The sequence below is a fragment of the Streptopelia decaocto genome, assembly GCF_964273445.1.
Source record: "Streptopelia decaocto genome assembly, chromosome: 3".
In the NCBI taxonomy this organism is placed as follows: domain Eukaryota; kingdom Metazoa; phylum Chordata; class Aves; order Columbiformes; family Columbidae; genus Streptopelia; species Streptopelia decaocto.
The window spans coordinates 117565115-117707257 of NC_138656.1; the positions used below are offsets into that span (position 1 = coordinate 117565115).

The following is a 142143-nucleotide window of genomic DNA, read 5'->3' on the forward strand; positions in this document are numbered from 1 at the left end:
GTTAAAAGCAGGGACCTAGTAAAAGTGTAGACAAAGGCACTTATTTAATTCCCTCTTTGATAGGATGGATTATCCATGTCCTGCCAAAGTACCCCACCAGCAGTGAGGGTCTGGTAGATGATAACCCCAGAAGGAAAGAGGTCAGTCATTCAGAAACACCAGAGGTTGAAGAGACCTACAGGGTGACTACCTCCCCAGTGATAAGGTGGGATGCAGCACACCTGCTTGTGCTGCCAGACAAGGGAGGTGGGCAGAGCCCAAGGAGAATCATTTCAGCAGCCTGATCCAGGAGCCATCGGTGATGGTGCTGGGGATGGAAACCAAAAGCCCAGCCTGAGAGTGACAACCATGAGTGTACAGGAACTGGTTGACTTGGCTGGTGTCCACAAAAGGCAGAACCAGTTTCTCTAACACCTAGGATGTGGGACATGGGACAAAAGGAAAGGAGGTGAAATATCTGTGGGCTGAATCTCTCCATCTGTGCCATGGGGTTGTCTTCCATTTCTCTCCTTGTGTTTCCCCTGGGGTGCTCATCTCTCTGATGCAGGATGGGACATCATGAGGTGATAAGAGCTAGGTAAGGGTAGCCAGACGACTCTGGCATTTCCAGGCATGGCTTGGGCAGCCTTGAGAAGAGGGGACAAAGCAACAGCTTGACCACAAGACTTCTCCACAAACATTCCATCTCATCCCACCACCAACACCAAATATGCTGAAGCATCTGTTCATGGTACCACTGGCAGGTCTCCAGCTGGCATCAGCAGGACAGGGTTGGACCACAAACACTTGGTGGTGAAGCCCAATCAGGTCTTGTAGAAAAAGCACTGAGGGGAACCCCAGGGGCTGTGTGATCTGTCCCTCAGCATCCTACTGCTTATCTGGATGTTTCCAAGCACACTCTGGAGATGGATACCATGTGCCCTCTTCAGACAGGTCTGGAGATGGGCATGGGATCACATTATGGGCATGACATGGAGAGTAGGCTATGAGAAGGTGGTATCTGGGATGGGCCATGACAAGGGAGAACCATGATCCTAAACTGTATCTACTTAGTGAAAGAACAGTGGGCTCACTGAGTCACACATTTTGGGGAGGGCTGCTCCAAAGGACAGCCATAATCAGGGTCAAAAATGGTAAACACCTGAACTGGGGTTTTACTCATGCAGGTGCAGAAGAAAGGCTGTGTCTTGGAGAAACTATGCAAAAGAACAAGATTTTCATGTTCCACAGCTGAGGCCGGCTCAAAGGTGATACCCAGTGTACAGACCTGAGTGATCAGCAGGAAAGTTTTGCCCAGAGAGGCTGTGGAGTCTCCTTCTCTGGAGACATTCAAAACCAACCTGGATGTGATCCTGTGCGATCTGCTATGGTGAACCTGCTTTAGCAGGTGGGTTGGACCAGATGATCTCCAGAGTTCACTTCCAACCCCAGCCAGTCTGTGATTGTGTGAGAGTAGCGGTGTCTGCAGAAATCAGTTGGGAAGCACAGTCGTTACATTCAACCGCATTAGGATAAAACACTGGGACACCTGCACAGGGAACCCTGAGGCAGGACAGACCTGGTACATGGTCACAAACCGTCATCTCTGATATGATTCATCCCAGCAGGTTAGCAAGGTGTTGGGGTCACATAATTCCTGTCCCCAGGACACCCCCTCTCTAGAGCTGTCTGTGCACAAGGCAGTAACTCAGTCTCACCACTATGGGAAGTGTGTCACTAACATTAATTAGCAGGGCTTCAAACCAGGCTAATTAACAGTTCCTACAGGGCTGTGCTTGGAGTCTCCTGGCCAGATAAAACTGTGCAGGTGTGTGACAACCCCTCGCACACCTGCCAGAGCATCCCCAGCTCCCACCTTGCTGTCAGGCTGAGACCTGGCTCCTAGCACAACAAGAAGGATTTTTCTGGGCTGCCTTTGTCTCGGCAGCTTCCTCTTGCGGCACGACGTCTGCTGCAGGAGAAGCCGGGATCTTAATTTCCCTCCTGCCCTCCATTATTCCTCTATATTCCTCTTCCAGGGTATTTTCCTTATCTGCCACCACCTTCCTGTTTTTCTTCCTCACCCAGCACCCTCCAGCCTCCCCGGCTCCTGGACCCATCGTCTCCTGTCGAAGTGCTTCCTCCTCCTCCTCCGGACCATGTCCTCCCAGCGATAGCCCCCAGCATCCCGGGGGACCACGGGCATCCCGCGGGGCCCATCAGGAGAGGGTGGTGGTGCTGACCCCGCGCTGAAGGAAACAGGGCTGGGAGGAAATGACGGCACTGGGCTCCCAGAATATCTCTGGAAAGGGCTACCCCAGGGATGCAGAGATAAGCAGAAAAAGCTTCATTTGGGGGGGGTGGAGGAGGAGGTCAGGGCTGTTCATCTGAGTTGTTTGCACGTCTTCTGGCATAAACACCGTTCTGGGCTTTCTCAGCAGGGGCCAGCGTCCTTTTTGGAGTGGGGGCAATTGTTTATTCAGCCTCTGCTCACCTTGGGACGTGCATCTCAGCACCGTGATGGCAAGGAAGATGCTCAAGGCCACAGGGAGGTGACATGAGGAGGGCCAAGCCCTGACACAGCAGTTCCCAGGAGAGGTTCTCCCCTTTTTCAGGGTTTTTTGCCTTGGGCGGGTGCCAGTTCAGGGTTAGGACCTCACTGTGGGCTCAGGGCTATCCCTTGCCCCTCAGGTGGGATCTACAGGTACTCGGTGCATGCATGGGGCCACGGTGACACAGCCCATCCCGTGGGACAGATGCCTGCCTCATAAGGACTACCATCGATGATGTCGACAGTCATAGATCCATAGAATTGTTTTGGTTGGAAAAGACCCTCAAGATCATTGAATCCAACCATTAACCTCACACTGGCACTAGCCCATGTCCCTGAGAAAATCATCTACGTATCTTTAAACCCCTCCAGGAATGGTGACTCCACCACTGCCCTGGGCAGCCTGTTCCAAGTGCTTCACAACTTTCTGTATTAAGAAGTTGTTCCTAATACCCAACCTCAACCTCCCCTGGCACAACTTGAGGCCATTTCCTCTCATCCTATCGCTTGTTACTTGGGAGAAGACACCAACACCCCTCTGACTCCAACCTCCTTTCAGGAAGTTGTAGAGAGCAAGAAGGTCTCCCCTCAACCTCCTGTTCTCCAGGCTACACAACCCCACTTTGGTGGACCAGTCTCAGGAACCCATCACTCCTGCAAACACCAGCACACGGTACTTGTTGGCCACAAGTCCTTGGAGAGGTTGCAGGTGCTCACTGCACTTAGGTCATGCAGTGAAGCCCCTCTGGGAAGACCCCATGGTGTTTTGTCAGCCCTCAAATGCTGAGGTCCATCTGCTGGTGGGTCACCAGGTACCTCAGCATGGTGGAAGCTGCAGCCAGAAGTCACCACCATTTCTTTCCCCATCCCAGAGTCTCTCCATCCCAGGAAATTCCTGCAGCCAAGAGATGCCCTGGGATGGGGAATATGGACAAGGACCTAGGGGACAGCCACTGGGCCCCCACTGCACAGGCACAGCTGCAGATACCAACAGGACTATGACAAGGGCTCTGTGTGGGTATATCTGCCTCCCTTTCCCTGGATGAAGAAGGCCACCTCATAGCTAAAGAAGACACTTTTCAATCTATCTGACATGCTACCTCATCAGCTAGGAAACAACTCAGCTGCCAACTTCCTCTCCAAAGCTCAAGACTTCTCCAAAGTCCCAGAACAGCATAATTTTTCACTTAGGTCTCAGTTTAAATACATGCACGTGACTCTGTTGCAATGAGTATGAAGCACACTCACTCTCTCAGAGCCAGCTCCATCTGCTTTTCCCAAGCCAAACCTGCTGCCTTCCTCCTGCTATATTTATCAGAATGATTTAGATGCTTGGAAAGTGCCTGGGGAGGCAGCTGGGGTGGAGCGACCTTGGAAATCAGCCATGGGAGAAAACCTGCAGCCGCCTCCATCCTCATGTGGCTGTTGCAAGATGCTCTCACATCTCCCTCGGGGTAATTCCAAGGAAAAGCTATGAGGCTGCTGATCATTTGTCAAATTGCTCACGCTCTACAGATAAATTTTGAAGTATTTAGCACCCCTGTGCTGGACAACTGCTTGGCTCCCAAACCCTCACAATCCTCATCGCCAAATGGAGATTTCCAGGATGAGCTGGTGATAATATTCTTTTGTTTTCTGCTTAGGAGATGGTCCAAAGCAATTTGTTCTCCTCCTGTCCCTCAGTACTGCCCCTCTGAACCCACCGGAACAGTCAGACTAAAATGTGATTTCTTACTGATGCAAATGAGATTGGTGCATTTAAGTACCTAAAAAAACCTTTTGATAGCTTAGTGCTCTCCTATGGCAGTGAGACTAGAGAATAACACGCAAAAACTCCCCAAAATCCCCTAGTGATAAAGCACAGGGTGCAACTGCCTTTTACTCCTCACTTTTTTAGCATCCCTTGGCAAGACCTGTTCCAAGCTGGAAGCCCTGCCCGTGCCAGCCAGGAGGTAGTTGCTCAAATCTCCTTAGCTATAGAGCTTGAGCAAGCTTCACAAACGATTTCTGCTGTAAACCACAGCACATGGGCTCCTGTTGAGCAACAAGGCTTGCAGCAGCAGAGGTTCAATCCTCTTTGACGTGGAGATTTTATGGTGTTCGTCTTCCTTTTCATTCCTGATGCACACACTCCTTGCATTTCGGTCTCTGATGTGTTGTTTTGTTTTGTTTTTTTCTTTCTGTGCTGTGATGAAGCAGGGATCTGCACTTGAAAGGCTGAGGGAGCTGGGGCTCTTGAGCTTGGAGGAGACTGAGGGGTGACTCATTCATGGTTATCAATATATAAGGGGTGAGTGTCAGGAGGATGGAGCCAGGCTCTTCTCAATGACAACCAATGATAGGACAAGGGGCAATGGGTTCAAACTGGAACACAGGAGGTTCCACTTAAATATGAGAAGAAACTTCTTCCCAGTGAGGGTGGCAGAGCCTGGCCCAGGCTGCCCAGGGAGGATGTGGAGTCTCCTTCTGTGCAGACATTCCAACCCGCCTGGACACCTTCCTGTGTAACCTCATCTGGGTGTTCCTGCTCCATGGGAGGATTGCACTGGATGAGCTGTCGAGGTCCCTTCCAACCCCTGACATTCTGGGATTCTCTTGTGGTCCCTGGACACCCCTGGGATGCTCCCCATGGAGAAGACATCCCCACCACCCAGGCCAGGCTCCATACTGGGGAGTTTTATCCTCCCACCCTGACCTCGTGGCGCAAGGGCAGCGCGTCTGACTCCAGATCAGAAGGTTGTGTGTTCAAATCACACCGGGGTCAGCCTTGGGCCACCATGCTCACCTTTCCAATCCCTGACATTCTGGGATTCTGTGCTTTATTTTGCTGACAGCAAACACTTTAAATCCTCTCACCAAATTCTGTGACGGCTGATACTTGCTAAATGCTCCACAAAGACGCTGTTTCCAGCCTGAGCGGCTGACAATCACAGAATCATAGAATAGTTTGGGTTGGAAGGGACCTCCAAAGCTCCCCCAGCGCCACCCCTGCCATGAGCAGGGACATCTTCACCAGCTCAGGTTGCTCAGAGCCCCATCCAGCCTGGCCTGGGATGTCTCCAGGGATGGTTCATCCACCACCTCTCTGCCCAACCTGGGACAGGCTCTCACCACCCTCAATGCAAACAATTTCTTCCTCATGTCTGCCCTGAACAATGCTGTCATTGGGCTGGGACTTGATTCAATCTCTCCTGTAGACACAGATAAGGGTGCTGCAGCTCCAGGATCTTATCAGCTTCTGATTCTTCTCACCTCTGAAGTGGATCTGCCTTTTTTTCATTTAGGAAGGGGCAGAAAGAAGTGGGGACAGAAGGCAATGACCACGTCTGGAGAGGGTTAGGGCTGAAGGCGAGGTGAACCCTCCCTGATCATCTCTCCCCCACACCCTTGGAGGGATGCTGGTGTGAAGGATTTCCCCACAAAGGAGCTTAAAATGAGGTGGGATGAGACAGCCCAGCTCCCTAAACTTAATCAGGTTGGCAATTCCCAAACAGAGGCAGAATGAGGTGGTGGAACTCATCCTCCAGGAACGAGACCTGTTGGAAGCGATGGGGCCAGGACCAGGTTTCACAATGCCCTGGGAAGCAGCAGCAGGAGCTGCTTCACTCTGCAGTTTTTCTGCCCAGACAAGGAACTACTCTACACACATCCCTTTGTGTAAAAGCCTTCCTGGACCACGAGATGGCGTCCAAAACCAGTGCAGCCTGAACCAGACTGGTTTCCCCTCCATTCTGGCCTCATCCAGCAAACCCAGATGTCCCGAGTGGGATCCTGCTGGGATGGATGAAGCACAATGTCCCTCGGTGTAAGGACGTCCCTTCTGCCCGTGGGAAACTCCCCGTCATCTTCCTCATCCTGCACAATTTTATGTAAATAAATTAAAATGAGATGTGCTTCCAGCTTCCCCCACATGTAAAACACACTTTTAGGTACCAGTCTCACCCGGTCCACAGTCACTCGCCACTGACCTCAGAAAAAGCTCCCAGTGCTTTGCCCTTCCTGCCCCAGCTCCTTACAAATGGCCTTGATTTCCAGTCCCACCAGTTCTCCTCCTGTTCCCATTTCCCCCCTGAGGTTCATGTATAAACAAAGCAAAGAACAGGGGAAAAACAGGGTTACCGGGAGAAAATGGGTCTCGGGTGGCCAGCAGCATGTGACAGGCCCTCACACGTCACTGAGAGCCTGGCATGGAGCCTGATGAGATAACCTTTCACCGGAGCACCAAAAAACACCCATTTCTGAGGGATCTTGGGAGGTTTCCCTTCCTGACAGAAGCCTGCAACTCTCCCAGCTTTGCAGGCAGCAGAAGGGTGCAGGCAGCATGGCCAGGCTCCCCATGGGCCAGGACTGCTGCTTCCTCCATCTGGGCTCACCATGGGATGGAACTTTTGTGCCTCAGTTTCCCTTCTGCAAAGCAGACGCATAATGGCTCTGCAGACAAACCAGTCATAGAATCATAGAATAGTGTGGGTTGGTAGGGACCTTTAAAGCTCTTCCAGTACAACCCCTGCCATGAGCAGGGACATCTTCACCAGCTCAGGTTGCTCAGAGCCCCATCCAGCCTGGCCTGGGATGTCTCCAGGGATGGTTCATCCACCACCTCTATGGCCAACCTGGGACAGGCTCTCACCACTCTCACTGTAAACAGTTTCTTCCTCATGTCTGTCCTAAATCTCCCCTCCTTTAGTTTAAAACCATCACCCCTTGTCCTATCACAACAGGCCCTGCTCAAAAGTCTGTCCTCATCTTTCTTCTCAGCCCCTTTTAAGCACGAAAGGCCACACTAAGATTTCCCCAGAGCTTCTCTTCTGCACCTGAACACTCCAACTCTCTCAGCCTGTCCTCCCAGCAGAGCTGTTCCAGCCTCGGATCATTTCTGAGGCTCCTCTGGCCCCTCTCTAAGAGGGCCAATATCTCCCTAAACCTGAATTCTGCATGTATAAGACACAGCCTCCATCCCTACATCATCCATCCAACCCAAACACAACACTGGACAAATATTTTGGCCTAAGGAACCACCCCCACAATGTGTGTTTCAAGCTGTGAGCAGGAGGACCAAGAGATGGAAACAAATTCAGTGACACAGATAGGAGTCTGGGGTCTCTTTAGACAAGAGCAAGTACAGCCCCCCGCCCTAGTTGGTCCCTCCAGGAAAGCATCTCCCCAATGTTTTATCAGGAGTGGAGACTCATGTCAGTGTATGAACAAGCCCCATCAGCTAGAAGCCCAGGTCCCCACCTTGCTCAGGGTCTTGTGTTGGCCATGCCCAACCTTTGTGCCTGCAGAGGAAGGCAAAATTCTTCAACGCTCCCCTAAAAAGCTGTGCCCAAAGTCAGGTTGTCAAAGCTGTTCTTGTTGGAAGGCACTGACAGGCTGATCCTGGAGAAGAGAGAAGAACATGAAAGGAGGGGCGTGGATTGCTTTATTTGTCCCCTTTGTTCAGCACCCACAGAGAAACGCTCTGGATGCAAATTTTTGTGGTGTGTGTCAGTGCACCAGCTTCTCTCTCGCTTCTTCTTTTCAGTGGATTTCGTCCTCTGAGGCCAGCTGGAGGTTTCTTTTTGAAGCACAAGAGCTGTCCCCATCCTTGGCTTTTCTTACGCAAACCTGTCATCTGAGGCGGGAGGTGACCACAGAGGGGAAGTCAGCTCCTGCTTTCCATCACCAGCCAGGACAGACGGACAGAGATTGCAGCTGGGTGGCTTAAAAGCACGAGCTCAGCATGTGACAGAAGGAAGAGGCCAGGATCAGGTACCCAGGGAGACCAGATCGGAGCATTTTCCACCACTCTTGAATTTCCTGGAGGTTGGGGTATGGTAAGAGCAAGACCAAAGTTGGGCATGTACCACAAAGGGAAATGAGGCCATAGAATCTGCCCCAAAGTGTCTGAACCTGCCTGAAACCTCTTACAGAAAACCCATGGGAAAGGTGCCCTGAGGGTAAGGTGTTTCCCAAGAGAAACGTCTTGGTCTACCTGGGAGCATTGCAGCTGCCCCAACCAGCCTGAGATTGATGGAGAGACAGGAGTGGGGAGCTGGCCCAGCTCAAATTGCTGAGGAGGAAGATTCCTTGCCAGGGAACAGAGCAGATGGAAAAAGTTCCCATAAATTCAAACATCTGCCAGACTCATAGAGGAAAAATCAGTTCTGGACTGCTAAACACAAAGGTCCATCTCTGGCTTCAAGGGTATTGCAGCCAAAAGTTGCCGGAAGAGCTGGCAAGAGAGGTCTGGCCACACCAAACAGCTGAGCAGTGACACACCTGGATCGTAGAATCTTAGAATCATAGGAACATACAATAGTTTGGGTTGGAAGGGACCTTCAAAGCTCATCCAGTGCCACCCCTGCCATGAGCAGGGACATCTTCACCAGCTCAGGTTGCTCAGAGCCCCGTCCAGCCTGGCCTGGGATGTCTCCAGGGATGGGGCATCCACCACATCTCTGCCCAACCTGGGACAGGCTCTCACCACCCTCGCTGTAAACAATTTCTTCCTCATGTCTGGCCTGAATCTCCCTCTTTTAGTTTAAAACCATCACCCCTTGTCCTATTGCAACAGGCCCTGCTCAAAAGCCTGTCCCCATCTTTCTTATCGACCCCTTTTAAGTACAGAAATGGATGCTGACCATGAAGGTCTGTCTCAACCAGACGTAGGATGAGTTTTGCTCTCGCCTTATCTTGCATGCCAGACATGAAGAAAGGCATTTCCACCTTTGGATGGGAGCAGCTGGGCATCTTCTTTGGTGCAATGCAGACTTAGCACAGCTAATGGTGTTTGCTTGAAGTCAAAGGAGGGGAGACACCCCAGGAAGACAAGATGGATGAAGCGAGGCAACCAAGGAGAGCTTTTTGATAGAAAATAGGGAAAATGCTATTAATGGTTAATTCAGACAAGGACCCTGTGTTAGAGCCAAGGATCAGCTTTGTCCCGCATTCCCCTTGGCCCAAACCCCAATCCTGGCAGCAAACGCTGGAATAAACTGGGAAGGGAGGTTCTCCCTTCTTCTTCCCTCCTGCCTATAGCCAGTGCTGTGCAAAGGGACATAAATTTCCAGGAGCAAGTCACAGCCTTGCCATTATGTCCCCAAACGCAGCCAGGGCCTGTGGGCTCTCCCCTCTCCATGTCTCTGCTCACCCACATCTGGATTTGATTTCTCCCAGTGATGGTGGGAAGAAGCTTTTTTTGCTTATGTCACCCATTGCTGAGTCACCTCCTGGCAAAGTCATCTGCTTCCTCGTGAGCTTGGCCGAGTCACCAGGCACTGCTGGGGTTGCATAACCAGAATTGCCTGTTTTGCAAGGATTTACACAGAACTAGGAGTTCCCTGTTCGCAGGGATTTGCAGGGAGCAGAAAGGGAAAAATGCTGCAGGGTCCTCCAGATCCAGAAAGGACTTTGAGCCTCCTAGGGAGCATTGGCAGTGTAAGGCAAAAGGGGTGCACAGGCTTTGGAGGACACCAAGACCCCCAGTTTCTACCTGCCTTGCTGTGTAGATGGAAATCCAGGCTGGGTGTTGGATTTAGCTCTGCCAATTTCTTTCAGCCATGGCCAAGCACTTCTGCTTCCTGCTCGGCCATGAGAGCCTGTCCCAGGTTGGCCAGAGAGGTGATGGATGAACCATCCCTGGAGACATCCCAGGCCAGGCTGGACGGGGCTCTGAGCAACCTGAGCTGGTGAAGATGTCCCTGCTCATGGTCCCTGCTTTGAAGGTCCCTCCCAAACCCAACTATTCTGTGATTCTAAGATTTGAACTCAGTGTATCCCAGCTCCCCCATTGAGGTGAGAATTACATCAGTGCCTAACCCTTCCAGAGGGGATTTATTAGGCAGGGTCCTGGTTTATAAAGTCCTGCTTACCAGTTGCCCTGGGTGAGTTATTTACTTTGGCAGCTGATCCAACCCTAATAACCGTTATAAACCCCATCAAAACCCAACCAGCAAGTCGTGGAGATGTTCTGCCCCTGCTCGGGCATGCAAGTCAGCTGCAAAATCTGCAGAAGGGACAGATCACTGTTAGGGATGCAGATATAACTCACATTCAGATAATTTTGTTTTGCAAATTTGGGTGCAAAAATCTACATCTGATGTAACCTTTCAAATTGCTGAAACACTGGTTTTCTGTTTTGCAGATGAAAACCCCAGATATGTTGTCTAAAATGACATACGTGACCAATCTAAGGCTGTCTAAATCTCAGTGTAAAGGAATAAATGCTGATACACACCCCTGAAGTAATGTCTTTTGGGCCAAAATGCATTTTTATTTCATAAATTCATTTATTTAATTTATTTCCCAAATGCCTCGTTTTGGATAACCTGCAATATCATGTGGTTTAGGTGATTCAACACCCAAATATAAGACAGCTGGGAAGAGGAAAAGTGGCATTGACAAGGGAAGTGTTGACTTTTGAGGATGAACCATGATGCTTGAGGTAAAGAACAAAAATGTTAAGGGACAAAGAGAGGGCAAGAATATTATAGATCTTTAAGAGCAAATTCACAGTATGTTTGGGATTGGAAGGGACCTCAGGAGATCATCTAGTCCAGTCCCCCAAATTCCATAGTGTTGGTTTGGTAGTAAAATGTTAGCGTTTAAAAGTGGGTGATAAATGTGAATTAGGAATAATTTGGGTAGATACACCCAGAAGGAGTTGACAGCCCAACTGTGAAGCACAGGTTTTGGGATCAAGGACCACGCTTTACTTCTATCCTAAGCCAAGCTATTTGCTTATTAAATAAATACATCTACATTTCATGCGTTCGGCATAAGCAATAATGATTTTAAACCCTGAACATTTTAAAAAAACCACAACAAAACAACAATAACTTACCCATGTTTTTTAGTATTTATTTTCTCTTTTTTTTTTGGTGGCAGGTAGGTATGCATGGAAACTTTTTTCTTAAACTTAGAGCTATTGGTCTTGCAGAAGGAGTTATTTGCTGCCTAATGTTCAAGCAAGGCCACCATGAGTCAATCAGCAGTGATTTAACAACTGATAAGAGCCCAAGACCTCCTGGCTGTTTTCCTTATCTCAGTACTGTCTGGTGGATTTTGCTCCAAAGGCTGAAAAATGCCATTTATTTCTCCTAAAAGCCTACAAAAGCAAAAAAGGGGGTTGTTTCGTGCCTGGCTTGGGCACACAAGGGATTAAGAGGCTCCCTGGGGAGCGTGTCTAACAGCCTGTCTTCCTGCCTGCATCCAGCTTAATATATAAAACCAATGTATCTCAAAAAATTGGTGTGGTTTTGGCCCAAATTGACTGAAAAAGGGAGAGAAACTTCATCACTTCCACAAAAAGGGTAGAAAGGCCAGAACTTCATGCAAAGTTTTACTTCATACTTTCGATTCTTGAAAGAAATCGCATTTGCAGAAAAACAGGCGGATGCTCCCCCCACAAACAAAGAGCAGAAGACTTTGGCATAGCCCAAAGAATGGGCTTTGCAATGCCCCATAATAAACTAAAAGGTGTTTTATAAGACTTTAAAGGTTTAAAAACCTCTTTGGAAAGCAGGAAGTATTGGGAATAAAGAGAGACATGCTGCAATTGCTGGGAAAAATGAGCATTAGTGATGTCCCAACCCCAGGTCCCCAGTGTCACATGTGCTTGGGAACTTTGAGCCAGTTCAGTAAAAGGTCAGGACAAAAATCAGATTATTTTGTCTGTATTTTACACCAAAAACACATCACGGGCAACACGGAAAACTGCAAAAAACAAACAGCAATGAGCAGAGCAACACAATCCTGTGTGAGTCAGAGGGAGGTTATGCAGGTTACAAGTGATTTATTTACTTTTTTGTTATTGTTGTTGTAATTGCAGGTTACAAGTGGCTTATGTACTTTATTATTATTTTAACTGCCAAAGTATAAATAAAAACATAGCGAAGGACTTTACTCTTTGTTGGTTAAAAATTATATTATAGGCAGGCAATGATGCAAGGGCCTTTGCACAGATTGTATCAAAGGATTAAACTTCACACAGTAACAACATCTCCAGTTTTACTGAGGTTTACAGTTAAGTGTATTAAATATGACATTTCTGATTTATTTTTCTCATCGCTTCACTAGGAAGCCTTCTAAGCTGAAATCAATCTTTAAAATGTGAATGTGATCAAAAATTATTATTAGATATAAACGGCAGCAGGTGGAGAAAGCGTACTCACAGGTTTTCTAGAGACAATATATTACAAACCTTCCAAAAAAAATACTAAAAAGTATGTAAAAATACATATATAAGGCACAATGCTTATGAAAACCCAGCAGAGAGAGAGGGACCTTCTGCTCCATCGCTGCTAAAAAGGACCCAGGATCCACTTTTCGATATCTGAAATGAGTCCCAGGTGATCCCCTTACCAAGCTTTGCTGGATTTTACAGATTTTGCTCACAGATTAATAATTTTCTATTCCAGGCCAAATGGTTCCTCCATTTCCAAGGGTGGTGCAGAATATATATTATCCCTATCTTCTCCCAGAGAAATGTCAGAAAAGAAAATGATGGTTTTTTGCATTAAAGAGAAGCTTTAGCATCATCGTGGTGCAGAACAGAACTTGAAACTGTGTCTTAAGATGACTTTTCTGTGCTGTTGACTCTGCAAAATTTGACCAAAATGGGGGAAAGAATCATTTTATATATATATATATATATATATAAACATCATAATAACACAGTAAAAAGAAAAAAAAGTAAAAAGGTAAAAACTTGCTGGACTTCCTGGTGGAAACTTCAGAGGATGCTGTTGGGATGGAGGTGGGATGGTCAGGGGATGGAGGTGGGATGCAGGAGGGAAGCAAGCAGGATGGAGGTGGGATATGGGCAGGAAGGTGATGCGATGCAGGCAGGATGCTGAAGGATGGAGGAGGGAAGCAGGTGGGATGGAGGTGGAATGCTGGTGGGATTGAGAAGGGATGTAGGCGGGTTTGAGGAGGAAAGCTAGAAAGGTGGAGATGGGATGCAGGTGGGATAGACGCGTTTTCACAGAATCATAGAACAGTTTGGGTGGGAAGGGGCCTTCAAAGCTCCCCCAGTGCCACCCCTGCCATGAGCAGGGACATCTTCACCAGCTCAGGTTGCTCAGAGCCCCGTCCAGCCTGGCCTGGGATGCCTCCAGGGATGGTTCATCCACCACCTCTCTGGGCAACCTGGAACAGGCTCTCACGACCCTCATTATAAAACATTTCTTCCTCATGTCTGGCCTGAATCTCCCTCCTTTACTTTAAAACCATCACCCCTTGTCCTATTGCAACAGGCCCTGCTAAAAAGTCTGTCCCCATCTTTCTTCTCGGCCCCTTTTAAGCACTGAGAGGCCGCACTAAGGTCTCTCTGGAGCTTCTCTTCTCCAGCTGAACAGCCCAACTCTCTCAGCCTGTCCTCCCAGCAGAGCTGTTCCAGAGCTTTGGCTTTGGATCATTTCTGATCCATTTCTCTCCAGCAGGTCCATGTGTGTCCTGTGCTGAGGACCCAGAGCTGGACCAGCACTGCAGGGGGGTCTCACCAGAGTGGAGCAGAGGGGCAGAATCACCAACCTCAACCTGCTGCTCACGCTCCTTGTGATGCAGCCAGAAATACAATTGGCCTCTGGGCTGCAAGCGCATGTTGCTGGCTCATGTTCAATCTTTCACCCCCCAGCACCCCAAGTCCTTCTCTGTAGGGCTGCTCCAACCCCAGCCTGGATTGAAAACAGTGTTTACCCTGACCCAGGTGCAGGACCTTGCACTTGGCCTTGTTGAACCTCACAGTTCCACATGGCCGCACGTCTTGAACTTGCACAGGTCCCTCTGGGTGGCCTCCCGTCCCTCAGGCATGTCAAGGGTGGCAGAGGAATACAGGTGGGTTGGAGGACGGATGGCAGAGGGATGCAGGTGGGCTGGAGAAGGGATGTGGGCAGGATGGAGCAGGGATGCAGGCAGGAGCAGGGAAGCCGGCAGGAGCAGGGAAGCCGGCAGGGGCCGAGATACAGGCAGGAGCAGGTATGCAGGCAGGAGCAGGGATGCAGGCGGGAGCCGGGATGCCGGCAGGAGCCGGGATGCAGGCGGGAGCCGGGATGCAGGCGGGAGCAGGGAAGTCGGCAGGAGCAGGGATGCAGGCAGGATGGAGCTGGGATGCCGGCAGGAGCCGGGATGCAGGCAGGAGTCGGGATGCAGGCAGGAGTTGGGATGCAGGCAGGAGCAGGGAAGCCGGCAGGAGCAGGGAAGCCGGCAGGAGCCGGGATGCAGGCAGGCGCAGGGGTGCAGGCAGGAGCAGGGAAGCCGGCGGGAGCCGGGATGCAGGCAGGAGCCGGGATGCCGGCAGGAGCATGCAGCCTGGGGGCGGGCAGCGGGCGGGCGGGAGGCGGGGAGCGGGCAGGATGCAGTCACGGCGGGGGCGGGCCGGGATGACTCAGCCGTCGGGCGCTGCCCCTTCCGCGGCCGCATAGGAACCGCGGGGCTGGCCGGGCTGTGCGGGGCGGTGAGTCCCGGCGCGGGGGCGGGCCGGGTCGGGGCCATAAGGAGCGCAGCGGGGCGCGGGTGCGGGCGCTGCAGCGGGGGCAGGTAAGGGGGTGTCGGGGCGATGCTGCGGTGCTCGGCCCGGCTTGGGGCAGGGGGACACGCGTAGGGGGGTGCGGATGGGGATGTGGAGCAGTGGCGCTTTTAGGGAGCTCCGCACCCGCTTGGGACCCCAGCCCTGCGCCCGCGGGGTGCGGCGGAACACGCCGCAGAAACGTCTCCCACGGTTTCCAGCTGCATTTTGGGGTATTTTTTTGGCAGCGGTGGGTCTAGGAGGGATGCTCTGCAGCTCAGCTGCGGGCGAGGTTTGTTGCGGGGGAGATGCCATTAACCCTTAGTGCGCCTGAGAAACAGCAAGTCTTCCTGTAAGCGGCGGGGGAGCAGAGCGGAAACCTTGTTTTCATAATGAAGACTGGAAAAAAAATATCCCCAGCCCTGCTCGTCAGCTGACGCCAAGGAGGTCAGTTTGGCACTGAAGTGTTTCTGGGAATATCCCGTCACGTGTGGCCAAGCTGGGGTCTGGCACCAGGACCATGGCTTGGAGGTGGCGATGGATAAAAGCTGCCTCACATCTGTCTGATGCGCAATGTATCAGTTGTCCATATATCTCGTTCTCAGGGTTTTTCTGCAGGCGTGATACAGTAAAGATCGTTTGCTTCTCGTATTTACCTCCAGGTTGGAAGGCTGAGGGCGAGGAGTTTCAGTGGCGCAGGGTGTCTGCGGCAGCAGCTGGGGGCTTGTGCAAGACTCTGGTTTGTGGATTGGTCTGTAAGAGGAAAAGAGAAATAATCACAATTAAAAAAATCAGTGCAGTTTGCACTTTCTGTGAATGCAAGCTGCAGAGGGGAGCACTGCAACTTGCCTCAAAATGCATTTATTTTGCTAGATATCTGACTTGTGATAATGTAAAGGAAGTGGGGAAGAGTGGCTTGTGCTTTTTTCTTTTTTTCTTAATAAGACAAAAAAAATGTCAAGCTTGGATAACGCAGTAATGGCTGTAATGGAGTCACCAGGCCATGAGTTTGGTGGATAACGCAGTAGTAGCCATAGTGAAGTCACCAGGCCATGAGTTTGGTGCATGCCGGTGGGGCCACCAAGCTACTAGCCTTGGTGGCACAGCAAGCTAAGCTGGATGGCTTTGCTTTATTGTGGCTTAGAGTCACACACAAATATTGGCACCCAGAACAAAGGACAAAGCTCAGCTTGGATGAAGGGCTGTTTGCTGGAGGAGGACACATGACTTGGGCTTTGCTGGGTACTTCTCACCCTGAGGGGTGGGGGTGTCGTAGCTATGAGGCTGAGACAGCTTTTATCTTCACCAGATCCTTGGGAAAGGGTGTGTACGTGCTTCTGTCTGTGCCTGGAGGGGTTTGGCCCAGACAACGAAGGTGCTTCAGGGCTGTGGCTTATCTCCTGGCCTGACCTGCCTAAGCGGAGTCATGTGAGCTGGGCTTTGCATAGCCAGGTTTGGGGTTCTTTGATTTTTTTTTTATTTTTTTGATGCAGAGAACTGGCCGGAAAAATAGGAGTTGTAGGCTTTGATTTCTAAGTAACAAGAAGACCTTCACCGCAAGTCACTGCAGAGGGGTTTGTTGTATTATATCTGCGCATCTCCCTCGGCCGCTGCGAGGAGGCTGCGTGGTCCTGCTCATTCTCACCGTAATGCGGTCCAAACAGTTTTCCTTGGGAAAACAGCCAGGAAACCGCCTCTGGCACCAAGATCTCCTGGTCAGGAGGGATGGAGGAGGCACCTGGGTGATGTCACCTCCATCCCTGCAGAGGGACCGCAGGGACTGCGGGTGGGTGGTGCAGCATCTCTTCGGATTCTCTCCTCCCTTGCACGCTGCAGCTGCTCCGAGCAGCTCATCTTGAAGAGCCTTCGGCCTTAGTGCTTCCTCCTTGCTCAGCTGGGAGTGTGTGTGTGGGGGAAGTGGGGGGGGTCAAGGGCTGCACTCAGGTGGCCCGAATTTCCTCTTTTTAGCAACCAGCTGTCTGAATTGTGGCAGTCCCGCCCAGGGTTAGGCGTGCTGGCGAGTCAGTTTTTGTTCATCCTTCAAAAATCACTTTACTGGATACTTTGGATCCCAAAGCAGGGGGCAGGGGACTTGTCCACAGCTCAGAAGGAGGTGCAGCAGCTTGGGGGGGGATTTATTTGCAAGCCCCAAACAACTTCCTGCCATCTGGAGAGTTTGCCAGGGTGAAGCTGCTGTGTCTTAAGTCCAACAGCTGAGTTTTGCTTCTTGCTTTCAAGCTAACAGGCTGTGATGGGACATGACCTGTGCAGACAGCCTGTGCCAGGGTTATCCTAAAGCTACAAGGCACCTCCAGGGACATGGAGGATGCAAAGGGATCTGCTGGGGTTGCTGGAGAAGCCCCTCTGGCCTGTTCACCCTGCAGAAAGAAGAGCAGATATCTGCCAGGTGCAGCAGCTGCTGTGCAAGTTCAGTTTTTGGTGCTGCTCTTTTGGTGTTTAAAACATCTGTGTGTGCAGAGGAGATAGCGGCCGTGGGGGAAGCATGGGTGCGATAACGCTGCTATGGGAAGCGTCTTTCTGCTGGTATCTGTGGGGAAAAGGGGGTGATGTTGGGAACCGGCAACTCTTTCTGACTCCCTGCGTTGCCACTGGGGTCGATGTGCCTGTGGCTGCACGTGACTCCCTGTCCGCTGAAATTCACCCTGCGAGTCCCGTGCCTGTGCTTTCTAAATATAGGTTTGCTGTACACAGGGCACTTGTGAAAGCTGGGGGAGGAAGAAATGACATGAGATCAAGGGTTTCCCCTTCCTTCTCCACCCAGGTCATGGGATACTTTGTGCCAGCTGGTTGAGAATATCATCCCCCAAATTCACACCCAGGGGAGACTTCATAGAACAGTTTGGGTTGGAAGGGATCTTCAAAGCTCATCCAGCAGCACCCGTGCCATGAGCAGGAACATCTTCACCAGCTCAGGTTGCTCAGAGCCCCGTCCAGCCTGGCCTGGGATGTCTCCAGGGATGGTTCATCCACCACCTCTCTGGCCAACCTGGGACAGGCTCTCACCACCCTCATAAACAATTTCTTCCTCATGTCTGGCCTGAACCTCCCCTCCTTCACTTTAAACCCATCACCCCTGTCCTATTGCAACAGGCCCTGCTAAAATATCTGTCTCTATGAGATAAAGGATTTCCCCTTCATTCTCCACCCAGATCTTGGGATAATCTGTGCCCCCCAAAACCCCGTGCCTGTAGGAGACTTGGCGAGATGCTCTTTGCTGCAAACAGGAGCCAGTTGGTCGTTGTTTGGGTGACCACGTCACGGGGCAGATGCAGCGCGGCAGAGCTTAAAAGACAAGCGCCTGTCGGAATGGAAACTGCCTGGTATCTCTTTTCATTTTGGTGTTGGGTTGCCTGGAGCTCTCAGGCTGCAGCCGGTGTGGTCGGGTAACCTGAGGATGGGAGATGTCCCGTGTCCGTCCCAGCCAGAGCGCGGTGCAAGCAGCCGTGTCCGTGTGGGAGGCTTTGCGGGGCGGTTTTAGCCTGTCAGCAAGTATACAAGCATCCTGCTGAAAACAAAAGTGTGTCAGGCAGCTTCTGGCCTCAAAACTGCCTCCTTTCTGTGCTACAGAAAATATAAAGCAGACTGCAGGAAGCACAGAGGTTTTTGGGGTTGTTATTTTGGTTTTGTGTTTGTGATTTTTTTGTTTTTTAAGATTTTTAATAAGCTTAGGTCTGTCACCTTCCTGTGGCCATGTGGAAAGTGAAAAATCACACTAGACTTAGAGATGTATATTTGTGTCTGTGGGTATAACCACTTTCCTGCTGGGTAAGCAGCAGACTGTGGTGGGGACACCAGCAATGCCAGCGAGTCCCTTGTCTAGGGGGAAACCGCTAAGCGAGCAAATACACATGAAATACCTTCAAAGAGGTGAGATTTGAGGGTAGGAGGATCCACATGCTGCTGCAACTCAACTGGCAGTTGTGCTGAGCGTTGTGTTAAAAGCCTGGAGGGTGGGAAGAAAAATAAACGGTGGAAGGAAGAGCAGGAAAGGAAAAAACAAATACAGTTAGTTAGCTGCAGCCGCCTGGGCTTGTCGCTGGCAGAAAGTAGGACACTCCTGCTGGGTTTTCTTCTCTGGAAAGGCTAAACTTGGCTGTGAGTGGGTGGAAGCAGCCTGCATGGGAATCTGCGCATCTCCCCATCCCCTGCTCAGCAAGTTCTGCTGCCGCCGGGCTGGAGAGCTGCTGGCAGGAGCTGTGTGTCCAGTCCTTTGGGTGTATTTGTCCAGAAGGGTTTAAGCCCAGGCTTGCAAAGGTGATTACACGTTCAGCTTGCTGAGATGAGTAGGAATTAAAGCTTAAATATCTCTGCTGTTCAGGCTGCTGTGGAGTATTTGTGGTCTTGGGTCATTCACCAGGCTTGGTGCTCATCGGGTTGGATGGAAGGGGAACTAGGAGGTTTTGGAGGAGGAGGAGGATGGATTGATGTGTTTGCAGAGGTTATACAATCATAGAATAGTTTGGGTTGAAGGGACCTTCAAAGCTCATCTAGTGCCACCCTCCCATGAGCAGGGACATCTCCACCAGCTCAGGTTGCTCAGAGCCCCATCCAGCCTGGCCTGGGATGTCTCCAGGGATGGTTCATCCACCACCTCTCTGCCCAACCTGGGACAGGCTCTCACCACCCTCAGTGTAAACAATTTCTTTTTCATGTCTGGCCTGAATCTCCCCTCCTTTACTTTAAGACTATCACCCCTTGTTATATTGCAACAGGCCCTGCTCAAAAGTCTGTCCCCATTTTTCTTCTCAGCCCCTTTTAAGTACAGAAAGGCCGCACTAAGGTCTCCCCAGAGCTTCTCTTCTCCAGCTGAACACCCCAGCTCTCTCAGCCTGTCCTCCAGCAGAGCTGTTCCAGCCTCGGATCATTTCTGGGGCTCCTCTTGTCCTTCTCCAGCAGGTCCATGTGTGTCCTGTGCTGAAAAGGCTGAGCAGCCCGTGGTCCATCTGCACATCCGAGTCAGGCGTGGGGATGCTCGTGTCGGGGATTAAACTGCAGCTGGGCAATTTAAAATGAATTAGGTTAAAGGAGGCAGGAGAACAGAGAAGCGCCCGAGCCGTGGAGCATCTTTGGGCAGGGTGATGCTCTCTGATCCTCTCTTGCCGTGCTCCTGGGTTTCCCCTGCATCTCTGTTCCTTAAATTGAGATTTTTCTGGTGCCCTGCACCAAGGGCTGGGGCTTCACAGCCTCTCTCATGAAAAGCCCTTTGTGGGAAGGCAGCTCCGATGTGCACAGACCCCCTCTGCATGGGCAGGAGTTCCCTGCTTCAGGGTTGTGACCCCAATCAGGGGCCCCATGGCAATGGGCTGGCCAAAATGATGCTGTAAAGCCCCAAAAATGTGATTTGGAGTGATGTCTTCAAAGGGAAGAGCACTGCACCAGGGCAGACACAAGCAAGTTCTGCCTGCAGTTTGCCATGGTGGGGGAGTCACCTATTCCTTCTCCTGGTCCTTATTCTCCAGCGTTGTGGAAGTAAACACTGCTTTTAATACCCTCCAAATCCCTTGGATCTGCTTCAAAAGATATTTTCCTGCTGCTACTAATCCTTAAGTGGTTGACAAACAGGGTTGCTTTGTCTGGTTTCTTCCAAGGAGGGGGGATTATTAGTCGGCTCCTGTGTCTCTCCTGACCTTTGGGGTAAATCGGGATCAGGAGGGACTTCACGCAGCCACGTGTTATATCCTCCTACGTGTTGCTGTGACATTCCTCCTGCCAAGCCCTCGTGCCTTGGGAAGGTTTCCAATGATGCCCAAATCTGGCTGCAGGTGGAGCATCCTGTTTTGTCGCCAAGATGTGGCCGTCCGTGTCCATCCTGTGTGTCCTGGTGGCCTTCGCCAATGCTCGCAGCGTTCCTTACTACCGTCCTCTCTCCAGTGACTTGGTCAACCACATAAACAAGCTCAACACCACCTGGAAGGTAAGTACCAGGTTGCTTTTGTTTTGGGTTTTTTGATGCACTGCTTGAGAGTCTCTTTGCGGGATTTAATAGCTGAGCTTTGGGAGTTGCATCACTGTGGTTGCATCCAACCAGCCTTGGTCCCAGTTGACTTTTCCAATGAGTTGATGCCATCAGGGATTCTTGTGGTGACAGTAACTGTGCAGCTTCTCCTTGGAGGAGAACACTGATGAATTTATAGACTAGGAGCAATGCTGAGACTTTGTGGGAGTCTGGAAACAAGCAGCAAGTGTCCAGCTGCATTGGTGACCTGGCCAAAACCTCCTTGGTGAGGCTGCTGCAGCCAAAGCCTAGAGTTGGACCTTAGCTTACTGGTCATCAAGTACTGATCCTGGAAGGAGCTGTGTTGCTCTGTGTCCACATGCACTTTGGCTCGTGGCCCATGGATTTTAAAACAAGTATCAGACCCCGGGTGGGTTTGATGGAGATCTGGAGCACTATGCTGGTCCCAGCAATGTACTTGGTGACTGTGGAGAGTCACGTCCCATTGCTCTGTGTCTCTTCCCAGGCAGGGCACAACTTCTACAACACCGACATGAGCTATGTGAAGCAGCTCTGTGGCACCTTCTTGGGTGGACCCAAGCTCCCGGAAAGGTGAGAAGATGATGAAAGCCCTGTAAAAACTTGTGTGGATGCTCCTGGTGTGTCTGGGGTGCATGAGGGTCTCCCCCGGCAGGCTGTGAGTTGGGGTTCCCCTGGGTGCAGCTTGCTGGACATCTTGCTTGGAGTTAAGCACAGGATCATGCATGGCTGGAACATCCATCCCCTGTCCCGCCAGATATTTGACCAGTTGTGTAATTTGTACTCCTTGGAACTGAAAAACACTGAGGAACTGCTGACCTGGTCTGAGGCCTTCAGAAGTATTTGTTCTCCTTCAGTAAGCAAACAGCAAGAGCTCTTGTCCTCCAGGTCACCTTCAGTGGAGGTTGGAGAGACCCGTGCACCCAGTCCTGTTGTCACACTGCTGTTTCTATAACAGGACTTCCCTCTTCTTGCTTGCAGGGTAGATTTTGCTGGAGATATGGAGCTGCCTGATAGCTTTGACTCACGGACACAGTGGCCCAACTGTCCTACCATCAGTGAGATAAGAGACCAGGGCTCTTGTGGCTCTTGCTGGGTAAGAGCATGGGTGGTTTAAGATTGTGTCAATACAGAGTTTACTGGCCAAAATAACTGCTGTTGAGTTCGATACTGAATTGCATAAATGGGGGGGACATGGGGGATCCTGTGGTGTCAGAGTTTCTTGGTGGGCTTCTCCTAGCCAGGCTCATGCTTGCTGCACTCATTGCCAAAGGTTCATAGAACGGTTTGAGTTGGAAAGGACCTTCAAAGCTCATCTAGTCCAACCCCCTGCCATGAGCAGGTTGCCCGGTTTCTCTCTCCTCACCAGCTTTAATGGTCTTCCCTTGGAATTTGGGGGTTGTCTGCAGGCTTTCGGTGCCGTAGAAGCGATTTCGGACAGAATCTGCGTTCACACGAACGCCAAGGTGAGCGTGGAGGTCTCGGCAGAGGACTTGCTGTCGTGCTGCGGCTTCGAGTGCGGGATGGGGTGAGCTGCTCTTGCTTCTTGTACACTTAAAAGGGGAGTGGGAGGTATGGGGACAGAACCCAAAGATGCTGAACATTTCAGCCCTGGTTTCCTAGTCTCTTTAGGTGCTTTGTGCTGTAGATGCTGGAGTTAGCTGGGAACATAAAGGTGACTGCATGGACTGAACGTCCCTCGGGGTCACATCCTGCTGCCAGCAGGAGCTGGATGATGATGGATGGTGGAGGGAGAGCAAGCATGTAGTGATGCTTTTCTCTATAGAGTTGACAGCAACCTAAGCCAAAGGAAGGATCTTTTAATAGCCCCAAAGCCTTGGTTTTCAGGCACAAGTTGTTTTTTTTGCCTGTGGCTTTTGCAGTTGTTGAGAGCAGGGTGCGGGGTTGAGTCACCAAGTTGTGTGACTTTTGCTGCTACTGCTGACAGGGGCTGACCAGAGACCTGGTAAGGAGGCACTACTGCTTTGGGATGAAGGCATGGACGCTTTTAGATCCTTCTTGCCCTGAGGCTTTGGTGTTTTGAGGCCTATAAATCCTGGGGAAGACAGGGACAGACTTATAAAGTTTCAACCTGCTGAAAGCTTCACTTCAGCCATCCTCAGCTGGCTTCATGTCCCTCACATCCCCCAAAAGGGGATGGCTCTGGACAGGCTGGAACTGGTGCCTCTTCTTCCAGGTGCAATGGTGGTTACCCCTCCGGCGCGTGGAGGTACTGGACAGAGAAGGGGCTCGTGTCTGGAGGACTCTACGATTCCCATGTGGGTAAGTCCCTTGTGAAAGCAAAGAGGAGCATCTCTGCTCAGTTACAGGTCCGTGTCCTTCAGGGTGCTTCTTTCTGGTCTGCATCCTTGTGGCTGCTCCCTCCTTTGGGGCTGGGCTCATAGAATCATAGTATAATTTGGGCTGCAGGGGACCTTCAGGCTCACCCAGTGCCACCCCTGCCATGAGCAGGGACATCTTCACCAGCTCAGGTTGCTCAGAGCCCCGTCCAGCCTGGCCTGGGATGTCTCCAGGGATGGTTCAGCCACCACCTCTCTGCCCAACCTGGGACAGGCTCTCACCACCCTCAGTGTAATAAAATTTCTTATTCATGTCTGGCCTGAATCTCCCTCCTTTAGTTTAAAACCTTCACCCCTTGTCCTGTTGCAACAAACCCTGGTCAAAAATCTGTCCCCATCTTTCTTATTGGCCCCTTTTAAGTCTGGAAAGGCTGCAATAAGGTTTCCCCGGAGCTTCTCTTCTCCAGCTGAACGCCCCAGCTCTCAGTGTGTCCTCCCAGCAGAGCTGTTCCAGCCCTCTGATAATTTCAGACACCTCTGCTATCCCAGCTGGCTGCTCTTGTTCCCATGGCACCTGGTCACCCCTTTGGGACAAAGGTCCCTGAGCAGCACCTAGTGGCAGGAGACACGTCCAGGAAGGGAGCAGAGTGTCCAGACTTAACCATTCAAGGTTTCTGCTTAAAATCATAGAATAGTTTGGGTTGGAAGGGACATTCAGAGCTCACCCAGTGCCACCCCTGCCATGAGCAGGGACATTTTCACCAGCTCAGGTTGCTCAGAACCCTGTCCAGCCTGGCCTGGGATGTCTCCAGGGATGGTTCAGCCACCACCTCTCTGCCCAACCTGGGACAGGCTCTCACCACCCTCAGTGTAATCAAATTTCTTATTCATGTCTGGCCTGAATGAATCATGCTATGGATTTTTTTTGTTGTTGCTGGTTTTGGACCAGTTCATTACACTTTGGATGAAGGCAGGAGTCTTCCTGATGTTGCCCACTCAAAAAGCAACTTCCAGACTGGAAACCTCTGCTTCTTCCCAGCATGGTCATGAGCTGGTTCACGTTTCCATCTTTTCCATCACCTTGTCAAGAGGGAGGTGGTGGGAAGCAGGTCCAGAGGGGAAGCACATTGCTGATGCAGGGATTGCTCATCTGGCAGACCTACTCTTGCTTGCACCCCACTGATCTGTGGGGCTTTGGGGTCGGAAAGGTCATACCCTTTCTTGGGGTATCTGATGCCTTCTCCAGAGTGGCTGTTGGGGTCAGGGGTGTTTGGGGACAGCCACTTCATGCCACTTCTGTCCTTGACAGGCTGCCGTCCCTACTCCATCCCACCCTGTGAGCACCATGTCAACGGCTCCCGGCCACCCTGCACTGGGGAGATGGGAGAAACCCCTCGGTGCAGCCGCCACTGCGAACCCGGCTACTCGCCCTCGTACAAGGAGGACAAGCACTACGGTAAGGGAGGTGGCCTCCAGCACTGCTCAGGAGCTGCTCCTGGTGGCAGCTCAGTGGGGTTGGCAGGGGTTGGCCTCTTCCAAAGCTGTTTTATGGTGATTATGGTCCATTTTCTCTGGGTGGGTGGTCCTGGAGCAAACATAAGCCTGGCAGACGCTCAGTATTTGCTGAGACTCAATTGAGATGGGAGAACTGATTTGAGTCATAGAAACATTTTGGTTGGAAAGACCTTGGAGATCATTGAGTCCAACCATTAACCTCACACTGCCAAGTCCACCACTAAATCACGTCCCTAAGAACCTCATCTATGCATCTTGTAACCGTCTCCAGGGATGGTGGCTCCACCACTGCCCTGGGCACCACTAACCCATGTCCCTAAGAACCTCATCTACGCATCTTGTAACCATCTCCAGGGATGGTGGCTCCACCACTGCCCTGCGCAGCCTGTTCCAATGCCCAACACCTGCCTGGGTTGAAGAGCATGGTGCTGAGTCCTGGGGGATTCTGGTGTCAAAGCCATCTTCTTCCCACTCCTTGGTGGTAGCCAGACCTATACATGTAGGCTAGTCTGGCTGCTTCTTGGAGACTTGTCTTAGCCTGGAGTAATTTGGTTTGGTTTGGAATTGAGGAAGTATAAGGGGAAAACTTCCTGCTGAAGCTGCCTGGTAATAGGTTTTTGGGTACAGAATAAACCACTTCAGTTAAATAGGAGAGGAATGGTTAGAGCCCACTTGCCCTGCCTGGTGGTGCAGTTGCCTCTGAACAGCTGGGTTTGAATTTAACCTTTAAGTGGAGAAGCCTTCTTGCATGGGCAGGCCAAGCAGGTGCTGTCCAGCTGTCCCAAGACCTCTGTGGCCTGACAATGCTGTACTAATGGTGTGAGTTGTTTTCCTCCCTAGGCATCACATCCTACGGTGTCCCTCGCAGCGAGAAGGAAATCATGGCTGAGATCTACAAGAACGGCCCAGTGGAAGGAGCCTTTATTGTCTATGAGGACTTTCTGATGTACAAGTCTGGTGAGCATCAGCATGAAGGGTGCAGGGAGTCCTGTTTATACTTCATCCATAGGGTCTCTCTTGCATGGCCCTTGTCGCTCTACTCAAGTTTCAAAGGACATCTCATGTTCACACTTAAGTATCTGGTGTTAGAAGAACATGGGCAGATGCCATCTCCAGTATCTAACGGTTTATAACAAGCGGAACAGGTGCTTGGGACCAGAAATGCAGCTGAGAACAACAGCTAGGATTTTAGGTAAAATCCTGGCAGATGGTTCTCCTGGTGTGGCCCCAGTTCCTTGTTCTGAACTGCTCTTTGAATGTGCCACCTTTGGGACCTTTGCTGGGTGTGCTGGGTGCTGTGCTGACACTTAGAATCACAGAATAGTTTGGGTTGGAAGAGACATTCACAGCTCTCCCAGTGGCACCCCTGCCATGAGCAGGGACATCTTCACCAGCTCAGGTTGCTCAGAGCCCCGTCCAGCCTGGCCTGGGATGTCTCCAGGGATGGTTCATCCACCACCTCTCTGCCCAACCGGGGACAGACTCTCACCACCCTCATTTGAAACAATTTCTTCCTCATGTCTGGCCTGAATCTCTTTTAGTTTAAAACAATCACCCCTTGTCCTATCACAACAGGCCCTGCTAAAACTTTGTCCCCATCTTTCTTATTGGCCTGTCTTAGGTACTTAGCATCAGCCTTTCTTCCACTAAGCTTCAGGTTTGTGTTTAACCAAAACCACCATCTCAGGTGGCCTCTGGGCTTTGCTATCGCTTATCTCCCAAGCTGCCCATGGTCTGAAGCAGGGGGAGATGTGGTGCCCGTTGCGGTGTTGCCATGTTGCGGTGTTGCCATGCAGGTGTCTACCAGCACGTGACCGGCGAGCAAGTTGGTGGCCACGCGATCCGGCTCCTGGGCTGGGGGGTGGACAACGGCACTCCGTACTGGCTGGCGGCCAACTCCTGGAACACCGACTGGGGGGACAACGGTGAGGAACCCCGAGACGCTGCTCCCCTTCCCTCTTCTTCGTGGGGTGGCAGGGAGGTTGACTTTTTGCCCTTGATGTTCTTCCAGGCTTTTTCAAAATCCTCCGAGGAGAGGACCACTGCGGCATCGAGTCTGAGATCGTGGCTGGCATCCCCAGCACGGAGCAGTACTGGAAGAGGGTGTAACCTTGATCAAACCACAAATAATCCTGAGTCCTCGATGCTTTTAACTGATAGCAGGTTGGGTACAGAAACCCCTCCTTACCTCCCCCCCAAGAGACTATAGTTGAGGTTACTTTGTTAAAGCTTTTTATCTTTTTAATTTTATTTTTAATTGTATGGTGGAGCTGGAGCTGCTTTCTGCAAGCTCCTGGTGGGTCACAGCTATGGGGCTCAAAGGACTGCTGGAGGGCTCACTGGCCTCTTGCACTGTAGTATTTGGTTAGCCATGGTATTTGGGTAGCCCAGACCCCTTCCAGCCCAGTTTGTTACTGGGAAGAAGCAGTAGGTTTGTGCTGGTACCAGGGACTTGATGGGGCAGTGGAGATGGACCCAGGGTGATTTGTGCAGCCCTGGCTGGGTTGGTCACACTGTTAAGGCAGGGGATGTTAGTGTGTGCCTTGAATTGGCTAAACTTAGACCTTTTAATGACAAAATACTGACAAACTTGATACGGGGCTGGCTCTGGCCTGAGCTGCGTTGAGGCCCCTCCTGCCTGCAGCAAGTCCTTTGTGCATTGCTTGCTCTGCTCCATCCTCTCAGCTGCTTTTTAAACCACTTGTTTCTCTGCTGGTTATTAGTTGTTTTTCTTTCTCTGCTGTAGTCTGGGGTAATTGATCCTAGAGAAGGGCCTGGCTGGAACTCCATGAGCCTTTGAGCAGATGTCCTGCAAGCATCTTAGGAGCATGCTGGAAAGAGGAAGCCACTTATCCATAGAATCATGAAATAGTTTGGGTTGGAAGGGACCTTCAAAGCTCATCCAGCCCAACCCCTGCCATGAGCAGGGACATCTTCACCAGCTCAGGTTGCTCAGAGCCCCGTCCAGCCTGGCCTGGGATGTCTCTAAGGATGGGGAGCTTGGTGTGCGCGGCGGGTCGTGCATCCAAAATCAGTGTGGGGCTTTGGGGCTGAATGCTGAGCAGAGATAAGGGATGTTCCCAGTGTCGGCTGCAGGTGCTTGGGGGTATTTTGCTAACTTGCACACTGTTGAAGCTTTTTTCTTCTTTTTTTTTTTTGTAGCCACAGGCATTAAGAAAGAAGAAAAAAACTTTATTTTTATTACGGGGGGAGGTGTAATAGCTGTGTAGGAGGAATCATGTGATTTGCCAACACTAATATAGTGAAAGAACTTTCTTTTTTAATTTTAAAGCACAAAGTATATTGCTGAGCTGAGGCTACAGGCCTGAGCCACGTGAACAAGCTCTCCCTTGCACTGTAAAATAGCCCCTTACCTCTGCTTACTGCCCCCAGTGAGACAGAGCTGTGGTGTATGTGAATGGAACAACTGTGCCAATAAATGATTTCTCCAATGTCTTGTCTCCTGACCCCTGGTTGCTTCTCCTTGACTTCCAACCACCTCAAACTGTTGTCCTGTTGCTCTGGGTGTTGTGGAAGCCAGGTGAGACCCTTCTGTGTTCGTGCAAGGGTGGTCAGTCCCAGCCCTGTGCTCTGGCCATACTGGGGACAGTGGGACTTGTGTTGTTTCCTGGGGCGCCCCAGGGCATTGCCCACTCCTGATGGTGGGGAAGGGGCTTCAACATGGACCAGGGCATCTCTGCACAGAGGGTTTGTGGGGAGGAAGATGCACCAAAGCGCTGGAGAACATCTGCAGCTCAGGCCTGTGCCACCACCCACAGTGCCTGCAGTGCAGGGTCCATTAAAAGTTAACGTACTGACCTTTAGATGTCACTCATCCTGGTTACAATTATTCCTTTGCTTTAATGAGATGCTCCCAGTAGCAGCAAGGAAGCGACTGCATTTTGTCTGAAGGCTTTGTAACTTGTGGCAGGGTGGGGAATTATGAATGTAGAAGAAATGATTTAAAAAAAAATAAAATTAAACAGGTGTTTTGGTTTTTTTTTTTTTTTCCCAAAGGAAACTTTAATTTAAACAAGACAGGAAGCTGCACAAAGTTTGTTTGAACAACAGCTTAGAACTATCTACAGGGGTACTTGTGGGATAGGGGTCCTGCCTCTGAGGAACAGTCTGGACGCAGCTTGGCCTTGCCAAGGCCACCAAACCGAGCTCCAGGACAGGGGCTGTCTGTGTGTCTGTCCTCCCTTCACAAAGGAGCAGCATTTAGGGGTGACAGGGACCACAAAACCAGAAATCCACCCTCAGAAAACAGGGCTTGCCTTTAAAGCGTCGCTTCCTTCTCGAAGTAAGTCCAGTTTCAAAACAGCAGCGGAAGCCTCTTCCAGTTCATGTTGGTCTAACCCAAAGCATCATCTCGAGCTGGAGCCAAGGAAACCGGTCCTGGCCACCCCCTCAGTGGGTCATCCCCACAGCAGGGACCACTGGTGCCTTTTTGGTGGCCAAAACCACCTTTTGGGGAACAGTATGGTGCAGACCCTCACTCCCCTGGAGCTGCTGCCATGGCCACCCGTCCCCTTGGGCTGCAGAAGGGGTTCAGACCCCACAGGGGTGCCATGTATTGGGGTTATCACCTCAGTGCCGTGCAAACAGCTCCCGTCTTCATCTCACCACCTCCCCAGCTGCTAAAATCCACAGCTGTGCAAGTGCAGTGTGGCATCTGATAGAAGACAGGGAGCTGCAGCAGGTGACGTTCAGCTGGGGGGAGCATCATAGCGGACAGAACATCCCACCTCCTACGAATTTAACATTAAAAGGGCTTGTTTCAAGCCTAGCAGCCTCCTTCAGCACAACAACAGAAATGTGGATTGCCTCGGCCTCTTGCTAAGCTGGAGCAAGTCAACCAGCCCAGGCTGAGGGCCAGAAGGTGGCCAGAACTTTCTCCCTGGGTAAGGAAGTGTGTTCCTCTCCTGGCTGAAGCAGCATCTTTCCAGTGGGGAACAGGCACTGGAGGCCATGGGGGAGAGGCTGCTTAAAAAAAACCAAAAACAAACAAACAAACAACAAAAGGGAGGCAAAACCCAGAAGGTTTTGCTCAGCTCTGAGCTGGAAAAGTGTCTCAAATCTCAAGCAAGAAAAGAGGCAATGGGAGTTTCCATTTAAAACCATCCTAACAACAACAAAAAAATCAAATTTCAGGTAAATCATCCAACAGGAAGGAAGGGAAAAAAAAACCTCAATAAGACTTCGATTAGTTTTTGTAACAATTCAAGCAGACAACAAGGAGCAGGGTCCGGCAATGCCGCGCTGTCCCCCTCGGGATGCAGCTCCCCGGTGTCCCGTCCTCATCACTGTCCCCGGCCCCATGGCACCCGCTGCCTGGCTGTCCCCTCTGGCAGGGGACCAGGAGCCTCCTACCTCTTGTCCATCCACCAACCACATCTTCCCCCCACGATCCGTCAGTTCTCTCCTGCCTGGACGTACTCCTCGGTGGCCTTGGAGATGGTGCTGAGGTACTGCCAGCTCAGGGCGGCCAGGAGCATGGCGCAGGACAGGTAGATGGGCGAGTAGTGGTGGCGCGACACCATGGGGCCGCCAGGGAAGCTCATGGCGCGGATGGAGGCGATGACCTGCTGTGTCTTGTTGGACGACGGGTCCGTGCTTGGGATCTTCTGGTAGATCTGGGGATGGGAGAAGGAGTTATGCTTCCCACCCAAGGCTAAGGAGACAAATGGGATCATGGAGTGGAAGAGGAAGCCTTAAGTGCTACCATGTCCTCAACTGTCTACAACTGACTGAAAGGAGGTTGGAGTATGGAGGGTGTTGGTCTCTTCTCCCAAGTAACAGGACAAGAGGAAATGGCCTCAAGTTGTGCCAGGGAAGGTTTAGATTGGGTATTAGGAAAATTTTCTTAATGGAAAGGGCTGTTGGGCATTGGAACAGGCTGCCCAGGGCAGTGGTGGAGTCCGGTGTCTGAATGAGCTCGTCACCAACGCCCTCCACCATGTCCCTGATGTCCTCAAGTACTTATCCCGCCTGAAAAACCAAAGCGTCTTCAACTCCTGCGCTATCCCCCAGGTGAGTTACGTTTTCAAATGGTTCTTCACTGTCTGCAGCCCACCTAAGGAGAAGCTGGAGGTGAAGCAGGTTATGGTAAAGGGTCTAAAGAATAAGTCTTATGAGGAGCTCCTGAGCGACCTGGGGGTTCAGCCTGGAGAACAGCAGCTGAGGGGAGACCTTCTGATCTCTGAACTGCCTGAAAGGAGCTTGGAGCCAGGGGGGGTCAGACTCTGCTCCCAAGGAACAAGCGCCAGGACCAGAGGAAATGGCCTCAAGTTGCGCCGGGGGGGGTTAGATTGGATATTAGGGAAAATATCTTAACAGAAAGGGCAGTCAGGCATTGGAACAGGCTGCCCAGGGCAGTGGTGGAGTCACCATCCCTGGAGGGGTTTAAAAGGCATTTAGATGAGGTTCTTAGGGACATGGTTTAGTGCTAGAGTTCGGTTAGGTTATGGTTGGACTCGATGATCCTGAAGGTCTCTTCCAGCTGAAATGATTCTATGATTCTAAGAGGAAGCTCAGTGGTGGAGCACCATGGGGCTGCCAGGGATGCCATTTCCCTTGAGAAGTGCACTAAGCCCAGCAGCCTCTTGAGGGCACCCCACAATGGGAGATGGAACACATGGCACCAGCCACAGTCCCTCAATCACAACTGGTGTTGCTGGGACCACCGTCTCTTGCCCGGCAATCCTAGCTCACTGCGGCGCACTGCAGCCCACCCCAAACCAGGGAGGACAGCCCCGTGTGACCAGCAGACAGTGACTGCCAGGAAACAGTGGAGTCACCATCCCTGGAGGGGTTTAAAAGGCACTTAGACAAGGTTCTTAGGGACATGGGTTCGTGCTAGAGTTAAGTTATGTCTGGAATTGATCCTGATGGTCTCATCCAACAGAAATGATTCTATGATTCTTCAGATAACCCCATGGTCTTTTGGGATCTTCTCTTCACGGTGTGCAAACCCCATGGCCTTTACGATACTTGTCTGCACAAGTCCCAGGGAGGCGTGCACTAGCAGAGGTCCTCTGTGCCTGCTCAATGTCTTGAGTTGGAAGGGATCCACACAAGGATCATTGAGTCCAACTCCTGTCCCTGCATAGGACAACTCTAAAATTCACTCTGTTCTCTACCAGAAGGACAGCAGGACCTCAGTCTCTACATCTCAACATGGGCCAAGGGTGCATTCAAAGGAACACATCAAGCAGTCAGTCTGATCCAGGCCAAAACCACATCAGGGTCACCATGCCCTGCCACCACTGCACTGACAGATGTAAGGAAAGGATTAACAGATTCACACGTGTCCCCAATTCCACCCCAGGAATGAAAACTAGAACAACCAGAAGTGACCCGAGAGAAGCTGCTCAACCTACCTCTTCCACATACTGGTACATGATGGATTTGACAGCTTGTATGTTGGTGGCGTCCATCATGAGAGTGACGGCTTGTCCCTTCCGGATCTTCACGACACCCCTGAACACTTGCTTGTTGTTATAGCAGGCAGCCAACGTGGCAATGGCCATCACCTATGGAGAAACACCAAGAGTCCTTACTGCATCGCAAGGAGTTTGCCAAGGGAGTAACCTCAGTCCTCGAGAAATCGAGGGCAAGACACTGGAGCAAAGCCACAATCTCACCGACAGCGGAAACACCCGGTACCAGGAAAGAAGAGATCATAGAGAGGGAGAATAAAACAGGCTAATACCAACATGATGCACACAATCATAGAATAATTGGGCTGGAAAAGACCTCTAAGCTCGAGTCCAATTGTTAACCTCACCTTGCCAAGCCCACCACTAAACCACGCCCCTAAGAACCTCATCTAAATGCCTTTTAAACCCCTCCAGGGATGGTGACTCCACCACTGCCCTGGGCAGCCTGTTCCAATGCCCGACTGCCCTTTCTGTTAAGATATTTTCCCTAATATCCAATCTAAGCCCCCCCTGGCACAACTTGAGGCCGTTTCCTCTGCTCCTGGCGCTTGTTCCTGGGGAGCAGAGCCCGACCCCCCCTGGCTCCAAGCTCCTTTCAGGCAGTTCAGAGATCAGAAGGTCTCCCCTCAGCTGCTGTTCTCCAGGCTGAACCCCCAGGTCCCTCAGGAGCTCCTCATAAGACTTGTTCTCTAGACCCTTTACCATAACCTGCTTCACCTCCAGCTTCTCCTTAGGTGGGCTGCAGACAGTGAAGAACCATTTGAAAACGTAACTTACCTGGGGGATAGCGCAGAAGTTGAAGACGCTTTGGTTTTTCAGGCGGGATAAGTACTTGAGGACATCAGGGACGTGGTGGAGGGCGTTGGTGATGAGCTCATTCAGACACTGGACAGCCATATCGATGTTCTCTGGTTTGGCAAGATCTGAGAGCTTCTTTGCGTATCTGCTCCAAACCTAGATATCAAAATAAGAATGCACAAGTTGGAGGGTACATTCATGCCACAAGAGAGACAGCAACAACAGTCTGAGGTCTGGGAGAGCAACAAGAGCTACCAGAGACCCACAAAGGCCTTGAAGCTTAATAGGCTAAAGAAAGGAAGGACAGGCTGTGGAGACATGACAGTGGCCTTTGTATATAATGAGGGATCATAAATAGGAAGGATGCAACACATCTTCTCTAGGCAGGGTGAGGAAAAGACATGTCACACGTTGGGCTGACATCAAGAAATGCTCTATGAGACACGTGAGCCACGTGGAAAATGGAGAGAGAAATTTTTGGAGAGCCTTAAGACAAGCAGAGAAGCATCTGTCAGGCACAGGCAGAGCCACTCCTGCCTTTGGGAACAGACTAGTTTCTCTCTAGAGATCTCACCCAGTCTTATTTTCCCCTCATTCCTTGAGCCAGTGTAACAGAGAGGGGAAGAAGCTGCCCAACAAGTCCTTGGCAGTGTGGGGAGACATCACCTCATCCCCACAGACAGCTGCAGATAGATGTGGGACTCATCAGCCAGCTGGCTTTAGAACTGTTATGATCAAGAAGATGCACAACCAACAGCAGTGATCTTCTGCAGGCCTGCTTGACTGCAGGGTCTTAAAATTACAGCAGACCTTCAAGTCTTAATTAACTTGGATTTAGAAGTACATGAGAGACAATACAATCGTAGCTGTGCACCTTCCGCACCCTGTAACATTCCTGAGATGGGAAGCATGGATGGTTCGCTTAATCCATTCCAGGTCTTGCACAGAATTATGGAAGACCATCAACGGACACCAACAAAACCTCTGACTTTGGGGATTTCAAAGAAAAATCCAGCAGGAACCTTTCTAATGAGAGCATGCAAGTCCCCGTGTCAGGGCAGCAACAACAGCACCTTCAGTCTTACAGCATTTTCCAAAGAGAAAACAGAAACACTTGGTCCAAGGCAGCGTTTTCCCTCACCTCTCTGGGCCAGAACTCCCTTCCCTCCTGCTGGTCCTCCAGATAGTCACGGATTATGTTGGTTTTCTGCAGGAAGAGGCCCATGGAGTTTGCCAGTTCTGTGTCCTGCCCGACGATGGGATCTTCTAAATCTGATGCAGAGAAGAGACGGGAAAGGCCGATCCCCACCAGCCCAGCAACGTAGTGACAATACTGCGAGGCACCGAGAGGGCAAGGGGCACCAAAGAAAAACAAGAAAAATAAAGGAGAAGTTACAAACAGCTGCTGGTTTGCCACAGTGGGTTTGACAAAAATGATGCTCAGATGTAATTTACAGTACATTTTCTGCAAGTTCATAGAATCACAGAACAGTTTGGGTTGAAGGGACCTTCAGAGCTCATTCAGTGCCACCCCTGCCATGAGCAGGGACATCTTCACCAGCTCAGGTTGCTCAGAGCCCCGTCCAGCCTGGCCTGGGATGTCTCCAGCGATGGTTCATCCACCACCTCTCTGGCCAACCTGGGACAGGCTCTCACCACCCTCAGCACAAACAATTTCTTCCTCAATGTCTGGCCTGAATCTCCCCTGCTTTAGTTTAAAACCATCACCCCTTGTCCTATCACAACCAGCCCTGCTCAAAAGTCTGTCCCCATCTTTCTTCTCAGCCCCTTTTAAGTACAGAAAGGCCACAATAAGGTCTCCCCAGAGCTTCTTTTCTCCAGCTGAACACCCCAACTCTCTCAGCCTGTCCTCCCAGCAGAGCTGTTCCAGCCTTGGATCATTTCTGGGGCTCCTCTGGCCCCTCTCCAGCAGGTCCATGTGTGTCCTGTGCTGAGGAACCAGAGCTGGACCAGCACTGCAGGGGGTCTCAAGCCCTGCATTCTCACATTCCTCTCTGGGACATCTCAGCTTTCCCACCCCCAGCAAACACCTCACCAACCATGTCCCACCAAGGTGCTGCTTTGCTTCCAGCAGCCGAATGAATCATCCACAGGGGAACAGCTGATGTGATGGGTCACCCAACACACGTGCTGGTGGGCAACACCAACAACCCACGCCATCCTCCCATTACCCACAGGACCAGCAGCCTCCCAAAGCCTTCCCAAGCCTCATTCATCCAGCTGAATCCTCTTCCCTACAGAGATGCTCTGCCTCCTCTGTCCCCATAGACAATGTGGACCCTGCTCATGTTCAGTCCACTCCTGTGGGCTGACTTACCCTATCCCACTCGTGCTGGGAGTCCACCTTCTTCTCCAAGAACTCCGCCATGCCCACACCCATCTTGCGGCAGATGTCCGAAATCACGTCCTGGTAGACCTTTGACAGGTTCCTGAACTCCATGGAGATCTGCAGCACAAACCACCACAAGGGGAAACAAAAACAAAGACAGCGTCAGGAATAAATAGCAGAGATCAAGATTTATTAAGAAATAATAACAACTTAAAAAAAGGACTGTTTACCAAGCTGTTATCCTGCCCTGGCTGGAGATCTAGGACAACTCCCACAACCAGGGTTGTTTCAAGGCCCCTAAAGCACAAGCTCAGTCTGTTCTCGGTCTCTGGCGGCAGATCAGACACAGCAATATCTTTGGGAAGGCTCTGTGGCCTTGGAGTGGTATCATCTGGGAGTCGCGGGACAAAACTACCTACGCTTGGTGCACAGAGTTGCTATTTTTTTTTGTAATTTGTGAAAGCATCCCCACCACGCCAACCATGGGAAAAGATGGGAGGATTCTGGAGCTCTGTTCTCCTCAAGGCACATTTTGCACAACTGGAAAAGCATCAAGTGACAAGAGAAAGCATGAAATCTTTCTTCTGCGTGTCCAATAACATGATTCAGTGACTCAGTCGCTCTCACACTGAAAAAATAACTTAAGAGCGTGTCCTCCCCTTCCCGAAACTGCGGAACATTACGTTTTATTGTGCTGAGCTTCATTTTCCATCAGTGGGTAAGTACAGCCAGCCCGTGTCTCAGTCACTCCGTAATATAAACGTATCGGTTCTGCTTCTGTCTCAACGGCTTGAATTCAGTACAGAGAGAGCACGATCTGCCAGTACACCTCTAACAAATACTGTTAAAGTCACCCCTGGATATGATCTCAGATTGCCTGAGTAACACAAGCACACCAAGAAAGAACAAAGTGCCAAAACCACCTTCTCTAAAGCTTTTCTAATTGCACACCTACCTATACATCGAGAATCCCATGACACAGGCACCTCCTATAGAGAACACCCCACCCAGATAAGGCACGGCCACTGTTACCCCAGGGCTGAGCATCAAAATTTACAGCACATCTCAGTTTTCCAAACAATTACCCCATTCCTACTGCTGCAGAAAGCAGGTGGGTTTTATCCCATAATCAGGTCAAAGATGTGCACACAGACCCCTGTAGCTCTAGAGCAGACCCCTCAGGACCACCGCAAATGCTGGTCCATCCATAAGCCAATGCCAGACAAGCTTTGTCCTCTCTCTCTTTATTAGGTGTGATACCCAGCTCAGTGGTGGGGCACAAATCCAAATCTCTCTCCACAAGGAGAAAGTCGTTTATTCTTCCAACAGCGGAGGCAAAAAGCCACTTTTCAGAGCTGCCACTCTCCACAGCCAGATCACCGCTGGTTCATACAGGGAACTGCACAATACTTGGGTTTCTCACTCCAGCTCTGTGTCCAGCCCCAAGAGCTACGGGCTCAGTGGGGACTGAACAAGCTCGGGTGTGACACAGAGACAACCAAGGTGACACAAGGCAGCTGAAACAAGGAGGTGGACATCTCACCGTGGGGAAGTCCTCGAGCACCTGCCGGTCCTTCTCCTTGCTCTCCATGTATTTCCACTCTGGTTGGTACAGATAGGAGTGAAACTCGTGCAGCATTGGGACTTTGACATCTAAGCTGATGGTCATGTCATCCTCTATAGTGTCCAGGGCACGGAGAACCAGGTAGAATATACAGACAGCATGTCTGGGGAGGAGAGAAAAGGACAATCATCCCTTACTTGGGGTTGCTTGTCACTGATGCCTTGGAAGATACAAGCACTTTCGGAACAATTCGCTTTCGCGTTTCAAGCAATACAGTATTCAGAATGGAAAGTGGTGATATGAAAACCTTCCCAGCCCACACCATTGTATCCCAGTGTCTCCTACAGTGTGGAAACCAGCTTTGGTCAAGGGATGTCCACATCCAACCCCTCTTCCATCAAACCATAGAATGGTTTGGGTTGGAAGGGACCTTCAAAACTCATATAGTCCAACCCCCTGCAATGTGCAGGGACATCTTCGACTAGATCCAGGGTGTCACCTTCCCAAGGAACATAAATGCGTTAGAAACGTGCTGCTCGGGTCACAGGAGCAGGTTAGGGATGGAAAGCACCACCAGCAACACCTCCCAGCCTACCTTGGCTCAGCATCTCCTTGAACCTGAGGACCAGAGGTGCCTCCACACAAATTCCTCATGGGCTGAGTGCTGCGAAAGCTGCAGCACGACTGAGCTGGGATGGGAAAACACAGTTTTTTCCCTTCATGCAGAGAACTATGGCATGGCTTTTGGCTTTCTAAGATGTGCATTGGGGAATGGATGGACCTGTAAGTTCTCCCTGGGAACTGCCAAATCAAGCAAAGCCAGTGCTTGCCAGGACCCACAGGACAGAGCCTGAGGCCAAAACTGATTGGAAAAAATTAATGCAAAATAAGGAAGAGGAAAAAAAAGGGTGTACTTGTACTATCACTTCCTTCCTCTGCACCCATCATCCTTTTATACTGTTTGGGGGGAATAAGGGGATCAACTTCCCCATCCGGGGTCCACATTTCTGCAGCTGAAGGAAAAACAGAAGTCCTGATGGCGAAAAATAACCAGCCTAGACTCCAGGATTTATATAAAATAATCCCTGAGCTCTAAATGAGCACAGTGATACTTCAAGGAGATGATGCATTTATTAATTGTTTGACAAATGGTAACTAGCTTGGACTGCTTAAGTGCTAATTACTAGACGAAAGCGTTGCTATCCTGGGATGACAACATGCAAGCGGTAATTAAGCAGCCAGGAAAAACCAACTGGCTCATAGAGTCAGTACTGTTAAATTTGGCGTTTTTTGCTTAATTGAAGGATATTTAATACCTCTGTCCATCAAATCACACATCTGAGTGCCCAGACCAGATTCCTTGTGCCCTCCTGTCCCTTTGCACCACTGAGTTATTCCATTTCAACTGGGTTGCAAAGGTTCACCCCACACGATGCAAGTGCCCAGGACTCCCACTGCCCTCCAGCAGCAACTTCCACCAGCAGCAACCAAGAAAAGGCAGAGCAGAACCTGAAATGCCATCCCAGAAGCATCTCCCGCATCTACACTGTGCCAAGGGAAGAGCTAGAAACACCTCCAGAGCCCAGAATGGTTAAAAACACTTATGTAACCCACTTCTGCATCTGCATCCCTAGATTCTGTCATATCCTGGATTTAGCTCTGTGGTGATTTGGGCAAACCAAAGGAATAATATTTTTTTTCTTTACAAAAAAGGTGGTGAAACACTGGTCCAGGTTGCCCAGAGAAATGGTAGATGTCCCATCCCTGGAGACATCCCAGACCAGGCTGGATGGGGCTCTGAGCAACCTGAGCTGGTGAAGATGTCCCTGCTCATGGCAGGGGTGCCACTGGATGAGCTTTGAAGGTCCCTTCCAACCCAAACTATTCTATGATTCTATGAAATATCATAAAAACAACTCTGCAGTGAGCGAGGTCTGCTCCAGCTCCCCATTTCTCTGCAGGGTTCCCAGGCACCACGGTCCCAGCTGGGCGCCAACCTGAGATCCATGGGGATGACAGAGGCAAACCAAACCCACAATCTCCACCAGAAAACATGCGTGACAGCGCTAGGAAGAGGACATCCCGTCATTACCTCCCCTCTGCACAACTGGGAGCGCCTACTTCCAAAGAGCAAACCTGGTTCCATCTCAGGGCTCAAGCTCCAGCCCTGTCCTAGGTGCAGCTCCGCTCTTCCCAGGTGAGAAGGTCTCTTTTCTCTTTGCCACCACAGTCACTCTGGTCCCACCAGAAAGGTGGTGAGAGCCTGTCCCAGGTTGGCCAGAGATGTGGTGGATGAACCATCCCTGGAGACATCCCAGGCCAGGCTGGACGGGGCTCTGAGCAACCTGAGCTGGTGAAGATGTCCCTGCTCATGGCAGAGGTTGGACTTTCTCCTTGCCACCACAAGGCTGGTCCTCCCCACAAAGCAGCTGAACCTGCAGGAATTGATCCCAAAGGGTCAGGCAGGACCATGGGGCTCCAGCACCATCTCTCCCCTCTCCAGCACCAGGAGTTATGATGTTGGCTCAGCCGCCAACGAAGCCGCAGTTTGCACCACCCACCTTCCAAGAAAATGCCCAAACCATGGAGCTGGACGCAGCGCTGGGCAGCAAGACACATGGTTTATGGGGCCAAAAAAAATAAGCAGGAAGAAAGCAAACATTTTAGCTCAAGTCCTGTGCACAAAGCTGGTGAGCATCGCTCTGAGCACTCCATTTTCCAGCAGTCCTTGGAGGGCGTGTGGAAACTCTCCCAGGAGCAGGGATGTGAACCAGGGAGCAAGAGCTACACGCTTCTCCCAGCCTTCAAACAAGGAGGTTTCACTCCAAAGAGGCAGCAAACAAAGTTGTGGCCAGGGAGGGGACAGGGCTGTGGCGCAGACCCCAACTCACACCGAGCTCCTCCAACCAGCAAGAACAGCGGCAAATATTAAGCAGTGTGTAACCACAGATCAGCTTAACCCCCATTACAGCATCAACGAAAGTACTTCTGCAACACAATCCAGCAAAACTAACTCCCTCTGTAAGCTGGCTGCCTATTCCTATATTCTGCCTATTTTGCATTTCCCTCTTTTGTCCCTAAACTCTCCAGCGGAGCTACTGCGCTTTGAAAATGAGCTGCTTCTGATCCGCTACAGAGCCGGCTGTAATTCAGCAGCAATCTGTAACTCAGCAGCAAGCCCTTCACAGCCCCAGGTTGCAAAGATCCAGCAAAAACATTTTTAAGATGCCAGGCAAAAGATTCTGTGCCCTGAGGGTGGGGAGCCTTCCTGATCTGAGCAAGCTGCAATTCAAGGATTAAAGAACAAAAAAGACAAACAAGAAGGAAAACTGCGGGAAGATCAAGGCAAACATGCCCCATACAGACACTGCTAACACATTTCAAGGTGTTTTATTAATTGGCCTATTTTTTTTCTTAATTTCTACGTTAGCTAATATACCAAGCATGAAAAAAAACACTTAATTCTTGGCTCCGCTCATACCTTTCCACACAACCCCAGCCAAGCCGCTGAATTTCTTTGCGTTTCCCATAAAACAGGCTGCAGATGACCAATTTCATAAATGCTGGACGACGACCACGGGGCACCATCCAAAACACCAAACCAGGGCTCAGAAACCCAACAGATGACCCAGTGTTCGGGCTGGTGCCTGCAGCCACTCAGCAGGGTCACAACCGTGGCATTAGACGTGTCTAGTGCCACTCGTAGGAACCCCTGATTTTGGTGATTAATCCATTTTTTGGATTAACTGGAGAGAGAACTGCATGACAATATCAGTTATTTCTGTGTGAATATAATACATAGAGCATATATATATATATATGCATGAGACTCTGGGCCAGCTGAGCTTTGCATCCTCTGTTACTATTACCATCCGAAACTTTCCTATACGGCTCAGCAAAACTTGCACAGCAGAAAAAAAAGGGTGTGCAGCAAGCCCCCTCCGACGCTTGCACTGTATTTGAGGCGGCTGTTTCCAAATGCACCTTTCTGGCAGGGTCCGGAGCCTTGGTCAGCCCCGGGTTTTTTGCTCACCTCCTCCCAGCAGCGGTGACACCTCCTCCCAGCAGCGGTGACACCTCCCCGGGGCCATCCCGAAGGCCATCGCCAGCCTTGGCACTGCCAGGACACATTCCCGGGGTGTCACAAACAGCACACGGCCAGGCGGCGTGTTTAACCGCCTGCTGGCCAAGCAGCTGTAGTGCCCGTCCACAGGCCTGCTCAGAAACCAATTTTGGGGGAGGATGAATTGCACGCAGCCAGCTCGGACGTGAGAAATCCCACGTTGGGCTGTACAGTGAGTCTGCCAGCCAGTCCAGCCCAGTGACTGGGCGATCTGCTGCACTGGGAGGGGGGGAAAGGAGCTTTTCCCAGCAGCATAGCTAAAGAAATATGGCAAGTTGCACCCACCAGCAGCCCTGGTGTCGGAGCGGGGGGCATTGAACCCACTACCTCCTGGGAAGCCCTGGTGTTGGGGGGACATTGCACTCACCACCTCTTGAAAGCACTTGATGTTTGGGGGATATTACAACCATCACCTCCTGGAGACCACCAGTGTCAGGGGGCATTGACCATTGCACCCTCCACCTTGCGGGGAGCCCTAGTGTTGCGGGGACATTGTACCCACCACCCCCTGGGGAGCCCTGGCGTTGGGGGGATATTGCACCCACCAGCTCCTGGAGACCCACAGTGTCAGGGGGACATTGCACCCAACACCTCCTGGGGAGCCCTATTGTTGGGGGGACATTGCACCCACCACCTCCTGAAAAGCACCGGTGTTTGGGGGACATTGCACCCCTCACCTCCTGGAGACCCCCAGTGTCAGGGGAACATGGCACCATTGCACTCACCACCTTCCAAGGAGTCCCCATGTCGGGGGAACATCGTACTCACCACCCCCTGGGGAGTGACGGTGTTGGGGGGACATTGCACCCACCACCGCCCGGAGACCCCCAGTGTCAGGAGGAACATTGCACCCCCCAACTCCCAGACACCTCTGCCCCCCCCTCACCTTAGCTCTCCGTCCAGAGCCTGGATGACAGCGGCGAAGCTGCGGCTGGTCTGGTTGAGGTAGCGGTAGCAGGTGCGGAGGCCGCGTCCCAGCGAGTCCTGCGGACAGAGCGGGGCACAAGGGGCCGGTTGGAGTCGGGGGGCGGCCGGCGGCGGGGCCGGGAGGGCGGCGGGGACACCGCGTTGCTGCTGCACCCCCCGCCCGCCGCCGCCCCGCAGCCGCCCCAGCGCCCGTGGGGGTCCCCGGGGTGGGGACAGCGTCAGTGTCCGCTTGAAGAGGGACACGGCTTTGGTGCTGGCCGCCATGGGGGCGCGGCGGCGGGGGGCTGCCGCCCGCTCCGCCCCCCCTGACCGCCCGCCCCCTTAACCCGCTCGGTGCCCGCCCCGTCCGAGCGGCGGGGGCGTGCACGGAAAGCACCGTGGCCGTGCAACGCACGGAGCTGCTGCCATGCACGAAAAGCACCGGGGCCGTGCAGCGCACGGAGCTGCTGCCATGCACGGAAAGCACCGGGGCCGTGCAACGCACGGAGCTGCTGCCATGCACGGAAAGCACCGGGGCCGTGCAACGCACGGAGCTGCTGCCATGCACGAAAAGCACCGGGACCGTGGAGCGCACGGGACGCACGAATCCGTTGCAAAGCAGCCGGGACGAGCAATACCCTGAGTCAGTGCGATGCAAACGAATCATCGTGACCGTGCAACGCTCGGAGCCGGCGCGATGCACAGAAAACATCAAGCCGGTGGCATCGGGTTCGCGATGCACTAGGGCCAGTGTCAAGCACCTGTGCAATGCGTGGAAAACCCGCAGCCGATGCAAAGCACCGGGCCCGCGCATCGCTGGGAGCCGGGGCGATGCACGCAGGGTACCGGCCCCGGGCAACGCGCGGTAAGGGCTGGTCCGCTCCGGCGCACCGAAAGCCAACAGCCGGTGCGATGCCCGGAGCCGGTGCGGTGCTCGCCGAGCCTGTGCAATGACTGAGAGCCCCGAGTCGGCGCAACGCCCGGGAAGCACCGAGACGGTGCGAATCCCACCGAGCCGAGCCCACGGGTAACACCGGGCCGGGGCACCGGCCGTGGAACGCTCACCCACGGCAACGCCTCAGCCGCGCAGGGAGATGACAGCTCCCTCCTCCTCTTCCTCTTCTTCCTCCCGGGCACCATCCGATCGATGGAGATAGAGAAGCGCATCCCCTCCCCCCGGCCCCGGCATCACATCCCGTCCCGCTCACCGGGTCCATCCGCGGCATGACGGCCCGGTAGCCGCCCATCTTGAACCGCAGCAGGTGGTAGATGTCCTCGGGGTGGCCCAGCCATTTCCTCAGCAGCTCCATGGGGCCCCCGCTGATCCCCCGCCGATACCGCGCGTTCCCGCCGGGCCCCCCCTTCCCCGACCGGTGGTTAACTGGAGTCAGGCGGGGCCGCCTTTGCCCCTCCCCCCCGCCAATCAGCTCACTCAATACATCGCTCGGTGGGCCGGCGGGGCACCTATTGGCTGAAGGGCGCTCGTACCAGAGGAGCGTCAGCCAATCGGAAGGCGGCGGGGCTGGTGTGACGGCCGCCGGCCGGCGCTGGCTGGGTAGCGGCGCCCGTCGCCACACGCCGGCGGAACGGGAAGGCGGCGGCGGGGGAACCGGAGGCCCACGCGTGGCCCCGTTGCCACGCAACCCCTCCCGCTCGGGCCCGTGGAGAACGGACAACACCCTGCCCCGCCGTCACCAGCCCCGCCTCACCCCCCGTTCTTCCTCAGGCAGCCCCCGGGGTGCGGTCATGGCCTCCCTTCATCAGACCTCAGGGAGGTTTATTTGTTTGTTTTACGTCACCACCCGCCTCGAGTGGCACCTGGGGTCACCTTTCGATCACCAGGAACGCATAATGGTTTGGGTTGAAGGGACCTTCCAAAGCTCCCCCAGTGCCACCCCTGCCATGAGCAGGGACATCTTCACCAGCTCAGGTTGCTCAGAGCCCCGTCCAGCCTGGCCTGGGATGTCTCCAGGGATGGTTCATCCACCACCTCTCTGCCCAACCTGGGACAGGCTCTCACCACCCTCACTGTAAACAATTTCTTCCTCATGTCTGGCCTGAATCTCCCCTCCTTTAGTTTAAAACCATCACACCTTGTCCTATCACAACAGGTCGTGCTAAAAAGTCTGTCCGCATTTTTCTCATTGGCCCCTTTTAAGCACAGGAAGGCCTCACTAAGGTTTTGCCGGAGCTTGTCTTCTCCAGCTGAACACCCCAACTCTCTCAGCCTGTCCTCCCAGCAGAGCTGTTCCAGCCTCGGATCATTCCTGGGGCTCCTCTGGCCCCTCTCCAGCAGCTCCATGTGCATGCTGTGCTGAGGATCCCAGAGCTGCAGGGGGGTCTCACCTGAGCACCCCGAGTTGCTGCAAATCAGAATATGAGACCTCACCCTGCAATCTCTGCAACTGACTCAGCTGTCTCTCTGCTACAGATACTCAGCTGCAATCTCATGCTTCAAGGTGTGAGGTTCAGGTTTTGGTGGTTTTCCAGTTGTTCTTTCTCTCTTTGTGTGTGTGTTTGTTTTGTGTTGTGGTTTTGGTTTGGTTTGGTTTTTTTTTTCCCCCCTCCTTTAAAAGGTCATGGACATGCAGGACATGCATGAGTGACATTAACCATCTTCTTTGGCACCGTAACCCCATTAATTTGGTTATTCAACAACGCCGTAACCTGCAACCAACTCGAGGGCACTTCAGTTCACAGGAGAGAGGTTGCGCAAGTCTTGTTTGCGAAGGAGCCTACTACTGAGGTGTTGTGACTCCAGGTGGATTTGCAACCCATCTTTAAATCCATTTCCCATGAAAATAGTTCTCCCCCCAAGCCACCCTTATGCGGCTGTGGAAAGCTGCTGGTACCATCCTCTAAAGGGCAGCAGCAAACAGTGGAGTTTCCCTGTACATCTCAGTTTTTAACCAAGAACCTACCAGAAAAGACACGCTGAACTTAAGCTGAGCATCACTGGTTCTAACTCCAGCTTTTATTTTTCATTCAAGTCAACAATCTATTGTTAAAGTAGCCCCAGATCCAGGGACACAGGACAGCAACAGCTTCTGGCTACTGCACAGAGACACACAGATCAACAAAGGAGGGACCACATCATCTCCATTTCCAGATCTTTGCACTTTCAGGTTACCTTGGAGATCATGAGTTTTATATAACCCCTTAACACAAACATTGTTAGACACCCCCCAGATCTGTCTGGCTTGTGAACCCAGTTGGAACTGGTGACTTGACTGAGCCTCACAGTCCCTTCCTTAGGGACCATCCCTATAATCTGTCAAAGCAGAACTATATATATATTTTTAATTGGCAGTTTGCCACAGAAATCCATCCTGTGGGTGCAGACGCCATGTCAGGCAGGCAGAGACAAGCTCCACCAAGAACTGCTGAGGTTGATTTTCTCCCCTCAGAAGGAGGCAACTGTCCCTGTGAGATCTGACACACAGAACAGCAGCTCACTTTTAACTACACCTAATTGCAGCCCATTGCACAGGTACAAGCGGAGGCAGAATTATCCAATACTCAATTAATCAAGCTGTTTAGACAGAGGAATACACGTACTCCGCTAACTCCACCATAAGGCATCAAGGGACAGGATCACTTCAGACCACAGTGATCGCCCCCTCAACACTGTACATTTTCCCTTCCTCACAGTCAGACCAGGGGAACCAAAACACCCCGGAACTGGTCAAACTATTTACACTGTTGTGTCACTGAGACAAAAAAAACCCAGAGATGTAACATGTACAAGCACTTTCCTTTTTGCATCCAGAGGCACACAGCACTGCAGTGAGTCCTGTAGACTCCACTGAGCACTGAACTCCGTCAACTTGCTGTCCTCAAGGAGCAAAATCAACAGCCTCAAATAAACCATGAAGACCTTTCCAGGGCAACTAAGAACGTGGTTCAGAGGCCACCTAGACAAGTCCAGGAAAGCAGGAACACAAAGCCGGGTCACTCGGTGACTGGGGAAGGATCCCCATCCCCTGACGGTACCACAGGCTGGCACTGAGGACACCACCATGTAAGTCTCTTGTAGCTACCTGAGGGTCCAAAGGTTCCCTTCATCACTGCGTGTCCAAGGGGACACTGCTCCTTCTGGTAGATCTGAGGGTGCAGCCCTTTGCCCTGCAGCTTGCTGTGTAGCCAGTCTGAGCTGAACTGAATGGCACAGTCAAGCAGATGCTCCAGATCTGAGAGAGGCAAGAGAGAGCCTTGTGTTAACGGATGAATCTTGGCCAGGTACAAGACCTCATTCTTAATGATGTTCCCTGGAAAGAACCAGAAATAAGGGAGACAATAAGGATGTTTCTTCTCAAGATGATGCAGACCTGTGGCCCCAGTCTGTGACTTCTGCCTCAAGGATCACAGCTATTACAGCAATGTCATTCCCCGTATCTGACGTGGCATACAAAGAGTAGACTTATAACTGGGATTGGAATGGAATATGTTCTCTTCCACTACCCCGAAGAGGACTTTCCTTTTGTTCTCAAGTATGAGCCAATCCATAGTCACACACAGAATTGTGCCAGGGGAAGTTTAGATTGGATATTAGGAAAAAAGTCTTCCCAGAAGGGGTTGTCAGGCATTGGAACAGGCTGCCCAGGGCAGTGGTGGAGTCACCATTCCTGGAGGGGCTTAAAAGACACATAGATGAGGTTCTTAGGGACAATGGTTTAGTGCTAGAGTTCAGTTATGGTTGGACTCTATGATCTTGAGGGTCTCTTCCAACTGAAATGACTATGATTCTATGATCTGTGTCAGGGATAGTACAATACAATGCCACAAATGTCTTTAACTCCCTGATACTCCTCAGGCTAGACACCACCTCCCAAAGCTCTGTCACCAGGCTGAGCAGCTCCTTTACTTGGGCACATCTCCCACAGGTGAGATGACCACATACCCTCAAGCTGCACCAACCAGAAGCCATAAGACTAAGGAGTTAAATGCTTAGACACACAGCACTGGATCTGTAGACATCCCACCCTACCTTCCTCCATTTCTTGCTCTGCCACCATACCCTGAAACTCACCCAGCCCTGAAAAATATCTTTGGTCTAATAGGGTGTAGCAGATGGGATTGGATGTGCGGAGAGCATCCAGCGCCCGGCCACGGTGGAATTCCACAGACAGGATGTCAGAGGCAGGATCAGCGCTTGGAGCGGAGCACCAGTGCATTCGGCAGTTGTAGAAAACAAGGAAGCCTCCGCTCTCAAAGTGCAGGACCAGCCTGGGAGAAGCAGACAAATTAAAAAGTCTTGTTCCAGAGACATCCCTGAACCATATTCTGCTCTGCTGAAGAGACTTGCACAGACAGAGCAGAAAGAGGTAGTGGTGCAGCAAAAAGCACTGGGAAGTGAGAAAGAGCCTGTACATGACATAAGCTTGGGGAAAAGCACAGAGCAAGGCATCAGCCCGTGGAAAGGACATCTCATGAGAGCCAGGGAGACACCTTCAAGTACCAGTTCCCCAAGTCCAGCTATTCTTTCCTCACAGCTCATCACCACGCTTGCTCATGTGCACAGGGTCTCTGCGGTCTCTGCATTTCATGTCCTTTGTTTTATGTGATGAGGGAATTAAGTGATTGCACTTGTAGGATGCATATTACCTGCATAGTACAGGCACTCCAACACACCAGGCCACCAACTTAGCACAAAGTGGTCTCTTTTATGATTTCAGCCAAAAAAAACCTCATTGTGAGCCCACACAGCTTGTGGATAACTGCTCCTTCTGCTGCCCTGTGGTACCCAGCTGAGAAACAGCAGCAGGCAACGAGATGCATCAAAATCTAAGTAGCACACAAAACTGACTATGTCTGAAATTATTTGTGTAGAAATAAAGCAATCCTCCAAAAGATTTCAGGATGGAGGAGCAGGGAGCATGTCCCTACCAAGGACACTACGTACAGAGGAGCCAGACCTACCTTGTACATTATTAAGCACTCAAGTTAAACAGTTTACAAGAACTGAGACCAAAGAATTTTCCTGTATTTACCCCCTCCTTGTTAAGTACATTTGCAGTGGGACTCAGGACACAGACCGCTGCCTTGAACAGCATCACTCCAGCCTGTGATTCCAGCTGCCCTAGACATATAGTATTTCACAGAAACATAGAATAGTTTGGGTTGGAAGTGGCCTTCAAAGCTCCCCCAGTGCCACCCCTGCCATGAGCAGGGACATCTTCACCAGCTCAGGTTGCTCAGAGCCCCGTCCAGCCTGGCCTGGGATGTCTCCAGGGATGGTTCATCCAACACCTCTCTGGCCAACCTGGGACAGGCTCTCAACACCCTCAGGGTACAAAATGTCTTCCTCATGCCTGGCCTGAATCTCCCTCCTTTAGTTTAAAAACATCACCCCTTGTCCTATCACAACAGGCCCTGCTCAGAAGTCTGTCCCCATCTTTCTTATCAGCTCCTTTTAGGTACTGAAAGGCTACAAAAAGGTCTCCCCGCAGCTTCTCTCCAGGCTGAACACCACAACTCTGTCTTTCCTCACAGCAGAGCTATTCCAGCCCTCTGATCATCTTGGTGGCCTCATCTGAGACTTTTAAACCATGTAATTGGGAGAAACTGGCATTTTCAGAGCATGATTCAGTCTGACATCCTAAAAAATTCTCTCTTTGAATAAAGATCTTAAATGAGCTGGTACTATGCAGGTAATATGCATCCTACAAGTGCAATCACTTAATTCCCTCATCACATAAAACAAAGGACATGAAACGCAGAGACAGCAGAAAAAAGTAAAGCATTATCAATTATGTAGCTGGGAGGAGGCAGAAGGTGGCAAAGGGCAGAAATCTCAGTTTCTTACTCAGGGTAGAAGAACATGCAGTACCAAGATAAGGTGTGTCAAAATAAAATCATGATCAACTGATACTGTTGGGAGGCCTGCAAGACACCTACAACATAGGAATACTTAGGCAACAGTCTACTGTGGATTCCCTGGTTGAACACACCCCACAGCCAGTCATGCCATCCCTCCTGCCTACTTAAGACTTATCAGAAAGGAAAGAAATCACTAAGAGCATTCCCACACAAATCCAGTTTGAGATAGAAGAACGCCTCTCCAAAACGAGAGGCAAGGAGAAAGTTTGTGAGGATTCCAAATACCTGGGTGTAGGGTCCTTCCAGTCCCCCCTCTTATTGCTTTTGTTTGCTCTTGAGAATTCATTTGCCCAAACGCTACCAAACAAGCCGAAGTGGATGCGCAGCCAGCTGCCCAGACCTCCTGCTTCACCTGGGACTTCAGACACGGAGTGCAGGAGTTCCTGCGGCTCCTCATCCTGGGGATGTATCTGTGGAGCACAAACCTGTCCTTGCCCCCCCCAGGGAGAACTCGCCCCTCCAGCAGCATCTCTTTGCAGCACTGTGTCTTCCGCAGTTGGCCCTAAGGGACCTTCAGCTGTCACAAAGGCCAAGTACAAGTTCTTCCCATGAACCTGAGAAAAAAGGTGGGATGTATTTAGGATCCACATAACCTCTGGCTGTTTTCACACAAGTGATTATTGTCTACAACCTCTTTTAGACAGAAGATACACAGAATCATTGAATAGTTTGGGTTAGAAATGACCTTCCAAAGCTCCCCCAGTGCCACCCCTGCCATGAGCAGGGACATCTTCACCAGCTCAGGTTGCTCAGAGCCCTGTCCAGCCTGGCCTGGGATGTCTCCAGGGATGGTTCATCCACCAACTCTCTGGCCAACCTAGAACAGGCTCTCACCACCCTCACTGTAAAAAATTTCTTCCTCATGCCTGGCCAAAACATGGGATTCATTAGCATCTGAGCCATTCCCATCAGAGCTGCAGTTATCCTTTCAGCATCCCTTTTCATCTACGTGAAGCACAAGGTATTCAGATGCCACTCCACTGTGAAGCCCTCCCAGAGGTTCCTGTCATGCCAAAGAGACGCACCAGGATGGGCACTCAGGGTTTCCAAGTCTGTCATCTCTGCTTCTCATTTCTCCCCACTTTGTGCTGGCCTCAAGTGTCTTAGGCTAGGGTGACCTAACTCAAGGGTGGCTCTGAAGCCACAAATGGCTGTTGAGCAGCTGACATCTGTGCCCTGAGATGAGACCATCATGTAATTAGAGGTGAGGCTGCAGTAACATTTGGTCAGTCAAGTCCAAATCATCATCTGAAGGAGATCAGCCAAGTGAAAGCCCCAACAGAACTGACCCAATGTGACTATCTCACAAGTGCCCACAGCACAGACATTTCAACCCAGCCAGCTGTGCACGTTCACACCTGAGGGAAATGCGGCTGCTGCTTCTGACATCCACATCCTGAGGAAATCAACTCTCGTCTTGTACAAACACCCTTGCCAACACCAACTCCTCATCCCTCGAGAGGCACAGAACCAGCACATTAGCACAACTGACCCAAAACTGCAAATAAATCTGGGCATCTCCATGTCCAGCCATATCACGGCAAAAGCCTCTCCTCACAGTAACCTTGATTCCAAACTTCGCAGCAAGGAACAATACTACAAAATGGGCATACACATCTCTTTGGCCACATGCACCTATTTTGTGGCTATAAATGAAGACAATGTTCCACCTCAACGAAAAACTCGGCGTCATTCTCAAGTCATGCACCTTCTGTGACCCAGATGCAGGACTATCTGTGGCGGTTTGTCTCAGACTTGCCATGGACCAATAAGTTCATCTTTAGTACATCTCACCTGGGAGTCCTGGAGCCTCAGGGCATTCAGGTCATTCACATTGATCTTCCGGCTGCTTCCCCCCACCTTGACCACCACTTGTCCCACAAAAGGGGCGGTCAGCAGCTGGAACTTCCTCACCGATGGACCCTCCGGCATCTCCAGCAGCTGTGAGGACCTTCTCACACTTGATGCCCTCGACTTAAAGGAAAGTTGCAACTCAGAAATACACAAGACCAGACAGAGGCTGAACTCAAACCCCCCATCCCCCTTTTCCTCTTCAAGTTCCTGTGGCAAAGTCAATGGAGGGAAATAGGTTCCTTTCAGGCCCGGGGAAGTGGAGGAATTTCCATCCTTGGAGATAATAACTCAATAAAAAAAGGCCCTGAGCAACCCTTTTTTAATGTTAGTTTTCATTCCACGAGCAGGGATTTGGCCTGGAAATCTCCATAAGTCATTTCCTACCACAAGTTCTCCAGGAGTCACAGAGGACCTTAAATTATTTTAGCATCTCTCTCCTCAGCAGGAACAAGAGCTCTCCTAACTCCAACTATTCCCTCAGTCACAGCATTGATGTCCCAATACAAAGGAACAATGCAACCTTACACAGATATTATCAAATAGTTTGGTTTGGAAGGGACCTTCAACGCTTTTCCAGTGCCACCCCTGCCATGAGCAGGGACATCTTCACCAGCTCAGGTTGCTCAGAGCCCCGTCCAGCCTGGCCTGGGATGTCTCCAGGGATGGTTCATCCACCACCACTCTGCCCAACCTGGGGCAGTGTTTCACTTCATGTGCTGCAGAGCACAAACCAAAGCCCTCTTGGAAGAGCTCAAGAGGAAAACGTATCAGGTAACATCACCTGGATCCAAGACATGAAATTCAAGGTATTAATTGGTCACACAAACTAGCTTTACCAGGAATAAACCACTGAGCTTTACTCCTGTGTCTCCTAGAGCATGGGATAATTACTCACAGGGCTGCTCCAGTTTCCCCCAAAACAGCTGCATATTGTTTTCAGACCAAGAGTCAGCTAAAGAGATGCTCCTGCTGCCAAAGGCACCAGCAGCAAGCTGGATCCCTGGGAGCAGCGTTTGGCCACTGGACACACATCATCCAAGGGCTCTACCCATGTCCTGGGCCCTTTGGGTTCTCCTCCTGACTATCCAAGCACTGGCTTTGTGTCAGGCAACACAAAATGAGCCCCAGGACAACTCACAAAGCCCAACTCAAGCTCCAAGGAAGCTCATCCCCTGCAGAGCTGTGCAGATCCAGCTGCTGCCAGTTTGGTTCACAGCGGGCTTGTCGAGAGGGACTGCAAGTGCTGAGCACTTTGTAGGGTTTTAATGCACATGCTCCCCCAGCTGCAGCCCCTCTGGGCAGCAGAGTAATGCTCCTCTTCAAGAGGAGAGCCTGCCCTTTCCCCCAGGACATCAGAAGAACCAGCATCAGCTGCCTCTGGTCTTCTTCTCTCCAGGGACCTCCCTGCTTCACCTTTTTACTCCAGACCTACTTTGGTCTCTTCCAAAATGCTTTCTCCTCCAGGGAGGAGGATAACAAGCCCCAAACTTCTGCGGGTCATGACACCCATCTTGCCATGAGCATGACCACTGCACTCCAGAGCCTGTCCCAGCAAGAGACTTGAGCTGGTATCACTACAGATCTGGGGCAGGGAGCCAGGAGAAACCCTCCCTATGCATGGGCTCATTTCCAGTACTTGTGCTCAGACACAGGCCAAGCACCCACACTGGGACATGACAAGGCTGCCAGCTTCACCTACACCCAGGGGTTGCAGACCCACATCCTGCTGCAGAACAAGACCCACCATGGCCTCACACCCCCGCACAAGGCTTCCACAGGGACTTTGAGGCACAGCCCTGACTCTCCACATGCAATTAAAGGAGTGAAGAGCTCCTCATCTTCTCACACTCAGCCAAGCATCAACCTACAGTTTTGCAAAACAACTGAGTCCACGGTTGTCACCTCATTCCACTCCATGTCTCCCCGGGGCAGTGGAGACACCCATTCTACTCGCCCCAAACCCCATATTTCTGCATCCAGCTCTCAAGCCCTTCCCAGGCCCACCTGGTGCTTGCAGCTGGGGAAGAGACCACACAGCCTTGCCCTCCTTACCATGGGATCATTTTGGTTGGAAGAGACCCTCAAGATCATTGAGCCCAACCATTAATGCAACACTGCCACTAAACCACATCCTTAAGAACCTCATCTACACATCTTTTAAACTCCTCCAGAGATAGTGACTCCACCACTTCCCTGGGCAGCCTGTTCCGATGTTCAACAATCCTTTCCATGAAGAAATTGTTCCTAATATCCAATCTGAACCTCCCCTGGCACAACTTGAGGCCATTTCCTCTTGTCCTGTTGCTTGTTAGAAGAAGAGACCAACACCCTCCATAGCCCCTCCTCTCCCCACCTAGTTTGCCTCCCAACAGCTCCCACAGCCTCTCCACCCCCTCCCTAACCAACCTACCCACCCTCAATGTCACCTTCTGCACCCAAAACCCTTCCACCCACCCACTTTTATAGGGGAGGAGGGCCTTCCACCCTCAAATACCAGAGGAGCTCCCTGGTTGGCTGGTGTGGGAGGGAAAGGTGGGGTTTCAGGCACTGGTTGCACTCACCCAACCGGTTGCAGTGGTGTCCAGGGACTGGTTAGACAGGGAGTGATACTGTCTACTCTGGGGAGAAGGTTGGGTACTCGCAGGAGGGGTGTGCTTGCTGGAAAACTAGTTGGTTTTGGCTTAAGGGTGGTGCCTCTCAGTTCAGCTGGAAGCAATTAGAGCAATTAGGCTGAACAATTGGGCAGAACCAGGTCATTGGGCAGACCAAAAAGATAAGTCACAATGGTATTAAAGTGCCCTGAGGAGCTTTGCACTTCTGCACAGTTTTAGGAAGAGATTATCTGCTGCATGGAAAACATATTGGGTGCTTTTTCTCCCTTTGTATTAAAGTCATAGACTAGTTTGGGTTGGAAGGGATCTTAGAGATCATTTCACTCCAACCCCCTGCCATAAGCAGGGCCACCTTCTGCTAGACCAGGCTGCTCAAAGTCTCATCCAGCCTGGCCTTGAATTGCTCCATTGCTGGGTGTGTTACTTCTGGTGTTTGTCATCCTGTGTTGCCCATCCCAGGTCCTACCTACAAGAAGGGATTCTGTGGGACTCTAGGACTTGAAGACATTGTCTCCCGCACTGCCTCATTGCTTGGGAGTCCCTAAGTCTGAGCAATTAATTTACCAATATTTTGCTTCTCATTAGAATCTAATGTTTATTCAGAAAAACATCTCCACCATGAGGGTGCTCAAACATTGGAAGAGGAACCCAGAGAGTTTCTAGGTTTTCCATCCTTGGGGATATTCAACATGTCACTGAACAGGGCCCTGAGAAACCTGATCCAATCCCTTCTGATTTAAATTACTCTGTAATTCTATCATTACGAGGACAGGAACCATTCCACCATGTCTTCTCCAGGTGCACTTCATAGGTGATCATTTACCCCCAGCCCTCCTCGAGAAGCCCACGAGGGTAGTCAAAGTCAAACAGCAACCTTCTGGTTTTATTATCGTTGTTTTATTTCCATTAGTCCTAAAGGTGTAGAAGTTACATGGATTGGTAGCCATACTACTTCATAATATATATTTTTTTTTACATTTTTAAATAATTACAACTTGTTCAGTTGGTTGGTTTCCCTCTCCCCCTTACAAATAAGTGTCTGTCTCCACGAGACCTTCCCAGAAGACCTGGGAAGCTTCTAACTTTATACATGGGGAGAAAAAAAAAGGCAAAACAAAACATCACCCCTGACATAGTCACAGCTTCAATGTTAAATTAGGAGTTGTTGATTGGTTTTAAAGCTCTCTTACAATATTCCTGAGCTCCTCCTGACTGGACCCTCTCCAGCCAGCCCATAACATTGCAAGTGAAATACGGATTTTGCCTGATCAATTTACAAAATAACTGAAGTGATTCCAGATATTGCACTTCCACAAAGAGGAAAGACATCTAGACATGGTTAAATGACCTTTCTACCGCTCTGGCTCCTGGTTCTCATCTGCCCATTTCACTCTGGTGACCACTGAGCCCTTGCAAAGATCTGGTTTGACACAACCAAATCTTCTGCTAAAAACCCTTTGACATCAAAATTTGCATGTGTGATTAATGATGACCTCCAAGGGAACAAGTCCTGCAAATGCCTTTATCATGCTTAAATGTTTTGCAGGACTAGGCCCTTCCCTCTTACTCCTCAGGGCAGGGATAGTTCTTGGTCCTGCATTTGTGTAGGACCTGACTTGCTATGGTCCTCACTATGTTCTCCAGCAATTATAATAGAAATAATTATTTTGCCTTAACAGATTTCTAATAATTGTATCTTATTTCATTAACAAATCAAGCTCTAAATACCTCCCCTTCCCCATCATGGGAAGGAAAGCAGAACTCAGATTGAACCCAGAATTTGGCAAGTTGCTCCTTCTGCTGGAGTGAGCTGAGTGTCCTGAGGCTGGTCACACTTTTATCCTCCCATCCTGTGAGTATCCTTCATCTGTCACTTCTGGTGTTTGTCAACCTGCGTTGGCCATCCCATTTCCTACCTACAAGAAGAGGCTCTGTGTGACCCCAGTGCTTGGAGATGATGTTCAGCCTCCTGCAATGACTCCTTTTTTTGTGAGTCTCTAAGTCTGAGCAATTAATTTACCAATTATTTTGATTCTCATTAGAATCTAACCTTTATTTGGAAAAACATTTTCGCTATGAGGGTGGTAAACACTGCAGCAAGAACACAGAGAGGCTTCAGCATTTCCATTCTTGGGGATATTCAACACTTGACTGAACAGGGCCCTGAGAAACCTGATCTAATCCCTTCTGATTTAATTATTCCATAATTCTATTGTTACAAGCTCCATAGAACAGGACCCATCTCTTATGGTATATTTGTACAGCACCTGGCATGATGGTGCTCCATCCAAAGTCAACATCTCGCCAGCTTGATATCAGTGTTGGTCAGAATACAGCAAATGCTGTTCTACAGCGGTTCTGGATGATTGAGAAGAACAGCAGAACAGGTGTATCTGGACTTCTACTGCTCGTGGTGCAAAAGGGGGACAAAAGAGGTAATTTCTACCGCTAAAGAGAACCAAGTTGTCCTCCCAGCCCCAAAACCTCACCATTTGAAAGCAGACATCTTGTTTTGTTACCATGGTCCTTGTCAATGCTCCTCACTCTGTTTCAAGAATTATTTTTAAGGCTTTGAGGAAGGCTTAGAACCAATTAACGAATCTCTATCATGATTATTCAGGTAACCTGAGGGAGCATCAGGCAGTCTGATGTCCTGCAGGGTGTTTTTTTCCCCTCCTGCATCGCAAGCAGACTCCTTCATGGCATCTCAGAGTGTGTTTTAAAGGGCAGGAGAAAAATTCAGCCAGGGATTTTAGCTTTGAGGGCGGGAGGAGGAGAGCAGTAATAAGGCAAGGTGGACAGAAGCTCTGGGAGCATCCGTATGAAAGGAGAAATGGGGCATGTGATTGGTCTGGACTTTAGCTCCTCTGCAGGAGATCACCTGTTCCCCTCCCTCTCGGGTTGTCCAGGGTGGTTCTGGGTGTCTCAGATGTGTGCGTTAGCCAAGAGGCATCTTTGTGGTGCGTGATTCTCCATTACGGACAGGAATTCACAGCCAGGTCCCAAGAGAGCTCAGTTGCCATTGACAAAGGAATATATTAATAGGAGGATGCTGGCTAAAGACCTGCATGCCCAGGAAGAAACACGTCTATGTTTTCACCCCCAATTCATATTTTTTAAATGCTATTTCTGGCCTCTTCTCTGCAGCCTACCAGGCTGGAGCAGAGTCATGGAATTTCATTTATTTTTACCCATGTTTCATGAATGTGTTTTCCTTGTCTGAAATTAGCACTAATGAGGCTAGACCCTGTATTTGCTCAGCCGCACAAAGTGGGAAGTGATGCAAACACCATCCAACCATTTCCATGGCATCACTGCCATGGTATTTTTCTCCGGGGAGTGCAGAGGCTCTGTCACCCCTTCCCAAAACCCTGCAGATATGAGTTACGCAGAGCATAGGGAATGTGAAAGGGTACAGGTCTCTACTGTCACTCCAGTCCCAGTCTTTATCATGACCAGTCCAGTTGGATCCTTCTCCTTAAAGAAGCTTTTCTCCCATCTGGAAGAAAATGGTGAGTTCAAACAAAGACAATGCAATGCCATGCTTTTGCTTCAAACGTGTATGCGGCTTTCCTCTTCGCCAAGCCGTGTATCTTGGTGGAAACACTCTTTGTGGGAATGTTAAAGAGTAGGGGATGGAGGATGTCACATTTTGGGTGGGGGATGCACAATCCCTCTTCTAGATTTTTCACTTGGTAGTTCTGTACACCAGTTGTGGGTGCAGGGAGGAAAGAGAGGAGCTGGGAAGGCAAGAAGGATAATAGAGTTTGAGAGCAGACAGAAATAAGGGTGGAGAATCTTGTAGGATGAGGTCTCCCAGAAATTCTCTGCCTGGAAATGGAAATTTCCTCCTTGGAAATGTTGATGAAAACATCATGGCAAGCATGTGGTGAAGCACTTTGCACAGGGGAGCTGTGGCATCCGTGATGCTGGAGTTTGTTAAGCACATGCTGGAGAAAGAGCAGCCAGAACTGGGTTAGGTAGAAGTGATCCCTTTGGGAAAAGGGAATGAGTCAGTAGAGCTCTCAGCATCTCTTCCAACCCCATTTGCTAGGGTTCCCTGGTTACTGAGAGCCTTATGGGCGAGAAAAAATCCGAGTCTCATTTAATACTCGTGCATGAATGGAGTTATGCTTCTCTTGCAGGCAAGCAAGTCTGTGCACATGCTTGGTAAAGAAATCGGCCCCTGCCTACATCCATCAGAGGCTGAAGCCTTTGCTTGTGGCAAAAGGTGAAGTCCTAAAGGGTTAGACATGTGAAATGGTCGTGAGCCAGCTGTTAGGGGGAAAGTGGACACTCACAGTACAGCCAAAAAGAAGTGACAGTCAGATTTCATCAATGACATCAAAACCAGCAGAAAAGTATGCAAAATAATTAAATTAGCTGTCTCAAAAAGCGATGGCACAGCAGTGTTAGAAGAGCATCTTTCACGTGCTGTGCTCTTGAATGATTTCTAAGCCTGGCTTGTTGCTTTCCACAAGGGAACAGTCTCCTCCAGGATTTGATGACCAATGTGGGTCTCCTCTACCTGCTTCCAGAAGGTTCCTCCTTCCAAAATCCCCCTTTGACTTTGGACAGACCTTCTCCAGGCTCAGCTAACAACCTTTTGGAAACACAGTCCCATGATTTTGTAATGATAAATAGGAAAGGAGTTACTATTTCTCATGGACATTCATTAGGTTTTCAGACTATCTAGGAAAATGAAGACAACGCTCTAGATGTGTGAGCTAAGGATGTGTGTGAGGGAGGGTCTCCTTCTTCTGTGCCCTGATTCATATCAAATCCTCTAAAGCCACCACCGCATGTCTAGTGAAGTCTATTCAACCAACTGTTCTGGAACTGGCTTCGTTTGGTGGAAGATCACTGAATTTGGGTAGTGAGAAGATTGTGACATTTTCTTCTGGTCAGGAAAAGAACAGATAGTGACAGATGAAAAAAAAAAACAAGTGTCTCTGCTCCACCATCATCTGAGTCTTAAATGCCAGATGTTTTTAAATAAACAAAGCTCAAGAATTGTGTCCAACTTTGTGTTTCTGGCTGTTTTGTAGAGGATGGTGGCAATCAAATGGAGAGGCTCATTTAAAGTGGGGTGAAAAAGGCTTGAAGTCCATTAATTACTTTGAGATTTGAGTCTTCTCTGTTTGTTTCGTGAGAGCTCTCCTACACCTCAGATAAGTCCTCTTTACCTCTTTGCTGGAACATCTCACAAGGGAAGAGAAGGTGGGAGAGCAGGGGAGGTGGGAAACAACATTGACTTGATGATTACGTGGCATCTTCTTCATCTCTCAAGTGGATCAGCCTGAAGTCCATGGGTGGAAGACCAGCTTATGCAGTTATGATGTCCCCATGGTTTTCAGCTAACACCAGGCTGTTCCAGGAGTCCTGTTTGGAGCTGGTTTGGGGAGACTGGCTGATCGCTGACTGGTAAGCCTGCGGTGAAAGCTTCAGAGCTGAAATCGCAGGGTGAATAGATGATCCATGGCTGGACACGGCAGAGACTGAGAATGCCTATGGATAAAGGAAGATCCTGTGAACAAAGCTTCAAAACATAGTGGACCATATGAATCCCTTTATGGGGGGCTGGTGCTATTGCAATAACACATCTGTGGGCTTGCTGTGGAGCTCCAGATCGCAGCTCATGCATGATCATAGAATCACAGAATCACTTCAGTTGGAAGAGACCCTTAATATCATCGAGTCCAACCATAACGTAAATCTAGCACTAAACTATGTCCCTGAGAACCTCATCTCCATGTCTGGTCAACCCCTTCAGGGATGGTGACTCCAGCACTGCCCTGGGCAGCCTGTTCCAATGCCCCACAGCCCTTTGGGGAAGAAATTGTTCCCCAGATCCAACCTCAACCTCCCCTGGCGCAACTTGAGGCCGTTTCCTCTGCTCCTGGCGCTTGTTCCTGGGGAGCAGAGCCCGACCCCCCCTGGCTCCAAGCTCCTTTCAGGCAGTTCAGAGATCAGAAGGTCTCCCCTCAGCTCCTGTTCTCCAGCTGAAGCCCCCAGGTCCCTCAACCGCTCCTCATAAGACCTGGCTCTTTCCATCTTGTTCCAGACCCTGTTCTTTCCTCTAATTGCATGTGGGACAACTTGTTCCCTTCTAAATGTCAGAAATGATCATTTTACCTCCGGAGGCTTGAGATTTCTTTGTCCTCATGCTCTCCTAGCTTACAAATTCTTCCAGGAAGAAATTTTTCCTGATATCCAATCTAAACCTCCCCTGGCACAACTTAGGTCCATTTCTTCTCTTCCTGTCACTTGTGATTTGGGAAAGGAGACCAACACCCTCCGTGCTACAACCTCCTTTCAGGTGGTTATGGCACAGAACACACCACTTCATCCTGCAGCTCTCTGCCATCATGCTGCCTTGCTTTACCTTTGCAGGGATTCAACTCAGATTTGGACTGTGTGAGTTTATTCTCCTCACGCTGCATTTCTCATATGGCTCAACACACAGCCAGAGAAAGTAGGGTAATATTGCCAAGTTATCCTTGCTTGAGACAAATAAAATCAAGTCATAAAAAGGAAATGTTCATTTTCTTCCTATGGGGCCTATATAGCTGTCCAGCCAGAAAGAATTTTGTGTTTTCAACCAAGCTGCTACTTCTTATTGTCCATTCAGAATAGCTACACGTCATTAAAAAGCCATATAGTGCTGTAGACATGGTGACAAGAATGTGGGGTTTTGCAGCATCCCAGAGGACAGATTTCTTACTGTGAACTCCTAGACCCCTGGGTTGAAAAGAGGCAGCCTCTTCCCACAGAGAGTTTGAGGATGTTCTCACTGCATCTACCGTCTTAGCTCTCATTTTTGTCCCACTGCCAGCATCTCCCCCCCTGTACCTGAGAAATTGGGCTGGGGTGCCCATAATGAGATGAGAGCCCAGGTTCTGTTTTTATGGGGCGCATTTCCTCGGTGGTCGTGGCGCTGCTGCTGCTGCTGCTGGCAGAGCTGGTGGTCGGGGTAAGACTCTCGCTGTTGGATGGACCTTTGAGAAAGCAAATGGTAAACCAGGCTCTTTACAAAGATCTTTCAGTGCGGAGCTGTGCCCACCCACAGAAAGTTAGTACAGGTAAAAATTAAAAAAATAAATCACCAAAATTGCTTTGCTACTGCTGAAAGGCATTCAGACATCCCTTATTTTTGAAGAATCAGCCTGTTTTGTGGCTGGGTGTCAGACTCGCAGGACACAATGATCAGGAACACAAGTGCACACGCATGTGCACATACAATAAACTCCTTCATTCAACGCTTACCTGCCGGTGTCTTTGTTTTGCTAAGGTTCTTTGGCTTGCGCTTCCTTGTCTGAATACCCTCTTTTCTCATTGCTAAAGGCCTTGGAACCTACAGAACCAAATATAAAAGCACATTAGTTTCTGGCCATGAGGTCATCTAGGAGAACATGATTCCAGCTCAACCTCGTAGGCCCCACAAAAGCCAGCTGATTTAATTCAAAGCAACAAAATGGAGCCCAAAGTCATTGATCAACATTGTTGTGTGAAGAGATATTTCAAAGCTACAAGATATGCATCCAAATGGGAATATATTGGATTTTCACATCATAGGTAGAAAGTGTTTTAAGGCCAGAAGGGAATAACAGCTCATGTGATTTACTTTCCTGTTTAGGACAAAGTAAGTCTTTCAGAGAAGATGTTTTTCTGGCTAATACCTGCTTTCTGGAAAGGTACCAAGTCTATGTGGGGAGACCTCCCTTAGGAGCTGATCCCACTGAGGTAGTTACCCTCATGGTCAGAAACACTGGGATTTCTAGGAATAATTTGTTGGGTTAGGTAAGACTTCCCCTCATCCACCTGGTCTTCAAGCTTTGACCTGTCCCTCGTGAATGCTCTTCCATCTATGCTGAAGCTCTGGACATCTTTGAGAGCATGGATGTGTATAAAAAACATGGGAGTAGCAATGAGAAGTGGAACTGGGGCTTGCTATTAACCAGTTTCCAGGGTGTTGAATGCTTTGCTTCTACCACAGGGGTGGCCCCATTGCCACTGACTGATGGGACAAGGACTGGAGATTTGCATCCCCAAAGTGCCTTGAAGTCCTGCTACATCTTGGACCCCAACTGGACTCTTCTAGATGTATCAGAAATGACACAGATTCATGAAGCACCCACTGGCAGGAGAAGGCAAATGTGCAAGAAAAGTCATTGGTTGCTCCCGTGACAAGTCTACAACCAAGTCTTGGCTGGAATCTGACACCCCGTGTGAGGGAACTCAGTTCTGACTCAGATTTCTCGCCAAAGTGCCTGAATTTAGGTGGGAAGAATCTGGGCCGAGTTTTGTGGGGTTTCAAGACTTGGATTCCAAGGGCAGCTAATTACTATGTGAGAAATTCCCTGTGTGCATCACCCCTTGGCAATAAAACCATTATATAATGTTGAGGGGGACTAAATCCCAGAGGAAAAACAGCTCCAGGAGAGCAAAGAGTTGTGCAATGAGCCCAATCCCCAACTTGGTGCTATCGATACCCTCCCCACGTAGAGCAGAGATCAGTGAAGACGTTACCCCATGGAGCTTCATGTAGAGTCCGCAGGCGTTGCAGACGGGCTCTCCCTCAGCGTTTCTGCGCCAGAGTGTGGTGGTCGTTGTGTGGCAGTTGGCACAAGAGAGGCCAACGCGGCGGGAAGCCGACTGTGAGAAAAAACAGAAGGAGAAAACATGTCAGCCCTCCACTGCTACCAGCAGCAGCATCAGATCCCAACAAGCTTGCTGCACCACACCTCAGGTTTTCTTCTCCTGCCCAACTTCTCGCAACAAGGCCAAGTGCAAGGTCCTGCACCTGGGTTGGGGCAGCCCTCGGTATCAGCACAAGCTGGGGATGGAGGGATGGAGAGCAGCCCCCAGGAGAAGGATTTGGGGTGCTGGGGGGTGAAAGATTGGACATGAGCCGGCAATGTGCACTTGCAGACCAGAAGGTCAATTGTATCTTGGGCTGCATCACAAGGAGTGTGAGCAGCAGGTGGAGGGAGGTGATTCTGCCCCTCTGCTCCACTCTGGTGAGACCCCCCTGCAGTGCTGGTCCAGCTCTGGGTCCTCAGCACAGGACACACATGGACCTGCTGGAGAGGGGCCAGAGGAGCCCCAGAAATGATCCGAGGCTGGAACAGCTCTGCTGGGAGGACAGGCTGAGAGAGTTGGGCTGTTCAGCTGGAGAAGAGAAGCTCCAGGGAGACCTTAGTGCGGCCTTTCCATACTTGAAAGGGGCTGATAAGAAAGATGGGGACAGACTTTTTAGCAGGGCCTGTTGTGATAGGACAAGGGTGATGGTTTTAAACTAAAGGAGGGGAGATTCAGGCCAGACATGAAGAAGAAACTGTTTGTGCTGAGGGTGGTGAGAGCCTGTCCCAGGTTGGGCAGAGAGGTGGTGGCTGAACCATCCCTGGAGACATCCCAGGCCAGGCTGGACGGGGCTCTGAGCAACCTGAGCTGGTGGAGATGTCCCTGCTCATGGCAGGGGTGGCACTGGGGGAGCTGTGAAGGTCTCTTCCAGCCCAGACTATTCTATGATTTCTCTGCTTTTTTCTCGTCTCGCCTTGATGCACTGAATATCACAACTGCCTTTTTCTTCCCTTCTGGCCTTCTAGCTTCTGCGTTTTAGCTTCTGGCCTTTTAGCTTCTGCCTTTCCACTGCCTTCTGCCTGCCAGTGATGCACAGACATCTCAGCTGTTGTGGGGCATCTCAGATGGTGCCAGACACACCACCTGAACAGAGTTCCACATCTCCAGCAGGTCTGGTAGCAGTTAAAGACCCACTGCATGTGCAGACACCCACGCTGAGGTGTCTGGATCTCAGACAGTCCTGCCCTTTCAGGCTCCCAAGCCCTTCACCTTCCAAGCACCATGGCATATCCCAAGAAGACATTACCAATGCCATGAACGTTACATACTCCTTGCTGGCTTTGAGGCTTGAGGGGGACATAAGAAAAAGAGTGCTTCCAGCAGCATCATCTTCTTAAAGAGAGATAGTTAATAGGAATCCCCACTAATGAAACCTTGCAGGGAATAGGCCTTTTGAATTTAATTTTCTGGCTGAACTGGTTTAGCTGGGCTCAAAAGGTCACAGTAGGAAGACAATGAGCTTGAAACCATATAAAATGCCTGGAAGCAGAGTTGGAGATGGGGGAAGAAAAAGTCACATTCTCTGTACCTGCCTGACTCTTCCCAGCATCCTTCAAAGCTCAGGTTTTACGAGGCTGAGGATAAAGTCTAGATGGGTAGGGGTCAAATTCCCTCTTTGCTTGCTGATAAACTGGGGACTGAACAGAAGTGCCAGAGATATGTGAAGATGTCTGAAGAGGAGGAAATCTGGTGGTCTTGGACATCTACCCAGCTCTGCAAACCTGAACAGCTGTGCGATGGGGTGAAAGCCAGGGAGATGAGGACTTGGCATCTACCAGGGATTTCCTTTGTGATCCTTGCCACAGCTTTTTCTTTGCATCTTCCCCCTCATTATAAAACAGGATCAGTTACTCTACGGCAGCAGGACAATTAAAAGTGAAATTCAAGTACTTCTTAAAGGCTTGGAAAAGTGTGAACCCCTTTGGTGCGGAGAAACAAAACACTGCTTTAGTTGTAACCTCAACATGTATTAGCTTCAATCATCAGCCTTTGCAAGTGGACCGAGAGTTTAAAAGAGATCTTGCAGCAAAGGCAAAGATCTCCCTTCACAGAGCCCTCTGGCATATCTCAGTCTCCAAAAAAAGGGTTACACAGTGACAGATTAAACCAAATTAATTGTGCTGAATGTATTTGTTCAGGTCAACCAATTATCATTACTTTAGCCACACCCCTACATTGCAACCTTAGGCATGTCCTCCTTTTCTTCACAGAATTTCTCTTCCAGAAGGAAAAGCAGAAATTTGGCCACTCTTGCAAGATTTCCAGATTGCCAGCTGCCCAGCCAAGTGACAAAAGTGCATATATGGGTACGCACAGCTCATGCATTTATATTTCTCATAGGGTTTTCCAAGCCTCACCCCAAGGCTGTGCAGAGTTAAAAGCCTGCATTGCTGCTTGCTCCAAAGGACCAACCCTGGTACCCAATGGGCCATTCCTGACTGCACAGATGTGCCCGAGTCTAACATAGAATCATAGAGCCATAGAATCATTTTGATTGGAAGAGAACCTCAAGATCATCAAATCCAACCATTAACCTCACACTGTTGCTAAACCATGCCCATAAGAACCTTACATATGCATCTTTTAAACCTCTCCATGGATGGTGACTCCACCACTGCCCTGGGCAGCCTGTTCCAATGCCTGACAGCCCTTTCCAGGAAGAAATTTTTCCTGATATCCAATCTAAACCTCTCCTGGCGCACATTGAGGCCATTTCCTCTTGTCCTACGCATGTAGACCCATAAACGAATGAGGACCAGGGCCTGGGTGCCAGGGTGAGAGCACTGCGGTGTCTAGGAGGGGGTTTTCACAAGAGGGCGCTGGGTGGCTGTGGCTGGTGGCAGCCCTCAATCTGCCAGTGTCATTTTCGACACTTGCAGGGGATGTCTGGGTTTGAGCACAGACAGGTCTGGGTGAAGCAAAGGGCAGGGCAGGTTTGGGATGGAGCCTCATGGAAATATGGCCCTGAGGAATGTCTTGCTGAGTTCTTGTTGTCTAGGGTCATGATGGTCTTGTGTCTTTGGGGCACAAACTGCAGAGATCTTCCCAAAACCCCTCGGCAAAATGGACAGGGACAGGCAGGATATCAACACTGAGATGTTCTCACCCAGCAGCTTCCTCATCCATACCCATCCTGATCCCACAGGCTTCAGGATGCCCTGGCCTGTCCCACAAGTTCACCCAACAGAGCCAGGAGCAGGGTATCCAGAAAAGGTGGCCAGTCACCATGAAATGACCAGTGAATAAGGACCCTGAAGGTAAAGAGAAGATGGACTGGTGGTTTGGTGGAGCTGCAAAGTGTTTCTATTCATCCCAATATGCCTACAGGAGTGCTAAAGCAAAGAGTGGCTTTTGCTAAACCAAAACCGTGGTACTGCCCTTCCACTGCCTGGCCTGCATGTCTTTTCAGAACTAATCTGGACAATACATGGTGTTGGAGCACACAAAGAACAAGATAACCTGTCTTATTTTGGAAATCTGGATCAAAACCACTTAGTTTTGGGCACATGGGGACCCAAGGAGTTGAAACATCCCTGGCATCCCCACATAGGTGAGGGCTTTTTGGCTCATCCTTGCCTGCAGCCTTGCTCCACGTGCGTTGTTGTGATCTTGACTTACCAGCCTCCTCTGAGGTTTGAACAAGGGCCGGTTGATGCCATTCATCTTGTGGTAGAGCCCGCAGGCGTTGCAGAGGTAGTGCCCCGTGCCGTCTCTCCTCCAGAGCGGGGTGGACATGGCCCCACAGTTGACACATTCTCGCCCCTCTGAGTAATCGTCAAAAAATTCTGCTGCCATGATGGGAGAGAAGGGAAAAGACTTGATTAATTAGGCAGCCGTACATTTAATTTCTGGCCTGGTTCTCAATATTTGAGCCCAGAAGTGACATTTTGAGAAATCACCAGCATTCGGATTTTACAGGATGCAAGAAACAGCTTTTCCGTTCTCAAGGAAGCCCCTGGGATTATTGTGAAGAAGAACCCCTTTCCCTGCTATACAGAGTTGGCTGCAGGACTTCTGTGGCAGCAGGGATGTGCTGGGACACAGATACTGGGAGACAGAAATAGAAACCTTCCCTTCTGCTCTGACGTTATCCAGTTTTCGAGGCTGGACATCATCAGGACAAACAGATTGGGGCAGACGAACAGCTGCATTTACAACTGAGACATATTGCCTGCGACCACGGACAAACACAGACCCACAAAGCAGAACTGCCCAGGGGTCCAAGAGCTGCCTGAGCGTCTTTCAGTGGGGCTCAAGCAGGTGAGGGCAGGGAAAGCGCTGCCTGTATGTCCTGCTACCCTGCTACCCAGCCCACGCCAGCTCCCGCCCTGGCCCCTCTGAAGAGGGGAAGATGGCACAAAATTGTGTGCAGTTTTGTGCAATTTTGGGCTCCACAGTAGAAAAAGGATATAAAGCTACAGGAGAGTGTCCAGAAGAGGCTATGAAGTTGGTGAAGGGTTTGGAGGGGAAGCTTCATGAGGAGCAGCTGAAGTCACGGGGTTTGTTCAGCCTGGAGAGGAGGAGACTGAGGGGAGAGCTCATGGTGGCTGCAGCTTCATCACAAGGGGAGCAGGAGGGGCAGGGCTGAGCTCTTATCTCTGGTGACCAGTGACAGAACCCCAGGGAATGTCAGGAAGATGTGCCAGGGGAGGTTCAGGTTGGACATGAGGAAAAGGTTCTTCACCCAGAGGTGCTGGACACTGAACAGGCTCCCCAGGGAGGTGTCACGGCCCCAACCTGACAGTGTTCAAGAAGAGACTGGACAACGTCCTCAGACACATGGTGTGAACTGTGGGGTGTCTTGTGCAGGGACAGGAGTTGGACTCGATGATCCTCGTGGGTCTCTTCCAACTCAGGACATGCTATGATTCTATGAATGGCTGCAGAGAGCCAAGGGGGAGAGATGTTCATGTTCCTTCACCCTGTTCTCTGCACGAGAAGCATCTCCTGAACTGCAAGGATCCACATGTCCAACCCCAGCTCAGGCTGTCAGCTGACAGACATCCTGAGGCATTCATGGGTGTCAGAGACTCAGCTTTTGACACAAAACTCTGTCATGCTTGATGTCACTCTCTAGGGCTTGGTGCATTCACCCACCACATTCCTGGTTCATCCACAATGTTCCTGGTTCACCCTGCACTGGGGACCAGCTGTGTCTGTGATGTGAGGGTGAGGACAACCATACCTCTGGCTGTGACAGGTCCATATCATCTACAAGGTGGCACAGAGGCAAACACCTCGACTGCATTATAATTTGGAAAGATACAGGTCAGCTCACCCTTGGATACAATGCTTTCAAGAAGCCAAGAAATTCACCTAATAAAATATAAACATCAGCTATAGGTCTTGCTGTGATGTAAATTATAGCTGCATCTGGCTGGCGTGGCCCTTCAAAGTGTGTGTTCCTGATGGTAAAATAATTAGTAGAGATAAAGGAAATGACAAATTACAGCAAAGGGCTCCATTACTTAGCATAGGCTGGGAATAAACCAGGCTGTGGAAAAAAATCCCAACATGCTGCAGCGCACAGGAGATGTTTGGAGGACAGTAAGAACTTTGCATCAGGACCTTTAACCATTATAAACAAGCATAACATTAACTTTTAAAACATTATCATGCATCTCACTATGTTTTCTGCTTGTCCACCTGCTTTTTATACAAGTATCTCAGCTTTCTGCTGGAAAACAATAGTTCCCTATAGAGCAAACCAACAAAATTTAGCTTCTTGCCACTCTATGCCTCAATCCTGTGTGGATTCTCTGATAGCTAATAAGGGTTATGTTCAAACATCGGCCTCATTTTCTCTTTTCTCCAGAATATTTTTGGAAAATCTGCAGGAAACTACATAACCCTGAAAGAGACAAAGGATTAAAAAAACTACTAAAGTGGCGCCAGTAAACAGAGACAAAAAGATTCACGTGAACCTAATTCTCTTTAGAAAAGCAGGCTAAAAATGGCAAGAGATTACATTGTGTGGCCATGGGGAAATACTAGAAAACAGTGAATGAATGTACCCAAGGGGCTCTGGAGCCAGCAAAGAAGGAATCCAGCATCTTCTCAGCAGCTTAGGGAAATCTCATTACCTTTGAGCAATTCTGGTGGTTTAGGAAAGATGAGAATCCCTCCAGGTGTTTTTTGTACACGTGGATTCAGTGATACCGTAACCATAAAGCCTCACTTTCCCCTTTAAAATCACCATTGAATCACAGCCAAAATCTAGATCAAATAAACTCCCTTTGAAAAGAGAAGGGATTGGAACAGCTGGTCAGGAAAGAACTCATTTCCTTGAAAAATCTCAAGAAAAGAAAACATTTCACTATATTTTTTTTTTCATCTTAGAAGTTGTTGAGGTTTTTGATTATCACTTTTCAAAGAAAAAGCCAAATTATTTTCACAGTGATTTTTGTCCTATGAGAAAATCCCTTTCTTTTTGAAAATAACTCAGTACAAATCTGTTGACATAATCCAGGGAGAATTTAGCAGAGCAGAGGTAGTCCAAAGGTAACCATTAAAACTCTTGACCAATTTGAGTTGTGTCTGTGACTAATTACAAAATACCAGCTTTCCTGGAGATTTTCCCACCGGAGAGCCAAAATCTAAAAGTTTTCAATCAAAGGAAAAGTAGAAAATTCCCAACAGTCCCTCAGAATTGTGAAGAGTTGGACTAGCTCTTGAATAAGAAGGTCCATCAAAGTGGGTGTGATAAGAAGATGTGTCAAGTATAATTCTGGTTTTAGAAAAAACAAACAAGCAAACAAACAGTAGATGTGGAGTTGAAACCAGACAAATGGCAAATCTATTCTTTTCTGACAAAAAGCAAATTTTCTGCTGAATCTGGAGTGTTATTTCCTAAGAGTTTGTGTGACATCCAGCTCCACCATCCACATTATTTTCCCTGTTGGTTTGTAGTCAGACACCACTACAAAGCAGTCTTGAGATCTCTGCTTTTTCATCCCTATTTGTTTGAGCTGTATTCTTCACTACTTGCTTGGTGGTTTGGGATTTATTTTTTAGGTTTCCATGGGATTTGGAATGGAGCTTCTCTCTTGAGGGACTTTCACTGGTTTTAAGTTTCCAAAAATCCTCTTCTGCTTCTGTATTAACGGCATTTGTGTGATTTCCCCCTCTCAGCTGCAGACAAAGGAGATCCTTGCGAGCGTTAATAAGCAGGAATTACTGGTGCTGGAGATGGGGAAGGACCAGACTTTGTTCCCAGGGCACACCGAGGTTCCACGCAATGGGTGGCTCCCCCTAATCGCAGCCCTCGTGGGGCAATATCAGATGGGTGCGTCCCCTGCGTGCACCAGCCAGTGCTGACTCGGAAGATGACATCTAACAGTGCAACCTCATTAAAACCATCCCTGGAGCCCCGTCAGAGCGGAGGGAGCTCCTTGACCTCGAGACATCTCACCTGGAGGAAAAAAATCCTCTCCTGCTTCAAAGTGTGTTTGATGATGGCAAAGGACACTTTGCCATCGGGCACTACTGGATGTTGGCTCAGAGAAGACAACGTAGGCGCAGTGTACACCTTCCAGTGAACAAAAGGTCATTTTGACACCGGTGGAGAAGTGGAAGGCAAGGGACTGGATTTCTTTCTATAAGGGGTGCTGTAATTTCCCAATATCACTAAACTCATGAGTGAAGTCACCAAGGGGAGCTTTCTAAGCCAACCTTCTGGCCACGCATCTCAGACAGCCCAGCTGCTCTTGAAAACCAGAGTGTCTGCAAAATAATGAGAAAGTATCACCCGAGAATCATAGAAGCATTTGAGTTACAAGACACCCTCAAGATCATCAAGTCCAACCATTAACCTCCTACTATCACTAAACCATGTTCTAAGAACCTCATCTACACATCTTTTAAACCCCTCCAGGGATGGTGACTCCACCGCTTCCCTGGGCAGCCTGTTCCAATGCCCAACAGCCCTTTCCATGAAGAAATTTTTCCTAATATCCAATCTAAAAAAGAAGTTACAGGCTGTGCAGTTTGACATGGATGGATCTCCAAGAGCTAGGAAACCCAAATGTTCCCAGGGCTCAGGAACCGTGATCCACCAACAGGCTGAGCTATATTAGGCACAGGGGTCACTGGGCTTTGAGTGCAGCGATTGTTTCATTTGCCACTGTAATTAATAATGGGGATTAAGGTGCTGTGAAGCAGCAAAGTGTTTTCTTGGCTTCTGTCTCAGGGTTGGAGCTCTAAATCCTGGCATTATGAGATCCCCTGACACTTATTCCTTGTACTCAGCAGCCGGGAAAGGAAACGTTTATTCAGGCAGCAAATTGCCTGAGCGGCTCCTGGACAGCTCAGAACAATGCGGGGGGAAGGAAAAGCTCCCCCAGTCACACTCAGGGCAATAGTTTCCGTTTTGTGGCACAGGAGCCGCTGCCTGATAATGGAGATTTATGGGTCCATCCGGTGACCTCTGTAATAGCCTTTCTGCTGGAGAGATTTACTCCCTCTCCCAAAGCCAGGTATGGCCAGCACTGGAACAGCGTTGAGGAAAGGGTAACGTGTGCTGATTGGGCTCAGAAGGACACCAGCCCATGGATGGAGTGGCCTCATGTGTGCTGGCTGGTCACATCTTCCTCTTTGAAGGTACAGGTGTCCCAAGTGCCTTTGGCTAGCCCTTATCTTGGATACTATCAGTCTTGGGATCATTCTGTCCTTTTTATGGGTTGGGTCCCTGATGCTGGCTAATGCTAATGATCTTCTACTTAATTCTTCATAAGACTCTGCCTTTAGTCCATGAAGGAGCTTCTCACATGAGAGCAGATCACCAAATCTCACTTAGTGACTTGGCTGGCGGAGAGGATGGTCCAGGTCCTGCCCCTAGACTGGTCATCAGCTTGCTGTATAAAAGGAGGTCTTTCTCCTCTCACACGTACTGTTTATGAGGCCTGCAAGGTCCACAGGGCAGCAAATGTCACTTGTGTCTTGCACAACATTCTCCTAATCTTGGGTGAGGCCTTGAGCATGGTAATGTCAGAAATACTTTCCACAATGGGACATTCAGTTGCCAGGGAGCCAGGAGCAACTCCTAAGTGGGGTCTGCTACAGGTCTGCTATCCAAGCATTCTTGGATATGGCCATCATGGTTCTTAGTCATTGGGAGTGGTCATTCACATTGACCACCAGGTCCATAGAGGTCAACTGGTAAGGACGACGCAGGGCTCAACAGGAAAGCAGATCTGAGCACCACCAGCCAGCCCACACCTACAGGCACTTTTTCCAGCTTGACTAGGACATGACAGCATCTCAGATCAAGGACATGGCCCACCCAAAGTCTGAGTACTTTTGCCTTCCCAACCAGGAGAATCATAGAACAGTTTGGGTTGGAAGGGACCTTCAAAGCTCATCTAGTCCAACCCCTGCCATGAGCAGGGACATCTTCACCAGCTCAGGTTGCTCAGAGCCCCGTCCAGCCTGGCCTGGGATGTCTCCAGGGATGGTTCATCCACCACCTCTCTGCCCAACCTGGGACAGGCTCTCACCACCCTCATTGTAAAAATTTTCTTCCTCATGTCTAAATAGCCTCAGATACCGTCTCACAACCATGTCATCTGGGGATCAGAGGGAGGTTGGTCAGGGCTTGAGTCTGAAGGGTGGCTTCTGCTCCCCACTCTGGGTCCTTCCACCATCTCTGCAAACCTTAGATCTTCTTGCCTGACAGCATGCTCATTCCTAGGTCCAGACCTTCTGGTTTTGTTTGGGCTTTTCTTTAGCAACCCTAAACCTGTTAACATTGGAGAGATCATCTTGAACATGTAAACTTGATGGATCAGGACCCAAAAGAATAATAACAGTAGAAGCGCCTCTGATAGAGGGACTTTGAATCCTGCACAGCCAACTACCAGTTTCTAAGTTTCTGTTCCCAAACCAGCTTCCAGAAGGGGACAAGGAGCCCTTCCTGCACTGGTTTGGATCAGACCCTGCTGCATGAGAAACAAGAACCAGGTTGTCTACCTTCTTCTGCCCTCCAGCCCCTTTCTGCCTTTCACCCCCTCCGGGCAAAGAAGAATGGAAAGAGTCTTCCATTAATACAGCACTGGAGTTTTGTTTATAGCTGGAGGGATATTTAATATCAACATTTCCCCCTGCAGAAGTGTCTTCTCAACCCAGCGAAGCAACTCGGCAAAGGAGAAGCTGTCCTTCAAACACCGCCAGGCACTTACGGGCTCTAAACAGACCCTGAGAGCAGTTTTCCCCGCAGAGAAGCAGTTTCCTAAAACAATTTGTTATGATAAGGGGTGAGAGCCACGGTCCTGTGTATACATGAATTTCTAATGGAGTCTCAGCCACTCACAGCTGAGGCAAAGGACGTTGGCCCCGTGGACACATGGACACTCTGGGATCCCACCCAAGAGAACCTCACCTCCTTCTTCAAGGGGCAGACATGACAGCATGGCAGGGCAAAACAAGATTTACCATTTCCAGGATGGTTTGTCCCCAAATCCCAAGACTATTTCTGTTAAAAAGTGACAGCGTGGAAATACTTCCTATGGTTCAAGCCTTTAGAAGCCGTTTTAATAAATGTTTTACTGCAGCTAGTGGAGCTGAAAGTCACAACTTCTATTTCTTTTGAATGGGTTGAGATGCTGCCGTGAACTGCATGACTCCAGAAGCTGAAGCTTCAAGGGTAAAATCCCACTGAGAAGTTTCTGGTCAGATCACAGCACTTTAAAATGCTGGTTGTTCCAATATCATAGCAGAGCAGGGCTGAACTGGGAAGGAACACAGCAGCGAAAACCAAGGAGAGACAAAAGTAGAAGGGACAGGGAGCAACTGTAAATAAAAGAACCCACTATTTTAGAAACTGATGGGACTTAGACATGGGGAGAGCAGGACAGTGCTTATTTGAATAGCGCCCATCACTGGGTTGGTTGTTGGTGGGAATGTGGCTCCCAGCTCTCCTCTGATCTGGATTGACACAGAGCATCATCTGTGTGATTGCTGATCTGCAGGGCATGTAGAAGGGGGGAAATTCCTCACTGTTAACCAGCAACACAGTTTTGAGCAAAATGCATCATTTGTGAAGCTTCACAAAAAAGGCTTGATGCTGTTTCAGAATGTTTTGGGGTTTATCTGACATGTCTACAGTGGAGAAAATGGTTGGTTGCTCAGTTGGCTGCCCTGACCGAACACCTTTCCCTCGGCAAACCTAAAGAACCAATTTATGGCTTAGGAAAACATTGAATCTACAGTCTGGCTGAGCCACATGCTGCTTTTGAAAAGGCAAAGAAAATCAGTTTTCTCCTTGCTTTGTGAAATGCCACATTGAGACTGTTCTTGTCCAACTCTTCCCAGGCCAAATGTTTCACGTCAAGGCAAAGGGAACATCGTGTCCCTCCCCTGCAAAGCTCCCTCCTCTGCCTGCGGCAAGCCAAGGTCTATGGCACACACCATTGCCAACAGCCAAGAATGCTCTTTTCCTTCATGGATGTGTTTTCCCCAGTTTGAAGGACAGTGGAGGTGGAAGCAGCCAAAGGACCAGCTGACACCATGTGCAAAACGGACATGATGGGAAGGTGGGTCAAACCCTGGGCTGGGATTTGAGGTTAGTCTTGGCCCTGCGATGGGCTTCCCTTGAGCAAGGCTTTTCATCTCCTTGCAATACTGTTCTTCCCTTGAGAGGAGGTCGAAAGGCTCTTCCCTGCTGCAGTGGGGGGGACAAGAGGTCAACTTTCAAAGGCCACAGCCATAGATGTGGAGACAACCAGTGGATGAAAGAAAAGTGTGTGGAAATGGGCTGTACGCCTCTGAAGCAGATTCAGACAATCTGTTACGGGAAGGGACAGGAGATGCTTCTGGGGGGACTGGCCAGTCTGGTTGCTTGAAAAAACATTGACAGGTCTTCAGCACACCAGAGCCACCAGGCCTAAAACATCAAACCCAATGGTTTTACCAGAGCTGAGTGGAGAGACTGTTGACCCACATGCTGAAGTACTGTGTCCCACATCCAACAGGCACAGAGTCTGCTACTAGAGGAGACAGGCATGGGGACAAGGGGTGATGCTTTTAAACTAAAGGAGGGGAGATTCAGGCCAGATATGAGGAAGAAGTTGTATACAGTGAGGGTGATGAGAGCCTGTCCCAGGTTGGCCAGAGAGGTGGTGGATGAACCATCCCTGGAGACATCCCAGGCCAGGCTGGACGGGGCTCTGAGCAACCTGAGCTGGTGAAGATGTCCTTGCTCATGGCAGGGGTTGGACTAGATGAGTTTTGAAGGTCCCTTCCAACCCAAACTATTATATGATTCTATGCAGAGCCCCCTGAGGTGCTTTTGGTTGGAGTAATTGCTGGCCACCCCTTTGATAGCAACCTGGTGTCCTACAGCAACTTCTGCTGACTGTCAAGTTGTGCATGTGTGAAGGTTCAAGGCCTGCTTTCTTTTGCTGCGTTGCAAGTCTGATCCCACCCACCAAAGTGACCTCCCCTTTCTTACTACTACTTACAATTCTTACACTTGTAAATATCTGAGGCTCTTCTGATAAACAGGAGATTCCTCTGCTTATCGGCTGTCCAAATATTTTTTAACAAATCTTAGATTAGCATGGAGAGCCCAGGGAATGGCCATGATGGGGCCATCCACAGCCTGGGGTCTGCTTGGCAGGAGGCACCTGGAAATGGTCTTTCTCTCTTTTGACAAAGGAAAAACAACTACAGTGTTATCCTCCTTGAAATATGTTCCATTTCTAAATGGATATGCCCTGGCTAGACGCTCTTTTTTGATGACTACGAAGGAAGAGTCAGAGAAACACAGAATGTTTTGAGTTGGAAAGGACCTTCAAAGCTCACCCAGTGCCACTCCTGCCATGAGCAGGGACATCTTCACCAGCTCAGGTTGCTCAGAGCCCCGTCCAGCCTGGCCTGGGATGTCTCCAGGGATGATTCATCCACCACCTCTCTGGCCAACCTGGGACAGGCTCTCAACACCCTCATTGTCAACAATTTCTTCCTCATGTCTGGCCTGAATCTCCCCTCCTTTAGTTTAAAACCATCACCCTTTGTCCTATTGCAATGCCATGTTCACACCTGGGTGACTTTGTGACTTGGGCACAGGCAGTGGATCACCTCTGATGTGATGTTCCCACAGGGGACCACAAGCAGGTGTGCTGTGGAGACATGCCAAGCTGCTTCTCCGTGGCTGAGCCGTGGGAACTTGCCTTATGGCTACTGGGTAACTGCTCAACCTTGACCCTGAGCCTGCCTAGCAAGACTCTGTCCACATTCGTATTCTCTGAGACTCCAGTCTACAGTGGTCACACACAAATTACTTTCCAGGGCCCACACCAGGAGGTCAGGCTGTGTCAGGCTGAGATGGTCTGTGCTTGGACCATGCCAGAGACCGTGCTAATGACTGAAGAGAATGGTCTGTTGGGTTCTCATTGTTGCCATCTGGCCGTAGTTTGTCATCAAGCATGACACAGCCTTCACGTGCTCTTGGTTTGCTTGGGCTCATGCAGAGCAGCTGATGATGTGGCACTTAGGGACATGGTTTAGTGGTGGAGTTGGCAGAGTTAAGCTTAGAGTTGGACTCGGTGATCTTAAAGGTCTTTTCCAACCAAAATGTTTCTATGATTCGACACTTCTATGAGGTGAAAGTCCTTAAACTGCAGGAACCCAGTGCTTTGTGGTCATACATCCTAGTGCAGCATCTGTCTGTCTGATGGTGACCATCTGTCTGTCTGCAGAGGTGACTCCCAGCACCCAGGTGGACCAAAGCCAGGGCTGGTTCCGGGCCCAGGGACACTGATGCTGTTTGGGATAATTCCAAAGACACCTGGAGAAGACAGGCAGATGTACAGAGACCACAGAGCCAAGCTCGACTCAGCAGTGGGAGAAGACACATGGGTCAGGAGCAAAAAGTACCCAGAGACGTGGTGGAATTTCCATCCCTGGGCATTTCCAAGCCTCATCCAGGCAAATCCACAGCTGACCTCAGCTACTGCCACTGGTTGTCCTGCTTCAAACAGGAGGCTGGACTAGAGTTTCTTCCAACCTGCATTTCTACAATCCTGCAACTCCAGAAAATCAAAGGTGGTGTTTTGTTGTTGTTGTTATTGTTGTTGTTTTGTTTTGTTTTTGTTTCCCCAGACTGGTGCAGATCAGAAGAAAAGAGATTTATACAAGTCAAATGGGGAAAATCCTACATGTAGGAATACAATTAATTATTATACTTATGATGTGTGTGTATTATACATGGGTATGTATAAATGTGCATATATATAAGTGTATATATATATAAAGGTATATATTTTTATAGAGAGAGACTTATAGCATTTCCTTAAAAATACCATTTTAGCAAGCTAGGAGTCATCTCTAATCAATTCTGTCTGGTTTTGCTATTGGAATTATTATTCTGTAGCCATATACAACACAGCTACATAGAATTGTGTGTACGCACATATATAGAGATAGATAGGTATACACGCACAAATATAAAACACACACAGACGCACATATGCATGTATATAAAAAACCCCACTCACTTTGTATATACAAAACATATATATACCATGTGTAGGAATATATGAAATATATAAAGCATATACTGCTCCACGTGTCTGAGCTCTGAGTGTGACGGCACAAATACTGATTATCCTGTGTGTATTCAACCCCCCACCCCAGTTTTCTTTAGCTCACTAATTTAGACAGGCTCTGACTGCAACCCGGAGGTGTTACACTGATAAATACCACTCAGAGGAGCTACGTCTAAATAAGTTAGTCCAGATCCCAGCCTCCCTGCGGGACACCAGCCAGGGGCAAACAAAAAAGGTGTTTACTACGGTTCATCACATTATAGGGGAGAGTCAGTTTGTCTAACCCCTGGCCCTTCTCTTTTCCTCTTTTATTAGTTATTCTGAACGTTAAGTCAACTCAGCCCCCGAGCAGGGTGGGAGGATGGAGCCGATAAAGCATCTGCAAAGGTCATTTCGCACAGAAACTGCAGCCCAGGCCAATAAAACGGCAGGTACTGAACTTATCAGGGCAGCATATAACTTGCAGTTTTTCTAACTCAATTGATTGGACTTTTTATCTAAAATAACAGGCATTATAAGATAGGCGAAAGTCGAGATAAGGAGGAAAATGGAGTAGGTCTTGAATCAAGATCAGCTCGGGGACAGGTTCAAACTCCCACACCTGCCCTGGAGGAATCAATGAAAGTTTCTTGGCGTCGTCCTCTCGTTTTGAAACGCTGCTGAAGTTGAGTGAACTTTGAGACCGTGGCGTTTATTCTGCGATTATAATTAACCTGCTCACCCGTTGTTATTGATTTCAAGCAAAGGGAGGGAGGTGACAGAGTCTGACTGGGATGTTGGGTTGGGGATAGAAATGGCTGAGCCAGGGAGGCAGAAATGCCTGCCGGGGTGAGACCATTCCCCATCTGGAGGCAAAGGGAAATGGGGTACAAGGGGGATTTCACCCTCCAGCTTATGGTCCTGCTTTTACTGGGATCTGGGAAAGCCCTTGAGGCCAGATCTTCACATCCAGAGGGTCCAGGTAAATCACAGCATAATGGTTTTAAACGAAAGGAGGGAGATTCAGGCCAGACATGAGAAAGAAATTGTTGACAATGAGGGTGATGAGAGCCTGTCCCAGGTTGGCCAGAGAAGTGGTGGATGAACCATCCGTGGAGACATCCCAGGCCAGGCTGGACGGGGCTCTGAACAACCTGAGCTGGTGAAGATGTCCCTGCTCATGGCAGGGGTGGCACTGGGGGAGCTTTGAAGGTCCCTTCCAACCAAAACTATTCTGTGATTCTATGATCTGCCTCACCGAAGCAGTGAAGAACCAAATGTGGGAAGCCCTTGGAGAAAAGCCTCAGTCATACCCAGGATGCAGGGCATCATCCCAGACATGGAGACCGCGAGGAGGTGACATCCCCCAAGCCATCTGCCCCTCTCATGCTCCACATCACCAAGACATGTCTCAACTCAGTGTCCTTCCCAGCAGCCCAGCCCCAAGCAGCCAGCCCCCGGGGCCAGGCCTCCCTTCCCAAAATAACCTCAGACATCTGGGGCCAAACATGTCATTCGGAGGAGTCCTGATGTCTGGAGCTCACCATCTCGCTCATTTTCTACAGCTCCAGCACTGCAGATCCTTAATATTAAATAATGATGGCTCCCTGGCTTGCAAATCCAACAGCCTGCCTTGGAAACTCATAGGAATTTAAATAATAAATATTCAGGTTGTTTGTTGTTTTTTTTTTTTTTTGTCTCTTCTAGAGTTTCAGCATGTAGGAATCAGCGTTTCCCAGCTTTTATCTTGCCCAGAAAAGCTTCTCCTTCCCTTCGTGTAAAACCAGCGCCCTGCTGTACAATAACATGACTTGAAGGGAAACCAAGGCGCATGGAGCCACAACAGCCAGAGACAAGCATAGAATCATAGAATCGTAGAATCATAGAATCATTTCAGTTGGAAGAGACCTTCAGGATCATCGAGTCCAACCATAACCTAACCTAACCTAACTCTAGCACTAAACCCTGTGCCTAAGAACCTTGTCTAAACGCTTTTTAAACCCCTCCAGGGATGGTGACTACACCACTGCCCTGGACAGCCTGTTCCAATGCCCGACAGCCCTTTGCGAGAAGAATTTTTGCCTGAGAAGCAGACAAGAGGGTCACGTCTCCCAAAATGTTTGGAGACGTTTGCAGAATCAAAGGAGACAACTCACTCCCCCGGTCCTCGAGGCCAGAGGACAACCTGGAATTTGCTTATAATATTATAGGTGCAACCAGAGAGCACCGTGCAAGCGGGAGCTGTGAAAACAATTAAAAAGTATATATATAAAAAGGAAGAATTGGCAAAATCTTGCTCTGGGGGAATGGTGTGGTTTCCTCCTTCTCCCTCCAGCTCCAGCTCTGCCCCACTGGGCTTGGTTTTAACCTTTTAGGAGAGCCTGACGGCAACAGCCCTACCCCGGCACCCTGTAAATATGTGACGATGGGGATGGAAACATCAACCGGAGGAAAATGCCTGAGTTCTGGGAAAAAAAACAAGACCAGGCAGCGACGTCCCACGGTGGGACGTCTCCTGAAATGCTCCCCCTGGGCAGACACCGACCTAATTCCCAGGGATTAAGAGGAAACTTTTCCAGGCGGTGATTTTTGCTATCCCAGATTCAGCAGCATCCCGTACCAGTCCCTGCTGGAAACGGGAGATCTGCCCTCACCCCACCTCTGCTGCCACTGGAAAACTTGGGTGTTTTTTCCTTGACTTTCTATGAATTATTTTGTTCTTTCACAAAAAACCCACCCAAGTTTCTGAGTGCGCTCCCAAGGCTGACGCGAGCTGTTCGAGCCCAGCTGGCTCTGATAAGGGAACCACCGGCCTTACAGGTCACTAAAAATAATCTTAAAAAAGCACAAATCCCTTCATCATATAAACCATATAAACATATAAACCAAGAGCCCATTTTTCAGGAAGGAAAAAGAAAAGTTCCACCGATTTTGGGCCTTTACCTCCCCAAGTAAACCTGTAAGTCCCCATATTATTTGTATTTCTTCCTCACAGAAGCTTCTCGCATGGGCCTGATCCTGCGCCAGCCCCAGGCGAAACTCCCTTTGCTTTAGAACAGGGACAGTTTCACCTCTGGACAAGTAAAGTGGGGTTTTTAGGGTTGTATTTTTTTTCATAGCCCATACTGAACCTTTTTTCCAAGACAGGCTGATCTGGATGAAACAGAAGGATTTGCATTAGAAAGACAGAAAAAGGGCAAAAAAACGTGGGAAGGACCCAGCTTTGCCAACCCCAAGTCAGAGGGTGCATCCTACATTTAGGTGTCCACTTAATTAAACAAAAGAAAACCCCTTTGTGCCAGCAAATAACTGAGAAAAAAATAATTACCGAGCGCTTCTTGGAAAATAAAATAATTGTTTTTGCTTTCAGTTGACACTGTCCCAAATTTGGCTTTAGAATCCAGACCTTGCCAAAATCTGAAGACTGAAATATTTCAGCGTTGATGGCGGGGTCAGATCTACGTCCAGCTTGGAAAAATCTGTGCCCAGCAGATGAGAAAATCCAACTCCGGTTTATCGTATTGAAAAAGAAAATCGGCACCGGGCGCCTTGAGGGTTTTTTAAAGGGTGCAATATAGCGGCCTTGAGGAAAAAATGCAAAGAAAAAGAAAACTAATAACATTTCTGCCATACGAGACCTTATGTCGGCATCGCTCGGTGTGGCAGAAACGTGAAGGTTTTCAAAAGAGTCTTTAATTCCACTTGTACCAGCCGCCGCAAAGGCAACGATGATCGAATTATTTTCAAGCGCTGTCACGCACGTGTAAGCACCCGTGTCTAAAGACCTCACTGCTCAGGCATGGCAGATAATTGGGTTTAATTTGTCATTACGGATGTATTTACGGCTTGGAGCGGTCACCGTGACCGATGATGTGGGGAAGACTTGTAAAGGCCAGGGAGATTTTAATATTTTGCCGTAATGCTGCAAAGTTTTTTGCCCCGCGAGGTTTATTGCTTCCCCCCAAAAAATAAAACCTCAATCCAACCTTATAATGAAATTTGCTTCTATAATTCAGCTTAATTTTGGAGGTAAGAGCACGTTCTCATGTATTTCCCTGGTTATTCGAGCAGCATTTCACACTGGGGCACCAAAACCGTATTTACACCTTCCTGCCAGACAGCAGCGTGAATTCGGGATCCATCAACAAAGTGAATATTCGGCATTTCCAACCTCCTTTTCTGCAGCCATAATTACACACATCCCCCCCCAAAAATGCAAACTATATCCCTAACAACCCAACCTTGCCATTATGACCGAGGGATTTTGGCAGCATAATTGCGTTATTTGGTGATTGCACGTCGCGGTAACATGGGGAGAGCGCAGCAAAAAATCTGCATTTCTGCCCTCCTGGCGTGAGCAAAACCAGCCGCTTTAAGCTCAAAATCGGAGCTCTCGCCACAATTCCCCGCCTGGTTTTGCAGGCAGTGGTGAGCCCCAAATGAGAGGCAGACGCTTCGTTAAGTCCTTTTATAATAAAGACACAAAAGCCTCGAAGGACCTGAGACATTCAGCTGCATCCCCTGAATCTCCTCTGCCTTGTGCCTCACAGGAACATCGCCGAGCAGGGGGGAGATCCCCGAATAACCCATTTCTGCACCTCCTTTTCTGTAAGGGAATTGTAGTGAGCGAAGGACACACCGGGAATTTGGGAACAAAACCTCCGAAAGACAATATATTGTATTTTCACCTCTCTTTCCTACGCACGCAAAGCTCTGCGGGGCTGGAGGAGCAGAACTTTCACCCCAAAGCCCTGTGCCGATGAGAAACAAGGTCTCTGCAGATTTTGCAACTACACTATCAAATATTTTTAATTAAATTTTCCTTAAAAATTGTATTTTCCCACCTTTATTTTAACTGCCTTTGCACACAGGGCTGCCGACCTTCAGGCACAAAAACTTGCCCAACTCCCTACGCTGCAGCTTTTTCACCCATTTTGGGATTTGATTTGCCTTTTGGTGCTTTGGTTTTTTTTCTTCTTTGTAAGGTTACCCTTAATTTTTCAGAGCGAGGTGTTTTGCCCATTCAAAATACCCAACCATGTTTGGAATGACTGATTTTGGGGAGCCCCTCTGCCTGCTGAGAAAAGGTTCCTCCATCATCAGAAGAGGACGGAGACAGCAGGATCGGACCCGATTTCCTTTGGGTAACACCGCCTGATAAACGCTCATCTGTTTCCAAGGGTTTTGCCTCTTTCCCCCAAAATTAGGGGATATATACATGGAGAAAGCAAAATAATGGATGTGTCTTAAAAAAAAAAAAAAATGCTGTTATTATTACAGGGACAGAGACGCATGGAGGAGTATAATAATTAATCCTCACTCAATAAAGTCTTGGATTTAGTGCCACTGCCTTAAGTTTTACTGCTTTACAAAAATTCACGAGCATTTATAACATGTTATATACCACACCATGGCTATTCTATGCAGCATATGCATTAGTATTTGGTCATAAAGTGCAGTTTTCAATGAAGTTTTCAATTAATAAGGATGATACAGTGCCCATGATGGTGACTTTTTTAATTATTTGTTATTTTTATGTTATTTATAATTTAAAATAAACTGTCTGGGGATTTGGGGGAGGGGTGTAAAAAAGTTGTGTGTTTGAGCTCGACCTGGTATCTCCTAATTCTGTGGGTTTCATCCTAAATCCCAGACTGGCTGGTGACAATTAAATTAGGCTGGAAAACAGAAGGTGACTTGAAACCTATGGTGGGGACCAAAGGTTTTCCCCCCCGAGGTGAGAAATGCAGCTGCTTTCAAAATGGGGGATGTAGGATCCCGTGCAAAATGCGGACATGTCCTAAGGTCCCTTCCATTCATCCATCCAATGGTCCCTTCCACCCATCCTGTGGTCCCTTCCATCCATCCTGTGTTCCCATCCCTCCCCATCACCCACTGCCCCACAGGGAGATATTGCCTTGTCCTTAGGTTTGTGGGGAAGGTCAGGAGCTGCTTGTGGGGCAGAGGGTTGTGACAAATGCCGATGAGTCACTGGAAATGCCGGGCCCCGGGGGGGATGCTACGGGACAAATCTCTTCGCATCCCTATGGGAAAGCTGAAGATCTGGTTCACAATCTCTCCCCCACCAGCAGTGGAGAAGACGTTTTTCCAAACCCAACGCCTGCTCCAGGCTTTGATCTTCCCAGATGCTGCTGCCATGTTCAAACAGCGAGGAACTCTGACTTATTTAAAACAAAATGTGAGCACCCAGCAGAAATACCCACAGTGACTTGCCCTGATTTACTTGCAACCACTTCAACCACCCTGATGGCACTGCAAAAAAAAACCCTAAACAAAACCCAAACCTCGCTGCTTTTATTTCTTTTTCCTGTTTGTTTTGTTTTGTTTAAAAAAAAGCAAAATTGCAGAGGTTGGGGGTGGCAAACTAGGATCTGACCCCCCCCATCCTCAACCTGGAAACATCCAGGATGCAGAAGCAGCAATGGGCTGGATGCGTTTGGGCTTCTCTGCCGCCCTCCATCCTCGCTCCCCTCTGCCTGGGAGAAGGGGAAAGGGGCAAGCTGCTAATTTTAGGACAGATTTCAAGTGGTTTTTGGCTCTGGCGGGGAAGCCTCCTGAAAGGGGACATTGCAGCGGGTCCTTTTCATGCCTCATTAAGTCAGGAATTCACTGTAACGCCATCCCGGGCAATGCCTGGAGCAAGTTCACGGCCTCGACTGCAGGGTCTGATCCCGCCCTTCGGGGTAATGAAATAATTCACCAAACTGACTCTGAAAAGCTCAAATTTGGCATTTTGAACTCACACTGGTGAGAATTTTTCGAATATTCCCGTGTGATTTATGCACCCACCCTTACCACTTTAGACCACAGAGCTTCACTGGCACATTTCAACCCAGGCCAAAATTCCTCCCATTAGAAAAAAAAAAAATAAGATATTTATTTATTTTTTTTAGTAGAAATAAATATCTTATTGCTTTTTCCGTTTTTTACCATCTTTGTATACAGTTTCCCTAAACTTCTTTCCCCCGTACATTGCTTTACAGCAGGAAAAAATGCCATGCCAAATTGCACAAAGTGCGTCTTTATCTGCAGACCAGCTACACCTGTGTAGATTTGATCTTCATTGTTGAAAAATTATAATAATTAATATTCTAATGATCCCCGGGGGTGCTGTGCAATTAGCACTATCCAAAGGTGGTGGTTCTCCGGGAAGCAAAATCACTGGAGGGAAATGAGAGCGCTGCAAAAATCACTTGATTTATTAAATCGAGTGATTTATTAAATCAAGCCTTGCACAAAGGATTGTGTTTCCACCTTGAGGTTCCACATTGTGCGGAGAATATAAATATCTTTAGACATAAGGAAAGGAATCTGGACTCCACTGTGCCAGTGGCCGCTCGGATGCTGAGCCAGGCTCGGATATGTCTATGATGGGTACCGTCCACAATGGTGTTTTCCACCCACTATATAACAAAAACTCGCCTTCTCCCTGCTCAGAAACCACCAGCCAGGCTTGAAATGCTTCATCTAACCCCCTTGATACCCGCAGCCTGTGCAAAGCATCGTTGAGAAGGGACCCGGCTGGGAACAGCCCAGCTGCCGCGTCCCAATGCGGGGAGAAGAGGGAATGTCTGGATATTAAACCTCTTGAAATCCCCACGGCCATTTTAATCCTGAATTTAAAACTCACCAGCTTTTAGGCAGTTTCTTTCTTTTTTTTTAAAAAAAAAAAATAACAAAAAAATTAGCATATTTTATTTAAACCCAAGGGCCATCTCCACACTCAGGCAGACGTGTAATCAGACCCACGCTAATAAATCCCCCGTGAAGCGACACCGTGAATCCAGCACCCGAATTGGGACCTGGCGATGGAATGGGACTCTCGGCTCCTTCCTCCTTCGTTAGTGACCGCTAATACCTTATGGACTGGCTCAACACATCCTGGCTTCCCGGTGCTTTTTAAGAGCCCAGATAAAAAGCCACTTTTTGCCACCGAAAGACAACACAAACCGCTGCTTAACGCAGGGCTTGAAACCCCCAAATCACTGCGGTCCATCTCCGGCACGTTAAAAACTGCCGGGTATTTCTACAGCTGCAACTCTTCATTTGCGTTAAGTTGGTTTTAAGTTATTTTTACTCCCAAGAAACCTTTTGAGACCACTTCAACAAGGCAACATTTTTTTCCCCAAGAAGAGACGGCACGGTAGTCAAGCACAAATGCGGGTATGTCCTTGTTGGTAATATTCAATCGTTATTTGATTATTTGATTCATCCTGCTTTTTTCCTACACTTTCTACCTTCTCAGGGCTTCCCAAAAACATTGTCTGCTTGGCCAAAACTTTATCCTTAGAGATAAACTCTTCCCTATTTTAAGCAATTTCATAACACCCAAAGAAAAGCAAAAGGCTTTGGCACGGCCAAGCCTTCACCGACGCCCAACTTTTCTTTCTTTAACATCTTAAAATTATGCTAAAGATAAAGCAAATCATGCTAGACACAATGGGAAAATTACCCTCCAAAATTTAGGCCAAAGAACGCAATCTTAAAACCTATCAGCACACAAATTTGAGTAATTTTCTTTGTTAACCCCAATGCCGATAGAAATACCTTCACGGAGAGAAGTCAAGGAGGAAAAAAAGGGTTTATGCAACCGCGATACAAAGATATGTCCCACATTTCTCTCCCCAATTCTCCCTCTTCTGCTGTATAAAATAAAATAGTGATATTTTAGGCCATTCAGGCCAACTTCTGGTTGTAGGACTCAGGGGTACTTAATGAAATTAAAGACTCCAAGATTGGAGCTGAGATATTTTTTTGGAGCAGGAAGACCGTGAAATACATGGTTGAGTCATTCATATGTGCCCGTGAGTTCCCCAAAAGGCATGATAATAAATGCAAACTCATTTATTTTTCTTCTTCATCATGGTATCTCCCCCATCGGCACCAAATTTCCCTTTGCCTTCCCTTTTTCTAGCCTAATCAACCTTTCAAAATTTAAAAAAAAAAAGGCATAAGATGAAACAGCCCAAAGGGAAGATCTGGGCTTCACGGGCCAAACTTTTGATTTCTCCATTTTCCAAATGATTTTCCCCATTTTTACACCTAAAGCGAGCCTGGGAAGGGGGTCCCTGCACATCCCCAGAGCATCGTGGTCCTGCACACCCAACTGCAACCCCTGGATCCCCTTGGAGCTGTTTGTGGAGCCAACAGGCCCTTGCACATCATTTCAGGCCTACCCTAAATTATATATATATGTTGTTTTGGGATTTTTTTTTTGAAACTGTGGTCCTTGAGGACATTTGGAAATGGTGGTTTTGCAGAGGAATTGCGTGTGCACGGGGGTAACCACAGCACCGCGGGGACCCCCGTGTTTGGGAGCAACACCCCGAATATGCCACATTTCTCCCTCCTGCCCTTTGCGCTTCCTCGCCGTACACAAAGAGTGGTGTGTGCACAAAAATTTGGGGAGGACGGCGATGGATTGAAACCCTCCCTCCCCGTTATCCCAACGCTGGCAGCGCTCACCTATGTTGGCGTGGCGGGCGGCTGCGGGCGTCCCTCGGCTCTGCAGGTTGTGCAGCATGGGGCTGTCGAAGGGGGAAGAAGTCCAAGTCGTGGCCATTTCGGGGCTCATATAAGCTGGGTACGGGCTGGAATAGGAGCTGCCGAAGCCCCTGCCGTACTGCTCCCTCCCGTTGGCAGAAAGGTTCAAGGAGCTGCTATAAGCCGCCGCGGCTTCCCGGGAAGAGGTGGCGGGGATGGGGGTGCTGGTGGAGAAGGAGAACCGAGGTGACACAGGAGGGTGAGAAGATCCGGGGTTGTAAGCGGCGTTTTCGGCTCCGGGTTGCGTCCAGATGGAGTGGCTGGAGACGGGGCTGCCTTGCTGGGAAGAGCCGCTGCTCTGGAGGTAAGGCAGGCTGGGGATCATGGAGGTGACCCTCGTGGTGGGGACGTAGACTGGGGACGCTGCGGCCGCGCTGTGCATGAAGCCACCTGCCCCCTCGTAAGCCGGAGGGCCGGGGTTAGCTGCCATGGCTAAACTCTGGTACATCTCGCGATGGGCCCCCCCAAAACCCTAGCCGGGTGCCCGGCTACAATCCAGCGGGTGAAAAACCCCAGGAATCCGCTTTCCCCTGCGGCGAGCGGTGGCCGGAGCGGTCTCGCGTGGGTACAGCCTTCCAGCCAAGAAAACCAAAAAGAACACGCACCAGCGATGCAATTTTCCTCCACCTCCCCCCCAGCTTTTTTCCCCCCGCCGCCCACCTTCCCCACCTTCAACAGGTCCGGCCGCCTCTTCGACACCCCAAGCAAGAAGTCCAGGTCCCTCCGGAGCAGAGATTTAGCTCCCGCCTGGATTTAGCTTCTCCCACCGGGCTCCATCCATCACCTCCCGCCCCCCCCACCCCCCCCACACCCTCCACGATGGGGCTGGGCTGTTTAAAACCCTCGGTCAGTCTCCTCCCCACTTTTCTCCCCCCCCACAAAGCCCCGTCCAACAATCCCCCCCCGGGGGAGATGCTGCCGGGGATGCAGGAGGAGGCGGCGGCCGGGCCGGGACCCCCCCCCGGGGCGGAGGAGATAAGGAGGTTAGAGCAGTCCTGGGGAAGGGGGGGAGATGAAAAGGGGGGGGTTACACAGCCGGGAAGGTGAGAGACAGCGATGCTCTCTCTTAAAGCCTGGAGCAAAAAAACCTTTGTCCCGCAGGTACGATCGGTGCTTTAAGTTGTTAATGTGCCCCCGGGGCCGGCGTTTGATGTGGGATGGCGGCGGGGTTGGGGGGGGAAAGGGGGGCGGGGTGACCCGGTGTCTGAGACTGCGGAGGGTTTGGGGGGTGTAAGAATTAAATTAGGCAGACGGTGGGGAAAGCTGGGGAGGAAGGTTGGCTCGAACCTCCCACCCTGCCCCATGCGTGTCTGCACCAACGCGTGGAGCGGGGGGGCGTTGAAAAGGGGAGGGGGGGCATTAACCACTGCACCCCCCCATCAGTGCTGCCCAGACCCACTTACAAGTGGGGAGCAGACCCCGCACAGCACCCACAAAACTCCCTGTCTGGGATGTTTTTCATTCCCTCCCTCCGGCCCACAACACTTTTCCCTCTTGGGGAACTGGGAGAAGCTGGAAACCCACTGGGGACCCACTGGGGACCGGGGATGCCACGGGTCCGGGGCAGAGTGGGTGCAGTGGGTGTTTTTGCCCACGTCGGTTTGGTTTCTGACTTGGGCTCTTTCGGGTGCCTTTTTTGAGGGGTGGAAGGGCTGTTTTTTGGGCACAGTGCAGGCCCTGGGATGCCATCGGTGCCTTGCAATAGCGAGACCCCCTAAAAATACTTGTGTGTTGGGGGGGGGTCAGAATGAAATACCCTTCCCAAGGAGGGTCCAGGAGGGGTGTGAAATGATCTGAAACGCTGTTTTCTCTTCGGATCATGGAGGGATCCTAGAAAATCATCTCACAGCCGGGGAAGGGCTGGATGGAGGGGAATTATGGCTGGGGAAATAACTCTTGGGACTGATTTAGATTTAACTAGCAGATTCCCCAGGCTGAACCCCTCCACTGGGCTGAATTTAGCAGCAGAGGAGATAACCAGGAGATAAGGCCTGATACCCGGGAGGGCAGCGGGAGACCGGCAGGCAGCCGAGGAAAGGGGGGAGAAGCCGGAGGCAGCGTTGGGAAGGGGTAAGGACAGAAGCGAGCCGGGAAAAAGGGGTTTGAGCGGGCTCTGTTTCCCCCCAAAACCCAGGGGATGGAGGAACGGCTGTTTTCTGTGCGTGTGACCAGCCTGGGATAGGGGGTTTCCACAGGACGCTCCAAAGAGGAGCAGGATCCACGGGCGAGGAAGGAGGAGTGAATTCCCTTCCTGCCTTAAAAATAGAAACGATGATGATTATGATAATAATAATAATCAATGCTAAATAAAAGCAAAATCCAGTCAATTTTCAAGCCCGAGGAGACAACAGGAGGAAGTTTTTAGGGGAGACCTGTAGGAAGGGGCTCACCAGGTGTGACAGCGAAGGGACAGGAGCGAGGGGACAGAGAAGCGCTACCCACCTTCGGTGCTGGGGGGACAAGGGGTGGAGGGGGCGAGGACACCCCCTCGCTGTGGGGAAAGCACAGGGCTATGAGATTCCTGCCTGCTCCTGCTTCGTGGGAGGGGGAATTAGGGGGCGATGGGGCTCTGTCTGCCCCCCGACTTGGCTCCCCAGTGTGGCCAGACTTCCCAGTCCCACTGGCTGGTTTGCCCACGTCACATGGAAATGGGCGGTGATGGGAGGAAAGAGGTGGCGGGGGGGGGTGAGGAGGTAAGGAGGGGGGTGGCTGGTATCTGTTGCACCATCAGCCGGGCGCCAGGTTTCATTGCCGTGCAAAAAAAAAAAAAAAAGGAATAAAATAATAAAATCAAAGCACCACCCCGGGTATGGCCACACGGCCCCACGCTGCAGGCAAAGTCCAGCCGGGCAGCCCCGCTCCGCACCTCCCTGTGCACCCGGAGGGACACCCGTGGACAAAGAGATAATTTGGGGTATTTTCGGGGGGGGGGCATGCCACCCCGCCGGCACCCCAATCCCTTTGGAAACAACCTCCCCTTTCCGTGGGGATGTTGCAAAGGGCGTTTTCTCCGAGCCCCTGTCCCAAATCCCTCATGGTTTGAGCACAGCGAAGAGGTTGCAGACGCTCTCCCCTCCACCCCAGCCTGTTTGGGGGTGCCCCCCCCCCCAAAAAAAAATGAACATCCATCTCTTGCCCCCGCACTGCCTCCCTGTGCGCTGGGTCTAAAGGTCAATGGTGCGGCACAGTGGGGCTGCACCCCATTGCAACGCGGGGTCCCACCCGGCACCGAGCCCATGTGGGGGACCATGTGAGCCCATGGGGGGCTCAGCCCCCCGACCCCCGTCTCCCGGGGGCTTATTTAGCTCTGGGGCCACTCCAGGCTGTAAAAGCCGCCGCGGGGGGTGGGTCCCACAGACCCGGGTATAACGCTCGGACCCTTAATATTTCCTACACCCCGGCTACAGGGTTCCCCTTGGAAATTTGGGGCTCCTACCCAGTCGAGGAGGCGGGGGGGCCGGGTGACTGGTGGCAGCTTTTTTGGGCTAGGAACGAAACAAATCTCGGAGCAAATTAAAAAATCTCCATATGAAAAAGTCAGACGAAGGTGTTTGGGGGAAAATAATAATAATTAAAACAAAAGAAAAAGGAGTGGGAAGGGGAAGCGATTTATTAAGGGGGGGGGTCGGGGGGTCGGAAGGCTAAGGGAGCACTCGGGGGTTCCCCGGAGCCGGGAGCGGGTCCCGGGGATCGCGAATTGTCTCCATCCTTCCGCTCCGGAGCCTCCCGCATCCCCCCCGCCCCGTTACTCCGGGGCGGGTTGAGAAAGGACACAGGGACACTGGCAGGGAAACCCCCAAAAAGGGGGTTCCAGCGCAGCGGGGCTGCGTGTGTGCACCGACAGATGCCAAAAAGCAGAACTAAATTCGGGCAAATGCACAAAATATGGACACGAAGACGGTTATAGGAAAGTATGGAAATAAAATTATAAACGCGTATATACGGCACGGAGAAATATCGGCTCTGTGTGAGCTACGGATTTTTATACTTTAAGCATACGGGGGTAATAACTGGCATGTAATAAGAAATATGTAATTATATACACACAAATAGAAAACATAATACATAGAGATGGGACTTAATGTATATTAGACGTTCATAGGAAGGTGAGTTATGTATAAACATGTATATACATGCGTAGCTAAATATGCAGTGCAATTTATACCACGCTGTGTGCTTGTGTATATATAAAAATATGTTTATGCAGAGAAAGAAGAGAGAATTAAACATATGGATGATTTTATCTTTTTATTTATATATATTTTTTTCCAAAGCAGCTGTGTATCCAGATGTGCAGGGTTTTGGACACACATCTCCCTCTCCACGCCCTGCAAAACCTCCGTCGATTTTCTCTACCAAAGCAGCGCTTTGCTTGAATTTCGTTGAGTTTCTACTCAAGATCAACCGTTTCCTTAAGAAAAAAAAAAGGCAAAAATCCAATTATAACCAATTAAAACCGGCCGAGCAGCTCTACCAGCAGCAGAGACGATTTCAAGGACCTGCCTCGGCGTTGCCTCCTCCAGGAAAATAAAACACGTACACACAGAAAAAAATAACCCCGCGGCCGGTTTTGCGTGTGCGTGGCCGCATCCAGCCTTTTTCAGCCGGGAAATATCGGTCCGTGGGGTGCGCACCCCAAAAATCAACGCCGTGAGGAGCCGAGCTGAGCCCCCCCGGGAGGGTGAGGATGGATTTCGGACACTTTTTATCCCGAAAAAGCAGAGGATGGGGACACAGCAGAGAGCGGCGACAAGAGAAAGAAATCCCCGCTTTGCACTCCGAGGAGCTGCTTTTCGCTGCGATTACCGGGTGCTCCCGGCAGAAAAGAGAAGCGATTAACGAAATTTGGCTGAAAATAACCCTGCGGAGCAAAGCTCGGCCTTTTCGCTCTCCTTTCCAGACTCTTCTTCCCCGCCCGGGGACGAAATAAATCGATGCGATGCCCGTTTATTTTATTTCACGCATCGAAGTTAATTCCGCGGCGCTTTTAGAGTTAAAGCTCCGGGTGTTGATGGATGCGTCCGTGAGTGGCAGCGAACAACAACAACAACAAGACACCAAAAAGACCCACAAAACCCGACAATAACAGCGACAGTAAAGCCATGAGAAATTTGGGCTGTGGAGGGAGAGTTTTTATCCGCGGGATTTATCCGCGGGATTGTGCTGAAAATTGAATTTTTTTAAAAAATCACGGAAAAATGGTTTAAAAAATAATAATTAAAAAGAAACAGCTTTGAGCAGAGCAAAAGGGATAAACTGCTGCTGTGCCAAGCGTGCATGAGTATTTTTGAACTTTAAAAAATAGATATATATTATATTTATTCCATGCGTTGGCTGTCAGCCGGGAAGGGGTCTGGAGGGGTTTATGGGCTGCGCGGGGGGCGGACCGAACCATCCCGGGGTGAGCAACTCGGGTCCAAAAATATCTGTGCCCCCGTCTCCATGTCATATCTCTCTCTCTCTCTCTATATATATATATATATAGGTATCGGGGCTGTGGAGGTGCAGCCGGTGGGGTTTACACGGCGCTGTCTTGCATTAGAGCAGCCGGTGTAATTTGGGGGCTGGGGGGTGTGGAACGGGAGGGGTGTTCCCAAGCCGAGGGGACCGGACGCGGCTGCACCCGCTGGTTTTTGGGCAGGATGAGGCCGGGTGGGGGGAACTGGCCGGGGGTTGTGGGGGGGGAGGACGAGGCCAACCAGGAGACGTCTCGGAGCGGCACCGCGGTGGAACGAACCCGCCTCCCCCCTGCCCGCCTTTGGGGGGGGGGGTGGGATGGAGGGGGGGTTGGGATGGGGAGGGGGGTGATACCATTGACCCCCTCCCCTTGCGCTCCTGCCCTCCCCCCCGATCTGGCGGACACGGAGCAAGGGGGGCAACCCCCCAGCATCCAAACCCCTGCTGGGGGAGGTAAATCCGTCTTACCTCCTGGGGGACTGATCCTGCGCTCCACCCGTTAGCTTTGAACCCCTTGCACCCCTGGTCACAAGTCAGGATGTCCTGGTCCAGGGAAACCCCACAGGAGACTGTGGGCAACCGACCCCACAGCTGGGGGGGCACCAAGGGGGCAATACCCCCACCCACAAGCAGGGGACCGTGTGGGCAGGAAGGTGTCAGAGCTGGAGGGGTCCCTGCTTTGGCTGTCACCCCCCAAATTATCAAAGTCTCTTGTTGCACCTTCAGAGACACTTTCCTAAAAAAAGTCACATCTGTTTACAGGATGACAGCAGTCTTAAAATGTGAGCCCCCCCAAAATCCATAACCCCCCAAAGGTGAGGTACTACTGCTTGGGAGAAGGGTGTCCAAAGAGCATCACTGTTCAGCGATGCTCCAGTGCCATTTCTAAATCCTTTTTGGCCCTCACCCCACCTCCAAATATTTTGTTATTGCTTTTTCTGATTTTATTTGGTTGGCTTTTTTTTTGTTTGTTTGCTTTTGGTTTTGTTTTGTTTTGTTTTCCCCCAATGGGAATAAATACAAACGACTCCCTCAAGGACAAAGCTGTGGGTGCAGAGGTGCATGGAGCAGCGTTTCGTGCTCTGATGCAGCAGGAGGGGAGAGAGGCTGAGGGTCAGTGCCGGGGTGATTTGGGAAGAGTCAGGATCCAAAACCCACTTGGAACTGGGATCTTTAGGGAAACGGGGGCTGCAGGATGACGCACGTGTCCTTGTGTGATGCCACCTGTGCCTGTGTCACTGTGTGTGCATGGCAGGTCCCTGCTGCAGGGACAGAGGTGTCCCAGGGGGGGAACTGAAAATACAGTATGGGTCAGCTCCTAAGCATCGCCTCCGGGGATGGGGGAGCCCCATGGGGATCATAGAATCATAGCATGGTTTGGGTTGGAAGGGACCTTCAAAGCTCATCCAGTCCAACCCCAATGCAATGAGCAGGGACATCTTCACCCAGCTCAGGATGAGTGGAGGCACATCACGCACTTGCACCACCATCCACGTGTGTTTTTATTGTCATTACGACAAAGCACCGCGGTGACAATAAAACCACACGCATGGAGCACGCTTGCAGTGCGCTGTCACCAGGCTGCTGTGAAATCGCCTTCCTGGCTGTTGGGTACCAGCCGGCAGCTCAGGCCCGGGCACGGCCGCTCGTGTCTGGCAGTATCGGCAGCGGTGATGGAAAATGCCTTCCCATGTCAGAGAGGCTGGAAAAGCCTCTTGCACCAGGCAGAAGGCTGAGCTGCCTGGAAATGCAGGGGCTGGAGCCCTGGCAGGGCAGAACCTCAGTTATGTCGCTATCTCTTTATCCCTTTATCCATATATCCATATATCCCTTTATCCATATATCCATATATCCCTTTATCCATATATCCCTCCATCCATATATCCATATATTCCTTTATTCATATATCCATGTAACTTTCTAGTTATTCCTATGTCTATTTGCCTGTTTATGCCTATCTACTGACCGAAGTACCTATTTACTTACCTATACATAACTAACCGTGTGTCTATGTCATGCTTATGTGTCTCCATGCCTACACCTAGTCACTATACATCCTTATCTGTCCCTGCATCTCTGTGTGCGGCTGCACTGGTATACCCCTGCCTGTGGATGTCTGTTACGTGTCTGTGGGCTTTCTGTCCCCCCAGGCCCGTGGGGCTCCCCACACCCCCTGACCAGTGATGCTACCTGTACCCCCCCAAGATCCAGGGCTACCTGGACCCTTGAGTCCGAGTCTTTCCCAGCCCCACAGGGCAGTTTGCATCCCCCTGACAAGTGATGCTACCGCTCCCCCAGACCTATGGGGCTGCATGTGGGAATGTTGACCCACAGGGTGGCCTCCCCCCCAAAACAATGAGGCTACCTGCATCCTGACCCACAAGGCTGCCTATATCCTGACTTACAGGGTTGCCAGTACCCTGGGCCCCTCGGGACTGCCTCCATTTGGACACACAGCCCTGCCTGCACCTGGACCCACAGCCCTGACTGCATCTCAGACCCATGGGGCTGCATCCACCCAGACCCACAGCCCTGCCTGCACCTCAGACCCACAGATCTGCCTGCACTGTTACGCAGAGCTCTGCCTGCACCTCAGACCCACAGATCTGCCTGCACTGATACCCAGAGCTCTGCCTGCACCTTAGACCCACAATCTTGCCTGCACTGGTACCCACAGCTCTGCCTGCACCTCAGACCCATGGGGTTGCATCCACCTGGACCCATAGCCCTGCCTGCATCTCAGACCCACGGGGCTAGATCCACCCAGACCCACAGCCCTGACTGCACCTCAGACCCACAGATCTGCCTGCACTGGTACCCACAGCCCTGCCTGCATCTCAGACCCACAGGGCTGCATCCACCTGGACCCACAGCCCTGCCTGCATCTCTGACCCATGGGGCTGCATCCACCCAGACGCACATCCCTGCCTGCACCTCACACCCATGGGGCTGTATCCCCAAACCACTGGTCTCCCTAAGCCCGCACTGACGAGGCTGCCCGCACCCCAGACTCTGGGGGGCTGCCTGCTCGCACCCCCGACTCCCGGCCGTGCCGAGCCGTGCCGTGCCGTCAGCGGTGCCGTCGGGGCGGCGAGGCCGCGGCTGTCAGCCCCTATTGATGAGGTGTGGGCTGATGGCGGGGAACGGCGTCCGCCAGCTCCGCTCCAGACTCCCCGGCGCTGGGGTCAGCGCCCCGGCCAGCCCCGTCGCCGCCGGGAAGGGAAGGGCTGGACCTGGAGGAGATGCCCCCGCTCCCCCTCCAAGCATCACCCACCGGGTGCTGGGCTGTGGCAACTGGAGCTGGGTGTGATGAGAAAGGGCCAATCTTGACCCAAATCCTCCGCCCCTGGGTGGCAGATGCAGTGTCAGGATGGAGGCGTCATCACCGATTTCCTTTTGCGCTGAAAAAAATCCCTTTTATCTCTCTGCGCTGACACATCAGGGGATTGAAGTGGTTTGCGTTAATCCACCTATTCTTGTTAGACTAAAATAAAAAAGAGAAATAAAAATGAAACCACAAAGCCAAATGATAATTTTTCATACTGATGCTCGGTGCTGCGAGTGCCAAATCCACGTGAAACGCTCTCATGTCAGCAAGGGACAAGAAGGGTTCCACGTGAAGGCAACTGCTGGCAGGAGGTTGGTTTGACCTTGGACGAGATTGCCAGTCAAAAACCACAAAATATTGACAATTTAAAGAATGGAAAACTTGGGAAAAAAGAAGCAAACCAACATAAAAATGTCCAGTGTTTGTTTTCAACCAGGAAAAAACCCTCAGGCACAGGGTGTGACCTGAGGTTGACAGTGTCCTCCAGGCAGATGGGAGTTTTCTGGGCATCTTCCTCTCTTCACCTGGATCTGTCACAGATGAATTCCCTGAGCTTGGGACACTGGGCTGGGACCCAGCGGATGCTCACACAGCCCGAATCCCCTGGTCTCAGCTTTGCAAAGGAAAGGAGGACCCGAACTCCCACGGGAATGAGGGATCTAAAAGCCTCAGAGGTGTTGGGACAACTGCACATGGGACGGGTTCAGTTCCTTGGGTGCTGGGGATGTTTAGGATCAGAGGTTGGATAAAGCAGAGCTAATAAATAATTAGTCATTAATCTCCAAGGTTCCGCTTTGTATTTTATCTAATTTCCATGGGATCTATACAACGATTTCTGGAGTTGAGGTGACATCGTGAGCTCTTTCTTCTTTCCTAATTATGAGTTCAGCCAGCTTTCCAGAAATATCCCACCAAATATCCACCTGGAGCACCTCTGGTGCTGCTGTTCTCCTTCCCCGGCTTCGCTCGTGGCAGCAGGAATTCCGACTATGCCGCCGAGATTCCTATGGCTGCACAAATAAAGCTTCCAGCTTCCCTCTCCCATTGGGAAAAGCCTCCTTACCCTTCTGCTTCTCCTCTTTTGGGTTTGGGCTGTAAAGGAAAACATCACTGGTGTTAATATTGCTGGTGCGCTGGTGTTATTGGAGAGCAGCAGAGCTGGTGATCCCTTAAATCTGGCCTGGCTTTGGTGTACAGATTCAGCATGATGCTTCACACTGACCTAGGAGTGCTGGACGGGGTGGAAAAGCTTGGGTGAAGGTGGCGTTTTGTCATCTGTGGGGAGGAAAAAGCAAAGAAAGCACACAGCACATTGTAATCATGAAAGGTGCCATAACATGAAAGTGCATTTTATCATGAAATGATATGGTTATCATTAAGCAAAACTCCAGTGCAGCACACTGTGGAAAGAATACTCAGGTATGTTGGCAAATTTATATCTAGTTAGCCCTCATTCTTAGATCATTAATACAGCATTGATACTATTAATAAACAGTAATATCTGTGCTTGGAGACAGATGCACTTCTGAATTTTCATGCATTGTACAGATCAGGAGAAACTCCCTGAATCCTGGGGCTGGTGGTGGAGGAGGCGGGTGAGGGTGATTCCCAGGAATTGCTTGAATTTTGGAGGTTTTTATTGGGAAAAAATTAGAAAAAACTGTTAGAGGTGACAGGAACCTGGACTTGAATCTCTCTGTAGTGCTAACTATCATCTGTCAATCAATCCATCAATCCGTCAATCACCTTGTCTACCATTCCAGGTGGTAAAAATATAAATATAGATTTAGATAAAGCCTGATGCACTGGTATACGCAGCTACATAGTTTGTAGTGTTGTTAGCTGAACAGACAGTGCTTCAAATAGGGGTATAAAGCTCTTGGCTTGCAGGAGAGACCATCTTGGGCTCAGATCCTGATGTCCTACCCTGGCCAGGTACCAGGGACTGGATGGAGGCTGTAAGGGGTCTTGCCCCATAACCAGACTGCGGGTTCTTTGGCTTAACATTCTTGCTAATGTCATAAAAACAGTAACAAAGGAGGAAGAGGAATGCAGGAGGAGGATATAGCTTTTATTAGACCCCTTGACATATTTGGGGAAAAAATGCCTGGGAGCCATCACCCTTTTTTTTAGGGTGAGCAGATTCCTTGACCCTTCAGAGGTCCTGGATGGAGGCAGAGATCTTCCATTTCTCCACCATCCAGATGGTCACTGTCTTCATTTTTGACCCTAAGGGGAATATTACACTGGTGTAAAGATGTGCTGATAGCATTTCAAGCAAGGTGGGGACAAAGCAGACTTTGATTTATCACATAACAGCAAAGACATTGCGAAAGCACAGGTCTTCGCGTGGGCTGGAAAAACGTGTCACTGCTGCATCACATTTCGTGGTACCCAAGAGGCTAAATGAAGGATGGGTCCTGTGCTCTGCAATGATAGGATGAGAGGAGGTGGCCTCAAGTTTTCACAGGGGATGTTTAGATTGGATATTAGGGAAAAATTGATTCCCAAAAAGGGGTGTCGGGCATTGGAACAGGCTGCCCAGGGCAGTGGTGGAGTCACCATCCCTGGAGGGGTTGAACAGACGGAGATGAGGTTCTTAGGGACATGGGGTAGCGTCAGTCTTGCATTAATGGTTGGACTCAATGATCTTGAGGGTCTTTTGACTCCATGATACCTCCAGGAGAGACAGCCAATCTTGGGTTTCCAAATGTCAATCAGCCGTAGCTCCCTGGGAGTCGCTCCTTGGACATGTGAAAGCAAAATCGGGCTGGATCATCCATTTTCCTTTTTCTTTTCTTTTTCTTTTCTCTTTTGCAAAGGACCCCTGGGCACTTTCTAAAGATTACCAACTTAAGCCTCACCACAACACTACGGGGTAGGTAGATCTTATTATCTGGGAAGACAAGGGAAAGGAAGATTAAAAGGCTTTCGGGGGATCGCAGATCCAGGACAGGACCCCTCTCTCACCGAGCACTTAGTCCTAGGTCTTAACACAGGATTATGGATTTTTGGCAGAACAGCTGTGAAATCTCACTGTAAATGCCAGTGGTACATGGGAGGCATCGCAGCATATTCTAGTTTTTAACACCCAAAGATATGCAAACCACCATGGAGAAATGGTGGAGGGTTCCTGTGCAAAATATATATTTTTGATTTACTGTCTTCTTCTTCTAAGATGAAAAAAAATGTGATTTTTAGCACCTTTCCATACAGACTGTGGTAGAGCTTTACATCCTAAGTTCACTCCAGAAAAACACACGTCAGAAATAGAACTGATTAGGAAATGGATTTTTTTGGTTTGGTAGAAAATCTCCTCCAAATCATGGAAAATGTCATTTGTCTTTCATCTGGAAGAGGCAGAAACACAAAACCAACAAACTGGAAGGTTCAGTGTTTTTTTGTTTCTGGCTGAACAAAGCTCCAAAGTATAATAGATAGTGGCGGTGGGGGGGTGTTGTCTTTGTTTCTGGTTTTGTTTTGTTTCTTTTGTGTTTTTAAATTATTATTTAACTGAATTCCACTTTCATTTTTGGATTTTTGATTTCATTTTCATTGGTTTGCCTTTTTTAAGATTTTAAGACATTTCTGGATGAATTGCTGTTTAAACTCAATATCGAGAGAAGCTAGGCTTGAACTGCTATAAGCAAGAAGTTTAAATGTTTCTAAATGTTTTCAGTAACGTTTAGGGTTGAGGTTTTGTTCTTGAAAGGACAATATAACACGAGAACAAATTCAGATGGGCTTTAGTAGTTTTAGCTGAAAAACTTTTGAAATGGATTCCTTAGCTTGCAGCAAAAAAGTACTCCTTTCAAGAGTCTTTTTTTTTGTGGGGGGATTGCATAGACAATAAATAACATTTTCAAAATTCTGTCTTCTTATTGCATACTTGCAAGTCTGAAAAGCCTTGGCTGTTAACAGCATACAGTGGGAAAAACACAGAATGGGCAAAAGATGTTACATTTTGTGTTGTTGCAAGCAAAAAAAACCCAGAGTAACAGAAAAAAAAACAACAAAAGAGCCTTTGTTGTTTAACTGTTTATTTCCTGGCTTTTCATCTTCCATGGAAAATGCTATTAAAAATATTATATGAGGGAGTCACAGCTCCCCACCACAAACACTAATAAAAGAGAGAATGATCCAATGCATTTTGTTTTGTTTTGTTTTTTCTTCACGTGTTTGCGTTGGATGCACTTTTCTATCCTCTGCCCTTGCAGATGTTTCTCCTACTTACCTGTTCAATGAGCCAGTCTCAGCCTGGAGAAGAGAAGGACCTTATTGTGGCCTTTCTGTACTTAAAAGGGGCTGGTAAGAAAGATAAGGACAGACTTTTGAGCAGGGCCTGTTGTGATAGGACAAGGGGTGATGGTTTTAAACTAAAAGAGGGGAGATTCAGGCCAGATGTGAGGAAGAAATTGTTTGTGCTGAGGGTGGTGAGAGCCTGTCCCAGCTGGGCAGAGAGGTGGTGGCTGAACCATCCCTGGAGACATCCCAGCCCAGGCTGGACGGGGCTCTGAGCAACCTGAGCTGGTGAAGATGTCCCTGCTCATGGCAGGGGGGACACTGGGAGAGCTTTGGAAGTCCCTTAAACTTAAACTATTCTATGATTCTACATGATCTCAAACTTTTTGTGGGAACATGCCAGGACCGTTCCCATGAGGTAGTTTTGCTGTTGCTGCTCTGAATTGGGAGCTGGAGTTTAACAGGATGGCTGTGGCCACCTGTCCAAAAACCAGGCCTGATTTACTTGGTGTAGCTGAGGATGATGTGGCCAATTCCCTTAGCCCTGCTGCAAGCTGCCCAGGAGCCTTTGGGAACTGTGGGAATTAATGTCCCTCCGCAGTTACTCCAGAGAGGTGGATGCTCCTCGGGTAGAGGAACTGTTCATCTCCATTGGTTACTGACAATAATTTAGACACCCTTAGGAAACATCTGAATTTGGTCCAGCTGGGCCTCCAGGGCAGGTTCTCCTGCGAAATGGACTTCGTTTCCTTCTCTTGTATAAAGTTGGCCACCAATGTTAAACATACAGTGGAGGGTGAGGCCATCCTCTCTTGGTGATTTTTTCTTTTTTTCTGAGTTCTTGGCCAATTTCACATTCTTCCTGTTTGAAAAAGAAAATAAAAGAAGGTGAAAATATAAAAAGCTTTTCCCCATTTTTCTCCATTTTTCCTGGTTTCTCTTTTCCCTCCTCTCATGTTTTCTCTCTCTGCTGCTGGTTCAATGCTGAAGCCCAAACACCTGACATTGCCATTTTTTGAAAAAAAAAAGTGAAGTAATTGAGGGACAATTCTACTCTTCAAATTTGGGCTGTTTTGGAGCCTGGATCATCAATGAGCTTTTACTTTTACTATTACTATTGTTTTTTCTTTCTTCTTCTCCACCCTGTTCTCATCCTATCAGATAAACCCTGATCTCATCAAGATCATGCTTATCTCTGCTCCATTGACTGGAAGAGGGTTGCTTGGTAAATAAAGCTAAGCAAATGGTCACGTCTTCAAAAGATATCGGGACTTTAGATGGAAAACTGTCTCTGGCCAAGGCTCCTGCATTCAGCTGCCAGCACAATAATGTCCTTACTTGGCCAGTCCTTTAAAACACTCTTGGACGAGAAGAATGTCCCAATGGCTTGGGAAACCCTAGCTCAATTCTCTCAGACTTTGGAGAGGCCTCTTGGGACCTCAGTTGCCCATCTGTTAGAATAAGGCTAATAAAGCCCCATGGGGTGAAAATGGTGAATATTTGACTGCGATGTGCTCTCCACGTAGCCAGGTTTTGAGATGGCACGAGCCAAGGGGGCGTTCATCTCATCACCCAGCTTGCAGACAAGGGAAGGAGGGATTTGACCGTACAAACAGAGATTAAGCCATTGATCAAAACAGCCCTGAATGGGATTATAGATAGGTCTATCTGCATCTAGAGCTTGGTGCCTTCCCTGCAAAATGTGGAGAGCCCAAGACTCAGTGGTGATAAGACAATAACGTTGACTATAGGAGTTATCAGGGTTGGGGACAATGCGAGGACATGAGCAAACACCGGGCGGTGGCATCACAAGGAGGGTTTTGGGAGCCGGTGGGGTGATATTGTCTCACAAGATAGACCTCCAAAACTGCTTTCTCCATCTGGGGACATTGGGAGGGATTTGGTGACAGTGACAACCTTAGGTCATGAAAGACTGAAGGTACAACATGATGGTGTTGGGGTGACAGGACTGTAAAATCAGTGTGCAAAGCAAATGTCTTGTACTGTCTCACCCAGTGCATGGAAATCATGGGTTCTCAGCCCAAGTTTATGCAAGTTTGGACTAGGGAGGGCTGTTGGAAAACAGGCTCAGCGTTATCTCTGTGTCTGTATTTTTTTTTTTTTTACAAAAAATAAAGAAACTATGTGAGTGGGCTGGCTTCACGCTTGTCCAGACAGTATTTAAATTTACTGATTCATTCAAGCCAGATTTGGCAGAGGGGTGAAGACTTGTAGGTAAGAGTAGGAATAGGTACCAGGTATCAGGATTTGTGGACTCTTTCTAGAAGCAAAGCTGAGCCAGGAGCTATTTGCATCTCTGAGCTATGGACAGGCTGTGAGACTGGCTCAAAGTGAAGCAGATGTTCTGTTCTGTGGAAAATCACATTATTTCATTTTCTTTTCCTTCAATCATAAGTATTCTAGCTTTCCCATGAAAAGAAACCTGCTCTCATAGTGTTATGCTTTGGGACAACCAATTTGCACCCGTTTCCACTGGGTCTATAATTAAAATGAGATCCCAGAGCTGAGCGCTGTCAGCCAGCCCCTGCGACGTTCACACATTTAAATGTTCCCATCAAAGCAAAATGAACATCCAGAAACTTGGCAGTAATTGGATCACGAAGTGCAAGCTCCTGTGATTAGATCAGGAGCGCCCTGCCAGGATTATACTAAATCAAAAGAAATAATCAGACGGCTAAAAAAGGGAGCAGAGCTCTTCATTTAAACTTCATTAATTTCCTGCCCACTTGGCAGAGCCCACAAATTATGCACTTAAAGACGCAGAGGTTACTTCTAGTGAGCACGGTTTATTGCTGCAGAGAGAAAAACCTCCATATTCCACACAGTGTGAAGAAGCAAAGTCCGTGCTCCAATTGTCCCTGATATGCCTTGTCTAAAGAAAATATTTAGCTGCCTGCTGTATTTTTGGGGGTTGTCAGGTTGCTGCTCTGCTTTACACAGTTCCTGGGTCAACTGAGGTTCTTCTCTGCTGGGCCAAGCTCTGGCATCCCCCAAGGGCATGAGGACAGAGATAAAGGCATTGACAATGGATAATTGGACAAGTCCATGTGATGAGCCAGAAGAAATGTGAAGAAGTGACTGTATCATTTTTTTATGGGAAAATCTAAGGTTGCTCAGAAAAGTTTCTGATGTCTCCAGCTTGTGCTCTGCTAGATGGAAGGCTTTGAGCTCTCACATTGCTGCTTAGCAGGTTATCTGTCTAGAGGTAAAGCCACATCCTTCCTGCTTAAAAATAATTTTACTATATAGCAAATATTGGAGATCCACAGGTTTAGCCCTGCTTCACTGTTGCTAATGATCATTTGCTTACACCTTCATCAAAACAGGGTAGACATGAGGAAGGAATTTTTTACAATGAGAGTGGTGAGAGCCTGGACCAGGTTGGGCAGAGAGGTGGTGGATGAACCATCTCTGGAGACATCCCAGGCCAGGCTGGACGGGGCTCTGAGCAACCTGAGCTGGTGAAGATGTCCCTGCTCATGGCAGGGGTGGCACTGGGTGTGCTTGGAAGGTCTCTTCCAACCCAAACTATTCTATGATAAGCAAAGTTAACCATGATGTCTTACTGGCAATGTTACCTCTTGGGAAGCTGGACAGCAAAAACACCAGCCGACCTCTCTGTGCTACGTATCTGTGAAAGTCACATTGCCCACACCTCTGTGAGACTTGGCTTAGAGCTTAATTTATGGCTAATTTGTCTTATCCAGGTGACTAGCCACACAGATTCATATGGGAAGAGTTCATAGAGTGATAAGTTGATAAGGCAGAGCCTGTTGTTAGGGAGGTATCACCAAATAGTGATACAGTGCTACAGGCTTGGGGAAGAGTGGCTGAAATCTGCCTGGGGGTGTTGGTTGACCGCAGCTCAATATGAGCCAACTTGTGCTCAGGTGTTCAAAAAGGCCACCAGCATCCTGGCTTGTATCAACACTGGTGTGGCCAGCAGGACCGTCCCTGTGCTGGGCACTGGGGAGGCAAAACCTTGAATTTTGTGGTCAGTTTTGGGCTTCTCATGCCAAGAAAGGCCTTGAGTTCAGTTGCTGGAGCTAGTTGAGAGAAGAGAACAGAGCTGGTGAGGGGCTGGAGCACAAGTGTGATGGGAGCGGCTGAGGGACTTGGGGGTTCAGCTGGAGAACAGGAGCTGAGGGGAGACCTTCTGATCTCTGAACTGCCTGAAAGGAGCTTGGAGCCAGGGGGGGTCAGGCTCTGCTCCCCAGGAACAAGCGCCAGGAGCAGAGGAAATGGCCTCAAGTTGTACCAGGGGAGGTTGAGGTTGGATGTGGGGAACAATTTCTTCCCCAAAGGGTTGTCGGGCACTGGAACAGGCTGCCCAGGGCAGTGGTGGAGTCAGCACCCCTGGAGGGGTTTAAAAGTTGTGGAGATGAGGTTCTTATGGATATGATTTAGTGATAGTGTTGAGTTAACAGTTGCGCTTGATGATTTTGAGGCTCTCTTCCAACAAAAAAGATTCTATGATCCTGTGATTCTACATGGTGCTGTTACACACTCATTTTCTGGAAATGTGCGAGCAACTGCTCAGCCTTAGGAAGACACACACCATGGCACGCTTCCTTGTGCTAAGTTCCCTGTATCTTAGAGACAGCGTTTCCTGGAGCTTGGGTGGCAAACCATGCTTTGGTGGCATTGGTCAAGGTGTACACCATCTGATTCAGTGTAACTTTAAAGATGTCCAAGCCTTGATTAGTGCATTGTGGTGGGTAAGTGCAGGGATGCTGACCTGGTCCCAGGCAACTTAACGTTGTCCTTACCGCAGACTGAATTTATGTGGAATTTAAGAGGAATATTGTAGTTTTAGCCAGAGTTTTTAATGACAGCAGCTAAACACACTTCCTGCTATGAGGAAGGGGTTTTGATTTTTTTTAACAGAAAATCCCCTAGAATCCCGTCAATTTTGATTTGAAAGCAAAAAGTAAGGGAGTTGCTGTCAGCAGAAGGTTAATTCATCTTAAAAGAAAGACATTCCAGCTAAATTAAATAATAAAAGAGGCGATAAAACCCACCTGCTTTTTAACTCCAGGTTTCTGCCTCTTTTTACATCAGATCAGAGCATTAAAGGTATTCAGACCGAGATTTTTTTTGTGGAATTATTGGCCCAGATCTGTATCTGTTTCAAATGGAAAGAGGCATGTCATTCTAATCACCATAATTTTATGGTGCTGTACATCTCTTTTCACTAGCTGATCTCAGAGGAAGCAGATTTCACCCCTGGTTTACAGAAGAGGAAATCAAAGCAGGAGACTTTCCTAAATTTCCCCAGGAGGTGAGGAAAACGGCTGAGCGGACAAGTAGGAATCTGTGCCTCTTCACGTCTCTGGGCATGAGGTCATGCTTCTAATCCAGACCAAGACAGACCTTTTAGCAGGGCCTGTTGCAATAGGACAAGGGGTGATGGTTTTAAACTAAAGGAGGGGAGATTTAGGCTAGGCACAAAGAAGAAATTTTTGACATTAAGGGTGGTGAGAGCCTGTCCCAGGTTGGCCAGAGAGATGGTGGATGAACCATCCCTGGAGACATCCCAGGCCAGGCTGGACGGGGCTCTGAGCAACCTGAGCTGGTGAAGATGTCCCTGCTCATGGCAGGGGTGGCACTGGATGAGCTTTGAAGGTCCCTTCAACCCAAACTATTCTGTGATTTTATGATTCTCTTGGCTCCCTCAGAGGTAAATCTGCCAGTTTCCACTTCTTGAGATTTATTGGCTTCCTGGTCTACAGAACACTCACTGTGCAACAGGATGGTGAAAAAAAAAAAAAAGAAGAAAAAGAGTGGTAATAAACATCTGGGCACTCATCACCATCTCAGCCCACCACAGTGTCCCCCAGTGCATGTCCAACCACAGCCATGTTTCACTTGTGGCAATATTTATTTAGACACTTCTCTATAGGCAGCACTTCATGGTGCATAACTGCAGCTCATGAGGTCTGCTGTAGACCTATGTGTATAATGTCCTGTCTGGTTCTGGAAAACCTTGGAAATAGCAGCTTCTCCTGAGATTCAGCATCCATACCCCTTTGAAATTGAGGCATCTGCACTTGGCACTGTCTGTGGAGCAGGAAACTTCTTGGAAGGATATCTGGGTCCTGCAAGAAAGGACCTTGTTGGGGTTGTTTTGTTTTGTTTTCTTACTTGATTTCACCAGAGACAAGAAGATGCTGCAAGGAGGTGGGCTTCAAGAACCCTGAATTAAGGACATATCTAAGGAAGATGCATGTGAGCAAAATGGATCATAGCTATTTTGGTTTCAAGGGGACTAAACACCTGTGTCTAGCAGTGTTTTCTTAATTTAGGAAACAGACGCATCACACAACGACAATGCAAAATTAATAAACGTGGCCTTAGGGAGAAGTGCAGCTCTTGTCACACTTAATTCAGTTGCAAAGTCTTGGATGCACAAATGCAAAGCATGGAAGAGGCTGATGATACCTTGAGACAAGGGAGGACTTGGAAGGAAACCTATTCAAAGGTGTGTGAATAACTTTAGGGCAAGACACTAATGAAAAATCCAAAGATAAAAGATGTTTCTTACTTTAGGGCTACCCTAATTAGGTATGAGTTCTCATCATGGCATGAAGGGGATCAAGTGGAAGTAGGAACCTCAGTTGTATTTGGTGCTGGACAAACATAAAAGCTCCCCCAAAATTGGTGACTTCTGCAACCAACATAGAGAAGAAAGTGGAGAAAGAGATGCAAAGAAGTGGAGAGACTTGCCCAGGACTAAGCAGGAAGTTGGTGGTGGAGTTAGGAAGGGAGCTGAGGTCTCTTGACTCCTGCTGGTTACATCGACCTGGTCCAGGAGCCAGAAACAAGTAGTGACAATAAATAATGATCAGGATTGATGCTTTTTATTGTTTCTCTTTTCACTACACTCTCAGAAATTTACACATGCGAATGGATCTGGACTCCTTAATGGAAAGGGTGCTCCCTGCTCCACAGGGACTTGCAACCACTGCATTGGGGTCTGTAGAAGATTTTGAGAGCCTTCACCCTAAAAAAAATCAACATATTCAGCAAAGACACCTATTTTGTGGCTTTCCAATTGCTGTTCCCCTTGTATGGTTGGGTTGAGAGCAACAGGCTGTTTTTTAACAAATCTTCCTGGTATCTGATGCAAACCCAGGGGACCGGTGGGAAGGCGAGCTGTAAAATGGTTATGCCCTGGCTCTGTCTCTCAGCTCCCAGCCTTTGCTTTGGAGTTAGATAACAGGAACAGCAGATAAGAGGAAAAGTGGTTCTTTAATTCAGCCAGAATTTCACTTAGTGTGAAGGAAAACGTCTAGTGAGAGAATTAGACTAAGCCAGGAAATAGCCTCTTAAACCTCAGCTCTCCTGTGCTAGAAGTATATTTAGCATTTTATATATATACACATCTATATATCTGTTTTTATGCCACTATAAAATCCCTGCCTTCTGACTGTATACTGGCCAAGAAATTCCTTTAAACTAATAAAAACAAACCCATATAATTCTATCTTTTCAACTATGTAACCTGGAGCATTTTTTTCAGGTCTCTCCCAATATTCCAGCCTCTGAGGACACTTGAGGCCAATAGAGCCAGGGCCTCTGCTTGACAAGAGGTGCCCACATAACCCATACCCAGCTCCACAGAGAGGGACCTCGGCCAAACGTGGCCAAGTGATGGTTTAGATGCTGCATGACCTACTGCACCCTGGAGCCCAACACTTGGACGAGGGGGCTCAGCCAAGACTCTGCATAGAGCAGAAGCTTTTGCGGAGGCTGAGGAGGGACCAGGCTTTGAGTCCTACTCCTTTTGAAGACCTGGATGTCACTTCTGGGAAGAAGCTCCTACGTACCCTGCTGCTCCTCTAATTCATCCAACCCTGAGTATATGTTGGCAGAATACAATATTCTTCCCATCTGGACAGTGGTGAGATATCACTGTGGTTTGGTGAGATCTGCCATGAACAGCTCTTTTCATGGCAAAGCATTGCTGCACCTTCACTGCAATCAGGTGGGTTCACACCAAGAGGAGAATCTGGCTTAATAAAGGACCTTTGGGCATTCCTGTATCATCCCAGCCAGGAACTGGCAAGTCACCCAGATTCATCTTCTGTTTTGGGAAGAAGATACATCCGAAGACCTCTTCACAGCCCTTGCATGGGATCTTCCCAGTCTGCATCCCACTGACCGATGGTCTCCTGGTTCCCCAACCAGCAACTCCTGATAGATCCCTGCAGTCCTGTGCTACTGCCAACAGCTCTGCTGCTCCATGGGGTTTGGTGGAGTCCTGGATTAGGTCAGAGAAGTCATGAACTTTTGTAGGCTGATATTAAAACTTGGGATGGAAGCAGAAGAGGTGGTGTTCCTGCCAATGGCCAACTTCCACACTGCTTCTCCACTTCAGGTTCCTGAGCTTGGCTCTGCTAGAGACATCAGGCCGAGAGAGCGCAAACACAGGGCAGCTTCTGAGGTATTCCTTATCCAAAATGAGCATTTTGATTAGTGATTTGCATTTCATTTCTTCAGTTCTCTGTCCCTCAGAGACTATAGGTAGGAGATTCAGGCTGTTTGTAATCTTGCCTCCTTTCTTTTTTTGTAGAAACAAGTTATACTTGTTATAGAAGTTCAGGTGTTCTTATTTTTGCTAGAAGAAAAGCAGTTGTCTCCCGGGACGCTGGCATCTAATTAAAGGTAAAATGGTCCAAGGCAGGAACTCTGGTCTCTCTTCTGAGAAGTCACGCTTCATGGCAGTCATCAAATCCTTTGTTGGGCTCCTTTCTTGATTTGGTTTTAGGTTGCAAACTTGTAGGCTTTGAGATGTCTTAGTATCTCTATGATCAAGTGCGAAGAAGTCTGGTTATGCTGAGGGTCAGAGATTGTTGCTGTCGCACACACATTAGTAACATGTTTTTTATACTATAAACATGAAATGTTGCTCACTAAGATAAAAAAATTATATCAGCAAAATAAGGATACGGTAGTAGCTTTTTGCTAGACTACACAGTCTCCACCAGTCTGTGGCCACAGATTATACTAAATCTGAAGTGGGGACTTCGGGTTTAATGAGAGATTTTTCTTTTGTAATTTTTTTCCCATCATTATTTGAATTCACATCGACTTTCAGCATCCACAACATCTTGTGGCCACCTCTACTAGACTGAAGAGAAAGATGCTTCCAAGCAGCTTATTGCAGCACCTGGGGGCCAATGTAAAACCAAGAGACATTCTCTCTGCACCTAGCAAGGAAAGGTAAAGTTGAGCTTGCCTGTGAACTGATGCTGAGATAGCAGTTCAGTATCTAAACAGGTAACACCCAATTACAACAGAACTGTGTTGACTTACACTTTCCCTTATCAGAAGCATCAGGTATTCATGTAAATCACAAAAGAGTTTGATGGATGCCAGTTCACAGCGAGCCCCACACCAAGGAACAAGAGCCTATTTAAACAAAATGTATGTTGTTCTTATCTTTAAGTTGTGACTATTGCTATGAAATAGAAAAAAAAAAAAAAATCACAACTATTAAAGAAAGTGCCTTATCATGTGGGTTATAATTCTTTAATGTTCTCCAGGGGCTGTGCCTGTGCTGGAATCAGACCCTTGGGACCACTTTCCAAACCACACAGAAGTAATTTTCTCGCAGACAGATGATCTTTCCTTATCACGCGTTGTCTTGGCAATAAAAAAGTGTCTTTCTTGAGATGCATGTTTAGACTGAGCCTGGAGAAATAAAGAATAAAAGAAAAGAAAAAAAAAAGGGGCAGCTAAATCAGTCTTAATTCTGATGTTTGCCTGAAAGTAAATAATGAGGTTCAGGGACAATCTTCATTAGACCCTTCTGGGCCTGGAAGCGTGGCATGGAAAGCAGATGTGGTAAGAAGCCTTCAAACAGCTGTGCCGGAGACCAGCTCAGAGCCCCGTCTGAACACTGCAGCTAATCAGACTCTCTTATCACTTTTACTGGGAGATGGGTGATGCCAATAAAACCAAGTCAGGCTGAGTGCACTTAGTGGAGCCAAAAAGCTAATTGTTAATAGATGCCTGCAGCTCATGGCTTGGGAAAGGCAGCTGGCCCCCTCTGCTCCCCTGCCTTGGTCCTGGTGGGACATCAGATTTGGGTAATTCATAGAACCATAGAATCATTTTGGTTGGAAGATAACCTCAAGATCGTCAAGTCCAACCATTAACGCAACACTGACACTACCCCATGTCCCTGAGAACCTCATCTCTGCATCTGTTCAACCCTCCAGGGATGGTGACTCCACCACTGCCCTGGGCAGCCTGTTCCAATGCTTGACAAAATTCACAGATTTCCTTTGGGACACTGCAGACCCCGAGACCCACTGGGAATTATGGGCAGAAAACATAAAATTTTATTGGTATTTAGTCATATTATGGGGTGTACAGGTGCTCTGTTTGAGGCCAAGACCTTATTAACACGACGGTGGTCCAGCCACCTGGGATCACCAACAGTGACAGTAAAATCCAGCTGGTGCTTTGCACAAGGGGATGCTGAGCCCTGGTTTTGCCAAACATGGAAAACTGAAATGTATAATTTGTGACAGTGATGGACTGTGTTTATACCTCCTTTCTCCAAACTGAAAATAGTGGCTGTTGGCAGATAACTGTGGAAAAAGATGAGACCGAAGTGAGCTTGTAGTGATTTTCCCCTGGTACGCTCCTCTTGCCTCTAGAAAATTGCAGGTGATGGATATCCAGAACCAGAATTCATGTAAATATATTTAAATCCTTATCTTTTTTTCTTTTTCTTAAGAAACACCTGCAGATCTAAAGCCTTGTCTGCTTCTTCTACATCCCAGTAGTTTAACAGGGCTGTTAGACCTCACTGTGATGCTTGCTTTTTGTAAGACACAGTCCCATCCCGGAGATCTTACAGCTTAAATTAATGTATGGGGTTTTTTAATAACCTGATAATTTAAGCTAACTAGCTAAATTGATGAACATATAGTTTATCAGATCCTTGAAAGACAGCACCTAAACTCCAGGACCCAGATGTGGATGGCAGGTAGAGTTTTCCAGCTGCCTGCTCTCCCTGCAGACTCTCAAACTCCAGCGAACGCCCCCCACATCTCAGCAGCAACAATTCCCCCACCTGCTCCCAAGGGAGCCTGCAGCACCAGGTCCCATGTCTGGTATCTTTGAAGGTCTTGTGCCTGTGTGAGTCTGAGTATAGAATCATGGAATCATTTTGGTTGGAAGAGACCCTCAACGGCATTGAGTCCAACAGCTAACCCAACACTGTCATTGAACCACATCCCTAAGAACCCCATCTATGCATCTTTTGAACACATCCAGGGATGGTGACCCCACCACTGCCCTGGGGAATCATAGAATAGTTTGGGTTGGAAGGGACCTTCAAAGCTCATCTAGTCCAACCCTCCTGCAATGAACAGGGACATCTTCACCCAGATCAGGTTGGGAAGTGGTATATGTAAAATACCTCAGGGTCAGGGTGAATCTTTCCATGATTCCTACACAGCAGAGATGGGAGAACCTTTCCTGGTCCAGCTGGTGCTTATTTTGAGAGAGAGGCCACGACATTAACAGAGAGCAGAGATCTCCATTTCCCCAAGCAGACCTGAATGCCTGGCATGGTTGTAGGTTAAGAACTGTGATTTTTGAGAGGGAATCACTTTACACTTTCAATAGCTGCCTTCTCCTTGCCTTGCTGATGCCACCCAAGGCTGCCATAATTTCTGAACCTCTGAACCCCAGTGAAGCCCCTTTATTATGGGACGCACAACAAGCAAGTGTTGTAGACTTTAAAGCTGTTCCTAAAGACAAATAGCAAGGCTGTCCTTATCTAAACCAGAGAAGGAGTCCGGTGGCCTCTGTGGTAGAATTGCAGAATCATTTCCCATCACTGAGGACCTAATCTGTTGGAGTTTTTCCCTCCCTCCCATTTCATTCCATCACTAGATCCAAAATCTGGTACCAAGGTGCAGAGACCTGGTGAACTCAGGTCATCTAACTCCAAAAAGGGGACCAGGAAAGCAGCTGATGGAGAAGGTAACCGGACTGTGAGTGTACGATCATCGGCATGGGAAGGGGCTTGGCTGCAGGTGTGCAAATACAGCTCGTCCCTGGCATCTGCTGGGAACACAGCCGAGCAGGGACCTGCTGCCTTTATCTCCTGACCTTTTGCTCCCTTGCCCTGGAGATGTGAATGATGTGGGTCCAAGTGCATCCCAGCCAGCCTGGTTGGGTCCCACACTGTGGGGAATGAGATTTCTTGAGGGATTTCTTGGATCCCTACTTGGGGTCACTGTGGTGGGACGCTGCTTCCCAAAAAAACATATTTACACCCAGCCACACATAAGTAACATCCTCTGGAGGCATCTGCACCCATGGCAGGGTGTTGTGTCAGCACATCTGGATCATCTGGGCTCACATCTGCATCATCTAGGCTCACATCTGCCTGGCAGGATCCGCAACAGGCAGCTTTCGAAGCTACTGCTTCACAGGGGCTAAGCTGCTTTTATTGCAGGTCACACACCCTCTCAAAGAACAGTGGATTTAGATGCCATAAAACCCATGGTTTAACACTCCCTGGGAGTCTCCCATATGTGTCACAAAAGCATCCTTCATTGTGCTGGCCGAGGCGGTCTCGCTCAGCATCCTTTGCCAGTGGTGCTCCACGTGTCGTTCAGCAGCCGAGAAAATCACGGCAGCCCACAGCCCCTCTCTGCGTCTCACTCCCATGTCACTTCTGTGGCTGCCTGGCTTTATTTTTCTGGCAACAGAGGCAAAACTAGCTTGTGTGAAAATTATTTATTTTGTATTAATAGCTCGGAGTCAAAGCCTCAGCCGACACTCGGAATAAACAGGATCACTCAAAATACAGTTGTTTGAAATCAGAGATTTGCTCTGACCCTGGGGCTTTTAACCAAAGCTAGAAAAACTGTATATATAGTAACCCTTAATTTTTTTTTCCCTTCCTGTTAATCTCTAATACAACAAGCCTTACTCGTAGCCAGGGGACTTTGACCAGGATGATTAAGCTAACATTTCATTTAGGCGGTGGCATGCTTGGTTGTATACGTGGTGGAGATGTAAAATAATCCTCCCTATCTGACTAATAACCCCCTTTGCAATTCCAATCCAATTTATATTCAAGCACATCCCCCTTCTCCTCATCCATTCTTCTCCTTTCATCATTTGCCCTCTCAAAAATATGTTTTGGAAGAAATTTTCTGAACTTGTTTTCTTGAGGAAGAAAGAAGGAAAAACAGCACTTTTGTTTTTTGTCTTTCCTTCCTCTTTTTTTTTTTTTTGTTTTCTTTAACTCCCTGTCCTGCACAGTCAGTTTCCAATACAGATAAAAGGAAGAAAAAGGGGAAATAAAACAACAAGCCTGTTTATTTTATTATCTGTCTTCAGTGTGGATTTCCTCTCTTCCCCTTCTTTCCACCAAATAACAGAAATATTCCCAGCTGAGGATTAGGACTCCTTTAAATTATTGTGCAATACAGAACATATCTGTTAATGAATACAGCTCTCTAATGGTCATTAGCCCTTGCTGTGACGGGTTAATTAAGGCACAAAGGGGAAGGATAGTTTATGTGAGTATTAGTGCAGATATTGAAAATCACACGTTCAAGTCCACAAGCTCCTTTACTGACTCTGAATCATCTGTATCATTCCTTTTCATCTCTTTTCCTTGCAAAGGGCTGAGGGGAGACCTTCTCACTTCCTACAACTACCTGAAAGGAGATCACAGTGAGGTGGAGGTCAGCCTCTTCTCCCAAGTAACAAATGATAGGACAAGAGAAAATGGCCTCAGGTTGTGTCAGGCGAGGCTTAAATTGTATATTAGGAACAATTTCTTCCAGGAAAGGGCTGTTGGGCATTGGAACAGGCTGCCCAGGGCAGTGTTGGAGTCACCATCCATGGAGGGGTTGAACAGATGAGTAGATGAGGTTTTTCAGGCACATCGGTTAGTGTCAGGGGTGGGTTAATGGTTAGACTCAATGATCTTAAGGGTCTCTTCCAACCAAAACGATTCTGTGACTCTGTGAAAATGGGGTGGCAGCACAGACCCCTTGGCTTGTGCAGAAAGCAGTGCAACAGATCACTTTCAGGGTCTTGCACCACAATGGTGCATCCTATAGGGTGTCTGCAGGGAAAGCAAAGACAACCAGGCAGGGATGCTCCCTGGCAAAGCTCCCCCAAATTTTCCCCCTTCGCAAAACTTCATTATTCCACCTTTGGGCCAGGATTGAAAGGTTTTCAAGGGGTAAGCCCTTGCTTTGCCCATCACCCCTTCCTCCAGCCCAGAGCATCCCTGGTGAAGATGGCTCCCGCGGGGCAGACAGACAGACTGCTGAGCCTTCACACTTGCTACAGCTCTTGGAAAGCCTCAGCCAGCTGTTATAATCACACATTGTTCCTGGTCGCTGGCTCATCATTTAACAGCACTTGGAAAATGTCAAATGTGGGAGTCCGGCAGCCTTAGGTTTAGAGTAAAAACTCCCAAACATATTTGGAGGGCTGCCAGCACTTTGCAAACCCTCTGCAAACTCAGATAAGGGGCGACCTTGCAGCCTGCGGGCTCGGCCGGGAGTTTATAAATCCTCCATTTGCTTGGGCTGAGCTTTCTCAATATTGTGATCATCCCGTCCCTTTCCAACGTCGAGCGGTGCCGCAGGGTGGGAAAGCAATGTGCGAAAGTAGGGCCTGCTGGTGGTGGTGACCTTCAGAGAGACGTTCAAGGTGGAAGAACCCGTTAGAGATGTGACGTCCAAAGCCCATGAGGACATGAGGACAGGACCCCCCTGTGTACAGAGGGATCCTGAGGCTGGATCTGTCACAGTCAAATGAGCAAACCCAGCACCTGGTTTTGTTTTAGCTGGAAGTTACAGACATTGACCCAAAAACCCGTTTGGGTTTGCAGCAGACGATGGTCCTAAAATTGCGAATGGGGAAGGATGGCAAATACTGCTTGGCAAGGAGGGGGAGGAAGGGTTGAATTTGGGGCTTCATTTTGAACTGTAATGAAATCTAAACATTTTTAAATTCTTCCTCAAATGACAAATAATGTCAAATAGTGAGATAGCATTGGTCTGGATTTGAGCCACGAGGCACCTTCTTATATTCCTAACTTCTGATAAAGAAGATGGAAAAGAGTCAGGAAAACTTTCCTCTCCTTCCCCTCTTTTTTATTTTAAATACACAGTGAAATCAGTAACGTCTCCTGAAATGTTCCAGTTTGGATGGGAGAGCTTTCCGCAGCAGGAAACCTTCCCCTACCCATTTTTCTGGCCAGTTCTGCACGTCCCCAACCTGCTGTTGTTGGGCTGGGGGTTCAGCCTGGACACAGCAGCTCAGCTCAAGAGTGGGCAAAGCCCCCCTCAAAATCAGCTCCCGGGGAGCTGCTACCTCTGTGCACACAACACAGAGAAAACAGCCTGAATCCCCATTGATTAGCAGGGTTAATTAGCTCAGAGGTAGCACAGTAACTATATTAATGAAGGGGCGTGTGTCATTAAGGCAGCATTGTTAATTTACATTTTTCCCTCTTTTCTCTGTTGCTTTAGACTCATGGCTTTCTAGTAAAAACTTTGCAGGTCAGTTAACTAATATTTATACATTTTTGGTGGGCAAATAATTTACAAACCCTGTATCCTGACTGCATGGTTGTATGTGGCTGAATTATTTCTCACCTGTCCATACATCATCTAGTGAATTCGGGCTCTTTTGGGGCCTGTTTGCAGTTTGTTGGCAGATCATGCTTTCTTAGTTGCAAACATATTTGTTTTCTCTCCAGGTCAAATAAGTCATGTGAAAATGTCAGTGCCTAAATTACCTGTGAACTATTTAACCCCCCTGCATCCCACCAAGGACCCACCAAGCTTCCTGGTGCACAGCTGCTCACTTGAAACAACCCAAAAGGGTTGGGATAATGCAGGATAAATGGCCAGAAAAATGACCAGGTGGATTCCTGTTTGCTTTCACCTTTGTGAGAAAATAACTAGCTGTTTTCCTGGACAAATTCCCAGCTCTCAAACCTAGGAAAACTCATTGCTTTTATGGGCAAAAATACTCACAGACATCTTTTGGTAAGCTGAGGTTTTCCTAGTTGTCCTTAGCCCCCCTCAATATATACAATTTTTTTTGTTTGGTCCCAAATTTGGAGGAAAATTTTTAGCTTCTTGTTCTGTTTTCCACTGTGCCCTGTAGACGGGTCTGTGTCCCAACCCACTCCAGGCAAAGTGCACATCCCAAGCTGTGCATGGGGATAATAACCCACAGCCTATCGTGACATGGAAACAACCTCTGCCTGCATTTCCTTCAGGAAAGGTGAAGAAAAGACCCATATCCTCCAGCAACAGGGCAGGGGGGAGACTATGCAGATAGGACAAGGGGTGATGGTTTTAAACTAAAGGAGGGGAGATTGAAGCCAGACATGAGGAAGAAGTTGTTGTCCCTGAGGGTGGTGAGAGCCTGTCCCAGGTTGGGCAGAGAGGTGGTGGATGAACCATCCCTGGAGACATCCCAGGCCAGGCTGGACGGGGCTCTGAGCAACCTGAGCTGGTGAAGATGTCCCTGCTCATGGCAGGGGTGGCACTGGATCAGCTTTGAAGGTCCCTTCTAACCCAAGCTATTCTATGACTCTATGAAGCATTCAAGTATCCCAAGTTTAGGTTTTTAATTCCTTTGAATCAGGATGGTAAATTCAACCACTGTTTGGGTAAGCATGGAGGATATCAAAAGGGAAGAAGAGATCATCCCTAGGCAAGACACTTGTTCCACCCTTGTACAAACCAGTCTGCTTTGTCCCTCCTTTTTTCTTTTTTTCTCCCCTCTGTTTTCTCACCTCCCCTCTCTGAGGCCATTGGTGGAGCACTGAGCAGTTAATATCCTTCTGTCTCCAATTGTGCTTTAAGAGGTGTAACATTTGATAAGCCCCATTTAACTTGGCTGTACTACATTGTTTAAATAATTCAAATACAGATTGGCCCTTTAGAAGGATTTCTGCTCTATTGACCCTGCTGGTCATGAGTTACCAAGAAGTCAGGGAGGGGCTTCTAGGGCTGAAAGCCTGAAAAAAAAATCAATTCCAACCCTTTAGTGCCCCGATCACACCCCATTATTCCCGGGTAATTGCAGTCCTGCTTTTCTGTTAACTCTTTGGGAACAATACAGCCTTTGATGGGAAGAGGGAAAGCAAGCAGGGTTTTCTTCTCCTGTGGGCACCTAATCTGCATGGACAGTGTCATGTGCTTATTGCTAGGGTTTGGATGAATAATTAATTACAGGTAAAAGTGTCAAATTTCTTATGTTTTTTGTTGTTGTTTTCCACCCTTCTCTTCCTTAATAGCTCATATACTGGATGTTGGTTAGACTGCAGAATTCATAATGATTTTTTTCCGTTCATAGCTCTTTCTCTCTGTGCACTGTGTGAGGAACAGGATTCTATAATGTGATTAGTCCTCATTAGTGCTTGTCTTTCATGCTCTAGCCCTATTAGGTCCCACTACTTTGGGTGCTGCACAGACACGTGGCAAGTCCTGTGTAATAGGTTATGAAATAGCAAGAAGAAACACTTGCATCAGCCAGTGGGGTGGCCATCTAGAAGTGGGTCAACGTAGCCAAATGGTTGGTTTTGAGCACATAATGTCCACACTGCACACATTTTTTGTTCAGCCTGGAGAAGAGAAGCTCCGGGGTGACCTTATGGCAGCCTTTCTATACTTAAAAGGGGCTGGTAAGAAAGATGGGGACAGACTATTTAGCAGGGCCTGTTGTGACAGGACAAGGGATGATGGTTTTAAACTAAAGAAGGGAGATTCAGGCCAGACATGAGGAAGGAATTTTTTACACTGAGGGCGGTGAGAGCCTGTCCCAGGTTGGCCAGAGAGGTGGTGGATGAACCATCCCTGGAGACATCCCAGCCCAGGCTGGAGAGGGCTCTGATGTGGATGAAGATGTCCCTGCTCATGGCAGGGGGTTGGACTGGATGGGTTGGAAGGGACCTTCAAACTGTTCTATGATTCCATGATTTCTTTAGAGACTTAATCTAGGCCAGCCCTGCTCTGGTCCCATAGACAAAAAGATCCATTAACAGCTGTAGTGTATCTTTTGGGTTAGTTTCATTCAGAAGGAATCCAGGTTTTTAGGTACAGCTTTATCTGATGGGGAATTTTTCAAGACTTAAACAAGAAAGTGCAGAATGGTGATGCTTCAGAAATGAACGGATTCAACCCCAAAAGATGTGCTCGGTTGTTTGGTAGCTAGAAGAACCCAAAATTCTGCACTCCTAAAAATGCTAGCTAGTAACAGTCTACTTTGTCTCCACCACTGTCTTTTACAGGTGAAACCTGCCCTGATGAGAATGGGCCTGTTGTCTTGGCACCCTTGCCTTGTGAGAGCCTAGCCTGGGAACTTAGGCTAGGATCTCTAATGCTGGTAAAAACACCCCAAATCCCACCTCTGACATGATGCCTTCTGTCTTCATTCAAGCCTCTTCTTCAGCTCATGCTGCTCCTCTTCACATGAGTTAAACAGGACAGGATCCAGGGCTGAAGGCTTCTCAAGACATGATGCACAAAAAAATGTCCCTCTTCCTTCCTGGTTTCGGAAGGCTGAAAGTGACCCACCCCATTAACCAGTGGCAAAAGCCACAGCCTCACCCTGTCACCCAGCATGAACCCATGACTGTTTCTGGTGGCACTGGGGGTGGAGATGCCAATGTGGGTGGAAATCTTCAGATGATGGAGAACTGACCACGTTCCTTGTGGCTGTTCAGTCCCCACCCCTTTTACAAATGGGCACCTTATCAATGGGCACTGTTTATACAGGAACAGGGGACAGAGGACAGGGAGGAGCAGCATCAGCCTCCACTCTAGGTTACCGCACCAGAAGCTGCTCAGGGTCCATCTGTAGGTTGGATGGGCTTCTTGTCCCATTTGTTCCTCCTGGGAGGCCATCCCAGAGCCTCACTCCTCTGTAGGAAGATCCGTCTTCTAAAGCCCCACTGACGTTTCCAGGGCTCATCTCTATCTCACAGCACTGGAGCATGCCTGGTGCCTTCCTGGAGGGTCTATTTGCTGCCTGCCTATGTACAATTGACTTGTTGATCCAAACTGTGGGTGTCAGGGTGTTGGCAAAGATGAGGTGACATTTCAGTGTAACCAATGAAGCAATGTCTATCCTGGCCAGCTTGCAATATTTAATTCAGCAGGTGATGCTTTCCTGGGGTCTCTGTCATCAGGGTCTTCCAGGGGATGTCACAGAGCAGGAACCCAACTTTGATGTGCTCAATTGCCCTCAGGAGGTGCCACTGTCTTTTCTTTTGCCATGGAGGGCCTACAGCTGGCTAAATAGCTTCTAACAAGTCAACAGCCTGAAAATCTTCCTCAACTTCACGTGTCAAGGCAACAAGACACTCTGCTGCACACTGCTGAGAGTAAAATGCTCAACAGTAATGGAAGAGGGTGGTTGGTCTTGCCATAGAGATACCAAATTGAGGCTGCAGTGGAGCCATTTGCCTGTGATGTTTTGTATCCCCTGCTGAAATCTGGGGAGAAAGAGTGTGTCTGATTAGCTCTCTGTTGTTTAGAGTAGAGATTGTCCCATTATGGATGTGTACAGCAGCAGAGGAACCGTAGCCACAGGCAGCTCCAAGACGCTGTACAACAACCACCATGGTGTAAAGTGAAAACAGCACCTGAAATTTGAAACAGAGTGAAGAGGAAGACAAGTCTGTGATAAATTTTCAGGGCCAATGATTGTGACTTTCAAGGCATTCTGAGGCAGTTAGATGCCCAGCTCCCACCAAAAAGGGATATCTTCAGATGCAGGTCCCAAAATCAGTTCCCCAGGAATTTTGAAGGTAGTGGGGGATATCGTTTTAGGAAACCCCTGGATACAAAACAGGGGGATGGTATCTTAACTGAAGTTCAGAGGAGACTTACTCTTATCTCTGGTTGCTCTAAGGAGATTCCCAGGACCCTGATTTTAGACAAAGCAGAGCTGTGCTCACCTCCCCCCTCTCCCTGACCTGCAAAGGGTTAAAGGGTGGGGGAGCCTCTTGATTAATAGATGTCGTGTGAACATGCACATTTGCCTGTGACTGCATTCCTGGGGCTTTCGGCTGGGCGATAAGCCGGGACCAAAGTCCCCTGGCTCTGAGCAAGGAGAGCAAACAGGGCCCCAATGGAGCAGTTATTAATTCCAGCCTTGCATCTCTCAGGGTTGTCTCTCAGCAACGGGGCTCCCGGGAGGCCTTTCACACACCAATCGATACAGCTCACCTCTCCCCTTGCTCTCTCCATCCTAATATCCCCCCTTTAATATGCTCTTTCTGGGCCATGACCTCCAGCTTTGGGATGCTTTCCCCTTGGCTGCACGGGAAGGAGATGATGATGGTTTTAAATTAGAAGAGGAGAGATTCAGGTCAGACATGAGGAAGAAATTGTTTAAAATGAGGGTGGTGAGAACCTGTCCCAGGTTGGGCAGAGAGGTGGTGAATGAACCATCCCTGGAGACATCCCAGGCCAGGCTGAATGGGGCTCTGAGCAACCTGAGCTGGTGAAGATGTCCCTGCTCATGGCAGGGGTGGCACTGGGGGAGCTTTGAAGGTCTCTTCCCACTCAAACTATTCTGTGGTTCTATGATATTCCCATTGGGGTGATGGGAACAACTCCAAGTACCCAAACCGGTATTATATCTGTCCTGTTCCACCATGACCCCCATGGGTCTTGGCATGTTGGGGAAGGAACCAGAAAAGGGCAATTCAACAGCAATATCTCCAAAGAGTGTATCTGCCTTGTGCCTTTTCTCTCAGGGCAATTTCAAATTGATTTGAACCACAAGTTGACTTTTTGACTCCAAACTTTGACATAAAGATATTGATTGAAAATGAAACTCTTTTCCCTCCCTCAAAAGCAAAACAAACTGAAACAACCTGGACTTTTCGACTTGCCTGGCTTCAGATAGGACATCGTCACATGGACAGGTTTTCACAAGGGTGTGTTTTTAGGGGCAGTGTTAGCCACATGGAGGATTTTTACTAGCTCTTTTTTTATGTGTCTGGCCAAAAAGTGGATTTCTGGTTGCTCACGTCTCTCCCAACCCCACGGGTGCTCTCAGGAGGCTGATCGTGGTGGTACTCAGACTGGGAGGTGTCTCCTTCAGGAAAATCTATTTCTGGAGATGGATCAAGGCTTTCAGTAATGATGTTGGGAAGGTTTGATTCCAGCCACTTCACAATTTCCTCTCAGGGCAAGAGAATATGTTTGGTACTATATGACAAGATGTTTTTAAGGCATACCAAGATGATGACTCTGCAAAAGAAGTCAGCTTTTGAAGTCAGCTTTTAAAGTCGGCCTGTTTTTCATAAGGAAGTTAATTTGAGATTGCATAATAAATAATATAGAAATCTTCTTGTGTTATAGAGCATCATAATGGATGCTGTATTCACACTTACGCAGGTGACATCATGGAAAGGCACCATCTGCAAGCAACAACAGCTGTGCTCTATAGAAGACTTTCCACTGACTTTGATAGAGACTGGACCGACTGTCTGAGGATACAGAAAAGGATGCAGGTGAAAAGGTGCTGAGTTACACCAAGCTGAGGACAGCACTGCAAGGCTGACAGGTGTCCTAAATGTTCATGTCTGAGCCATTTTTAATCCTTGAGGACAGAAGCTGGGATCACACCACAGTTTGCTCCAAGCCACCAATGTCCTCCCTTTCCATGGCTCCTCCAGAGGACTTGGTATTGCACAGGATGCCAGGACCACTGAGCTATGAGAGGTTTGGGGAAAGGAGCCAAGATGCTTTAACATTTGGTCATAAGCAGCAAGCCACAACCTCTCTTGCAGGCAAGTGGAGGACTGGAGTCATTTGGTTCCTCTGTTCCCCAAAAAACATCGAAAAAAGGAAGAAAAATGAGAAAACAACACTATCATCAAGAGCTTTGGGATATGAGACCCAATACGAGCCCATCTTTTAATTTTATTTCAGGACAGGCAAAGAGAAAAAAAAGGGTTTGTGCAGAACTCTGAAATCCAGAGACCATTTTCAAGTGGGAAAGCCGTTCTCTGGCCATTTATTTGCAAAGCGGTAAGCCCTTGTGCCTAGCCCTGGATTGTCATGGGGAAACATTAAAATGAGATGTCCAAAGAGTAGAAGCTGATCCCTGTACAGAGAAACTGAGAATTAAATGCCTGATTTGGACTCTAGAGGTCTTCAAATCTGTAGGGTAAGAAATGTGATAATTTTGAGCAGAAATTCCATACAACACTGACAGCTTTCGCAGGATTCACTGGAACAAGCATTTTTCCACAGAAAAGTGGAATAATAATAATAATAATAATAATGCTAAATAAACTGGCTTTCTCCATTAAAAAATAAGTAAAAGAGTAATTTTGTCCAAAAATTCCTAGCAGGCTCAAGTTAGTCCTATATCTGCAGTAGTAGATATAAAAAAGGCAAACCGAGGTCATCTAATCCAAGGGCCGGAAACCTTTCAAGGGTTGAGTGCCAGACTGTATTTTTCTTCCCCAGCAGAAACCCAGCAGTGTCTGTCTCTCCTGAAAACGGGTGAGATGATGGGTGGGATCCTGTCTCTCAGGATCTAAACCATCTGCAACAGCCCAGCTGCTCTTTCCAGGGTTTATCCTCATAGCTCCTCTCCAAAACCATGCATGATTTAAATAGTTTTGGAGATGACTTGAAAATAAGACCCAGTAGTGGGTTTCTTCCATGTAAACAGACCTACAGTGGGAGTAGGTGACCAATAGGTCACCACTGTAGGTGATGGTCGGAGCTCTTTTGTGGCCTGCAAGCTTTGAGCCGATGTGGTTCTGCAGCTACACATCTGGAGGGAAAACAGGAAAGGGATAAAGCTGCTCTAATGCATCTCCAGTGAGGACAACAATCTTAAGCCCTAAATTTAGGTTCCTGAATCCTTCGGTTGAATCCCATGCAAGATTTTTGCAGGAGGGTAAGTTCTGTGTATTTCTCTGCAGGTAAAGAAGATCCCTCCATGGGTTTTGTGCTGTGGGAGGTAAAGGGATTTTCAGAAGACCACAATACCCCTGCAGTCATATCAATAAGAAAATCCCATTGCTTTCAAAAGGTCTTTGAGGAACTAGTCTGGAAGCTCTTGTGTTTCATAACTATTCCTACTGAAGCATTTCCAAAACACAGCTCTGGGCATCTGCAAGAATTTGGAAACCAGACTCAGGCTGTTCTGTTGCCTGAAATCCAAAATCTACCCCACATTCCCTGTCCCTGGGTCTCTGAAGCCTGTTCCCCAGTCCTCCAGCACATCTGGAGCTAACACAACACAGCGTCAACCTTCCAAAGCCAGATCTAAGAATTGGTGAGGTCAGGGGAGGGAAAGAGCACAGCACTGAGGTAATTTCAACTGTAGTTTGAGCCCTTGGGCAGGTTTGTTCTTTTCAACAAACATATATGTCACAGGCAAACACCTTCCTCTTCTGGGCTGCAGTTCAGCCCTGCAGAGCCCCTCTTGTTCAAGTAGTCCTGAGTCAAAGGTGGCATGGTTTCTTTTGGAAGAGAGCAGCTATTCCAGGGACATTTTCATTCGAGAAGGGGTGATGATTTTAATTGTGTGGAGTTGTCCTTTCTTCATGGAAAATTTCCTGCAACATATGTGGTCATTAAAGATTTCCCAATATGAACAGAGATGGTAGTTGCACTGGGGGTGTTCCAGAGCAGATAATTAATTACTCCTGTGAACATCTCCCTGGAGCTTCCATACAAAGCCAGACCTCTTCTACCGCTCTGTTCTGGAAGTGATCAGTGCTGGCAAACCACAAGCCCTGATCCACAGCAATGCATGTAGACTGTGGCCCATGTTTGCCTCAGTCAATGACAGACAAGAGGAAGGAATTGCCAGGGGATGGGAACCTTCAGGAGGATATTGAATTTTGAGGGAGCATGGGTCATCTTCTGAAACACCACTTCATCTTGGTTGACTCAGAAGAAGCCTTTAGCATTTCTGGAGCACTTTCTGTAAAATTGTCTTGGTCCTTCACAAACACACCTCTACAAACCAGTGCAACCAGGGCACAAACAATATCCCCAGTCACCCTGAAGAGCAAGGGGAGCTTGAGCCTCCATTCCTTTCTTCTTCCAAATAGAGGGGACCTTCTGTCCTTCCTTGTATACCTAAGTATTAAAGTGAGGCACTATGATGAGAAAGTACCCTCCATCCATCTAGCTGGTATCAGAAGCTAGGTTCAGGTTGGGTCTTTCCACACTCACAAGAGTTTGCAGTGGTACTGACATGGGGGAATCCTTCAGCTGGTCAGTGTATTGAAACAAAGAAAGTATAGGTAGGATCAAGATACAAGAGCCAGAGCTCCTTACATGACAAGGTCTCCTACACAATCTTCCACCTTTTCCTGGCCATCTTGGCTTCTTCACAATTGCATGGCTGATGGGCCTCCATCCACTTCTTTTTGCACTCTTCAACATTTTGAGTTTTGCTTCTACCTCTGGATAATGATGAAGCGGTCTCCAAGTGTTCAGACTGCTAAGAGAGCCCACTAGTTTGGGGAGAAGAGAAAGATTTTAAAGATTTTTAAGATTCTCCATCACTGGAGTTTCTAGCCCTTTGATGTGCAACATGCTTGCAGCTCTGCTCCACCTCCAAGAACTTGGATGGGAGGGAGGATCCATTTCACAGCATAAAACTGCCCTTAGACTAGGGCTTTGGCCAGGTCTGGTCTTGCACCAGCTAGGTCGTTGCAGGATCTCAACCCCTTGTATTCCCATGTAAGTGTGAGAAAACATGAACATAAGGACCAGGGCTGGATCCTGAACCTGTCCTCGGTCTCATCTGGCTGCTCCAGATTTTCACTGGGGCGCAGGGCCTTTGCAGCATCCCCACCGCAGGGTTTCTCTGGGGCCTGTCTGGCCAATGAGCACAGCGCCAGCACTAAAAACAAAACCCTCTCGACTTAAAAGCCAGGCCAGTACGTCCGCTGGAAAAATGACATAACCCCATCACGTAATCTGGAGTTCCTCCTTTGGGGCAGCCTAACGGGTTGGGGCCGTGTGAGAGGAGATCAAAGGGCAGCACAGGAAAAGGAGAGCAGAGCCCACAGAGGGAAAAACACCCTCACCCCCTGGCTGGGGGACTGGTGGCAGCCCTGGGAGGGTTTTGGGAGTTCCCATTCACAGGAGAGATGGAGACAGACATCCTCCGCTGGGTCTGGGTGTGGACATGGTGTCTTTCTCCACGTCTCTCCCACCTTATCGGTCGGACTAGTGTGAGACGACAGCTCGAGATGAGAACTGGCCCTCTTGTGCCTGATGATGTTCAAGCCTGATGGAGGAGACAATCTTTACCCAAAAGAGCTGGTGAGACTGCAGTTACCCAGGGCAGTGCCAGCAGTATCCCCTCCTCTGAATTTCTCCAGCTGATTTCCCAGCCTCCCTGACTTGGAGTACCTGGGGAAAATACAGGAGATGGATGAGGTAGTTGGGAGGGGGGTGAAAAAGCAAGGAAAAAATGCTAAAATTGATGGGTCTCATGCCAGGACTGGTGCTGCTGAGGGACGTGCACTGGATACATCTTCACACAGTACCATAGAATCATAGAATCATTTTGGTTGGAGAAGACCCTCAAGATCATCGAGTCCAACCATTAACCTAACTCTGGCACTAAACCATGTCCCCCATTTGGATGCTGGACCCTTGCCATCCTTGCTCGCTACCCCTGCAGCCATGGGGCATTTGCCACCACCTGCACCCTCAGCCACATCCTCCCACCCCAGCTCCCTGTGCCCACCGGTGCCCACGCCGGGGGAATCGCATTGCCCATGGTTTGTGGTTTCTGACCCCTGACTTGCCTGTTGCCACTGGAATTCCCTATCGCTCAGTGACTCAGCTGACAGAAAGGGAGACAATGGCATTTTACATCAGCCCAGGCTATCAGGAGCCTGCCTTATCTGAGCTGTGTTTTTCTATTAGTCTAACACTCCATTGTGCATCCCTTTATCAGCTGCAATGTTGATGTAATGCTGGCTTGGAAGTGGTTTCTGCATCCTAGCACTAAGACAGCTCACTTTTATTTCGGCGGGGGGGGGGAAGGGGAGGGCGCGAGAGGAGGATTTATCAGGATTCTCAGGAGATAGGAGCCCTTCTCCTGCACGGAGCAGGGAGGGCGGTGGAGAGGGGGATACCAGACCCAGCTGAGCAGAATATTTGCAATTTAAGAAACATAATTTTTGATCCCACACCCCCCTCCAAACAATATTTTTAATCAAAGTGCTCGCTTGTCATGATGACCTGTTGTGATAGGGCAAGGGGTAATGGTTTCAAGTTAAAAAAGAGGAGATTTGGGCCAGATGTGAGGAAGAAATTTTTGACGTGGTGGTGAGAGCCTGTCCCAGGTTGGCCAGAGATGTGGTGGATGAACCATCCCTGGAGACATCCCAGGCCAAGCTGGACGGGGCTCTGAGCAACCTGAGCTGGTGAAGATGTCCCTGCTCATGGCAGGGGTGGCACTGGGAGAGCTTTGGAAGTCGCTTCAACCCAAACCATTCTATGATTCTGTGGTTCTCTGGTTTCTTCTGTGAGCCCCAGAAAGTGCAGACATGGCTTTCTGCAGCTGGACTGGCCCAGCTGCTGGTGGTGGAGGAGCCCAGAGTTGTCCCACTGTGTGTGTCATACCTAACAGCACTTTCTTGGTGACTTTTTCACTGACTGATATACTAGTTGAGTTCCATTGTGGGTTTTTCTCCCAGTTTTCTTCACATCTTTAGACATCTGTTCTCAAAAACCAGCCATCAAATTGGCATCCTTAGCTGGTCAATGGCTTAAAAAATTCTGGGGTTGAATGGGAAGGACAGATGAAGCTACCTGCATGAAGTAATAACATTGCAAGGTGGCCTCATAGGTTTTGCTTCATGAGGTTTAAACAAACCCTCAGGATCCATCTCCATTACAGCAACCGGGACACAATCACTTCAGTTGCTGCATGGGAACAGAGAAGCACATTTAATTTATGTTAATACAGCAACGAGAGGTGTATGGGCAGGTAGGATTAAGTGTGTTAGGTTTAGCCTACCCATCGGTAGTAGGAGCAGCAATGAGGTTGTCAACTCAGGGCACAAGCCATCTGGAACCATACCTAAGCATCACCTTTGAGAACTGGTGAAGAGTCTGGAGCACAAGTGTGATGGGAGCGGCTGAGGGACCTGGGGGGTTCAGCTGGAGAACAGGAGCTGAGGGGAGACCTTCTGATCTCTGAACTGCCTGAAAGGAGCTTGGAGCATGGAGGGTGTTGGTTTCTTCTAAGTAACAAGTGATAGGACAAGAAGAAATGGCCTCAAGTTGTGCCAGGGGAAGTTTAGATTGGATATTAGGAACAATTTCTTCCTCAAAGGGTTGCTGGGCATTGGAACAGGCTGCCCAGGCCAGTGGTGGAGTCACCATCCCTGGAGGGGTTTGAAAGACATGTAGATTATGTTCTTAGGGACATGGTTTAGTGCCAGTGTGAGGTTAATGGTTGGACTTGATTATCTTGAGGGTCTCTTCCAATTGAAATGATTCTGTATGATTCTGTATGATTCTATGTTGTGGTCTGGTTTCTCGCAGCTACCCCAGCTGACGTGGCAGCCCTGCTGTGTGACCATCCTTTGGCCAAGGTCAGCAGGACCAGAATGTTCCAGACCACTCACTGTAAGTCCCTCTTGGAGCAGTCTCTGATGTGAGAAGGGTGGGCCACTTTAGGTGCTTTTTCCTCCTTCCTTGGAGAGATTTTGTACCTATCCTTTCTCCCTGACTCTGTGAACGAAGATAGAATCAGAAGATACTTGCAGATACACACACCAGCTTGCATTTCCACTGCTTATAATGAAATCGCTCTGTTCCTATTTTGCTTCACTCAAGCCCAGTAGGCTCTTAAAGAACCTGCAGCTGGGATATGTCCTTATAAAGTACGTATATCCAGTAGCCGCTTGTGGAAGCCCTACAATAATTAATATGTAATTTATAAGAACCTGATATGACTCACACTTTGACTGTTTCACCAGTGCCGGGTTCACAGTGTGACGAAGCAGAGGACAGTATTGATTTTGGACTTTGGGTTCAACCACCAGCTGACTCACCTCAGATGTGGGGCTGTGTTGTGTGGCTCTAGATAGGTCTCTGCTGCACATCCATCACCCCAGCAGCTCAGCAGCTTTGGTGTCAGGTCAGCAGGCTTGTTTGGTGTGGAAGGATAAGCAATCACGTGTCTTGCTACAGACCTCTAAACTCTCATTTAATAGCTACAGTCAGACTCAGGCATTTCAGTGGTACTTAGGAAGAGTCTGTGGAGCTCTGAAAAGCTGCTTGGGATGTGTTTGCATCCCTTCAGAGTTTGTCCTTGAGACTTGCAATGAATTGCAAACTCTAACCCCAGGCAAACTCTGTGCACACCTGTGATCATCATCCTCTGGGCCATTGTCTAGAGTGTGGGGGACATGGCTTTCCAGCTGCAGGAGGACTCACACACAACATGCTTTCCCCGGAGAAGATGAATGGTATGTATATACGCAACTTGCAGCAGTTTCCATAGGGGTCTGATGTTGGAAATTGTCTCATACATGGCAGTGTGTCCTGTCTGACACTCACTCAGACATGAACAACAGCACTTTTCATCCATACCCAACAGGCTTCAGACTGGGACTTTGGAATTTGCCTACCAGTACTTTTACATCTGTGTTTGCATACCCTGGATGACTGTGTTTGCATGTTGACCCCTGGAGATGTGTGAAGACCACAGCATGTTTTACTTGCAATGGAGAAACCAAAACAGATCTTTCTGAGAAGACCTTCACAGTTGGTTTGATTTATTGCTCCTATTAATAGAAAACCCACTGTGATGGAAGCTTGACAGACCTGGGCTCCAACAGAGTGTTTAGGTGGCAGTTCTGAAGTGCTAATGAAGGCAAAGCAAGAATAGAAACATGAATCATGGTGAGCAGAAGCATTCACGGTAAATGGTTACTGCACATCCCCAACCACAATGAATCCTAGAATCATAGAATCATTAGAATAGTTTGAGTGGGAAGGGACCTTCAAAGTTCATCTAGTCCAACCCCTGCCATGAGCAGGGACATCTTTATCAGCTCAGGTTGCTCAGAGCCCCATTCAGCCTGGCCTGGGATGTCTCCAGGGATGGTTTGTCCACCACGTCTCTGGCCAACCTGGGACAGGCTCTCACCACCCTCACTTTAAACAATTTCTTTCTCATGTCTGGACTGAATCTCCCCTCCTTTAGTTTAAAACCATCACCCCTTGTCGTATCACAACAGACCCTGCTCAAAAGTCTGTCCCCATTTTTCTTATTGGCTCCTTTCAGGTACTGAAAAGCCTCAATAAGGTCCTCCTGGAGCCTCCTCTTCTCCAGCTGAACACCCCTATTCTCCCAGCAGAGCTGTTCCAGCCTTGGATCATTTCTGGGGCTCCTCTGACTCCTCTCCAACAGGACCCTCTCCACATCTGTGGTTTGAATTTACTGTTGTGTCCTCAGACTCCAAATAAAAAGTTGGAAGCACTCATGCAATGTTGTGCAGCAGTCCTGGGGGGATCTCAGCTCACAGAGGTTCTACCTGGACCAACCAGCTCATGGTCTGAAGCTGTTTGTGCTCTCACCTCTTCCTCCTCAGCCTCTGGCTGCCCGCAATGGGGCTGGCTGATCTCTCTGCCCAGCGAATGGCTGTGATTTTGTCTCAGTCATCATTTCTATTGTTATCTGCCCATTATCTGATCCTCTCCCAGGCCGGGCCCGGAAACATCCTTCTGTCTCTGTCTTCGACGGCGCTCCATCCTCTTCCTCCTTGGAGAAGACAAAAGCAAAACAAGCGCATAATGAATCAGACATTTCCCTTCTCACTTTGCCCCTTACTTCCCCCTCTCATTTTTTACAGCGACCAGTTTCTGCCTTTTCCCTCCTGTTTGTTTGGGATGTGGCGGGCGCTGTTCCCCTGTGCTCAGCATCCCGGGGAGTCTGGCCGGCTCCTTTCGGTGTCAGCGGGAGTTCAGCGCCCGGTAAGGCTGATAGGGCTCCTCTGGCCCCCACTGCATCCTCAAAAAGAATGTCTGCAAGAAGCTTGGCCTGGTGACACCAGGGCGAGGGATCAAACCCGGCGAGCTGAACTCCAGCCCAGCTAGAAGTTCATGTGGGTTCAGAAAAGCAACTGGACAGTTGGGTGGAGGAAAAACAGTCTATCAAGGGCCATTAAACATGAAATCAGCTTCATCCAGCTCAGGATGTCACGTGGATGTGGCTTGCTAGAGGCTGGAAGGGGACGTTGGGGAATCATTGCTCTGTCCTTGCCCTGATTTTGTATTCTGTCATTGGTGTTGCTGGAGAATCACAGAATTGTAGAATGGTTTGGTTTGGAAGGGGCCTTCAGAGCTCATCTAGTCCAGTGCCCCTGCCATGAGCAGGGACATCTTCACCAGATCAGGTTGCTCAGAACCCTGTCCAGCCTGGCCTGGGATGTCTCCAGGGATGGTTTATCCACCACCTCCCTGGGAAACCAGTACCTCATAGAAAAAAACATTCTTCCTTATATCTGGTCTGAATTTTCCTTCTTTTAGTTTAAAATAATTCAAATAATTCCTAGGGTCTAGCAGTGGGCCAAATGTAAAACACAGAGTTTGAGATACTTGAAGACAGCCTGTAACCATGTTCTTCTAAGTTGTCCCACTTGCAACTTGGCAGTGTGACTATTCACCTGATAAAAGTTATTTTTGAGGTCTTTCCAATAAGGTGTTTTTGAGGAAGTCAGTATGATTTTCAGTCTTGGGGTTGTACTAGATAATAGTACAGTGAGAATGATAAATACGTGGAATTAAATTATGGAGCAGAAGTCCAGGTGGCAATGGCAGCTGGCATGGATCTACCAAACATTCAGATGTGAGACACTCACTTCTATGCACTGTGGTGGGTTTTTTTTGGCTGCAGAACAAGATCGTGCAAAACTCTGCCTGTGAAATCCAGCATTCCTTAGCCTTTGGTGACCTTTCATGTTTTCTGTGTCCCAAAACAATGTTGGGTACTATTTCTAATATTCTGTGGAGTTTGCATTGCTTCGAAGCCAGGGTGGTCCTGGTCTGCCTTGGACCTGGTCAAGGTAGCTACATTGAAGGCCTGGAAAGAAAAAAATGCTTATGAGGCATTGTGGCTCACCAAATAGAATAATGGAATCATAGAATAATTTTGGTTGGTTGGAAAAGACCTTTCAGATCATCAGGTCCAACTGTTAACCTCGCACCGTCAAGTCCACCACATGTTCATAAGAACCTTATCTGCGCATCTTCTAAACCCCTCCAGGGATGTTAACTCTACCACTGCCCTGGGCAGCCTGTTTCAATGCCTGACAACCCTTTTCAGGCAGAAATTTTTCCTAATATCCAATCTAAACCTCCCTTGGCACAACTTGAGGCTGTTTCCTCTCATCCTGTTGCTTGTTACTTGGGAGAAGAGACCAATAACCTCCATGCTACAACCTCCTTTTAGGTAGTTGTAGAGAGTGAGAAGGTCTCCCATCAGACTCCTTTTCTCCAGGCTGAACTTCCCCAGGCCCCATCACACTTGTGCTCCAGCCCCGTCCCCAGCTCCGTTCCCTTCTTTGAACTCGCTCCAGCACTTCAAGGGCTTTCTTGGCATTAGGGGCCCAAAACTGACCACAAGATCTGAGGTGCAAATACATCCACCAGTGCCTATTTGAGCAATATCTCTCTCTCTCCATCTTTCACCACTAGCCAGGAATACTGCACTTCGGCACTTCTGTTAATTAGCCAACTTTTCTTGAGGACCAGAGACCAGGAAGGGCTGGAGATCCCTGCAGTCCAAGGTCAATACTGCTGTGGGCAGGCAATCCCTACTCATGCAGATCATGCCTTCCTTGTAGGACTTAGGTCTTGGGAAGCTCAACTGCTTGCTGACATGCTCGATTGCTGGGTGGCCAAGGGTAAAGGCCACAGGAAAGACCTTGCTAACAATGATGTGAGTGACTGTGCATTGGTGCCAACAGGTGTTCTTGGCCCTATTTCCTTGGTTGGTACAGCTAGGTGGAAAGAAATCTACAGGAAAAGTTCAATTTCTGAAACTTTTCCACTCTTTTCAGAAAATGAAGGTGAAAAGCAGCACCCTCACAGATATATGAATTTCCCCAAATACAGATTCTGTATGCAAATTTTATGATGATTTTTCACTGGAAACAGGAAGCAAAAAATACAAAAGTCTAAAAGGAAAGATGAAAACATACTAATATCTTTACCTTTATAAAACCTCCTGGCTCTTTTTCTGCCATTTCTATGCAGGCCACAAAGCTTAAACTAGAGAAGTCTTCTCTCTGGAAAGGTAGAGATAGACACTGGGAAAGCCACATTGCTGCTTTAAAGATATTTAAAAGATGAAAAAGGGCATGGAAAAAGGGCTACAGAAATTATCTGAAGAGTGAAGAGAAAGCCTTAGCATGACAGGCTCAGAAAGCTTGTTCTGGTCAGTTTATCAGAAAAGGAGATGGAGAGGTGACTGGAGAAGAATTGCTTGGGGAGAAAAATGTCTGATGCGAAAGGTCTCTTTAATCTAGCAAAAAATGGCCTTCCCATGGCTCCCAATCAGAGCCAAACCACCCAGACTTGTGGTTACCACCAAGGGTAATTAGTCAATAGGCTACACAGGTTCTTCATCCCTGGATACCTTTAAATTAAGAGCAGATGCCTCTCTGGAAGCAATGTTTTAGCCAAGTGCAAGCTGTTGAGTTATGGGCGGGAGTTATATCTGAATATCAAACTCACAGTGCTGAAATATAATGGGTTGAGCTATATGGGAGGTGAGACCACGAGGGCGTTGAATGTTGTGATTCAAGAAAAGTGAAGGGGGATTTAGGATAAAGATGTAGGCAGATTTTTTTAAATTTTATCTATTTTTTTTAACCTTACCCAGATGATGGATTCAGCTGGATTTGCTTCTGACTGCTGAGGGAGTCTTGGTACCCACTCACTGGCCAGTTGGGTGCTTACAAGAGTTTATTCATGGTTGTGGAGCTTCCACACGAGGTAAGGTTGACAGCTCAGCAAATCAAGGTGATGGGGAAAACAGAGTGAGAATTTTCACCAGGAAAACTTGGACTAATCCAGGAAAAGTATTCTTGTGCTTTTATACTGGTGATATTACACTGGTCCTGCTGCTTTTGCAGGTCATAGGCAAACAGAAAGGTTGTGTGATTTAGTACTTCACCCTCCTCTTCAAAATGGTCTTGTCCTTTGTTTATCCCTCACTCAATCTGTTCTTCTTAGTTATTTTTACCTTTTTTATTTTATATTTTTAAATTCTTTTAAAGCATGTTTCACTCTCAGCAGCTTCATCAATGATGTGCAGTTTTCTCACTGAGCAAGTTTTGCAGGACAGACTGTCGCCAAATGGGTTGCTTGGAAAATGCTTTTCCTGAGTTCTGCCCACCATTCTGAGCAAACCTCTTGATGAGTCTTCACTGGGGAAAGCTGCCAGCAGCTCAATAGGGTTTAAAAAGCACCATTTAGACTGTGGGCTGCAAGGTGTGACCATCAGGAGGGCAGCTTGAGAAAATCTTCAGCAACAGAGGAGTAAAAAGACAGCAGGGCTGACAGATATTGTAACAGGTAAGGGCCCTTGAAAAACTCAGTCCAACAACATTCTTCCCTCAGCTGGCTTGGACTTCCATAACCTTTCCTCCTTATGTACCCTGTTCTTGTAAACCATTGCTGATGGAGACACTGTTCTTCCTCTGTCCTCTCTCCCTGGAGAGGCAAATGAGGTATGTATCGCATTTACCCTATGTCTTATCCTTGAACTGAACACACCATGTCCTTCAACTGCTCCTCAGTGTCTGTGTTTTCCACTCCCCTGCTCATCCCCGTTGCTGTCTTCTGCATTCCCTCCACTCGCTCCCGTACTTCATGTGATGCCCCAAGCGGGATCCTGTGCTCCAACACTGAGTTGTCTGGACCTCCCGTACCCCAGGTTGTGCACCAGTTTATATGTCTCAGTGTGGAGTTCACCTCCTTTGCACCAGATGACTCATGCTCAGCTTCTGATCCGCAAAGCAGATCCTCTTCTGCTCCTGTTGATCTGTTGCCTTGTGGTCGGCCTCCACCCATCCTGGCTTACTGCTTGCAGGATCTCTTTACTAAATCCTCCTTTTTCCCATGACCCTTTGATCCATGGAGGTTACTCTGTATTCTCACAAATACTTGTTTCCCAGTAAAGTGTTTCTACGCTGAGATGCCAATAGAAATACTGTGCTTTCTTCTTGCTAAGTTTCTCTGACACTTACAGAACCAGTGGTGACCCAGACCATTTGGAAGTCAGACTAGTCATCTCCATATGAGATGGAGGTTGGCTACTTACACTGGGGAGCATCAAAGAAATTGTTTACAGTGAGGGTGGTGAGAGCCTGTCCCAGGTTGGACAGAGAGGTGGTGGCTGAACCATCCCTGGAGACATCCCAGGCCAGGCTGGACGGGGCTCTGAGCAACCTGAGCTGGTGAAGATGTCCCTGCTCATGGCAGGGGTGGCACTGGGGGAGCTGTGAAGGTTCCTTCCAACTCAAAATATTCTATGATTCTATGAATATTTCATGCCCCTTGTTCACACATTCAGCATGGCAGGGAGGGGCTGTAGGTTCTCACATACAGAGAGGCCACAGTGCCTTTCATTGCATGGCTGAAAAATGCCCCTCCATTCATTCCATCTGAGCAGGTTTTTCAGCCCCTCCCATCTCAACCCTGATTGCTTATCAGCTGGGATATGTTTATCCTAAATCTTTCCTTTCTCCTTTTCTCATCTCCCCCGCTCCACCTCTCCCTTTCCTGCTTTTTCTCTCACTATTTCTCTCTCCCAGCAGCCCACATGCACACCCCCTTTCCAGCTCCAGGGCTGAGCTTGCAGAGGAGTGAAGCTTCAGACTAAACTTTAATTTGCATGCTCCCTGTTTCAAGGGCACAAGATTTCTTTATTTTTTTTCTTTTGGCTGTTGTTGTTCTCCACTGCAGAACTGGAAGGTTCTGGTTTGTGCCACTGTTGATTGAGACAGCACCGGCGTAATTACAGCATGTTCCCTCCCTGTGGAATTTAGCAGAGGCCAGCTCCTTTTATAGCCTGTCCGGAGCCCCTCCAAGGGACTGCTCCTGTGCCTCTGATAGTCTTTTACACTCTCTGCCCCTGGGACTGACGTGAAAGTGCTGCAGCTTTGACCTCAAGCCCCTCAGGTCCTTTGAGCGGTTCCTAGAAAACCCTGCTGGCTCCTTGCCCATGGGGTACAGTCACGGCTCTGCCCTGGGAAGGCTGTGCCAGGCGTTAGCCCGTGTGCCTGCAAAATCCTTGCTGCTGCAGACACTCTGCAGAGACCACATCCTTAAAAAACTGACATTATGCAGGAGCCAGTGTGACCCCCCAGTTGCAAATGTCTCTTGTCTCCAGGAGCTCTGCATGGCTATGGCTTCCTAAATAATTTGTGAGCCCTTTTCCTTAGTCAAGGTTACACACGAGGGGTGTCCCTACCATCCCAACTGCTCTTGCCTGCAGGGCAGATGTAAGAATGCAGATCAGGAGTTAACCTCCCCATGATGATCTTCCTCCAAAGTAGTGGTGGAGGTGGTGAAGAGGCAAGTGGTGGGGTGAGGCAGGAAGAGACCTATAAGAAAGATGGGGACAGACTTTTGAGCGGGGCCTGTTGTGACAGGACAAGGGGTGATGGTTTTAAATTAAAAAATGGGGGATTCAGGCTGGACATGAAGAAGAACTTTTTGACACTGAAGGTGGTGAGACCCTGACCCAGGTTGCCCAGAGAGACGGTGGATGTCCATTCTCTTGCTGTCCTCATACCTCCTCTGCTGCTGTTTATTCACATTTCCCACTATTGGACAGCATTAGCAGAAAGTCAAGTGCATGCAACTCCTTTCCAACAGATGTTTCACAAAGGGGACTGGAGACTTCCCCAGAACCTTTCTACAAAGTTTTTTATTCTCCTTCTGTAAAGACACAGTCTTACTGTGAAGACATCCTGGAGTCTTTCTCTTATACTTGCAGAAACAGAGTATTGAAAAATCACTAAAGAATCTAGGAGACTAAGACTGGATGGAAACCAAGGAGCCTAGTTCTCCTGAACTGCCTGGATGTTTTGACTTCCTTCAGCCCAAGGTCCATGGAGCGGGGACAGAGTACCTTAGGGTTATCTGCAGTGTGTGTTGCGTCCTGTCCCTGCCTTGCCAAGAAAACCAGTTAGCCAAATGAGACATATTTAGTTATCCACTGGGTAGAGTGTTAATTTTGGGAAGTGAGATGGGATTTAAACTAACCTCCTTGCAGTGTCTCATCAGGTAAGGCATGCGTCTCCCCAGCTGTGAAATAAAGGCAGTGTAAGAGAGGGATGAAAAGAGCTCAACGTTATCTTGAATAACAAGAACAAGTGGGTTTCTAATCTTGGGAATGAGATGATCTTTTTGGTCCCAGGACACAGCTCTATTATTAAATTAAACAGTGCCAAGCACAGATACTGGAACTTGATTGTTTGTATCATTAGCACTATGCTTGGCACAGTTTTAGACCAAACTAATCAGTGCCAACCTAAGCCATCCTAACTCTGCACAAGGCAATGTCTTTGTGCTCCAAGCGCAGGGATGCTGCTTCACCCAGATGAGGTTCAGCCTTTTGAGGTGCCCCATCTGAACCCTCCATGGGTCCAGCGAGCATGTGGCCACAGCACAGCTGAGCCTGTTGATGTATCACTCCTCTTGCCCTGCTTCTTAAACCCTTTACATAAACATTTGCTAGTGGCCAGGGTTGGGAAAGAGCATGTAAGCAGATAGAGCTCTGCTCTGACTCATTGCGGCTGCTCAGAACTTTTTACCCTGCTTTTCACGCAGACGAGCTCAGACCATGGCAGAGGTCAAACCAGCACGTGATATCATTAAAAAGCCCAGGACTGAACCAGATAGTTATTTCCCAAAGTCTTTCCTGGCGATATTTTTTTCCCTTCTGGCATACCCAGGCCATGCTGGAGTTCCTGCTTGCAGCACTTGGAAAATTCAGCAATTGCATGTCAAAAAATGCAGGGGAAGAAAGAACAACAACAAGAAAAAGGGCAGATAGCACAGGGTGGTTCTTGTTTATCTCTCACTGGGGCTTGCAAGGTTGCAGAGATCCTCAGGCAGAGCTTGAATGTGGAAGAGATGCCCATCAGCTCCATTGCCTCCATTCCCCATGTAAAGCTTTCTCCCTGCTTTGCCACTCCAGTGCCCCACCACTGCCCCTTCCCCCCCGTCCCATTAGGACCCAGTGGGCTGTCGGAAGCATAATGGAAGAGAGAGCTTTCATCCATCATAGACCTTGAAGAGTTCAGCGAGGCAGAGCCATCACAGAGGAGAAACATTCCTCCGCGAATCCCCTCTTGTCTCTCGGGTGGGAAGGGGGAGGAGGAGGGAGAGATAAGGCCAAACTAATTTGTCTTTTTTAATTGGCTCAGAATACTTGAACGAAAGCTGGTTTGTTATCCTTGGCTTTGCTCTGGCAGGCGTCCAGGATGCAGGGCAGAGACGGAGGCTTCTGAAGAGTTAACCTCTTCTAAATATCCTATTAGGATACTCTCCATTTAGTGTAAGGATGGTGTAAGCAGAGACTGAGTGGGAGGGCCTCTTCGTCTTTCTTTTTTTCAATTTTTCTACTAGAAACCCAGCCTTGGAAGGGACACAGGGACATGCATAATAGCAAAGGCCCAAGGGTGATAGTCTTCTGGTCAAATTTTGCCATATGTGTTGTAAACATCCCGAGCTGAGCTAATCACCCCAAGCTCCCTTTGTAGTCAGCAAAGAGAGACAGACACACTTCTAAGGCACAGTTTGTCTCAGCCTAAGGCAAACATCTCCAAGAGGTCAAATGATTCCTGCCTGCTTGTCTGCAAGGGTCTGCAGTGACTGGAAAGGGAGCCTAGAGCTGTTAGCTTGAACATCCACTTAGCTGCACGCATGTAGGTACCTGGTGTCCTCTTGGTTACTCTAGGGTTTATCATAGAATGGTTTGGTTTGGAAGGGATCTTGAAGACCATCTAGTTTCTACCCCAGGACTTCATGTTTTGTTTTGTTGGTTTTGTGTTTTTGTTGTTGTTGTTGTTGTTTTTGTTTGTTTGTTTGTTTGTTTGTTTTCCTGGGACATTTACATTTAACTGGTGTCACACAGATATGACACCAGATCTGTGGGAGGTCTGTGCAGGTCTTGAAGAGCAGCTGGAGGCTGAGGGCATTTAAAATGTCACTTGATGCCTACTCACAGGCAACTGAATTAAGTTGCTAAAGGCAAAGCAAATGATTTGGGCTCTGGATGTCTGGCCCTAGCTGGCCAAGTTTTGTGTACACAGCAGGGAAGAAGTGACTCCAAAGTCAAGCTTTAGGTCAGGTTAGCAATCCATGATTGTGTTTCCATGCTGCAAGTGACTGTTGAATGACCAATTGGTTCATAGAAGAGAGATCATAAAATGCTTTAAAACAAACTCAAAGGCCTATTTACAAGACGTTTTAGGCATGAACTGCACCATGCAAGTCCATCAGTCTTTGTGGTCGTGATGTCTGTCAGACAACGTGGTCCAACATGCCTTCTTGAAGCACCCCAACTCTATCTTTCATGAGGACAGGTGATGTGTATAGAGCTGAGTTTATGACCATGCTGGTGGGTCTTCAAACAACCCTGGACTTTGCCAGGGCTCCTCATAGAGCCAGCTCAGGTCCAGCGAAGAGGCAATCAGCAGAAACCCAGTGATGCCGCACGCTTTGGTTCCCTCTGATGCTCAGATGGGTGGATCCTTTGTTTGCAGCTGGTTACAGCCGCAGGTCAAGGCCTGTGCCCTCCACATGTCTGGGAGCATCAGATTTGCTTTGGTCTCTGACAGCATTACTGCAAAGTAATTTCTCTCTTCAGGCCGCGTGCCTCTAGTAGGCAAAGAGGCAAGAGGCAGCGCTCATCAGCTTGACGTACAGTTTGCAGGGTCTGGGGTTAATTCTGTGCTCAGTTATAATTTCCCTTTGTAGAGCTGGCAGGCCTAGTTGATTTAGGAGCCAAATTCCCATTTCTCAAAGAAGACTTATCTGGACTTGTAAAAACTGGAACTTGCTTTCAACCCTGAAGCATGAGAGTTAATGTCCCTTCTAGATGTTCTGCCATCTTAAATCATGTTAATTAACAATGTCATTTAATTCATATGAATGTCTGATTCATTTTTTTTAAACCCATGTTCCTTTCAAAACCAGTCACGTGGGCATTTTAGTTGTGTTCCTCTGTCTTCTGGAGAATGCAGGATCTAGTTTTCAGGGGTTTTGCTTGTGTAAATAGAAGCCTACAAAGTGAGAACAAGGAAAATCATAGGATTGTAGAATGGCTTGGGTTTGAAGGGGCTTTCAAAGCTCATCCAGTGCCACCCCTGCCATGAGCAGGGACATCTCCACCCAGCTCAGGTTGCTCAGAGCCCCGTCCAGCCTGGCCTGGGATGTCTCCAGGGATGGTTCATCCACCACCTCTCTGGCCAACCTGGGACAGTGTTTCACCACCATCAATGTAAACAATTTCTTCTTCATGTCTGGCCTGAATCTCCCCTCCTTTAGTTTATAAACCATCACCCCTTGTCCTATTGCAACAGACCCTGCTAAAAAGTCTGTCCCCATCTTTCTTATCGGCCCCTTTTAAGTATGGAAAGGCCACAAAAAGGTCTCCCCGGAGCCTTCTCTTCTCCAGCTGAACACCCCCAACTATCTCAGCCTGTCCTCACAGGAGAGGTGTTCCAGTCCCCTGATCATTTTTGTGGCCTGGAGAAGTATGGCAAAGCCTGGAATAGTACAGACAGGGCTGTTTGCCAGGGCTGGAAATCCCTGCCCCCTTCTTTTCATTGACAAAGCCTGTTAGAGTTCACCCAAGCAATACCATCAAAAGACAGTCCCAGCCCCTGGGTTTTGCTTTTCTCAGATTTCTTAATCAGCTTGTTTGACAGATGTCGGCAGATACAGAGGGTGGCCTTGCATCCAGACGCTGGTGTGGGCGCCCGCAGAGATGGGTCTCGCTCCCTGCTCCACCCCAAAAGTCCTGAGACGCCTGGGGCAAATCACATCGTGTGGCAGCTGTCCGACAGGGGTCAAAGCACTGCAGGATGGGAAGGGGCTCCTTGAGGGCATCTCGCCCGACCTCCTGCCTCAAAGCATGGTCAGCTGTATCTACCTACTTATCGTGGCCAGAGGCTGCTCTGAAGGATGCTGAGTTTTCAAGGCAACTTTTCACTCCTCATCTTCCTCGTCCTTGCCATCAAGAGTCCCTTCCCTCCCTTCTTTCCTCCCTTCTTTTACCTTTCATGAAGGAATGTCAGTCCTCAAGTGTCTCTGCAGACTAATGAATTTCAGCGCTTACTCCTTAATCTGTCGTTCCTGCTCCTTTAGTCATTCTCTTTGCATTTTTTTGGGGCCGTCCCCAGTCTGGCCCCTTTTCCCCTTGAAGCCCAGGGCCCAGGAGGAGGTCCAGCACTCCAGCTGAGACCTTTCCAGTACCAAGGAGATAACTTCATAGCTAACTTCAAAGATAATGCCATAACTCCACAGAGCTCCCCAAACACTCAAACTCTTCCCAGCTTCCCAGGGATTGGGAAGAGTGGTTCCCATTATGAAATGAGACTTGGGAAGGCTGTCCACAGACATAAGACATCTACATTTCAGAGTCCACAGGTCAGTCATCCAACTGGCCAAGCCTCGATCTCTGCTGCTGAGTGGAGTAGTCAATTGACTGTGTTGGGTCCAGTCAATACTGGGGTGGGACTTGTTTGCCACATGGGTGTATAAGGTAATTTTTGGCACAGCCAGAGTTCCTGCTGATATTCAGATGAGTATGAATCTTGTGCCATATCTTCTAACCCTGTGTTGATGTCTCAGGTGCTTTCAGACATTTCCGGTGCTTCTGTTTGTCCAACTGAATTGTGTCTAAGAGTACCGGGGGAACAAAGGGAATATAAAGGGAATTTAGGCATCCAGCTCACAGGACGACACTGGACTGGAGAAATTTAGTTTTAATTCACAACTGAGTCTTGACTTGGGATGCCATGTTGTGCAGCCTCCATTGATTTGTTTTCATGTCTGCCTTCTCCATTTCCATCTCTTCTCCCCATGTGGAAAGGGACTCTCTTTGCCCTGCTTGGTGGAGGCATTGCAGGACCCCATCCCATCTACATCCCTGAGCAGCCCCTGTGTGCAGGGCACTGAGATGCCTGAAAGGCACACCAACATTTGGGACTTGATACTTGTACAGGTGAAAGGGATGGCAAGGAACCTTCCGTCAACTCAACTTAGAACTCCCTCTAGTCTTCTTTGGTGAGACCCCCGGCAGTTCATTGTCCAGCTCTGGGGTCCTCAGCACAGACATGCACCTGCTGGAGAGGGGCCAGAGGAGCCCCAGAAATTATCCAAGGCTGGAACAGCTCTGCTGGGAGGACAGGCTGAGATAGTTGGGGTGTTCAGCTGCAGAAGAGAAGCTCCGGGGAGACCTTATTGCAGCCTTTGCATAATTAAAATGGGCTGATAAGAAAGATGGGGACAGAATTTTTAGCAGGGCCTGTTGCAATAGGATAAAGGGTTATGGTTTTAAACTAAATGGGGGGGGGATTCAAGCCAGACATGAAGAAGAAATTATTTACACTGATGGTGGTAAAACATTGGCCCAGGTTGGGCAGAGAGGTGGTGGATGCCTTATCCCTGGAGACATCCCAGGCCAGGCTGGACAGGGCTCTGAGCAACCTGATCTGGGTGAAGATGTCCCTGGATGAGCTTTGAAGGTCCCTTCCAACCCAAACTCTTCTATGATTCTATGATTCTACATTGAGCCCTGCACGGAGAGGAGCTGCCTCCTCCTGCATGAGGATGTGCTGGAGGCTGAGCAGAGCCCATTGCTTTCTGGAAACCCCCCTCCCCTTCTCAAACCCAGGCACCCCCATCCCTCGGAGGGCTCTGACAGTAACCATGCCACGGGGGCTGTCAGTCAACGCAACGTTGGGCAGTGTCAGCCACAGTTCGTTGTAATCTCCCGGGGGGGGATGAGCGGTGCCAGAAGTGACAGCTACCTTTATCCACATCCCGGGGATATAAACAATATCGTGGAATAATGACAGGGGGAACATAAGCATCAATATCCTTCAGACGCTTCACCCCCCCTCTCTCTGCCTTGGTGTATGTTCCTGAAAAGCCTCATTTCCTAATACCTGAGGTTTCTTTGCTTATTAGCCTTATCTGCTGGAGCAAAGTACCTTGGTGAAAGACATTTTTTGGTGCCATTTTTTGGAATGTTTTTGTAATCCTTGCATTTATAGGCATAGACAAGGAGATCAAAGCTGCTCAGGGTTTATAAAGCATGTCAGGCTGAAAGTTTGACATCAATTACAGTGATATACACGTTGTCTGGATTTATGAGAAAACACTGATTTTGCCCCATCCCCTGCCCCCCAAATCAGTGAGACTCTTTGCAGTGACTTGCATCCCTTTTCAGGGCCTGATGATGAGTGACTGGCGATCTGAGAGCAAAGCGAAGGGGACTCAATGTCCAGTGGTTCCTCCCAGCTGCAAATCCTGGCCCTGCGTGCACTGAGTTGGCCGGTCTCAGCTGCTTCCATTCACTCTGCCAGTGGCACTGCAGCTGGCAACAGTCAGAAATTATTCACTTGAAATGTTTTTGGAATGGAAAAGGGCATACATAACTCAGAATTCTTCTTAATGCCTTTTTTGGGGTGTCCTTTTGCCTTCTTTTGTGGAAGCAATTGTTTTGTTGTCATCAGAAGGAATGGGTGAAAACTGTAAAGCTTTCACGTTTTGCTTGCAAATGGACAAATTCCCTCTTGAAAGGTTACTGGGGGGTTTCCTAGTGAGGGATGTTTAGGTCCCCATCCCCACCATATTCCCAAGTACTGTCCCAAAGTGAATAACCTCTCCGTGATACCAGGAAAGGCAAGAGAGCCCTGTGTCTGGGGTGTTTGAG

General features: G+C 48.9%; 4 protein-coding genes across 7 annotated transcripts; 1 reads left to right on the forward strand and 3 right to left on the reverse strand.

Annotated features, from left to right (window-relative positions):
- Positions 1 to 14873: 14873 nt before the first annotated feature.
- CTSB (cathepsin B) lies at positions 14874 to 28281 on the forward strand. 2 transcript variants are annotated; one of them, XM_082049518.1, is made up of 10 exons: positions 14874 to 14966; positions 20801 to 20952; positions 21500 to 21585; positions 21994 to 22108; positions 22422 to 22540; positions 23210 to 23295; positions 24622 to 24768; positions 25668 to 25784; positions 26624 to 26752; positions 26839 to 28281. In XM_082049518.1, exons 2-10 carry the CDS (start codon positions 20827 to 20829, stop codon positions 26934 to 26936), a joined length of 1023 nt encoding a protein of 340 aa, XP_081905644.1. In that variant the 5' UTR covers positions 14874 to 14966; positions 20801 to 20826; the 3' UTR covers positions 26937 to 28281. The 2 variants fall into 2 exon arrangements, with proteins under 2 accessions (XP_081905644.1, XP_081905645.1); XM_082049519.1 differs by having other exon boundaries at positions 14927 to 15049.
- Positions 28282 to 29921: 1640 nt separating this feature from the next.
- FDFT1 (farnesyl-diphosphate farnesyltransferase 1) lies at positions 29922 to 43372 on the reverse strand. 2 transcript variants are annotated; one of them, XM_082049513.1, is made up of 8 exons: positions 43219 to 43372; positions 41991 to 42088; positions 36961 to 37144; positions 35406 to 35534; positions 34209 to 34400; positions 33047 to 33223; positions 32210 to 32362; positions 29922 to 30463 (listed from the first exon to the last, which is right to left on the reverse strand). In XM_082049513.1, exons 1-8 carry the CDS (start codon positions 43318 to 43320, stop codon positions 30242 to 30244), a joined length of 1257 nt encoding a protein of 418 aa, XP_081905639.1. In that variant the 5' UTR covers positions 43321 to 43372; the 3' UTR covers positions 29922 to 30241. The 2 variants fall into 2 exon arrangements, with proteins under 2 accessions (XP_081905639.1, XP_081905638.1); XM_082049512.1 differs by lacking the exon at positions 43219 to 43372 and having other exon boundaries at positions 41991 to 42320.
- Positions 43373 to 45961: 2589 nt separating this feature from the next.
- NEIL2 (nei like DNA glycosylase 2) lies at positions 45962 to 50827 on the reverse strand (the record flags this gene model as incomplete). Its single annotated transcript, XM_082049520.1, has 4 exons — positions 50684 to 50827; positions 49115 to 49443; positions 47040 to 47236; positions 45962 to 46278 (listed from the first exon to the last, which is right to left on the reverse strand). Exons 1-4 carry the CDS (start codon positions 50819 to 50821, stop codon positions 45962 to 45964), a joined length of 981 nt encoding a protein of 326 aa, XP_081905646.1. The 5' UTR covers positions 50822 to 50827.
- Positions 50828 to 58680: 7853 nt separating this feature from the next.
- GATA4 (GATA binding protein 4) lies at positions 58681 to 86532 on the reverse strand (the record flags this gene model as incomplete). Of its 2 annotated transcripts, none has more annotated exons than XM_082049515.1 (6): positions 58681 to 58863; positions 60208 to 60353; positions 60622 to 60709; positions 61885 to 62010; positions 65617 to 65783; positions 86007 to 86532. In XM_082049515.1, 6 exons carry the CDS (start codon positions 86530 to 86532, stop codon positions 58681 to 58683), a joined length of 1236 nt encoding a protein of 411 aa, XP_081905641.1. The 2 variants fall into 2 exon arrangements, with proteins under 2 accessions (XP_081905641.1, XP_081905640.1); XM_082049514.1 differs by having other exon boundaries at positions 65617 to 65786.
- Between the last annotated feature and the right edge of the window lie 55611 nt (positions 86533 to 142143).

Excerpts from the sequence above, each read along its gene's own strand:
- CTSB (XM_082049518.1), top strand. The coding sequence starts at position 20,827 with ATGTGGCCGTCCGTGTCCATCCTGTGTGTCCTGGTGGCCTTCGCCAAT. Across the intron at positions 20,953-21,499 it reads AGCTCAACACCACCTGGAAG|GCAGGGCACAACTTCTACAA; the intron begins GTAAGTACCAGG and ends GTCTCTTCCCAG. Across the intron at positions 21,586-21,993 it reads GGACCCAAGCTCCCGGAAAG|GGTAGATTTTGCTGGAGATA; the intron begins GTGAGAAGATGA and ends TCTTGCTTGCAG.
- FDFT1 (XM_082049512.1), bottom strand. The coding sequence starts at position 42,295 with ATGGCGGCCAGCACCAAAGCCGTGTCCCTCTTCAAGCGGACACTGACG. Across the intron at positions 35,535-36,960 it reads TGCTCGAGGACTTCCCCACG|ATCTCCATGGAGTTCAGGAA; the intron begins GTGAGATGTCCA and ends TTTGTGCTGCAG. Across the intron at positions 34,401-35,405 it reads CCCAGCACGAGTGGGATAGG|TATTGTCACTACGTTGCTGG; the intron begins GTAAGTCAGCCC and ends GGTGCCTCGCAG.